Source organism: Equus caballus, chromosome 16, assembly GCF_041296265.1.
Source record: "Equus caballus isolate H_3958 breed thoroughbred chromosome 16, TB-T2T, whole genome shotgun sequence".
Classification (NCBI taxonomy): Eukaryota; Metazoa; Chordata; class Mammalia; order Perissodactyla; family Equidae; genus Equus; species Equus caballus.
Genome location: NC_091699.1, coordinates 15,918,706 through 16,040,601, shown reverse-complemented (window position 1 = coordinate 16,040,601; position 121,896 = coordinate 15,918,706). Strand labels below are relative to the sequence as shown.

Below are 121,896 nucleotides of genomic sequence, written 5' to 3'. Positions count from 1 at the left end.
TTATTCACTCTTTTTCCTTTTATATTCCTCCAACTAGATAATACCAATAGGCCTATATCCAAGGTCACTGATTCCTTTTCTGCCTGCTCAAATCTACTGTTGAGCTCCTCCAGTAAAATTTACATTTCAGGGACTGGCCTGGTGGCATAGTGGTTAAGTTCCGTGCATCCCGCTTTGCTGGCCTGGGGTTCACAGATTCAGATCCCTGACACTGACCTAGCACCACTCATCAAGCCACACTGTGGCAGCATCCCACGTAAATTAGAGGAAGGTTGGCACGGATGTTAGCTCAGCGACAATCCTCCTCAGGTAAAAAGAGGAAAATCGGCCACAGATGTTAGCACAGGACCAATCTTCCCCACCAAAAAAAAATTTACATTTCAGTTATTGTACTTTTCAACTCCATAATTTCTGTTTGGTTCTTTTTAATACTTTCTGTCTCTTTATTGATATTCTCCATTTAATGAGAAATCATTCTCATACTTTCCTTTAGTTCTTTATACATGGTTCTTTTTTAGTTCTTTGAACATATTTAAAATAGCTGATTTAAAAATCTTTGTCAAGTAAGTCCAACATCTGGGCTTCTTCAGGGATGGTTTCTACTGACTGCTCCCCGCCACCCATGTATGGGCCATACTTTCTTGTGTCTTGGAATGCTATATAATTTTTATTGACAACTGAACATTTAAAATAATGTAGTGTGACAACTCTGGAAATCAAATTCTCCCCATTCCCAGGGTTTGTTGTTGTTGCTATATGCTGTTCTAGAGTGTCTTAAAACTTCTGAAAAGCAGCCAGAGAAAAGGAGCACTTTACCTTCATGGATGTAAAAATAAGATTGATGGATGGCTTTGTAACAGAAAAAAATTAGGCCAGAAGACAAAAAAAAATGACATTTTTAAGTGTTTGGGGGAAACTATCAACCTAGAGCTATATACACAGAGAAAACATCTTTCCAAAATGAAAGGTATACACGAGTTAGTATACACACACATATTTTCTTGCTTTGTTAGCTAAGACGGCCAAGAAGCAATGACACCTCAGTGGTAATAAATATACCTAGCACCTAGATCTTGGTTTCTAATGATATTCTCCAATAGAGGCAACCAGGCCTCCTTGAGGCAGTGGCTCTTTCTAGGATTGGAACAGAAAATAGACAAGATGAGCCTGAAGCATCTTGTAGTCCTGAATAGTAAGAAAGTCCTCAAGAAAAAAGAAAACACAATGATGGGGGTGTTTTAGTGGCCAGAGATGGAACAATTTAAAGAAGAAAATAAATAAATTAGTATTGGGTTATAAGCCAAAGTATAAAATAAATATCCATGAGTCCATATTGATATACATAAATTACCAAATAAATAAATAAATAGAGGGAAATAGACAAAACTCCCATGCAGAAGAATTCTAAGTAATTTATGAAGATACTCTACTCTCAAGGAGATGGAGCATAACTCCCCACTCTTCAAGTGTGGGTTGTGTATAGTGACTTCCTTCTAAAAAGGACAGTATGGAAATGAGGGAACTTTACAGTGGAAAAAACCTGACAAACACAACCTCAGCCAGGTGACCAAGGTTAACATCAATAGTGATAAGTCATATTGGTGGTGTGCACCCCTTATATGATGTGATGACAATGGCACTTTAGCTCTAGGTTCTTCCTCCCAAAGCCCATAATCTCAGTCTAATGATGAGAAAATGTCAGATAAATCCTAGTTGAGGGACATTCTGCAAAACGTCTTACCGGAACTCCTCAAAACTGTAATGGTCATCAAAAACTAGGAAAATCTCAGAAACTGTCACAGCCAAGACGAGCCGAAGGAGACATAATGACTAGATGCAACGTGGTATCCTGGATGTGATCCTGGAATAGAAAAAGGTATAAACTAAGGAAATCTGGATAAAGTATGGACACTTTAATTGTTCATAATTTAAAAAAAATTTTCATTAATGATGACTTATATGCTACACTGATATAAGATGTTAATAATAGGAGAAACTGAGTACAGAGTATATAGGACGTCTATACTATCTTCACAACTTTTCTGTAAATCTAAAATTATTTTAAAATAAAAAGCATATTTTAAAATGGGGGAAAATTATTATTTCTCAACTAATAAAAGCTGAGAAAATTAATTCTTGGAAGATCTTCAGTATAAGAAATACTAAAAGAGTTCTTCTGGTTGAATAAAAATGATCCTAGATGGAAACATGGAATGGCTGAAATGAAGAATACCAAATTTTAAAACAGCATTTACTACAATATGTTGTTGGGTTTAAACATATGCAGAAGTGAAATATATGATAACAATAGCACACAATAGGGGAGGAGAGTAAATGGAGTTAAGCTGTCGTGGTTTTTTGCATTGTTGAGAAAGGGGTAATAATAGTAATAAACCCTAATAAGTCACAGATGCATATTGTAATCTCTAGGGTAATCACTAAATAATTATTTAAATATATAATTAAAAGTGTGTAAACAATAAAGAAAAATATGGAATAATGGAAAATGTTTAATCCAAAGGAATGTAAGAAAGGAGAAATAAAGAACAAATAACAGATGATATGATTGGAATATTAATAGCAAGATGGTAAATTTAAGTTCAACAATATTATATTTAAATGGAGTAAATAATCCAATTCAAAAACAAAGATTATCAGACTGGATTTTAAAATTAATCAACTATATGCCATTTACAACAGGTGCAATTCAGATATAAAAATACCACATGGGGCCAGCCTGGTGGCACAGCAAAACTCACACATTCCACTTTGGTGGCCTGGGGTTCGTCAGTTCGGATCCCGGGTGCGGACATGGCACCGCCTGGCAAGCCATGCTGTGGTAGGCGTCCCACATATAAAGTAGAAGAAGTTGGGTATGGATGTTAGCCCAGGGCCAGTCTTCCTCAGCAAAAAGAGGAGGATTGGCGGCAGATGTTAGCTTAGGGCTAATCTTCCTCAAAAAAAAAAAAAAAAACCACGTAAATTGAAAATAAAAGGATAGAAAGAGATATTTCATACAAACACTATCTGAAAGAAAACTAATATGATTATATTAATATCAGATGAAGTACACTTTAATACTAGAAGAATTTCTAGAAATAAAGAGGGACATTTCCCTTTTTTAACTAGCACTCTCAGAAACATCTTTTATACATGTGTTTTTACATAGTATATTACATGCACCACAGCACGATCTTCACATTCTTCCACTGAAAATACTACCCTGATGCAATGAACAATTGAATTCTTAGAAACAGCTTTTATACCTGTCTTTACATAGTGTATTATGCACACAATAGTGTGGTGAATACATTCTCTTACTGATATAACACTGTCCAGATTCACATGTGCAACTAGTACAAAGACGGACATTTCTTAGTGATAATGTGTTGACACAAGAGAAGATAAAGCAATCTTAAATGTGTTTGAACCTAAAAACATAGCTTCAAAATATGTAAATCAAATGTTGACCAAACTAAAAGGAGAAGAGACAATTCCATGATGGGATTACACTAGAAATCAATAAGAAAAAGATAACTAGAAAATCCTCAGTTGTTTGGAAATTAAGCAGCAAGCTTCTGAACAACTTTTGAATCAAAGAATAAGCAACAATGAAAATAAGAAAATATTTTGAACCAAATGCTAAGGAAAATATGACATAAAAACTTGTGGAATGCAACTAAAAGGTGCTTAGAAGGAAAATAACAGCTTTACTTAAAAAAGAAAAACGTTTGAAAATTGGTGATTTAAACTTCCATCTCAAAAAGCAAAAAAATGAGCAATTTGAACTCAAAGAACATAGTAAAAGGAAATAGCAAAGATACAAGCATAAATCTGTGAAATAGAAAACACATGTACAATTGAGAAAATGAACAAAGCCAAAAGCTTGTCCATTGAAACATTAACAAAATTGGTAAATTTCTAGTAAGACTGATAAAAAAGAGATAAAACACCAATTATTAATATCAATATACCAATTATTGATACCAACAATGAACGGAGACATCTTTGTAGATCCTACAGACATTTTAAAAAGAAGATATTATGAACAACTCCATGACAATAAATTTAATAATTTAGATGAAATGGACTAATTTATTTGGAAAAACAAAAAAGAGCTTCCCAAACCTGACACAAGAAAATGAAATCTAATTAGTCCTTTATGTAATACAACAATTAAGTCTTTAAGAATCTTCCTATAATTTTAGCTCAGGGCCAGTCTTCCTCAGCAAAAAGAGGAGGATTGGCAGCAGATGTTAGCTCAGGGCTGATCTTCCTCAAAAAAAAAAAAATCTTCCTATAAAGTAAACTGCAGGCTGAGATGTCTTCAATGATAAATTCTTCTAAACATTTAAATGTGGGGGGGGGGGCGGGGGGGGAATCCCTATATTACCCAGATTTTTCCAGAAAATAAAAAATAGGGAAGACTTCCAAACTCATTTTTTGAGGCCAGCATATCTCAGATAGCAAAACCTGACATGGACATTACAAAAAAGGAAGACTACAAACCAATATCTCTCAGGATCAAGGACACAAAACTCCTAAACACAATATTAACAAATAGAATTTGATGATTTATAGAAAGAATAATATATCATGGCCATGGGATACCTGAGGAATTCAAGATTGGTTTAACATTCAAAAATCAATTGATATAATTCAACACATGAACAGAATAAAGGATAAAACAATATGGCTTTCTCAGTAGATGGGGGAAAAGGATTTGATTAAAAATCACATGTTCATGATAAAAATGCTAAGAAAACTAGAAAGAGAAAGAAACTTCTTTAATTTGATAATGGATAGGTTCAAAAACTCAGGGCTAACATTTTGATTAATGGTGAAATATTAAATACTTTCCCTGAATTCAGGAACAAGACAAGCATGTCCACTATTATCACTTCTATTTAAGGTTACACTGAAGGTTTGCAGCAGTGTAATAAGGCAAGAAAAAGAAACAACAGATAGGAAGATTGAAAATGAAGTAAAATTGTCATTATTTGCTGATGGCATGATTGTGTGTATAGAAAATCCAAAACAATCAACAAACCAACCATTAAAAGTAATCCATGAATTTAGCTTGGAGCAAGCAACAAACAATTAGCACATTTTAAAAAATTTCATTTAAAACAGCATCAAAAAATCCTCTAGGTACCTAGGAATAAATCTAATAAAAGTTATTGAAGACCTGTCTACTGAAAACTACAAATTTTCTAATATACTTCCTAAATGTCTGAGAGATTTCAAAAGTTCTAAGTAATTGGAAGTATATATTATGCTTATTCATTGGAAGACAATGTTTTTACAGCAAAGTTAAAGAAAGAACAATACACAGCTACATACAACAACATGGATACTTCACAGATACAATGTTGGTCAAAAGAAGACAGACAAAAGAGTACATACTGAATGATTTCATTTATATGAAGGTCAAGAACAATCAAAGCTAATTTATGGTGATAGAGGTGAGAATAAGCAGTCACCTTTGGGAAGTGATGACCAGGAGTCAGCATAAAGGAGCCCTCTGGGGTGTCAATAATGTTTATCTTGATCTGGGAGGTGGTTTCATGAGTATATACATATGCAAAATTTCATAGAGGCATATATGTGTTTTGTGCACTCTACTATAGTCTGTTATATCTCAATTTTTAAAAATTTTAAAAAGAAATAAGAAAAAGCAATGGGAAACCATTAGAAGTGTTAAAGAAGGTGAACGACATGATCCAATTTATGGTTTAAAAATAGGTTTTGTGCGAGAACAGACTAGAAGAGGGCAGGAGCAGAAGCCAGAAGAACAGTTAAGAGGCTATTGCATGGGCCAGGCAAGGAGTTGTTGACCTTAAAAATAAAAGCCAGCCATTTTATTAGCAAAAAGTGGGTTTACTCAGGAATAGCAAAGAATTACAATTCAGGACATGCTATCTATGGTTAACGGCAGGTAAGTCTGGAGAACAAAGAAGAGGAGCGTTCTTTCATAGAGGCGAAGGAAGAGTTGGGAGGGGCTGTTGTAACAAAGAGTTCCTTGGAGGAAGCTGGGAGTTCTAAGTGTAATGGCTTTTCACGGGCTGAGCTGTGACAGTCCCTCATTGGCTGAGCTGTTGCCAGGCCAGGAGAAGATCTTCTTTCCTCCTGCTGGGGTGGCAAAGCGGGCTTCTTCCTATTGCGTCTGCAATTGACGTCTGGTGGTAGGGCTTGCGAGCTCTCCCTTCTGGCCTGACTCCCCTTGAAATAAGTTTCTGTTTACTAATTTTCACAGAGTGATGGTTACCTAGAGTGGAACCACGACGGTGGCAATGGAGAGAAGACGCATTGCAGAGAGGTGTGGGAGCAGGTTCTGCAGGACATGGGGAGCGAGAGGAAAGTGTCAGGAATATCTTTTTGGGGTTCCACCATAGGAGATGAAAGCGGAACAGCAGAGGAAGGCCAGGGGAAAAAATGAGGACTAACACTTGGGGTGGGAGTAGAGACTGTGAAAAAGAGCGATGGGAGAAGGCTGAAGATTTCCTGAAGCGGGAGGCGAGGTCTGGCGGGAACAGTTGAGGCAGGGCCTGCGAAAGCGCCTGGAGAGCGCACGTCGGGATGGGTAGGAGCGTTGGGATTAAGGTGCTCAGAGGAAAGGCGGCAGCTTGGCCTCGCGAGTGGGAAGGTGACTCCAGGGACGCGAGAGGTCGCTAAGGAATGCTCTTGGAGATGGGGGCAGACCCGTAGGAGCAGTGGCGCCGGGATCAGACCGGCAGGACTAGGATGCCAGTAGGCCCCGCCCAGGGGGCCTGGAAATACTGGACAAAGGAGTGCGGGGAGTGGGGGTCCGCTCCTGGCGCGGAACCAATTGTGACGACTGCGAGGTTTCTGGCCGGCGCTACAAAGGTGACACACGGGGGAGGCGGCGTGCGTCGGCGTGACGCGGCCGCGCGAGACCGGCAGGGCCCAGGCGGCGACGGCGACGGCGGCGGCGGCAGCGAGAGGCGCGGTGGCGACCAGGGGCCGGCCAGCCTGACCACCATGAGCACCAAGCAGATCACTTGCAGGTCAGCGCGCCGGGCCCGAGGGCCCCAGGGCTGCCGCCCGGGAGGGCGGGGCGGGGCGGGTTCGCGGGCGGCGTCCGAAGGCGGCGCTGGCGCTGCGGCCCGAGCCCGGACCGGCCGGCGCGAGCGCAGAGCGTGTGGCCGCTGGGCTGGAGGGACGGGCGCTCCGGGGCCGGGCCGGGGGGGGCCCCGCGGGGCGGGCTCCGCGGACTCAGTGTGGCAGGAACAGGAGGCCTGGAGTCGAGTCGGGGGGTGCTGAGAGAGCGGTGACCGGGGGTCGGGCTCCGCGGCAGCGGCCGTGAGCCGGCGCCGAGGGCCTCTGGGAATCTGGGCCCCCAGGCCGCCTTCGCCTCCGGGATCTGAAGAAGTCCGGTGCGACCTCAGCTTGCAGAGGGGTCGCAAGTGAGAACTGTCGTGCGGAAAATGGAAACGGCAGGTAGCGGTCACCGCAAGTTTGTTGATTGCCCCACGTTTCCAAGACTGTTACAGTCATTGTCACTAGATTCCCCAGGAACACTGCTAGGCAGGTATTATTTCCCTTTTACAGTGCAGGAAACTCAGACTGAAAGAAACCGAGTGCTGCTCTTCAGTCTCAATGAGAGGCCCGTTTACGTGGAGAAATCCAACGGTAATGGATGGATCTAGGCGGGTGCTGGTGGAAAATTCAAAACCGCATGGCTGCACTGTGACTGCTCATGTCAAGTAGAAAAAGCTTGCTTATGTAACACCCCAGTTCCTTGGTACCTTGAGGCCTGCCGGCAGTGGGATCCTGCTCTTCCTGAACTGATAACTTGGATATTACGAATTTTATTTTAATCATTGGTTTCAGTTAAATCTGTGAGGGAAACATGGCTAAAAAAAAGCCCAATTGTATGGTTTGGTTATGTAATAAACGGTTTATTTAAGTATCATCTATGTTTTTACTTCTCTTCATCAGTATGAACAGTTGAGAAGTGACTGTGTAAAAAGTTTTCTGTTGGTGTTGGTCTGTATTAACTGTTCAGCGAGTTTATCCAAGGCCCCTGTGGCTAATATTAAGCACTTGTCAGAAATTTGCACTTAGGTCTGTAGAAAAGAATTTTCCCAGGTTGTTTGTACTAGAACATCTTTTGTGAAGACCTGTGTATGTGTGTGTTTTTATTTGGATAAAGTTTCTCCTGTTGCAGCAATACTCTCAGTCCTTGTGGACGGCATAGCAAATTCCGGCTATTGCTTCTAAGATGTGTCCACAAAGCAGTGCACGTTTCCATAGTGCTTGATAATTGAATCTCAACTGTGTGTGGTGTCTAATTTCACAGATAAGGAAAGCTTATGCTCAGAAAGACTTGAGAGTTGCCCCTAACTTCACATCTCACTACAGAAACGAAAACTTAAATCAGGATCGTCTTGCTTTTTCCTTCTGTGCTGAGAGTTGGCCTGACCTGAACGCTTTAATTCTGTGTCCCGAACAGATGTGTCCTGCAGGATGTGCAGTTGCGTGTAAACTCTGAGTGGGCTGGAATGCTGGGAAGGGATAAGTTCTAAGTACTAACCGGTGTTTGTTGGGGGGCTTACAATGTGCCAGGCGCTCTTTGAGGTGCTCTATCAGCCATTTCAGCCATATCGCGTGTCATCCAGCAACTGGATTCCACAGATGGTGAAACTAAGGCTAGGCATTGAAGTGGCTTGGCCAGGGCTGTTCAGCTTCCAAGCGGCAGAGGTGTGGCATCAGAATCCATGCTCTTGGAGACTGTATAGCTCCCAAATAAGTTTGGGAAATGCTAAAGTTTCTTTACTGCAGGAGTTTTCAAAGCTTTTGATATGCTCATATGAAAGGTAAATTCATCCAAAAACATGCAGAAAGTAAAAGAGGTTTACTTGCAAAAGGATATGAAAGAGTCGGACCTCACGGGACTGTGTCGCCAAATAAAAAACACATTTAAATGAAAAAACCTGCAATACTACCAGGAGTACCAAGTGTGTTCACGGTGGAAAAGCTTTTTTCACTGTATTATCTTATTCACTGAAGTCTTATCTCCAGACATTGGTAACTTACAGGAAGTGTTCAAGGTATGATTTGTTTTGGGGACCAGACCTAAACAGGGTGCTCAGCTGTTTTTGGTTTATTTCAGGGAGCAAAGTGTTTTTTGGTTTGTTTTCCTGACTGTGGAATGTGATATATGTGCTTATTCTGAGCGGCAGCAGGACAAAGTGTTAGTTTTGCTTCCATTCTAATCTTCGATACTTCCCTCTAAGAGATGAATGTAAAATGCTAGGATTCTCAGACTTAACGACGAAAACACTCTGTATGTTATTGCCTGGAATGGCAAGAATAGCTGCTCACACAGTTGTGCTACCACTCAGCTCTGCTGGTTGCTTGACAAGCCTCTCTGTCCAGCATCTCAATCCGGGCATCATTTTTTGCTGATTCTTTTTCCAAACCGTCTTCCAATCTGTTTTCAAAGTCCTGGTGCAGGCCTTATTATAGCTCGGTAGCCAGTTTCTTTGTTCGCCTCCTGAGGTGATAGAGGTCCCTTTGTTTCATAATCACTAGTAGAAAACCCAGAATTCCGATTTCCTGAGAGTCAAGCCTAGAGCTTTTGATTCTTTGAAAGTCACAAAATATGGGGGATCTTGTCAGCCAGTAAGTGGTAGGAAGAACTTGAGCTCCAAAGTTGGGCGGTTTGGATTCTGACACTGGTACCACCTGTGCCACAGTGTCCTCACCTGTAAAATGGAGCTGGTGTGCCTAACACAGCAGGGTTGGTTAAGAGATTAGATAATAATAACAACAAACTACCTTAGAGCATTTATGATGTATTAAGCCAAGCACTTACAGTTAAACCTCTCAGTACTGTGTCACAGCAGTCTATGAAGTAGAATTATTATAATCATATTACAGTTAGGCAAACTGAGGTTTGGCGTTTAAATAATTTGCTCAAGGCCACATAGCAAGCTGCCTGACTTCAGATTCTTCATTTAACCACTACACTGTACTGTATTTCATTCCCACCTTTAATAAGTTTAATTCAACCCTACCTGCATTCCCAGCGTTAGCTCCCTTCCCACCCCCCCCCCCTTTTTTTTTTTTTGGAGGAAGATTAGCCCTGAGCTAACTGCTGCCAATTCTCCTCTTTCTGCTGAGGAAGCCTGGCCCTGAGCTAACATCCATGCCCATCTTCCTCTACTTTATATATGGGATGCCTACCACAGCATGGCATGCCAAGTGGTGCCATGTCCACACCCAGGATCCAAACCGGTGAACCCCGGGCCACCGAAACAGAATGTGCGCACTCAACCGCTGTGCCACCGGGCTGGCCCCTCCCTTCCCTCTTGATGGATCTGTTGTCACAAGCAGTACAGCCATAAAATTTAAGCCTGTGAAAATATGCAGGAATATGTGAAGGAAGGTGACACTGAGAATGCAGATTACCCATATACTGGGAAATGATTGGCAAAAGCATTTTGCTAGAGGCAGGCACCATTGACAGGCCTACAGCAAACCAGATTGATTCCCTTTCACTCAGCCCTTGGCCTTGCCTAGAGCTGCTGGTGATTCTGTGGCTGGTAGTAAACCTGATATCCTTTGCAACAAACAATAGCCATACTGTCTGAAACAGTCTTTTGGGGTCACCCAGGATAACAGACCCTTTTGGAGTGTCCCCCAGAAAGAATTACCCTATTCTGAGTCTCTAGCTAGGAACTTGCTACCTGCACCCCACCCCCCACCCCAATTTATACCTCAGTCTTCTCTCTAGGAAGATGGAAGGGATGGTTTGGCCATGAGGAAGGGTGCGCAGTTGGTGATCCATTATAAGATACAACATGAAAGAGCCCTGGATTAAGTTTAGTATAACATAAATGGGGAGGGATGGCTATAAGCGGATGACAAGGATGCCCCAAAGGACAAGCAGGAGGCGCTCAAGCTAGTTTTGTGTTTGTCACTGGAGATTGGAAATGGTGACATATGCTACAAAAATAGGACTGGGTTGGCTTCCGCTCTTATATAAATTTGTTTCATTTGCCTTTCTTAAAGGCAGTGATGGTGGTCTAGAAGTTATTTTGAACCTGGTTAAATCTCAGCTCAGTCACTGACAGGAGTGAAATGGCTTGCATGAAGTCAGCAGCTTATAAGTGGCAAAACTAACTAGAAGACCCAGTTGGTGGTTAAATATGTATATATTTAAATATATATAAATATATATATATTTTATGGGAAAGATAATTAGCGAGTGCAGTTTCCAAGGCAAGTTTTCTGAATAGGACTTAATGGGAATTGTGGTAGGATTATGAAAGGCGTCCTTGTAGGACCACTGTTAAAAATCTCTGCTTTTGCTTGCCTGGTTAACAAGCGGTATCTGGTAGAGGACCTCTGGGAGTCTTCTACTCTGATTCTTTCAGGAAATCTTCTTGTCTACTTTTTCCAAAAGAAACTGTTAATGAAGTTTTTGTTGGATTTCATTTTTGTGGAACTCTTTATACAGCCATTTGAATCTGTTCTCTTCCAGAATTTATGAGTTTATTAATCCTGATGCCTCTTTGTCGTTCAGACTTGGCTCTTGGCACTGATTTTTTTTTTCACTTTATACCTTCAAACGTCGAAGATTACCATATGTGAGGATGAATGAAATAACATTGCAGTCTTGAGTAGCTTTTCTCAAAAAGAGTTAAACTACAGTCATGCATCACTCAGCCACAGGGATACATTTTGAGAAATGCGTCATTAGGCGATTTCGTCATTGCATGAACATCGTAGAATGTACTTAGACAAACCTAGATGGTATAGCCTACTACACACCTAGGCTATATGGTACAAATCTTATGGGACTACTGTCATATATGTGGTCCATCATTGACCAAAATGTCGTTATGTGGCACATGGCTGTATTTAGAAGTGTAATATAGTTTTGTGTCCAGTAACCCCAAGACCACCCCTGTATTCAGAGATTGGCTAGAAGAACCCACCGGACTCAGCATATAGTTGTATTCAAGATTTATTACAGGGATGTGGGAAGGAGTCACAGCTAGATTATAAGGGAAAAGACACAGGTGGCATCTGGAGGAACCCACGTGTAGGCTTCCCACCTTCACTCCCTCCTGTAAAGGGTCACACAGCACATTCTTCCCCCAGCAACAAAAATGCAGCAACAAGTGCCCAGGGAAACCCATTAGAGATTAAGTGCCTAGGCTGGTGACCCTCTGCCTAGCATGTACCGAAATTCCAGACTCCCAGAAGAAAAGCAGATGTTCAGCATAAACCACATTGTTTGTACAGACAATTTAGACACAATAAGCCACTCTTATCACTTAGGGAAATTTTATATCAGTGTAGGGAACTGTTTACCAGCCAAGTCCCAGTTGCTTGCAGGGGCCAGCCTTATAAGCAGGCTTTTCTAAGGATAGCAGGCTCAAACCTGGTATATTAACTCTTTTCTGCACACTTTCAACATCGGTATTGTGACTAACAAGATCCCTGTAGTATAGCCCTTTTTTTTTAAGTTTCTAACAAGAATACCCTTAGTCTGTCAGGTTCTGTACCTTTTTTCTTCCTTTCTTTCTAAGTAAACCTATAACAGCCTTATAGCAAGTTACCGTACAGTCTCTGATCTAGTGGAAGACCCCCACGGGGTGTTGCCTGGGAAAAGCCTACCTGACCACCTAGAAAAGACCTTAGAGGACAGCACCTCAGTATAGTCCCTTAAGTCGCAGGGTCCAGTTCTCATGTTTGTGGGCTCAGAAGTTTGATTGTGTTGGTGTACTTAGAGGTGGCTCATGCTAGCCAAACTCAGGAGATGCTGACATATAAACGAGAATACTGTCACGCGCCACATAATAGCATTTTGATCAACAACAGACCATGTATACGATGGTGGTCCCATAAGATTAGTTCTGTATAGCAGTAGGTGTGCAGGAGGCTGTACCATCTAGGTTTGTGTAAGTGCACTCCATGATGTTCACAATGACAAAATCGCCTGACAACACGTTTCTCAGAACGTATCCCTGTTGTTAAGCGACGCATGACTATACTCTTATCATTTTCCTGGGAGAAAAGAAACTGTCAGGTGGGCCTGGTCAGCACTTCCTCTGCTTTGGGGAAGATGAACAGGCCAAGAAAGTTAGAATTATACTTGGTGAGCAGGGAGGGAGGTAAGGTCTTCAGATCTTGTGGCTTCCAGCTGGGGCAGCCTCCCAGGCCCATCATAAGGGTCAGCGTGTAGCATGAATGTCACGTGAGTTCTCTGGTACCCTTTCTCTGAGAAGAATATTCTGGGCCTCCTGACATTCCTGACCTTCCTTAGAGACCATTCCCCTCCCTCTGTTGTCAAGCCTTTTTCCATTTCCAGGCAGAGCCATATAATTGGTTAGGGTTAGGCTTTCTGTGTTCAATCACATCTAGTGATGTTCCAGTTGTGCCTTCTAAAGTCCTTCCCAGGCATTCTTCATTAGAGACCAGATGTTCCCAATGACATGTTCAAGAGCACTAGCTCTCTTGGGTCAGGGGCCCCAGATTGGGAAGTACCATACTATGTGCCTGCTACCAGTGGGTCTGTGGGGTTGCAGGAAGAGCCCACTCTGGGCTGGAGGGGTGAGAAGGTTTCTTGGGCCAAGCCAAGACTCATGCTGGTCCATGAAGGAAAGTGGGTTATAACAATTCAGTGAGTGAAAAATGGGGCACAGTATTTTAGACAAGGGCCACAGTATGGACAAAGGCAGAGTGACAGGGACTAGCTTATTTCACTTAGCATAATGTCCTCAAATTTCATCCATGTTGTCACATGTGTCAGAATTTGTCTTCTTTTTTAAAGCTGAATAATATTCTATTGTGTGTATATACCATATTTTGTCTATCCATTCATCCACTGATGGACACTTGGGTTCTTTCCACCTTTTGGCTATTGTGCTGCTGTGAACATGGGTGTACAAATACTTGAGTCTTTGCTTTCAGTTTTTTTGTGTGTATATACCCAAAAGTGAAATTGCTGGATCATCTGGTAATTCCATTTTTAATTTTTTTTTTTTTTTAGAGATTGGCACCTGGGCTAACATCTGTTGCCAATTTTTTTTTTTTAATTTATTTTTCTTCTTCTCTCCAAAGCCCCCCAGTACACAGTTGTATATTCTAGTTGTAGGTCCTTCTGGCTGTGCTGTGTGGGACGCCGCCTCAGCATGGCCTGATGAGTGGTGCTAGATCCACGTCCAGGATCCCAACTGGCAAAACCCTGGGCCGCTGAAGTGGAGTATGCAAACTTAATCACTTGGCCACGGGGCCGGCCCCTCCATTTTAAATTTTTTGAGGAAGCGCTTTACTGTTTTACATAGTAGCTGCACCATTTTACTGTATGTGCTGTTTTATGATTTTTTTTTTAAATATTTTTTTATTTTTCCTTTTTCTCCCAAAGCCCCCCGGTACATAGTTGTGTATTTTTAGTTGTGGGTCCTTCTAGTTGTGGCATGTGGGATGCCGCCTCAGCATGGCTTGATGAGCGGTGCCATGTCCGCGTCCAGGATTCAAACCATCAAAACCCTGGGCCGCCGAAGCAGAGCGTGCGCACTTAACCACTCAGCCATGGGGCTGGCCCCATTTAATCTGCTTTTTTCAGTTAATAATCTTCAACTTTCTATGTCAATAAATTTTCATTTATCTAATACCTAGTCTGTACTCAGATTTCCGCATTTGTCCCCAAAATGTCTTTTACATCTCATATGTCCAACCCAGAGTATAATCCAGGACTGAATCTTGCCTCTGGTTATTATGTACCTTATGTTCTGTCAGCTAACCTAGTGTAGCGCCCTCCTTCTCTTGTTCTTTTTTTTAACAGCTTTATTGAAGTATAATTTACCTAACATAAAATTCACCTGTTTCAATTGTACAATTCAAAGATTTTTAGTAAATTTACAGAGGTGTACAACCATCACCACAATTAAATTTTATAACATGTTCATCATCCCAGAAAAATCCCTTGTGCCCATTTGTAGACACTCCCTGTTACCCCCTCTCCCATCCCTAGGCAACCACGTATCTACTTTCTGTCCCTTTGGATTTGCCTTTTTTTTTGACATTACATATAAGTGGAATCATGCAATATGTGGTCCTTTGTGTCTGGCTCATTTCACTTACCATAATGTGTTTGAAGTTCATCCATGTTGTAGCGTGTATCATTACTTCATTCCTTTTTATTGCCAAATAATATCCCATTTTATGGATATATTACATTTTATTTATCCATTCACCAGTTGATGGAATTGTAAAAGTTTCATTTTTTGGCCGTTGTGAATAATGATGCTATGAACATTCATGTATAAGTGTTTGTGTGAATGTATGTTTTCATTTCTCTTGGGTAGACACCTAGGAGTGGAATTGTTGAGTCATATGGTAAATTTATATTTACATTTTTAAGAAACCACCAAACTTAGCCCTCCCCCTCCCCCCGCTTTTTTTCATGACGCTTACTTGTTGAAGAAACCTGGCCGACACACTGCTGCTGCTCTTGTGTTTCTCTGATTACTTCCTCATGATGTCTTTAGCTTGTTCTCAGTCTCCTGTGTTTCCTATGAACTGGGAGTTAGATTTGGAGTTTTATTGGATTCAAGTTAAATGTTTTTGGCTAGAACACATTACAAGTTATGTTGTATACTTCATTCATATTGGATCACAGCAGCAGACACATAATGTTTGAGTTTCATTTTTTTCCACGTAGATACTGGGTCCGGCATCATTTGTTGAAAAGACTCTTCTTTCCCCCATTGAATTACCTTGACACCTTTATCAAAAGTCTCTTGATGATGTATGTGTGATCCTATTCACAGGCTCTGTAAAGAGCCTCCCTCAGCCTCCTTGAACTCCAGTCTCTGACTCTTCAACTCAGCGGGACTGCTGTGCTCTGCTTGGGGTTCCCCTCCCTGCACCGGGTCTAGAACATACCTCCAGGCAGAAAGCCAGGCTGAACATGGGGCTCACCTCCCTGTTTCCCTTCTCTCAAGGACCACTCTTGTTTTGTCCATGTCTGAGAGCAGTTGTTTTATGTATTTTGTTCTGTCTTCTAGTGTTTTTACAGTGGGAAGGCAAGTTCCATACTCCTTCATGTGGAAAAAGCAAAAAATCTGTTCTCTTTCTTTCTTTCTTTGTCTCTGTACTTCAGTTTGGATAGTTTCTATTGCTATGTCTTCAAGTTTTCTGGGATTTTCTTTTGTAGTGTCTAATGTGCTGTTAAGCTTGTTCAGTGTAATTTTCATTTCAGATGTTATAGTTTTCATTTCTAGAATTCCATTTGGTTCTTTTTTGTATCTTCCATTTCTCTCCATATTATATTCATGCTTTCCTTTAATTCCTTCAGCATATCAAGCATAGTTATAATAGCTATTTTTTAAGTCCTGTCTGCTGAATCCATTATGTGTCATTCCTGTTATTGACTAATTTTTCTCCTGGTTATGGGTCACATTTTTCTGCTTTTTGGTATATCTAGTAATTTTTGATTGGATGGCAAACATTGTGTATTTCTGAGCATTTGGATTTTATTGTCTTCCTTCAAAGAGTGTTAAAGTTTGTTTTGGCTGACAATAAGTTATTTGCTATCAGCTTGATCCTTTCGAAGCTTGTTTTTCAAAAAGCTTTATTAGGACGGGTCTAAAATACTCTTCACTCTAGGACTCATTTACTCTTAGTACCAAGGCATGTCCCTCTGGGATCTCTGTGGTTTGCTCTGAGTATTCAACCAGGTCTCTCCACTCTGGCTGGGCAGAATTAGAATGCCTCCTAATTGTTCCTTCAGGGCCAGAACTGGACCTCTCAGTGGAACATTCTTACACATATCTTTTGGTGTTATCCTATCTTATTTGATCCTCACCACAGCTCAGTAAAGTAGGTAGGCAGTGTAATTTTCATTTTATAGATAAAGGTAGTGAGGCCAGGCAGGTTGGTTTTGCAACTTGCCTGTAGGTGGCAGGGCTGGATCTTGAGCCCAGGTCTCTCCAACTCCATTAAAATCATGTCCTTTAAGCTCCATGAGAACAGAGAGAACAGTTTTTCAGAGTATTTTCTCAGTTATGAGGCTCACATTTTACATATGGAACATACCTCACATTAAAAGGATGTATCTTAAAATAGAAATGTATAGGATAATTTTCTAGAAAACTGTTGTTGAATTAGATGTGGTGCCTCTAAAATCACTATGTATTAAAATCAAAGAAATATGTATATCTCCAGTGCCTAATAGAGCCTTGATACATAGTATATGCATAATAAATATTCGTATGCTAGGTTCAAGAATATGGCGACTTTATTTTAAAAACTGTGCTTCTAAAAGTTTTATGCCTCTGCTTGTCTCTTCAGGTATTTTATGCATGGCGTGTGTCGGGAAGGAAACCAATGCCTGTTCTCACATGACTTGGCCAACAGCAAGCCATCCACCATCTGCAAATACTATCAGAAGGGCTATTGCGCCTATGGAACTCGATGCAGGCAAGAGCCCCGCGTTCCCAACAGTTACACTTAGTTACACTGTCAGGGATTCGCATCCGTCATTTGGAGCATGGGTCTTGAGGGGAGAATTGTAATTTAACAGTAACATGACAACATTACAAAAAGTATGGCAGATAACTCTGAAACCTCAATTTCAGTACCTAAAAATAATTTTAATTTTTCAAAAACACTTTTCAGGCCTATTCTATGAGTCTGTAGTTATAAAACTGCACTCACAGTGTATGTAAGATTTTATATCTTGCTTTTTCCCCCTTAACGTGTCATAAGCTTTTTCCTATGCTGCTGCTTTATCTCCTAAGTGTAATTTTACCAAGTTTCATAGCGTTAATGTACCATCATTTTTTAACTGTCCCTCTGTTAGATATTTAAGTGGCTTCCAGTTTTTTGCTATGAGTACCCTTGCAGTGAACATTTATGAGCATATAGAGTCTTCCTTTTTTCCACTGACATCCATAGGCAAGTTTTGTAACTTCTAGCCAGGGAAACATTCCAAAAACCTATTCCCATGTTTTTGTAGTGAAGAGCTGATCTGTCTTCCTGGGCCACAAATCTCCTCAGTCCTTCCTCAGTGCCATCTGGGGATGATGGAAGTTGGCCCACCCTCCCTCCCTCCTTCCATCGGGTGCCCCAGAAATACAGTCCAGAGAGGCCAGTCTCCAGCTGTTACATTGGCCATTATTAACATTTTGGGGACTCTTCCCCAAGAGAACACTGGATGGTTGTCAGGAGATGTCATTTCAACATCTGTCTGGAACTTTCACGCTGTCTTTGTGTGGTCTGGAGCAGTATGTCTGTCCCACTCAAGTCCCACAAGGACACTTAAGTGTAGGTGATAGACAGCAATGTACCACTCACTCTGAATTGCCAGGCAGCTCTTACTAATTGATAAGCCTTTTTTTAATTAAAATATGGGAAAATATCGTCTCATTTTCTACTTCCACAAATGGAGCAGGAGAGATGTTCCACGTCTGGGGCGTGCGGGAGGCATGTGTGTAGAGTGTCTGTAATGCGTCTGCTGTGTGTTTTGTTTAGATATGATCACACGAGGCCCTCTGCCGCAGCTGGGGGTGCTGCGGGCACCATGCCCCACAGTGTGCCATCCCTGGCTTTCCACAGTCCTCACCCTCCTTCCGACCTCACTGCATCTATTGTGAAAACTAACTTGCACGAGCCTGGGAAACGTGAAAAGAGAACACTGGTACTTAGAGACCAAAGTGAGTAAGCATAATCCTTTCGTTGCTTTTTTGAAAAGCAGTCTTGCTTTTCCTGATGCTCCTTTCTGACCCTCTCTTGTCAGGAGGGCTCCTAACCTGATACTCTTCCAAGCTGTCCAAATGTAAAGACACCAGAACTGTCCTGAGCACAGGCTTTGTTTAGCTGCAGAGCGTTCAGATGCTGCATCCGGCCTTGTGCCCAGGGTGGGCAGAGCCCCACGTTTGGTCCGGCAAAACATAAAGAGTGACCTTTCTGTCAACGTGTAACTGCTGTCGGCAGAGAGTAGTCGCCCAATTCTGAGAAGCACCAGGCTACTCATTTCAAAGCTACATATTTTGATAAAGAGCATGTTTCACTGCTTGACTTCTAGGTCAGTTCATAGTGTTAGTTCTCAGGCCGAGCCAGTGTTTGGTATTTTAGGGTGTGCCTTTGGAAATGCAATAGCAACTTGGGGTTTGGGGAGTGGTCTGTCCCCTGGTACAGGCTTTGGGGAAGAAGAAGGCTACAAATCATAAAACTTGTTTTCGTTGGCTAGTCCTTACCAGGTGAAGGGATTTCTAGTTATTGGAATTGTCAGCATGAGACAGGCAGATTCCATTCTAAGCGAACAAGTAGTCAGTGCAGTCAAATAGTCCCCTCTGAGAGGTTCAGAAGTGCGCGTGCCGGGCAGGGTCAGCTGCCATGGCGAGAGGGTGGCTGTAGGGCAGTTGAGCACTGGCCCCAGGGCCCAAAGGCTGGCTCTGCATTTTCCTTCTAGCTCACTTAAGGTGATTGCTGACTTTACTGGCCTAAAGGCAACCACCAGATTCGATTGACCTCATTCTAAATTCCTTTTGACTTACATTTTGTTTTCTTTTTCATTTTTATTTTTTTTTAGTGTTAACTGGTCTGTATGTTGACATTTCCATACTTGCCATTTTTAAACAGCAACTTTAGTGTTCTTTTGTATAAATATATCATGGTCTGTTTTGCTATTTCCCTATGTTGCCATTTATGTTTTTTGGGTTTTTATTATGATAGTCAGTAATGTCCCTCTGAACATTTTATGCTATTCTGTCTTTTTTTCCCCTCGGCCTGTTTTTTTCTATGTTCCCAAGAGTGAAGTTCTTGAGGTCAGTGTTGCTTACTTTATTAGGTTTTGACTAACTGCTTATGAGAAAGGTTGGGCCAGTTTCCATTTGTGTGTGTGCTGTGTGTTTTGTCTTAAGATCTCTCTGGCATGGCTGAAGAAAAGACTTGCCCCAGTGTGGTGAGTAATCCAGGAGGCTGCAGTGACCCCCAGAATGGCCCAGAGATGAAGCCGCATTCCTACCTAGATGCAATTCGGAGTGGCCTTGATGACTTAGAAGCCAGCAGCTCCTACAGCACTGAGCAGCAGCTGTGCCCCTATGCGGCTGCCGGGGAGTGCCGATTTGGGGATGCTTGTGTCTACCTGCATGGGGAAGTGTGTGAAATTTGTAGGTTACAAGTCCTGCACCCCTTCGACCCAGAGCAAAGGAAAGCTCATGAGAAGGTAAAGTCGCAAGCCTTAACGTGAACTCGTGTTAAGATATTTGCAATGCACTAAGTGCAAAATTGTTGGTATTTCTGCAAGCACCTTTCTGCCAATAACACCTGCATTATGTACCTGGCATATTTATGCCCTATTTTCAAGTCCTTCGTCCTGTTGTCATTTTGCCAATTTTTAACTATTTAGAATAAAGAAAAAGGAGGCACTGGAAACATAAAGCAATGCAAAGTTCAGAGAACAAATCTAGCTCGGGAGCATGGTGCTTGTGTGTGTGTGTGTTATCTGTCTCTTTCTCACACGTTCACACACGCGTCCTCCCTCCCTAGGTTTGCGTATCATTGTGGTTGGGATCCAGCCAGACTGAGTTCTGGAGAATTTGAGGAGCCCAGATCATAGTCTCTGAGCAGCCAAGTTGGCCGGGACCGTTCAAGTTCGTAGGTCCCAGTGTTTGTGGAGGCACTGCCTCACGCTAGGCTCTGTGCTTGGTGCAGGGTTCTGAAGACAGGTAAGAGAGAGAGGGCGGAGCGCACACTGCAGTGTTAGAGCTGTGAGGAGGAGGCAGTTGTGCTGTGGAGGCTGAGTCTGCCACTCTCCATTGTCCTCCCAGGGGCTGTTCAGGGGAGCACAAAATTGGAGCTTTCCTCTTTACCCTGGTATGGAGAGGTCTTTGTGCTGTGCGTTTTGGTTTATCTCATGTCTGTCACCATGAGCTCTCAGGGGCAGAGCCAAGGTCTTCATATCCTTTACACTAACTTGAACGCCTGATATACGGTGCTGCACGTGGGAGGTGTTCAGCACCTGCTTCCTGGGTGAATGCATTCATTACATAACTTGTTCTCTTGGGGAGAAGGGCTGCTGCTTCCCTCTGACTCTGGACTGCCAGCCTGATGTTTCAGGTTCAGGGTTATTCAGTATTTCTGATACTGGTGTGGTTTAGAGGGGGGAAAGGCGGTGGCCAGTGGAGCCAGGAGACCAGGGTCCCAGTCCTTGTGAACTCCCTGACTCCACAGTGGTCTCTAACCTTTTTGGACTTCTGTGGTCTTGGCTCTAAATTGGAGGTGACTATATTGTACTAGGAAAGCAAGGGGCTGGGCTGGTGATGGTTTGAAGTCCTTTCTGTGATCTGAGAGAGCTTGTGTCCTGAGTCCAGGGGCTGCTGGGCCCTGCCTGAAACAGCCGTGGTCCATATTCCTTCTTGATCTTGGTTGTGGCAGTGTGGCTGGCAGCTGCTCCTGTGCTCTCGCCCCTCCCCAGTGGCTCAGAACCTAAGAAGGTTTCCCTCCTCCCTCTCTGTGCTTCAGATCTGCATGTCAACATTTGAACACGAGATGGAAAAGGCCTTTGCCTTCCAGGCGAGTCAGGACAAAGTGTGCAGTATCTGTATGGAAGTGATCCTCGAGAAGGCATCTGCTTCTGAGAGGAGATTTGGGATTCTCTCCAACTGCAATCACACGTACTGCTTGTCCTGCATCCGACAGTGGAGGTGTGCCAAGCAGTTTGAGAACCCAATCATTAAGTAAGTACGGCGAGGAGTCTTGGCTGTGGGAGCTGGGGAGAAAGTTTGATTTGGGGCCTTCTCCCATCCACTCTGAAGTCTTCCCCTGTCCTCCAGAGGCGTTTCGGTGCAAAGATAAGTGGTGCGTTCTGGCTCCTGGCTGCAGGAACTTGGGCACATCACGCAGCTGTCCTGGGCTCAAGTGCCTTTTCATTTAAAGGTTTGGGTAACAGTTCTGGCCAAGCTTTCAGGGTGTTGGGAGACACTCAGCAGGGAGCATCTGTGTGAGATGGTGTTAATGAAACTGGCCTATTTGACTCCAGCACGAGTAGTTAGTTACTAGTGGTCTGCCCTTAGGCCTAGTGCCTGTTGACCTTTTTAAGCTTCATTTTTTTTTCCATCTGTAAAGTAGAATTATTTGAAGATTAAATGGAATAATGCATGTAACTCATTTCATATAATGTCTGATACGTGGAGTGTGTTCCATGAGCCAACACAGGATTCTTTTTTTCCCCAGCTTTATTGAGATATAATTGACATGTAACAATACAGGATTCTTAAATTCTACAGTTGGACAGGGGAAGAGCTAACTCATATTGAGAAGTTACTGCATGCTATGTACTTTAAGAAACTCTACACACACTTTAACTCAAAATTCTCTCAGAGACCCTATGGTCATCATTCTCGTTTTACAGATAAAGAAACTGAGGTACGGTGAGGTCAGTAACTTGCCTAAAGTCACACATTTGTGTGGTAAAATAACTTTATTGAGATAAAAATGTATAATTCGGTGTTTTTCAGTTGTGCAACCATAACTACAAGCTAATTTTAGAACATTTTTATCATCCCAAAAAGAAAGTTCCATTTGCAGTCACTGCCTGTTCTTCCCTCCTTCCAGCTCCTGGCAACCACTAGTGTACTCTGTGTCTCCACAGACTTGCCTCTTCTGGACATTTCCTCTAAATGGAATCATACAATATATGACCTTTTGTGTCTGGCTTCTTTCACTCAGCGTAATGTTTTCAGAGTTCGCTCAGGTTGTGATATGTCCCAGTACTTCATTCCTTCTTATGACTGAATAATATTGCTCTGTATAGATATAACACATCTTATTTACCCATTCATCAGTTGATGGGCATTTGGGTTGTTCCCTCTTTGGGGTTATTATGAATAATGCTGCTATGAACATTTGTGCACAAGTTTTTGTATGGACATATGTTTTCATTTCCCTTGGGTGGATATCTAGGGGTGGAATTGCTTGGTCATTTGGAACCTCTATGTTTAACATTTTAAGAAACTGCCAGACTGTTTTCTGAAGTGGCTGAACCACTTTACATTCCCACCAGTAACATATGAGAATTCCAATTTCTCCACATCCTTGTCAATACTTGTTACTGTCTTTATTTCTCTTTTCTTTCTTTCTTTTTTTTTTTTTTTGAGGAAGATTAGCCCTGAGCTAACATCTACGGCCAATCTCCCTCTTTTTGCTGAGGAAGACTGGCCCTGAGCTAACATCTGTGCCCATCTTCCTCTACTTTATATGTGGGACGCCTGCCACAGCATGGCTTGACAAACAGTGCCATGTCCGCACCCCAGATTCAAACCAGCAAACCCCGGGCCACTGGAGTGGAATGTGCGAACTTAACCACTGTGCCACTGGGCTGGCCCCTATTGTCTTTATTTCTCATGTTAGCCATCCTAGTAGTTGTGAAATGATACCTTTATTGTTGTTTTGATTTCCATTTCCCCGATAACTAATGATATTGAGCACCTTTTCCTGTGCTTATTGGCCATTTTGGAGAAATGCCTACTCAATTCTTTGCTCATTTTAAAATTGGGTTTTCTTTTTATTGTTGAGAAGAACACTTTTTTTTTTTTTTAAGATTTTATTTTTTTCCTTTTTCTCCCCAAAGCCCCCCAGTACATAGTTGTATATTCTTCGTTGTGGGTCCTTCTAGTTGTGGCATGTGGGACGCCGCCTCAGCGTGGCTTTTGATGAGCAGTGCCCTGTCCACGCCCAGGATTCGAACCAATGAAACACTGGGCCGCCTTCAGCGGAGCGCGTGAACTTAACCACTCGGCCATGGGGCCAGCCCTGAGAAGAACGCATTTTTAATAGTAAACAAGGTTCTTAGATGATTGTGATTGCACCTTTTGCAATTTTTGGATAGGAAATACCTGGAGTGGTCATACATTGGAGCAAAGGGTTAGTTATGGAATGTAGACAGGATTTGTAACTTACTCTCTCCCTTATTAACCTGATTCTTATTTCAGATCTTGTCCAGAGTGCCGTGTGATATCAGAGTTTGTAATTCCAAGTGTGTATTGGGTGGAAGATCAGAATAAAAAGAACGAGTTGATTGAAGCTTTCAAACAGGGAATGGGGTAAGTGCTTTGAGTTCAGGTGTGATCCTGGTGCCTGCCAGGATCTCGTTTCAGCCTTTACCATTGCCGCTTCCCCCTTGCCTCTCAAGAATGTGGTCGTAGGGGCCTGAGGCCATTCAGGGTCTCCTCCTTCTCTCAGGCACCATGCACTCTTTGGATATACAGAGGTGAACAAGGCCGTGGTGGGTGGACTTCTTTAGTTTTTAAACTGAGCAGTATCCCCTAGAAATCTGTTTCAGGTGCTACGGTCAACTTGTCATCTGGGATTATTCATTCATTCAACAAGTATTGATTGAAGATCTATATGATAGGTCTTTTCTAGTTGCTGGGGATACAGCGCTAAACAAATCAAACAAAAATCTCAGCCCTCACACAGCTCACCTTCTAGTGAAGGAAAATAAAGTAGAATAATAAGAAACAAGATAAATAGGAAAATATGTATTAGATGGTGATCAGGGCTAAGGAGTGAAGCAAGCCTGGGAATGGGAGATAGGAAGTGAGGGGGTTGCAATTTTAGTGTGGGAGACCAAAGAATGGCTCTGTAAGGTGACATCTGAGCCAAGACCTAGAGGAGGTGAGGCAGCGAGCCATCTTGATGTGAATGAGAAGAACATTCGAGATGGAAGAAATAGTCACTGCAGACTCTGAGGCTGGAGCATGTCTGCCTTGTTTGAAGAACAGCAAGGAGTAGCTGGATGAGAGGAACAAGTTGGGGAGGATACTGGAGACGAGGGCGGTGGCGGGGCCGCAAATTGGATAGGGCTTTGCAGGTCGTTGGTTGGATTAGGCTTTTTATTCTGGATGAGATGGGCAGCCGTCATAGGGTTTTGATCGGAGGAGTGACATGATCTGATTGATATTCTGAAAGGATCACTGTGGCTGAGCCATTGAGAATATATTGAAAGAGGAGGCCAGTTAGGCTATTGCAATAATGCAGGCAAGATACGACAGTGGCATGGACCAAAGTAGAGGAGGCGGTAAGAAGTGGTCAGATTCTAGATCTGCTTAGAAGAATTGCTGATTGATCTGCTGATGCGTTGAATATGGGACAGGTGTGAGGGAGGAGGCGCTAAGGATTCAAATTTCACTTCTAAAAGTCTTACCACTTTTGATTTCTTTGCTGCACTTCCATCTTTGTTGGCCACTTTCCTCTTTCAACTATCTGTTTTTGTAAAATGTCTTGAGGGTTTATCACTGGGAAACAAGGAGGCAACACAGCTACACATTTTGCTTCTGTCTGTAAACTGAGTAACAGAGGTACGGTGACCGGTCTCCGACGGAATTTGGCAGCAAGTTACGTGACTGGGTGCTGACCATGGTGCGTGCTTGTTATTTATGTAGCGATTGGACTGAAGAGCTGACAGCCAAGTTTGTACTTTATGCGGTTACTCACAGTTAACGTTCTGTGGTCACTGAAATTTGAACCGTGCTGTTGGAGGACAAGCGTTATTTAACTAAACCATGGGTGGTTAGTTTCCTAATGCTCCTGTAACAGATTACCACGAACTGGGTGATTTGAAACAGCAGAATTTTATTCTCTCTCAGTTCTGGAGGCTGGAAATCTAAAATCAAGGTATGGGCAGGGTTGGTTCCTCCTGGAGGCTCTGAGGAAGAATCTGTCCCGTGTCTCTCCTGGCTTCTGGAGGCTACCGGGGATTCTTGGGGTGCCTTGGCTGGTGGCAGCAGAATTCTAATTTCTGCCTTTGTCTTCTCCCCTGGGTCTTTCTCCCCCTTTTGCATTTTGTAAGACAGGTGACATTAGTTTTAGGACTCCCCCATTAATCCAGGATGATCCCATCTGGATTAGTCTCATCTCGAGATCCTTAACTACATCAGCAAAGACCTTTTTTCCAAATAAAGGTACATTCGCAGGTCCCAGGGCTTAGGATTTGGACCTGTCTTTTGGGGGCCACTGTTCAACTCCCTGTACCTGGTGTCTCAGTCCATTCTGGCTGCTGTAACAGTGCCACAGACTGGGTGGCTTATAAACAACAGAAATGGATTTTTCACATTTCTGAAGCTTGGGAAGTCCAAGATCAAGGTGTCAGCATGGTCAGGTTCTGGCGAGGGCCCACTTCCTGGTTCGTAGCCTGGTTCATAGCCTTCTCACTGCGTCCTCACACGGAAGGTGGAAGGTGCAAGGGAGCTCTCGGGTCTTTGTTCATAAGAACACTAGTCCCATTCATGAGGGTTCCACTCTCATGACTTAATCACCCCAAAGGCCCCACCTCCTACTTCCATCACATTGGGCACTAGGATTTCACCATATGAATTTTAGGGGGATACAAACATTCAGACCGGTAACTGAAATTTATGCAGATTAGAATCGTGCAAAGCAAGGGCTGCCTGTTTACCACAGTTGATCTGTTCTTCTGTTGATGGATACCTGTGCTGTTTCCAGCTATTGGCTATTTTGAATACTTTTTAGAATTCCATTTTAACTTAAAGCTTTTTAGCTTACCTGTTTTTTGTTTTTTTGTGAGGAAGATCGTTGCTGAGCTAACGTCTGTGCCAATCTTCCTGTTTTATGTGGGGTGCCACCACAGAGCAGCTTGACAAACGGTGCTAGGTCCATGCCGGGGATCTGAACCTGTGAACCCCAGGCTGCCAAAGCAGAGAGCATGAACTCAACCACTATGCCACCGGGTCGGCCTCTTCTCTGTTTTTTTTAAAATAGTTTTTCTTGGGATTACAATGTACTCTTATTTTTTACTGTCAGAATTGATATGCCTGCAGCCTTATGTAATATGCATTACTTCGTCATTACCGTCTTTTGCATTACAGATATAAAGCATATGCATTACATTTATATACATTAGAACCCCACAAGGTAATAATAGAAATTTTCTTAAATTTCAGCTTTACTGAGGTATAGTCGACAAATTAAATTTTAAGATATGTAAAGTATACATCATGGTGATTTGATACACATGTACATTGTGAAAGGATTCCCCCAGCTAGTTCATTAACACATGCATCACCTCACATATTTATCTTTTTTTATGATAACATTTCAGTTCTGCTCTCTTAGCAGATTTCGGTAATACAATACAAGTGTATCACATGTAGTCACCGTGTCTTATGGTAGATCCTTATTCATCTTTTACCACCTCTCCCTATTTCCCCCACTCTAGCCCCTGGCAGCCACCTTTCTACTGTCTATTTTTATGAGTTTGACTTTTTTTTGGATTCCACATAGAAGTGGTACCGTGCAGTGTTTGTCTTCTCTGTCTGGCTTATCTCGCTTAGCATAATGTCCTCAAGGTTTATCCATGTTGTCACAAATAGCTGGATTTTATTCTTTCTCATGGCTGAATAATAGTCCATTGTGTATATAGGCCACATCTTCTTTATCCATTCAGCTGCTGACAGTTACGTAGGTTGTTTCCATATCTTGGCTATTGTGAATAATGCTGCTTTGAACATGGGGGTGCAGATGTCTCTTCCAACAGGTGTGAGGTGATATCTCACTGTGATTTTGACTTGCATTTCCATGATGATTAGTCATGTTGAGCACCTTTTCATGTACCTGTTGGCCATTTGTATGTCTTCTTTGGAAAAATGTCTGTTGAGATCCTGTGCCCATTTTTAAATCGTATTATATGTTTTTTACTATTGAGTTTTTTGAGTTCTTTATATATTTTGGATATTGACCCACCCCTTATGAGGGATTTGAAGATATTTTCTCCCATTCGAAAGGTTGCCTTTTCATTTTGTTGATGGTTTCTTTTGCTGTGCAGAAACTTTTTAGTTTGATGTAGTCCCACTTTTTTTTTTTTACTTTTGGTGTCAAATCCAAAAAAATCATTGCCAAGACCCATATGAAGGAGCTTATCGCCTGTGTTTTCTTCTAGGAGTTTTATGGTTTAGGTCTTACATTCAAGTCTTTAATCCATTTTGAGTTGATTTTTGTGTATGGTGTAAGATAGGGGTCCAGTTTTCCCAACACCATTTGTTAAAGAGACTATCCTTTCCCCATTGTATATTCTTGGCTTTTTTGTCGTAAATTAATTGACCATATATGCATGGGTTTGTTTGTTTCTGGGCTCTCTGTTCCATTGATCCACGCATTTGTTATTATGCCAGCACCATGCTGTTTTGATTACTATAGCCTTGTAATATAGTTTGAAATCAGAGAGTGTGATGCCTCCAGCATTGTTCTTCTTTTTCATAATTGCTTTGGCTATTCAGGGTCTTTTGTGGTTTCATACAAATTTTAGGGTTGTTTTCTCTATTTCTGTGAAAAATGCCATTGGAATTTTGATAGAGATTGCATTGAGTCTGTAGATTGCTTTGGGTGGTATTGACATTTTAACAATATTAATTCTTCCAATCATGAGCATAAAAATATCTTTTCACTTATTTGTGTCTTCTGCAGCCTCTCTCAACAATGTCTTATAGTTTCCAGTGTATAGGTCTTTCACCTCCTCGGTTAAATTTATTCCTAGGGATTTTGTTCTTTTTCATGTATTTGTAAATGAGATTGTTTTCTTAATTTCTCTTTCTGTTAATTTGTTGCTAGTACATAGAAAGGTGACTGATTTTTCTATATTGATTTTGTATCCTGCAGCTTTTCTTTTGGAATTTTGCAAATGTTGTTCCAGTATAATCTGGCCTCTGTAGTTTCTAATAAGAAGTCAGTAATAATTTAAATTGAAATACATCATTTTTCTAATGTTGCTTTCAAGATTTTCTCTATATACCTGTTTTCAGCAGTTTGATATTTTGCTTAGGAGTGGTTTTCTTCATATTTTACTGCTTGGTTTTCTCTGAATCTGTAAGTTTATGTCATTCACCAAATTTAGGAAAATTTTGGCCATTGTTTCATCAAATATTTTTTATACCCAGTTTCTTCTTCTCCTGGGACTCTAATTACAGGGGATAGATTTTTTTATATTGTCCCACAGGTCTTGGGCTGTTCATTTTCTTCAATCTTTTTCCCTCTTTGTTCATCGTGAACACATTTATAGCAGCTGCTTTGAAATCTTTGTCATCTTGAAGTTGGTCTTTGTTGATTGTCTTTTCTCTCAAGAATGGTCACGTTTTCCTGATTTCTTCGTATGTTGAGTCATTTTGGATTGTAACCTAGACATCGTAAATGTTACCTTATAGAGGATTCTGGATTCTGTTAGATTCATCTATAAAGCATTGATGTTTTTGTTGGAATAGGCAGGTAAATTGTTTAGATTCACACTCTTGGGCAGCAGTTCAAATCTTAGTTCGATTCTTTTATACCTAGCTGAGTTGCCTTGAGCCCTTTGTGGGTCAGAGGTTGGTCAGAGGTGTAGGTGGAGTTAATACCTGGTATTTAGAGTGCTCCCTCTCAGCTTTGTGGGATCGCTTCCTCACTTTCTAATGGCTGATTTCCTCCAAGTCTGTCTCTTCATTCTTTAGGCCAGAAAGACTGGATTTTCCGCTGGAGTTTTAGCCACCCTACATAGACACCTGCCTTGGGTCTGCTCAAGGCTAAAACCTATTTTTTCTAAAAAAGATAACTCACCTCTTGCCATTCCACTCTTCCCAAGTGTCTAATCTCAAAGAATCCTGCTTTTGTTCATTCTTCAGTGCCTTCCAGTCTTTTAAAAATATTCCTATTTCTAGTTATCTGCAGGGAGGTTGGGTCCTGTAAAATTACTTGACCATACTAAAAGTAGAACTATATGTTACCTTTTTAAATGGTTCCTTTAAGTTGCATATCAATTACTGAAGGCTTGATGTTTTCCTGCTTTACCATTTTTTTCCTCATGTGGTGTTATTGTGTGTCCACCAGAGGGCAGGAGTGACAAGGGAGAGGGGTGCAGCCTGTAGACGGCAGGTCTGCTGGAGTTGTCCGAAAATTCTCAGGTCATTGCTTTTGGGTCTTTCTGGCCTTGGTTTCCACTGGTGGTGTTTTTATACATTCCACAGACATTTACTCAGCACCCACTACGGGCCAGGCACCTTCAAGCTAAGCACCAATAGGCAATATAGAAGAGAGATTAGTAAGATAATTTCATGGGAAATTGCAAAAAGACAATTATGGTACAGGTTTTCCGGTGATAAATTCTTCATGAGAAAACCAAGCCAGATCTCACAACAAAGAGAGCACTCAGCTCCGCTGGGAAGTGTCAGGAAAAGCAGTATGGGGACCCTGAGTCATGAAGCACGAATAGCCCATGGAATGACATGGGTGCAGTATGGGGACCCTGAGTCATGAAGCATGGATAGCCCATGGAATGATGGGTGCAGAATGGTTCCAATTTTGTGTTTGGGGAGCAGTGGGAGTGGTCCTTCGGGTTGAAAGAGGTATATAGAAGGATATGGTGGGACCTACAGGGACAAAGACAGACTGGAGTCAAGTCTAAGGGAGTCTTGAGTCCCCAGCCTGACGGTGGTCTTTAAGAACAGGGTAACAAGTGACACACTGTTTAGGGAAGCTCCTCTGTGGTCGTGGGAAGAGGTTAGAACCTGGTGGAAGGGAGGCCACTTAAGAAACAACTGTGGCAGGCAGGCAGCAGAGGATGGTGCCCCTAACGGCTTCGACAATGTGGGAACTAAGAGGTCGATTTGGGAGGTGCTGTGTAAGCAGAAGTGACAATTGGATGTGAGAGCTGAGAACAAATAAGGGGTTGAGGGAGACTTTGTTCTTGGTGACCAGATAAGCCTGGGGGGAGAAAAAGAACATTATTTTGAGAGTAGGGACTAGAGGATAAGTTTTTGAACCTGATGAGTTTATTAAAGCCAGTGTCCAGCAGACTGGTAAGAACTCACCGCTTGAGTGATCATTTGACAATCTGTTCACCACCTCAGGGGCACGGGGGCCTTGGAAGGTATCTGGTCCACACACCTCTGCTCGGGTCCACTTTCAGTTGCCTGTGCTTGAGTCAGACCTGGGGAGAGTAGGCACCCAGGCAAGCAGGGAGGCTCCTTCCCTCTGTGGACAGCTGTCAGGGAGCTTTTCTTTGCGCCGCTCCAGGGTCTGTCTCAGCCAGCCCCGGTGGTCTAGTGGTTAAGATTTGATGCTCTTACTGCTGAGGCCTGGGTTCGTTTCCTGGTCAGGGAACCATACCACCCATCTGTCGGTTGTCATACTGAGGTGGCTGCGTGTTGCTGTGATGCTGAAAGCTGTGCCACTGGTATTTCAAATAGCAGGGTCACCCATGGTGGACAGGTTTCACTGGAGCTTCCAGACTAAGACAGACTAGGAGGAAGGACCTGGCCACCCACTTCAGAAAAAGCTGGCCATGAAAACCCTGTGAATAGCAGCGGAGCATTGTCTGATAGAGCGCGGGAAGGTGAGAGGATGGCACAAAAAAGACCAGGCAGGGTTCCACTGCTATCCACAGGGTCACTCGGAGTCGGAATCGACTGGATGGCACTAACGACAAGCTCTCTCAGAGACCTTCACCATAGGGTCTCTGCCATCCCCCTTGTCTTCTGCAACTTCCCCTTCCTCAGTACTCGCAGACGGCCCTCTGGGTTCTTGGGCGTCTCTTCCTCTTCAACTTGGGATCATTTATGAATGCATAAGCCAAATTCTATGTGAGCAAGAAAGGAATGGGAATTTTCTATTTGATTATGAGTTTCCTTAGGAGCAGGCCTTCTTAAGGATCTGTGGGTAGAATTCGAAGGGGAAAAAATTTAACTTTTTGCTAACTAGTTTTAGATCTATGTGTTTTATTTTATGCATTTGACAATACTGTTCTGAGAAGGAGTCCATAGCATGTAGAGTTAAGAAGCTCTGCTCTGGAGGGTGGGGACCAAGGAAAATTGGAATGAGACTTGTAACTTTAGGCAGCTGCTAAAATTCACTGCTTTCCCTGTGACTCCTAAGTCAAGGCTTCCCGTGGTCACCTTGACATCATTGCTGGCGTGGAGGAAGGGAAATTTTCCTGGGTGGAGCTCCTGTTGGGACTTTGAGCTGAGGCAAGGAACCCAGACAGCTGGCCCAGAGGAGCAGTCAGGCCCACATTCCCCCGAAGGCCTTGGGAGCACTGCAGGCTCGAAACACAGCAGAATCCCCACACGTTCAATGCTGTGTGAGGCCGTTTGTCAGAGTGGGAGTATCATCCAGCTTGGAAATCAGCATCCTAACCTCTCTGAGCCTCAGTGCCCCACCTGTAACGTGACGCTGTCCCAGCTCTGGCAGCGATGGAGGAAGGCAGTGATTCATCTGGACCCCAGATTCTCCCACCATCCTTGATTTTTTTCTGCTTTTCAGAAAAAAGGCTTGTAAATACTTTGAGCAGGGCAAGGGGACCTGCCCATTTGGAAGCAGATGCCTCTACCGCCACGCCTACCCTGATGGGCGGCTAGCAGAGCCAGAGAAACCTCGCAAACAGCTCAGCTCCGAAGGCACTGTGAGGGTAAGGACTTGGCCATCTCTAATCAGACGCTTACCTGCGGGCACTGCTCATAGCTTTGGCAGCAGCGAATGGGTAAGCAAAATAAAAATAAGCTACCCAGCCGTCATGTTGCCTTTAGCACTAACCAGGCATGTCTGCTCTTTTTGCAGTTCTTTAATTCAGTGCGGCTCTGGGATTTCATTGAGAACCGAGAAAGCCAGCATGTCCCCAACACTGAAGATGTCGACGTGACAGAGCTTGGGGACCTCTTCATGCACCTGTCTGGAGTGGAGTCATCAGAACCCTGAGGAGCAGATGGTGGCCCTTGTGTCTTCGGCTCTGCCGGCCAAGCCCTCCCTAAGTTTAGGGTGTGAAGAGCTTCCTTTACTGTAGCCCAAGGTGCTGTGTCACTGGGATTTGAGTGGGGTTGTACTTAACCTGCGTCTCATCCACTCTCCATTCTTACAGCTGTGGGAAGAGTGAAGGATATAAAATAACCTAACGAGTATATGGAATCACTACCTTTATAGTTAATAACTTAGTTGCACCTCAAGCTCCTCGGGGGGACCAGCTAACCAGCCAGCCTGAGTTTTGATTGATTGCTTGTAAGACACACCTGGCTCCTGTCCTCCTGAGCTTTAGCTCCCTAGAAACAATCAACTTGCAGCTGCCCTTAAAGCAGCAGATGCATTTTTCTTACCAAAGGATTCTTCAGCCCCATAAACGACTCCTCTGTAGTGCATTTCCCTAGTGTACTTAAATAGGGTGTGGGCAAAAACTTGATTTATACAAAGCTTTTCAAGAAACTGCACACCTTAGCATAAAACTTTATTTAGGGCTCTTCAGTGTCCCAAATCAGAGCAGGAGTCTTGTTGCCATGTGTTCAGGAAACAAAGTTAAAGTATAAACCTTTTTCCCTGTAAGGAAGGGGGGGGCGGGGGGGGGGGGGGGCTCTTGAAGTAGCAGAAGGTAGGGGTGGCAGAACAGAGGTACTGCCTGCATTTCTGCTGTGTTGGGGCCTTGACTGGAGGAAGCCTAGACCACATGCCTCCAGGGAATTATGTCCCCAGCGCTCAGGTCTGGGCTCGCGCCCCAGGGGTAGTCATACTGCCAGCTCAGTGCACACGTGCTGTTACACGTGGCCTCCCACCAAGCCATCTAGTCTCATCAGTAAAGCCTAGCTTTCAGTGGAAATTTTGTAAAAAATTAACAGCACCCAAGGTTTCTGGTTCTGACCCAGCAGCGGTCTTGAAGAGAAGTCAGCACAAGTATTCTGTCACCAGTTGTGATTGTAAATGAAGGAGCATAACTTTGTGAATCAGAACAAACTCACTCCAAGCCTGAATTACCTATTTTTATAAACAGCTATAGATACCAAATATTTTATAAAATGCATTAAAAATGTGGGTAAAAAAAGGTCTACTCTTACTGAGTTTAGAGTGCTTTTTGTGTAATTTTTATAGTTAACTCTTTGGTGAAGGGTGACAACGAGCATAGACAAAAGCTGAATTAAATTCATTCCCAGGGGAGGCTCTGGGCCCATTTCCTGCTGCTTGAGTTCTGCTCCAAAAGGGATGAACAAATGCAGAGTGCAAGTGTGAGCTCAGTATTACTTTAAAAGGAGGAAACAGCCATTAAACCTACATTTAATTTATTTTATTAAAATAACATAATTGAGGAACCATTGGATAACTGTATTGTTGTCAGGCGCAATAAAAACAAAATTAAACCCCAAATCATCAAGAAAACCTGTATTCCTGGCTTTCTTGTATACACATGATGCGACTGTAGAAAGACAAGGCTGGCCTGGCGGCCCCACCCCATAGGGGCAGCTCCTGGAAGACTAATAAATTCAGCATGATGGAAGACTGCTCCCTGAGAGGGCGGAGACTGGGAGGGGCAGGCCGAGTGCCTCTTCTGGAAAACCATCTCAATGCACTGGAGACCTCCAAGAAAAGGAAGTGTCCCCAAAGTCAAGTTCCATAGTACCAAAGCAGGCTCCTTCAGGCGGCCACGGTCTCGACAGTCCTGGGCTGTTTGGTGCATTATGTGCAAAACTACCTGTTTGGCGCCACGCCACTATCTCTGAAGAAAAGTCCTTCCTGTGATAAGCATTCCTCGTAGGAGCTGATTTCCTAAATCCACATGTCCCCACATCAGGGCTGGTTTGCCTACCTTCATTTCCCCTCCGAGTGCTTTTTCTTGCCCTAAAAATACTCATTTAACCAATAGCTGGGGCCCCAGATCATGTATTGCCTTCAGCAGCCACTGGTGCATCTGGAGAAGGCTCAGCTCTTGAGCGTGGGGGATGCAGGGAGGGAGCAGGACAGACCAGCATTGCGAATGGCTTCCTTCTCCCAGGGCCAGAAAGGGTAGAAAAGAAGGCAACATGAAGTTAAGGCCCTGTGAGTAGTCTAGAAGGTCCTTAGCAGCAGCTTCTCTGAAACAAGCTCTGTCCCCATAGAAAGGGAGCAGAAATGTGGTGCCTGCTGACTTCCCTTCCTCCCCTGGTGGCCTGAGTGCAGGTGCGAAGTCAACTAGAAGACAGGCAGTCTAGGGGACGTGGTCAACGTGCAGGCATTGATGTCCTCGGTGTGGGCCGCCCGATGCAGGGATGGCTCAGAAGCACTCCGGTTGATTTTCGGTAGAGAGTGTTGGAGCAACTCGATGGAAGACAAGATCTGAAACATGGCCAGAAAATGGTCTTGTAAGCTGAGGTCTGGTGTTTCCATCGCAGCAGCTTTCAATCAGGGACCTAAAGACAGGCTGTTCTCCCCATCCTACCTGCAACATCTTAGGGAGAACACGAGTCCCTCCCTTTTAGGGGAAAAAAGCCACTTCCTTCCTTATTTCTATCATTGAGAACTTTCATCAGTTCTAGCACCCTTGAGCTAAGTCTTACCTGGGGAAAAAGAGGCCTCTCCTCCTTAACTTTCTTCACGCAGTCAGCCACAAGCCTCTTCATTGCTTTGGGGCAGTTCTTGTATAGCTTACTAAGGTCTGGGGAGGCATACCCTCGGCCCACCATGAAGATGATCTAAGGCAAAGAAAACAGTTGAGGGAATGGACGGGTGAACAACAGTGAAAGGAGCAACTCGTAACTCTCCTGCTGCATGGACTGGCAGGAGGCCCAGGGCTTCCGCAGTGCGTGCGGTCCCTACACACCAGCGCACATACCTGATCTCGGTTGTTGATGTGGGAGTAAGGCAGTTCCCCTGTCATGAGCTCATAGAGTACAATGCCATAGGAGTAGACATCAGACTGGAAGCTGAACGGGTTATTATCCTGCATTCGGATCACCTCTGGGGCCTACAGGGACAAAGTACATTTGTCACAATCTGGGCCCCACAGACATCCAGGGGCCAGGCTGTCCCTTCCACTGGGTCTGAAAGAGTCCTTTCCTCAGTCCTCTATAGCTCTTCCCCAAAGGGCTCTGACTCTCAGGCTCAGGCTAGAGCTCAGAAATCCTCATCTCTGGGACCCAGCACTTCCTATCGTTTAACTCCTCGTAGCTGTGCGTCAGCACGGTTCTGATCACCAGCTTCCCCAAGGAAACCCAGATTTGCCCCAGGTGGTCTGACATCACTCAAGGCATCACTGGGGTAGCCTGGACTTCTGGGAAATGGAGAGAAATGCTTTAAGTTTACACGGAGACCTCCAGCACCCCTTCTGCCCTGTACCCTGCTAGTAGGAGCCAAGCCTCACCATCCACAGGACAGAGCCAGTGGGTTGTTCAACCTGCTGAGAACCACTCCAGCGCGACTTGACTGTTGCCAAACCAAAGTCTCCAATTTTCACCGTCAGGCCTTCATGGAGAAATATATCTCAATGCTTGTTAAGGACTCTGGTTTTCAAAAGAATGGTCAAGTGAATTTGGAAAAACTTCCCAAAGTTCTTACTAGCACAGCACTCTCCGCCTCCCATCTGCCCCAGCTTTCTCTGCACTGGATCTGCTAGTGTTTCTGAAGCTTTACTAAGGGCTTTTGAAATGCCCCTTCTTCAGGAGGCATGCAGGCATTGCTCAGGGTGCCAGATCATTTGGCTCAACCAAAAACAAGCCAGTTCCCCCCCTGCTTTTCCCCCCTTTACACATCTAAGTACCAGGTCCCTGGCCTCGTGACCTTCCTTCCTACATAATGTAGGTGCCTTAAACCCCAAGACTCTAAGAGCACGGGCTGCCTGCCGGTGCTCCTCAGAGCGGAGTGTGGCCTGCTGATTGCTTATATTCATTTCTGCCTGCTGTCTACCCTCAAATGGCTGACTGAAACACACGTGAAGAACAAAATGACAAATCCCTCACTGAGCACTGAATGCTGTCCTGACATTTTCCACTAGAATAGGTACTACTTGGTGACTTCAAAATCAGACCCAAACTCCCCTCATTTCTGGGTAAAGAAGTCGAGCAGTTTAAGGCCAACTTGTCATCTGCTTATGCCCACTAATTCACAGCTCCTTAAAATCGCTGGTGTCTGCTTTCATGGCATAATGTGTTGGTCCCTAAAAACCCACCACTAAAAGGTATTCCATGCCTCAGGTATGTGCCCAAAATAGGCTATGTCCCATAATCCAACTCAACACAACTGTCGTGCCTTTCACGAGCCAGGAAGCAAAGTCCAGCTATAATGCGACGCTCTTTCAAAAAGACGGGGGGAGGGAGGCAGATGTAAAATTGTTACATTTCATACCCTAGAGCATGAAAAATACCTTGATTCATTCCCCTTCTCTAAAAACACATTCAGTCTTGGGAAGGGTTGATTCCAACAGTGACCTCGAAGGAAACCACTTGTGTACATTCAAGAAAAACAATTGTCAGTAGTAATTTTGAAAATCTTGCACCATTTGGCTTGCAGTTACTTTCTGACCAGATACGTATGCACTGTCCGCAAACTAGAAATAAACATAAATTACAAAAGCCTCACCCCCCCAAGTTAAATTTACTAATAAACAGCATAATAAAACCAGACCTGTTTCAAGCATAAACCAACACGTATCTCAACGCTTAGGGAACTCTTTCCAAAGTCACTTTTGCTGAGATAAAGTCTCCCTTCTGTTTTCCTAAATTCAGAACTGAGCAAATGAAACCACCACCAAAGGATACTGTTGGATTTCATATCTCTGTGGATGATGTTTTTTGCATGCAAATAGCTGTGAAGGGAAAATAAATCTATTAAAAACAGTTTGAGGGACACAGGTAGAAAGCAGCTTCAAACTACAGCTAAGAAGAAAACACCGTGAAGGCCTGTCTCCCAGTGAGGAGTTACATTTGGCGACCGGCCCTGCACTGGTTCGGCCTGGTCCACGTCATGCCTTACCTGAAGGTGAGGTCACAGCACAAATGGGGCGACTATTCTTTAAGTATCAATTTTACTCAAAGTAATTATGACACTCAGCCATAAAAAAGGACAAAGTCGTCCCATTCACAACAACATGGATGAACCTTGAGGGTATTATGTTGAATGAAATAAGCCAGACAAAGACAACTCTGTATGACTCCACTCATAGGTGGTAGTTAACATATGGACAAAGAGAACTGATCGGTGGTTGCCAGGGGGAAGGGGGGGTGGGGGAGGGCACTAAGGGTGAAGTGGTGTACCTACAACATGACTAATAATAATGTACAACTGTAATTTCACAAGGTTGTTAACTATCAGGATCTTAATAAAAAAAAATATGCTTATGGAAGCTAGGATTGAGAACTGGGAAAAAAAAGTAATTATGACAACCCAGTGTCTGTCAAATGATGAACGAATAAATAAAATGTGGCATATCCGTACAATGGAATAATATTCAGCCACGAAAAGGAACGAAGTACTGACACATGCCACCAACCTCTCAAAAACATTGTGTTAAGTGAAAGAAGCCAGTCACAAAAGACCTCATCTTATATCCTGGAACCGTTCTAACATTAGATAGTGGTTAATGGTTGTACAACTCTGTGACTATACTAAAAAAAACCCACTGAATTGTACGCTTTAAAGGGGTGAATTTTATGACGTGTGAGTTATCTCTCAAATTTTTTAAAAAGTAATTTTGACTAGTTATTTCTTAAAATGTACAGAATGCAAATTGCACGTGAATTTTAAAAGCAGAACATGAGATCTTATATAGCACTCAGGCACGGCTTTAGCTTAAGCCTCTCAGCCATCTGGGGATATGAGGAATTCCTGCTCCTCCACATAACGGGTATTTCAGGGGAAGAGTCTGAAGTACTGCCCTGGGCTAGCCAAGAATGGAACATGTGTGCACACGTACCCCTTTCACACAGAAATATGTCAAGCACAAAGACCCAACAGGGTAGTATTTAGTGGAAGTGCTAAAGATGACCCTCTAAGCATTCTACAAAAGGAAGATAAATTATCTCAGAAGTGACCTCTGCTTCAACCCTCATGTGGAAGCAGCACACTTGTTGATGGGCCATGCCTAGGGATCTGATGCCTGCAGAGGGCACTGCCACAACTGTCCAAGCAGAAGGTACCGACCTGCGCTATGTTGTTCTTGGGTGTCTGGCTGAATTCTGAGGGCAGCGGCTGGAACCTGAATCTGAGCCCCAAAGGGGCAGCCTCACCTTGGGCGAGCACCGTGAATTTCTCATTCCCTTCAGCCCACCCCAGAGGCTCATTTTCAACTGTGCAAAAATAGCACAAAAGTCACTTAATAGACTTGGCCTTTCCTAATCCTGGTTCTGATTTAGGGACAAGTTGATTCTTGGACCCCAGACTTTCTAAGTCATCAGGTCATCTACTCACTCCATTCCCTGAGCCGTCTGCCGGGCGATGTCAATCAACTGGAACATCTGGAACTTGGTCTCCTGGACATGCAGGTGTTTGTAGAGGCTGCTGCCCTCACACCACTGAGTCACAATTGCCAGGTTGTCCTTCGTCATGTACCCCATGAAGAGCAGGATGTTCACGTGCCGTGTTTTACTGGAGGGGGGGAGGAGAGAAAAAGCTCTGAACAAACCTTCCGTTGCTGCAAAATAGGGAGATCTACTCTTCTTTCCCACTGACAGTGGATCCTGTGTGTTCTTGATGCCACCTGTGCTTACAATCTGGGTGGCTGGCAAAGCAAACACATGAGACTGTTGATAATCCAGCTGGTGTTCTAAGCTGACAAAGGAGCCCACCGTTATTCACCTCAGAGCTGGCCTTGATTATAGAGAGGACATTCTCTAATCAGTGTACACTCACAATTCTCCCCATAGGGGTCACAAGGACCCCTCCCCTCTGGGGAATCCATCATTACTCAACTTATTCCTAGAAGTCTAAATAGTGACTCAAAGATTTGAAAGCTGATGGTTTTGAAGACTAGAATAAGGCAAGTTGACTATAAAAAAAAAGTTCTTGGAAATAAATGTGAAAATAGAACTTATTTCTCCCTACCTCACACCAAAACCTAGAGACAGAACCTGGGCTACTAAGTGTAGTGTACCTGGAGACCTAAAGCAGTGGGAGGGGTACGCTCATCACAGGGGGCCCCTCTAAAGGTTTAACACCCCCATAAGCTGGAAGGAAACCTTCCACTCCCTGGCACTCGTAAGGAAGGATTTTCAACCACAGGACTCCACAGTGAACACTCACTAACCACCCATCCCAGGCCCTCAGGGAAAGGTCTGTACCGTGCAGCCTTCTTACTCTGTAGCTCATGTACCACCACCCATGCCCCACCCCTGCCACTCCAGGGGGTCTAGACGGGCCAGCTTTCCACTCACCGCAGGACAGCCACCTCGTTCCTGAACGCCTGGAACTGCTCTGGTGTGGGGTCAACAACCTTTAAGATTTTCACTGCAACGTCTCCTGCAAATTAGTTTGTAGTCAGTGCATCATGTGAATGCTCTTACTTTGTTGTTTTCATATACCCTAGTTTTGAGGAAGGTATAGTGAATCACTTAGTCAAACATCATATCCCTACACAAAGGGAACAAGGCTTGAACAGGCTTGGTTTAAACTATTCTTATTAAGCCTGACGTCCCCACTAGGGAGGTCATATGTGACGGGTCACAACCTGGGCCTGTGAAGATGACACTGGTGGTGGATATGAACGGCCCAAGAGATACTGAATATTGGGAGCCAGAAGGCCGTTTCAGGAAGAAGGCCACTTATCAAGCAGTTGATGCTAAACTCAGCAGCCACATTTCAATGAGAGGAGATGATCCCTTGTATAAATTCAAAGATATTTATTGAAATTAAGCTTCTTTGCCTTCAATACCATTAAAAAGTAATCCTAATGATTAATACTGACTGCTTACTATACCCTGGCACTGTGTGTGCCTTCATAAGCATTATCTCCCCTCCGACCCTCATAGCCCTCATTAGTTGCCCTATCACGTAAATACTGTTACCCTAATTTTATAGGCAGCCAACAGAGAAGTTTAGTCACATTCCCAAGGTGATACAGCCAAAAAACAAAAGTGCTGGAGCCAGGATTAGAACCCCAGTCTGACTCCAATGCCTGCACTTCTAACTACAATACTGACAACTGAGTGTCAATCACTTTGAGTAAAACCAGCCTCTTTATATAACTTGAGAAATATCCAGGGATCAATCTACTTTGTATGCGCTACCAATTTAGAAGGCACTTTCAGAAGTGTTTTCATGTCATATTTATAATAGCAATTATAATAAATTACTTGAGGCCCTATTAGGACTTCAGGTTTGCATGGCAAATGAATTTGCTAAAACGCAGCCTTCTGATGATCAAACAAAGTAGGAGTTCGCTGAATTAGTTCAACTTGGAAACAAATTAGTTCCTCCAAATATCAAGCATGTCCGCTTGGCAGCACCCCACCTGGCAGCTTCTGTTGGGGCACTCCTCATTTCATTTTCGGGGAGCACCTCCTGGTAGAGAGATGGTTCTTATAACGGGTCCCAAACTGTTGCCCTGTGATCTCTGGTTTTATCGTCTAAAGCTAAAGTCCCCACTTAACAGCAGCCTCCAAACTAGTTCTCAGCCAATTCCCTGGCACACGTATTTACCAAGGGCCCAGGGCTGCCGTGAAGGTGCTACCAACTTTGGATGGGAGAGATAGATGCAAGCTATATTCAGAGCTGCCTTCTATCTAGGAAGATGGAGCTGGTAAACCATGCAGCTCCAACATCAAGTTCCTTATGAATGAGCAGGAAGACAAGAGTCTTTTGCTTAATTCCTCATTCTGGAGCAATCTGACCCAAGATAAGAGTGCTGAGGGTGGGGGGGTTGCAGAGTGGGGAGTAAATCTCTTGGCAGAGAGGATATAGAAAGATTTTCTGAAGGAAATGGGATATCGGCCAAGGCAAGGATTTTACTCAACAGGAAAAGAGGCTCTTCCAGACTAGGTACCCCAGTAACAAAGGTGAGGGAAGGGGGAGGAGAGAAACAGGAGTTGTGTTTGGGAAACTCCAGCATGCGATTTGGGCACCTGCAGGACAGGAGAGAGCCCAGGCAAGATGCAGGTACAGTGGTGACAGTGGGAGTAGAAAGGAGGGGATGGAGGCACGAAACCCTATGAAGCAGAACTGACTCAACACGACAGTCAACAGAGTGGGAGGGCCAGGAGACGGCAATGCTGGGGCCCAGGCACTGGGCAGGGCTTTAAAGGGACAGGCTGAGGGTAGGGGTGCAGGAGGAAGGCTTGAGGAGATGCCTCAGGGGGGGCTGCCTCTTGAGACCTTCCTAGGTCATGAGCCTAGTTTTGCAATCCTTTCTCTGTCTCACGGCTGTCCTTTGGGCATGGTCTAGTAGTCACTGAACTCACCCTCAGCGTCACCCATCTTCGACCTGATCGGTAATGCAACCTCAGAGCACAAAGGATTCACTGGCAGCCAAAGCTGCCCACATGACGCACTCCGACCTTGCAGTCAGCTGAACACCCTCTCCCTGTAGCCTCTACTTTTCCTAACAGTGCGCAGGCCTCAGCCCTGTTAAAAGTTCATCTTGTCTTTGTCCCCTCATCACAGTCTGTTCAGATCCTCTCATCTTCCTAAGTCCTATCATCCAAATCTGCATTCACCTCCATTTAAGTCATCCACAGTACATGAATCTCCATGCAAGTCACCGATGGCAAGACTGAACAGGGCCAAATCAATGACAGAGCCCTGTGGCACCTGCAAGGACCATCTACCAGCCAGCTCATAGTAACAGTTACGATAAAAGATAACATGCCATTTCTTACTAAAACCCAGAGGACTATACTCTATCCTACAGCATTCCCCTCATTTATATGTATATACTCTGAGGAGTGCCATGATAGGGATTCAATTTGCTAGGAACAATGGGCAAACGTTATAGGAAAACAAATCTTAACTCATATAAGGAACGGTTTTCTACTGGTAGGAACTGCCCAGAGCTAGAAAGAGTTCTCAGCCATGTAACGAGCACCCATCACTCTGATTTTTCAGGCCAAGGCTGGCCAAACCTCTGAAGGTCTTGACGCACCATCTGAGATTCCATTTCACCCAAAGTCTTTACGGGACTCTACAATCCCCCACCCTGGATCTCACTGTTAGCCTCCCCCTCACTCACTCTACTGAAGCCATTCAGACCTCCTTGAGTTCCTGGAAAAGGCCAGGTGAGAGGCCCACTTTGCACCTGCTGTTGCTGCTTCCCTAGGTATCCGTACCACCTTCAGGCCTCAGGCAAATGCCACTTCCTCAGCAAATGACTCCCCTACCAATCTACGAAAAACTGTGGGCGGGGCCTGCGACTCTATACCTGCTCTCTGCCATTTTTCTCCCTACCACTTACATCACACTATATATACCGTACTGTTCTTGGTTACTGTCGCCACCAGAATATGAACTTCATATGAGAAAGAAAAGAATTGTTTATCTATTTTGTTCACTGCTTCATTCCTAGCCCCTAGAAGAATGCTCGGCATTAGAAGAATGCTCAAGAGATGAAGAAATGAATGAATTCTAAAATGTAACTGTCAGCAAGGCAAGTTATGAGTTGAGAAGCTGTCTGTCTGAGGCTCTGGAGTGGGAGTGGCCATGGCCTCTGTGGGGAATACTGCGTACTTAGTTATTGGCAGCACAGGTCAAGAATCAGTTTCTGGCAGGGAATGTCAGGACTCAGTGCCCAGCCTGAGGCCCCTAGGCCTTGCCTGGCCACAATTTCATAGAATTAGGTCTGGGCCCCAAACAAAGACTGCTCTCCAACCTGCCCCCAGCAGTTCTGGGGGCCAAGCGCATCACTGCCAAGCCCACCTCTCCAGCACTCTATGCAACAGGTGTTCAGTAACACTGCTTATTGCTAATCCCTCTCGCCTTTCAAACCTGTTTCTCAGATGAGTATAAAACTGTATAGTAATATTTTTTATTCTCCTTCTGGAATTATCCAAATACCCTTATAGCTGGCAATCTTACAACATGTAAAGGATGGCACTTATTTACTTCAGCAAGTAATATAAATGATACAGGTAAACGGCTAGGGAACTTTTTATGGAGGGCAGCTTATAACAACTACATGAAGTAGTTATTATTCATCAAACCAGAACTACTTACTTTCCCTTAACAGTAAAGTCTGAGGCAATGTAATACAAACAAGTTAAGACACATTCCTATTGGCTGTCATGTTTTTTAATAAGATATTGAGTTGATATCATGTTTATCCATGACTGAAGAAGGAAGAGCGATTTTCACTTGGTGAACGTGGAATGTTTTACTTTTTTAAACACCAATTCATTTCCTTGCTTTAACAATTTGGGGATTGTCTAAAACTTATTATACACACCTCTGCTTTCCATACAGAAGAGAACGAACACCATTCCTCCTACTCTTATTGACTCAGTCAAACTTATAAACCTCAGCCTCAGGCTGTGAAGGGGATCCCAGGCCATGGGTTACACCAGGCTGTTGGCCTCTCAGGATCCCAGTTTTCTTGCATGCAAAATCTCTAAAGTCCTTTCCTGGTTCAAGTTTCTAGAATCCATGCTCCTCATAGGAACAGACTGTACTCACTTAAGGAGCTTCAAAGCATGTCTCACGTGCAGACTGCACTTAATTTATAAGAGATCCTGACGTTTGACTATAGGGCTCAACTCTTATTCACCAATTCCTAATTATCCTGGAAACTTTAATCATACCAATCAATCACAGCACAATCGAATCTAAAAAGTATGCTATGAAACTTCACTGAGATACTGAGCTCAATCTTCAGGTGTAATCAAGTGGCCCTGGAGAGTGCTGTTGGGAGCCTCGGGGCATAAGAAATCTCATCCCTGCCTGGCCCTCTCTGGACTGAAACTTGACTTCACCCCACGCCTTGCAATAGAGGGAGGGCCCGGAACTTACCGTGCCATTTGCCCTTATACACAGTTCCAAAGGAGCCTGACCCAATCCGGGTGGAGAGCATCACTTCACTCGCTTCTATTTCCCAGTAATAGCTTGAATCTCTCTGACCTCGAGGTCTCTGAAACAAGCAGAGATCATTAATGCACTCCATGTAATGGTAAAGGTCTGTTGTTTAAGGAGGGTGTCAAAGAAAAGATCAACTCAATTCCATCCATTCCCATATCTTTCAAAGACAGACTTATTAACTGTCATTCCAATTTTTGTCCTTTGAGAAAACACTATTTTAATTGTACCCTGCCTTACAACAAACCAGGAAGTTTTCCAATGCAAGCATGCCAAAAATGGCACTGACATAATAATATATTCATTAAATGTTTTTTATTAGAGCCCTTCCCCCCAAAATTAAAAGTATTCTCATTTCTGACTAGGTTTTTCTTACTGAACCCCAAACTGGAGGAAGTACTGTTGGCCATACTCACAATTTTGTTTTTCTCCTGGGTCCCGGATCCTGGTGCCCGCTCTCTCTGTGCCGGCACAGGGGTTTTAGGCTGTGACCAGCCCGTTGGGCTCAGATTGTTGGGGCTGCTGGACAAGGCTGAAGGTGAAGCTTAATAGACAAGACAAAAAGGATCCACACATGGATAAGCCAATAGAAGATACACAGCATAAAGAGAAAAAGCCTATTACTATGGGCTAAGTGACTCTGGACAAGTACCTGATTCACTGTGGCTTCGAATTGCATCCTGAAAGAGAAAAGGAAAGCTGGTCAATGTACTCACTAGAACAGATCTTCTCTTGGAGAGGGAAAGGGGAGGAGGAGGATTTGCAGGAACAAAGTAGATTATAAAACCTCTAAAATACAAAAAGTCTAATTACATACTCTAACTTTCTTTTGATTAAATTCACCAAATATCAGTGGTCAATATCTCCAAGATTGTTATCATCAAATATTAGGAGCACTGATGTTAATTTTTCATATACAGTGAATCTCCATATACAATGGAAACCACATTCTTTTTCTCAGAAGAAAGCAATGCACACAGCAAACTCATACTCTTTAAGGAAGGCTAGCAAAGTTACTATCAGCTGAGATCTTTCCAATGATTGGGAATCTTGCTCCATTGAGCCTCAAAAAAAACCTGAGGATTCAGTGGCTAGCTCACTCTTACTCCTCTAGGAGTTTAGGGCATAGTGACCAGAAGTTGAATTTGATGAGGGTAAGCACCGTTACTACATACTTTATCTGAGCCTAAAATCATGGAAAGCTGGAAGCTCTGCAAATCCCCTAGTCCAAAACCTACAATTTACAGAAAAGAAAACACACGTTTGAACAGGTAAAGAGACTTGGCCAGGGTCACACAGCCAGTAGATGGCAGAAATAGAACCAGAAACCATCACCCGTGGATCTCAACCCTGAGCTCATTCACCACAAAATGTTCCTCAGACTATACAGGTAAGCTCTGAAATTAGTTATACTCTTCTTAGGTGAAAAGTCAAAGGCTACCTTTAGAATTTATTAGAAACTGGGTAGAATAGTTTAAATCACACCCTGCATGAGACCTAAATCCTCCTTCTATAAATCCCCACTTGGAGTATATAAAATAATAATACAAAACCACTTGACCCCCATATCCTCAAAAGGGCTATTTTTCTGGAAAGGTCTACTGTCTTTATGTAACCACAGTGAAAACAAGATGCTTTTTTCACAGAACTATTACTGGAATGCTCCCATTCCATGACATTTTTACAAGATAAAAAGAATCATAAACCAAGCCGCCCCTCCCCCTCCTTTGGCAACCTCACCCAAGCATCTTCAGAGTTTACCAATAAAGCTTGGTTCTCGAGTTCCCAAACCTGGCCAGTCTTCAGAATCACCTGGGGAGGTGTTTAAGAATACAGATTCCCAACCCCCTGCCCTCCACTAGGATTAAGCAAGTCTGGGAGGGAAGGCAGGAAGCCCTGGAATTTGTATGTTTTTAAGTACGGCAGGATGATTGCCAGGTGGGCAAAACTTTGGCCGAAAATAACGTGAATTTCAACAGAATATTCAGCAGCTATAGCTTTATTATCCAACTAATCTATTCTTTGCTTCTAGTCAAAGCATGGCACAATGTATTTTTATTGACCAGAATTACATTCCTATGCACTAGGATTTTTTTCTTAACATCACAGTAATTTTCTTCCCTGTATCCATTATATACCTCATATTTTCTCTGCTAATTTCTAGTTGGATTGATTTATCCTTAAAAGGAACTTTTTAATCATCTTGGAATCTAAATATTATTTAAAGAGAATTACAAACGGTTTAAACAAAGCAAGAATGTGTAATTTAAAAATGGTGAATCACATGTAATAAAAAAAACCAGGATCAAAATTTGCTCTGCCTCTAAAGTAGAGAGAGGATTAAGCACAACATAGTGCTAGTTGTTCTATAACAAAAATTAAAGAATTTTCAATTTTAATGTTCCCTCTAAGTATTGGAGTGCTTACACAGGAACAAATCATATAATAGGAGAAAAGCAACTAGTATGTTATTGTATTATTATCAGTGCCAATTATGATAAAACAGAAATAATAAAATTCATAGCTTGCATACATGACCTCTTCATGATAATCTTGTGATATTCAAAGCGCCTCCCCAAAATCACCAGTTTAGGCCCCACATTCAGAAGCGAACTTTTTTGTTGAGTTCCTGCAACCTCTGATAGGTAGGACAAGTACGTCGAAAGCGATTTGAGGTTTGAGTGCGGTAAGCTGTGACTGAGTTGGCAGGTGTTCGTGAGGTTTTTCAAAGAACAATTCATGATGTACAGAGGGCCCAGTTGTCTCCAACAAGCTTTTAAAAAGGATTCTCAGGGCATATCAACCAAACTGATACATTTGGTTTCTAAATGGAGTATAAATAGAACAGTGATGCTGTAAGCACCAACTAAATAAATCTAGCACTAGTCTTGGTTGGAAATGATTTTAAAAAATTTTTAATGCCCTTGGCCTCCAAATCTCACTTGAGAAACTTATTCCACCTATCAGCAATACTGCATACCAGTATTTTTCTTACTCCCATTACTCTATTGCCAAAAAAGAAAACATAAAAAGTGTGACAAGAAATACAAAATTTAACTTGGTAATTGTTTTGATAGTCTACTGTCTGACAGTCTTAGCAATCCTGTTAATTTACAAGAAAGCAAAGGCATGAAGAAGAATACCTACTCTTCCCCTCAAACAAAATCGTCTGGACCACGCCCTGGGAGAAGCATTCAGGCTGTTATTCTAGTCCAAAGCAATGAGAAATAAAGAAGAATAAAGAACAAAGGAAGTATTTTAAGTGTATTCAGTTGTTATTAAAGATGAACCAGAAAGCAAACGAAACAAACAGAACATACCAAAAAGCCAAGAAAAGAAAAAGCAGTTTGAAAACACTAGCTTCGGGCACTTTTTCATCTCCCTAAATCTCTGCTTGTTAGGATCTTAAGACTCCACCCTTTTATTTCTAAATAAAATCACTTAAAGTCTTTCAGAGAGTTTGTAGTTCTCCATCACTACTATTTTCTTTCCCACACTGAAATAAAACTACTCTTTATGTATATTATTCACTAGCCCACTGAAATCCTATTCAAATCTGACATGGAAAGAATGAATTCAAATGTTAACATTTCTTCAGGAAATTTTAGTTCTTCATTAGAATGATGTACCAACCAGATTATTCAACAAGTCTAAAGATGCAGTGGAAAAAAAAGAAATTCAAAAAGTACAGGGACCCAAGAAAGTGCTGCAACATCCTTATCAGGTTTGAAACCCAAATCTCTCTGACACAACAGTCAACTCCACCCAAATAACTGAGTAATATTCATCACCCTCCCGGAGGGGCCCTATTACCTCAATCATCCTGCTGTCCACAGGCAGGGTGGTGCTGACCATGTGGACATTAGGTGTGGACGTCGATCTCTGCCTCTGGGAGAGGGAACCTTCAGAGGAGGGACTGGAGGTGTTGAATGTGAAGGCGTGGGGCGTGGAGTATCTGTGCTGGGAACTAGGCAAGGAGGAGAAAGAAAATTCCATGACTGACACTCAGGCCCCCTCCACTGCTAAAGTAACCACCTAATGCATTAAGATACTCAGGGACAAACTCTATGTACTACAACCTTTGACAAAATGTTCCTTTCTTTCAATCTGTACCATTTAAAAACCTTCTTCAGTCTAGGTCCTTTTGCATGCAAATTTTTGAAAAGAAAATAATATATGTGCTTGGAATTCAAATGAAAAGAACAATACATAAGTTTTCTTCTTTTGAATAAATCCTATCTACAGAATACTCCAAATTCTTCGACCATCCTCGGAAAGAACAGATTAGCCTTTACTATCCACACTGCCACCCACTAAACTAGTTGGAACTTGCCCCTTTTAATTTAGAAACTAAATTAGAGAACATTAAGGAAGATATTGTAACAGATGGTTGGACCTGCTGACCATGTCTACAAAAATGCCAAAATTTTAGCCACTGTGCATCCTCTCTCCCAGTAACCAGCTAACAAAGTCAATTAATGTGAATTCAGTTTTTAGGCTGCAACAACAACTGAAATTAATTACTGGCCTCTTTCAGGCAATGCCACTCCCCCACCAGCCAAAGCTAAGTATAACGTTTAAGTATAATGCATTAAGTATAACATTTTCATTATATGTTCTAAAGATTACTTTGAGTTTTGTTCAGATTCAAGTAACACCATGCATGAATTCAAGGGATAAAGGGCTAGTTTTTGAGGGAAGCCCGGTGGTGCAGCAGTTAAGTTAGCGTGCTCCGCTTTGGCGGCCTGGGGTTTGCCAGTTCGGATCCTGGGCACGGACCTACACACGGCTTATCAAGCCATGCTGTAGCAGGCGTCCCACATATAAAATAGAGGAAGATGAGCACGGATGTTATCTCAGGGCTAGTCTTCCTCAGCCAAAAGAGGAGGATTGGCAGCAGATGTTAGTTCAGGGCTAATCTTCCAAAAAGAAAAAAAAGGCTACTTTTTCTAAGAGAAATTGCTCTACTGCCTTGAAAAATTGCCTTCCCAGGTAATTCAACACTTATGCCTTCAGAGGCCTAGTTTCTTCTAAGAAATCTTCAGAAGCTAGTACAGTTTTTTGGTCAGACTTGCTTTTCAAATTATCAAGAAAAATAAAATCATACACAAGTAGATGTCATTTCAACAGAAATTCTTTGTTCTAAGATATGCTGCCTTTAACAATTTGCATGGTAATTTTACAAAGGTCATTAAATATTATACAATTATATATACATTAAACTCAGATATTTTGGACAAAGACGTAGATGTTATTTTAGGTTCCAAATTCATGCGTAACACGAGCAAGACGTGAACTCAACAAAACTCTGATTCTAAAGCTGAAAACAGAGTAAAGACAAGTTACACACAAATTCACAGGCACATTAGAAAGGATATTTATATTAAAAATCTAATTAGACTCTTTTTTTAAGACAGCAGTCTATTAAATACCATGGTTTTAGCAATGCAAGACCATAATAAGCATTTCAAAGTTGAGGACTTTATTTTTATTGAATCACTGTATATAGTTTTGCAGACTCTTTCCCTGAGGCTCAATTCACTACATACTGAGGAAGGCAAAATCTCAAGATCTTTAAAATGTCATGAGATATTAAGGGACATGCTACGATAATAGAAGAAGCTGTAGTCAGAATCACTTTCCAGAATATAAGAACTACAGGACCACAAAGAGAAAGTTCTACATTGTGCTCTAACACCAATGTTAAGTTCCACAGAAGCAGCAAGAGGTTTACACAGAGAGAGAAGGAAATGCAAAGGAACTCACATCTTTTGTATTCACCCTTTCAATTCCACCTGCCCCATTGTAATTTTCTTGAGGAAAAGCTATAGGTAAAAAAATTACCTAACAGGCATCCGGGAAACAGACTCTCGCATCCGACGCATTGTCAAGGAAGGCAGTGCTGGGACTCCACTATCACCAATAGTGGAATTCGGAAACAATCTAAACGAAATCAGAGAAAGACTGCTTTATAGACTTCTGGTAATTTTACAGTCAGCCTGCCTTGCCTTGCAAACACACAGCTACTCAAACTGAACTTTTCCTAGTCACGTGTTCCCCGATTATTTCAGGCTCACAGTAAAGAGACCACTGACCCAAACGGCTGAGGTGAATGACTACAGAATGTAAATAATATTGACCTGCCAGTAAACATACAGGTTCTAGTGTGCATTGCTAGGAAATACTGGTCCAATGTCCAGCTACAGTAAAACAATGTTTTTTAAAGCTACAGGAGGGCACTTTATAACACAAATCACATGAGCTTTTCTGGAAATATTCTGTCTAGTAAACGCATAGATGAAAAGACTGAAATATGAAGAATAAGTCACATTCAGCACCAGAAGTCATAAATAAGAGGAAAAGAGACATTAACATTAATTGGGGATCTTCTTTCCAGGAGATGAGTACTTGCGCTTAGCAATCTCATGTTATATCAGTTAATCCTCATAATAACACTGCAAAGAAGGTACTATCCCTTTTTTCAGATGAGTGAACGGAGGCTCAGTGGTGGTTACAGTTAGTTAATGACAACACTGAGACTGTGGCCTATGTCTGCTGGATTCCAAAGCTTGTGCCACTTATGCTACACAAGGTCTCTCTGCAAAAGTAACATGTGATGACCATGAAAGAAAAAAGATGTTTCCATCATGGTTTCATGACAACACTCTCTTGGTTTTTTCTAGTACCCTCAAAAGATGATAAAACTTCAACTTTAACTTTTCATATCCCTGTTAACAGTTTTTAAAAGGAACTTTGGAATACTTACTTTTCATTTAAATCTTACTAAAAAATATTTTGTCTGTATGAAATATATTTTAGTAACTGGTTTGTCTCCTGAGGGACACAAGCGTCTTTTAAGGTTTTAAATTCAAATTGTTTTAAGATTCATGTTTTCTCCAGTTTGAGGTGAAGAAAACAGCACCAACTACGTATGCTTTTTGCTCCTTCTCAACATCAAAGGTCTGTTCAGCGTATTTAACAAAATACAGAGTAGCATCTACTAGCAACCTAGTAGACAGCACTGGTAAGAGAGAAAAGCCAAAAGTCTTTTTGGTTTTCACTTCCCTTTGTTCTTTGCCTTATTGAATCAGTGTGTCAATCTCCGTTTGACAGATCATAGTCATACCTGCTCATTTTAGAGAGTTATGCCACACTAAAACTCACTAGTTTCAGAACTGTCATGTTTCTGAAGTCGATGGTTTTGGATCACAACAATTCATTTAATAAGTCTAAAACCCAGACTTCTCAGTCAAATATACAATAAGTATCCTCAAAGGAGTTTATAGCTCCAAGCCCCCTTATTCTTTGAAGAAAGAATGATGCCTTACAAGAGTTGTCTGATATTACTCCAGTCCACGCACATAGTAGGTACTTTGGTGCTACAGTGCTCATGAAATTTGTAGCCACAAGTCTGACATCGAAATCCATTTAGCAAGAACTTCTGACAGATGTCACAAAAGGCAAGCTTCAGAAAGGTCTTCCGAGCCTGGAACAGTAAGAATACAGGTATAAATTATGCTGAATAAATGAGAATAACAAAAGACAAAATAATGTCCTTCTTAGCCCCCAGAGGTTTTAGAGAATGAAGAATCATACTTCCAACATTTGTAAAATTCATAGCTAGAAATTAAAGTACATCTGTGATGAATGAAACCTAAATTGCCTTATGGTAAATAGCATAACTAAAGCTTTAAACAATCCGGTGATATATATGCTTATTAGCTCTGAGAAATTCCTATTACGCCAGCCAAAGCACCCAGTGTGCAATAAAGAGAGAAGAGATCTGCAACTTACAAAGTTGTGTGTTGTGAGAGGAACATGATCCAGGAAATCTACTTGAAGCTCTTCTCCAATCAATGAGGCAGCATCAGTATTCCAATCTAAACGTGCTTTTTTACTAAAGGAGATTTTGAAAAACATAATATGAAAGGGAAATGTTTAAACAAGGTAAGAGTTCAATAGCAATAACAGCTACCATTTATCTCATACTATATAAACATAAAACTTAACTTAATCCCAGACAATACTAACTTATTTAATTTATACAACAAATCTATGAAGTAGCCATTATTATCCCCATCTTAAAAATGAGAGAATTGGGGCCCTAAGAAGGTAACTTGTTCAAGGCTACATAGTGAGTGTAAGGGCCTATGTTGGAATCTAGGTCAGCGGGAGGCCAAAGCTTGTGCGCTTAGAATAAAGTTTTCTTTAAACAATGAAATATAACAATCTCATGATAAAGAAAATATGCAATAAATTGTACCTTGTGAAATTAAAATCCTAAAATATTATAACATGGGTTATAAATATTGCTACAGTAGCAAAATTTAATCTTTACTAGCTTACTTCAATCTAGAGGATACGTAAATACAAAGGAATCACAAATGAAATGCACTTTTCTATTAATAATAAGCTCAGATCTGTAGAGTTGTTTGCAGAGTCTATAAATAGAAGTTGATGGGAATCTTAACTGTCTTAAAATTTACTGAGTCCGTTCTTTCTAGGCCTAGACAGAAAAATGGATATATTCAAGTAAAAATAAATGCCCAGCTCCTTTCTCATGTCTTGGATAGTTAATCTGGCTCATCTCTTGAAAGAAGAATATTCTCACGGAGGGAGATAACAACCACAGATATGTCACCACTCAAACACCTTCCTTCACCTACCAGAAGCCGATTCCAGCCATTTTTCTGGTTTTCCAATGGTAAATAATCCATCCCTTAATATAAGTGCCTATAAAAGGTCTGGGAAGCTCCATATCACTCCAAAGTCCTGTTTTGCTCTAATGAAGAGAAAGAGGACCAACCCTGTTTTCTGATCAGTTTTCAGGTGCTGTCTGTCTGAGAGAGAACTGAGAGTAGCTCCAAACCAATGCAGGATTGGATGAGAGTGGACGAAGGCCATCACTGTCTCAGAATCTCTCTCATCTTGAAAGAGCAGTATAGATTGGCTTGGGGACCAACCTGGGGCTATATCGAGATAGAGGTGACATCTGCTTCAAAAATTTGCACTTCAACAAACTGCCTCCTAAGCTGAGAGGAATAACATAAGTAGAGTAATTTCTTCTCACCCTTTTGAGGAGACTCATTCTCTAAGCTCAAACTGGGGAACTCCTTGAAACATAAAAGATGTAAGCTGAAGATCAATAACAGAACTAGCACTTTCCAAGAAGAAGATAAAGTCAAGGTTATTTCCCCAGATTTGGGGAGGGTGATAACAGATAACGGATAACTTTGGACGGCTCTGATGCTATGGGCTATTACTCGTCACCTCTGAGGGGATGCCTCTGTACTGCCACCACAGTTAGAAACAGGATGAACCTTCTAACTGTGAAAGTTCTTGAAGCAGAAATTGCATCTTTTAGCCCTGTGTCCATCAAACCGCAGGGATTCAGTAAACATTAACTGAATAAAAACGAATGAGTAAATCAGGAGAGAGTCAATCTCTAAAGGATAGCATTCATTAACTATAAACAATAATGCAAACACTTCCTGGGTATCCACTCTGCGTACTGCATTACTGCAAACGCAAAAATCTTTGCTTTCAAGAAACATACCATCTGGCGTTACTGTTTCCATCTACGCTAACACTATCAACACCTAACATTTATTTTATTTTTCAACGCTATGTTCAAGCAATAATTTAAAGTCATTATTTTATTTTTCTGAATTGTCTCTTTATAAACAAGGGTATACAAAATACACAATATTCTATAGGAAGCTAGCACAATTTTTTTAAATGGAAAAAGTTATTATTTGAAGCTAGGAGATCCTTACTAGTATGAAGGAAGAGCTGACTGACTTTGGAGTGCTTACCCTTTGTGTTCGTGGAGAAGTCTGAACACTGCACAGCACTCCGGTTGCAGGCCCCTCACCTTGAGTGCTTTCATAAGGCAGTCATGCAAGCTCATTCCATTTCGCACATTGACCTACAAACAAAGGACCACCTTTAGGAACAACACAGGCTGCACACAATTTAGAAAGGTGAGCAGAGAAATAAATGAACCTGTAAGGGTGTATGTAGAAGATGATTTATGAGAGCATTGCTTGTAATGGTAAACACACACACACACAGGAAACCACCAGAATGTCCAGCAATAGGTAAGCGTTTGAATAAAATATGGAATATTCATATATATCATATTATGCCATTACTACATTACTCATAATGACGTGAAGGGAAGGGTGTTCATGATATGTTAATTGGGGGGAATATTTTTCATAATAATACAAAGAGTAAGATTAACGGGTGGGAAAACTATATATGTTTACATGTCGTGTGAGTGTGAAAAGATACACCTAGCTGTTAAGATCAGGAGAGAGCTTGGCAGAGATAAAATGATCAACTTTCCCTTTATACATCTCTAACTTGTTTGTCTCACTGAAATGTGCATGCAAGCATGAACATCCACCAGAAGGGAAAACAAGCCAATCTGATCCATGAACAAACATTAGTTTTCCTGATCAAAAATTTGCATTTCGGGGCTGGCCCCGTGGCCAAGTGGTTAAGTTCTCGCACTCCGCTTCGGCGGCCCAGAGTTTCACCAGTTCGGATCCTGGGCGCGGACATGGCACCACTCATCAGGCCATGCTGAGGCTGCATCCCACATGCCACAACTAGAAGGACCCACAACTAAAAGTATACAACTATCTACTGGGAGGACTTGGGGAGAAAAAGCAAAAAAAAAAAGATTGGCAAGTTGTTACCTCAGGTGCCAATCTTAAAAAAAACAAAATTTTGCCTTTCAACCTACTTTCAACAAAATGGTTGACTCCCTAACAAAAATTGCATCTCACATGCACTTCACACTAGCGAAGGCAAGCAGGAAGGGGAGCAAATAGAGCTTCTGCCCTACTGTAACAACACATACCACAGTTAGTTTAAATAAATAGACACACCATTCCAAGTAGCCTTAGCTGTATACGCCCCTCCACATTCCCCTGCACCCAACCCTCAAAAGCTAGGCAGGCACTCAGACACGTAGTAGGAAGTATGAGCGCCAAGGGTGCTAATTATGGCAGCTATATAAAAATTTCAACTAAGATCTTAAGAGTTTTAATAAAACCCTACACATTGTTTTTAAAGCCGACACAGTTAATCAAAAGCAGGCAACTAGAGTCAGTATGGCCAGTAAGGAGAGAGAATATAGATCTGCAGTGCTTGCAAACTGCCTCCAGTAGGGTTTCTCTGCTGGGTGAAAGTGTGATAGCTGACAGTGGCCAACCCAGCCCCTTCCCAGAGGGAGGTGAGCGTATGTTTCTATCTATTTTAAAGGCTTAAAATATTTTTAAATATTCATTGAAAATGTTCCATAAAAAGTTACTATTAAAGGTTTCTTGAAGCAGTGATACCCTTAGAAAGATCCCACTAACTTCCAGCTTTTCAAACACAAAACTAAGTAAAATGAGATATACCAATGAGACCTATGAAGATAGAATACAAGAATGATGACAACGAAGAGTAATAAACACTCATACCCTAACGGAATCATGACCTGCATCAAATACTGTGCAGTGGTACTTTGAAAAGTGTAAAGTGATATCTGTTATTTCATTAAGAATCACAGTCTCCAAGAGCTAGACAGTTCTTTAAATATCCTTTGATCCAGTGGGGTTTGCAAATGCGGCTGGCACTAGAATCCTCTGAGGAGCTTGTGATAATACAGATTTCCAGCCTCCAACACATCTAAGGATTCTGATTAGGTTAACCTTTTTTTTTTTTTTTTTTAAAGATTGGCACCTGGGCTAACAACTGTTGCCAATCTTTTTTTTTTTTTTTCTGCTTTATCTCCCCAACCCCCCCCCCCCCCCCCCCCCGTACACAGTTGTATATCTTAGTTGCAGGGCCTTCTAGTTGTGGGATGTGGGATGCCGCCTCAACGTGGCCTGACGAGTGGTGCCATGTCCACGCCCAGGATCCGAACCCTGGGCTGCTGCAGCGGAGCACTCGAATTTAACCACTCGGCCAAGGAGCCGGCCCCTGATTAGGTTAATCTTGAATGAAGCCCAGCAATCTGTAGTTTAACTTGCTTGTCAGGTGATTCTAATGGTAATCAATGGTCCTCAGTTGTGGTCCAATCACTCATCCAATAACAAGAAGAAAAAGCAGCAGCAGCAACAGAGATACATGTTTACAAAACAAATGACAAGAAAAATTTAAAAAACAAGCAACTACTAATTATTACTTCTAAAATTATTTAAATCAGATGTACATCCTGTCACTCTTCTCTAACTACCCATGGATACATGTTGAAATCCATTAAATCTAATTTCTAGAGCCCATTAAGTGATTATGCGAATTCTTCTGGGTTCCAAAAGTGAAACAACCCGAGAATGATTAGAAACAGCGGGCTGATGGTGCTGGCCAGCAAGTGGCTCCTTCTTCCTTCAGTGCTCCCCTGAAGCTGGGTGCCTAGTGAAAGAAGCTGATTCCTCCAGAGACAGATGGTCCATCTCTGGTCAAAGAAATAAGAGAAATGAACTTTTTCTGCTAGAACCTTCTCATAAGCTGTAGAAGTCAACATTCCAAATCACTGGTTCCCGACTGCCAGTTGTGCTCAAATGAAGGCTGTCAAAGACTACGGAGATGTAGAAAAAGACTCAGAAATAATCATAGCTACCATTTTACCTATGAATTAGCCACTGTATTCAGCATGAGCCTCATTTCATAAAAGTCAGGAACGAGAGAGGCTCAAAATATTATGTAACTTATCTATACGATACAGTTAATAAAAGGCAATACAAAGCAACAAAAGCAAAAATAAACATGTGGAACTACCACAAACTAAAAAGCTTCTGCACAGAAAAGGAAAACACCAAGAAAATGAAAAGGCAGTCTATAGAATGGGAGAAAATATTCATAAGCCATATATCTGATAAGTGGCTAATAACCAAAATATATAAAGAATTCCTACAACTCAATAGGAAAAAAAACCAATCTGATTAAAAAATGGGCAGAAGATCTGAATAGACATTTTTCCAAAGACATACAGATGGGTCAACAAGTACACGAAACCATCAGGAAATGCAAATCAAAACTACAATGAGATACCACCTCACACCTGTGAGAATAGCCATTAGCAAAATGACAAGAAATAACAAGTGTTAGCAAGGACGCGGGGAAAAGGAAACCCTTGTGCACTGTTGGTGGGAATGTGAGCTGGTGCAGCCAGTATGGAAAATAGTACGAAGGTTCCACTTCTGAGTATTTAGCCAAAGAAAATGAAAACGCTAACTCAAAAAGATATACACACCTCCATGTTCATTGCAGCATTACTTACAATAGCCAAGATACTGAAACAACCTAAGTGTCCATTGATGGATGAATGGATAAAAAAATTGTGGTGTGTATATAGACAACGGAATATTATTCAGCCATAAAAAAGAACAAAATCTTTTCATTAGTGATAACATGATGGACTGCAAGGACATTATGCTAGGTGAAATAAGTCGGACAGAGAAAGACAAATACTGTATGATCTCTTTTATATGTCCAATCTAAAAACAAAACAAAAAAAATCAAGCTCACAGATACAGAGAACAGACTGGTGGTTGCTGGGGCAGGAGGATGATGGGATGGGAGAAATGAGTAAACTGCTTTATTCTGGCTTAGGGTTTTTTTCCAGTTTAAATAAACTTTTTTTAAAAAGACAATCCAATATGAACTCTCAGGATGACACTGTGAGGGCTCTAAGATGAATAATAAATCCTCCCTTGAGAGCCTTCTAGGAAATGGGGAAGTAAGATACATTTATAACTACCAGAATATAAGTGGAAATAATAAGTGCTATAAGAAAAATAGATATAAAGGGTTATGGGCATTCAAGAGAGAGATTATTGTCAGCTAGGGGAATCAGGGACAGGTGATATGGAAGCAGGGGAAGAGGTAAAATGAAGATCATCAGTAGCAGTACACCAGCAATTTCTTCAGCAAGGAAAAAATGAGGGAATCAGGTTGGCTGAAGTGGATAATGAGTAAAGCAGAAGAATGTGAAATAAGGCTGGAAAGATAAATGGGTGCTGGATTTTGAACTTTTTAACATCAAGTAAACCGGAGAACCACTGGAGCTCCAACACAGGCAAGTAACATGCTCAGAGCGGTTTTTCAGGAAAAATGATGTGGCAGCTGCTGTTATGGAAATTGGAAGAAGGAAGAGAGATTAGTTAGGAGACTAGTTCAAGTGGGACAGCAGAGCTCCATTAGGTTTCTCTTCTGGTTCCTCTTCAGGGGGCCCATCAGCACCACAAACACAACCATGAAAGGTCCACACGTTGACTGCCAAAGCCTCAATTCAATTTGGAATTATCCTTCCACAAATATGTCAGTCAATGTTGGTCAAGTAAACAGTACCATGAACAAGAATCAAAATAGGGTGTATGTTAGCAGATAAAACTTCAGCCAGCCAATCCTGAAAAGTAACAAAAGGGCAATACAGGGATTTAAATTTGGGTCTGATTGTCTTAAAGGTCCATACACTTAATCATTATACTGAACTAAGTCTCCCAGACAAACTGGTAGTAGATGGGGATGGAGAAGATAGCCCCAGTAACACCCAGAAGCAGCACCAGATGGTCTTCAGCTTCCCGTCAAATTCACACTTCCCACTTGGGCTCTCCATTTAAGGTTAGAAAGTAATGAGAAAAAGTAGGTTAAAATCACTTTGCAAATGAAAGACCACTGTTGAAATACAAGGGGATTATTACTATTTTGCCAGCCATTAAGCTTTCATTTTTAGGAAGGGGAACAAAAATAAATTCACTCAAACTTTACTCAAGCCTTTTGAGTTTTGCCTTCAGTTCAAAATCTACCTAAATGTACACCACCATTACTGGGAGGCTCTTCAGGTTCACAAAAGAAGTACAAAGGAATTTATTCCTAAATTAGGAAGAGTGGAACTCTTACAAAGAAATGAGAAAACTCTGGACTGGACTTCCCAACCTGAGACCCTTGCCTCACCTAGGTACACAGAATAAACCCAATGCACTGATTTTACATAAAGAATGGAGGGTGGGAAAGGAGGGATCATGGAGTTTTGAACTAAGGTTTTCTCAAATGGCCCGCCAAGCAAAATTAGTACAACTTGACTTTTCTGTTCCAACCAGGTGGGTTTTTTCCCAGGATAGTAGGAAACTTTTTTGAGCAGTAATTTCTTGGAAAAGTTGGGGTTCTGTGTCAGAAAACCAAAGAGCAGTGTCCTGCCATGATGCCAACGTGAATCTGTTGCTGGTACTACAAAAATAAACTATGCAGAAATAACCGGCTAGTTCCAGTGCTCTGGAAAAGAGGAAGACGCTGTGATTTCTAAGTTATTTCCACCTTTACCTGGGGCCTATGAACTTTATCAAAATAATTTTTTCTAGCAAATTTTCTTTTCTTCCATATACTTGATTATATTCAAAAAAACTTAAGAGAACATTTTGCTTTAATATGCAGAAGAAAACTTAAAAAAAAAACGTTTTAATTAGCTGGAAAGGTCTAAGGGAGCTTTTCAAAGAAAAGTCTTTGAAATACACCCCCATAAGAATGTACTATTTGTTTGGATGAAGCGACAGAAAAGAAGATATTCCAGGCAAGAGTAATAACAGAAGGAAGGCCAAGGGGTGGGAAAAGCACAGGGTGTGGAAGGAACACAGCAATATAAAGCAATAAAACCTGCAACTGAAAAGCCAATTAATAAAGATGCTAAGTGACAATGAAGATTTTGCCTGTCTATAAGGTGGGCAACACGATCCACAATGTTTTCTATAGGCGATGGGCAGCTTAACGTTCTAAAAGGAATGTTCACGTACCACGGTTCTTTGCTTATTTGGCAAGAAAACACGGATAGTGTTGCTTGTCTTAGAAGAGTCCGTAAGTTTGCCATCATCTGACGCCCGACGCTGATAGCCAAACTGCTGAACTATTGTAGGGGAGATACAGCTGGGGCCATCAAACACCGCGTCTTTGAATCCAAAACCATTGCTGATCGTCTTCCAGGCCCCCTGTATGTGCTCCATTGATGCAGCTTACAAATACTTAAACCTGGTAAAAAAAAAACAAATAATTATAAGTCTAGAACAAAAGCAATTAACTCAGCAATACAATATACAGAGTAATAGTGAAAACAGTAGTATATGGGCTTTCTTGTAAGTAATACCTTCAGCTTACATAATTTAATCAGAAAACTTCTATATTAGTTTATTTCCATAAAATATTTCATACACAAGTCAAAAATGAGCAAAAGGAGGACTACTGATCAAAAGACTCACCAAAGGTTACACCGACATTTAAAAGCCAAACTGGAACATGAGCCCAGGCCTCCTGACTTCTAGTCTAATACTTTTCAATTATATTTCTCTTCTTCTTTGGTTATTGTATATTAAGTACGAGTGACTACCACTGAGTATGAGTAACATGTTAGCACTATGAGAAATTTTTTTTAAACGTGTAAGCCATAATTTTATGCCCTCAATGAAGGAAAAGTAGTATTTCTAGGATGTGTATTAGACATTTTTATATATAAATTATCTCATTTAATTTGTGAGGACTCCAAAGATTTTAAATCCCTTCTTCCATCCACTCTTTATTTTTAAACAAATAAGGCACAGAAAAATCATGCTACTTGCCTAACACCACCCAAGTGATAAGTAAAACAACCAGATTCTGTATTTGTTTAAATTTAAAATCCATGAACTTTCCACCACAGCATTCAGAGTTCAGTCTTGGTGCAGAAACAAAGCTTGTAAATGGAAGCAAACAGAGATAGTCACCTAACTAAAAGTAACCAAATGCTTTAATCAGGCAACAAAAACACTGCGATAGAAGTCCACAGAAAGTCACACCATGACAGTAAGTCAGATACTTTGCAGTGAGGACATGCAATGCTCTGGCACTGACTGGAAGTCAGCAATCATGCAGAAGTGAAAGGTTTGTTTCCTCTTTTACAAAACAGTGATGTTGACAGAGAATCCCATCCTTCTCAAGCCTTCCTCCTTCAGAAAATTGTTTTGTCTCATTATTAACAGTAGCTACCAGTACTATGTGCCTACTATTATGAGGAAGTATATACTGCATACATCCCGCTCATATTATCCAACCTAACCCTTAGAGTGATATCCTTAGATATCACTTAGAGTAATCCTTAGGCAGAAATTACATCCCCATTTTACAGTCAAGAAAATGCTCACACAGCTTTAAGTGACAGAGATGGGATTCAGAACTGGGCAGCTCTGACTCCAGAGCCCTTATCTTCTTTTTTTTTTTTTTTTTTTAAGGTTTTCTTTTTTTCCTTTTTCTCCCCAAAGCCCCCTGGTACACAGTTGTATATTCTTCGTTGTGGGTCCTTCTAGTTGTGGCATGTGGGACGCCACCTCAGCGTGCTTTGATGAGCAGTGCCATGTCCGCGCCCAGGATTCGAACCAACGAAACACTGGGCCGCCTGCAGCGGAGCGTGCGAACTTAACCACTCGGCCACTCGGCCAACGGGGCCAGCTCCCAACCCTTATCTTCTCATGTATAACACTGACACTGGAAATCATTTAGTCAGAACTGAAATGGCCTAGAATTAAAGACCATTTAATCCAAACCTCTTGTTTTCAACCAGAAGTTTCTGTCTGAATACCCACTTTGTGCTAAGTTCTTTCCCATATCACATGCCTGAATCAAGAGGAGATGATAGATATTAACTATTCTTGGTTAACAGTTGAAGAAACCAGGGAGATTTAGAGACTTTCTCACATCACAACATGGTCCTACTCTCACACAGTCTACATACAACCTTTTTGGAGGAGACTATGGTAGTAACTATTAAAATTTTGAAATGTTCCTATAAATTGATTTAGCAATTCAATTCCCCTCTAGGAATTTATCCTACAGAAATATAAGGCAAGTGCATAAAGATATATGTACAAGCATCTTCATTACAGCATTGTTTGTATCCTTGAAAACTTAGGAAAAAGATCAAACACCTCAAAAATAGAGAATTAAACAAATCATGTTAATACTCGTGTGATAAATGAAGTAGATCTTTATGTGCAGAGATGGAAAATGCTATCCATGACAAAACAAAAAATGAAAAATATAGTTTGACCCTTTTTTATATTAAGCTAGAAAAAGGGAAGAAAATAATAAAGTACTATTTCAGCAGGATTGTGAGGACTTTTTACTTTTTATATATTATGTATCTAATTTTTGCTTTTTATAATTTACCATTGTACTATAAACTTCTAATAGCCTGTTTTATTTCTGTAAGAAGGAAGGTCAGGACAAGATCCCACAGCCTTCAAGTGGCAGGGCCACGACTTACTGCCTCCTTCCTCTGGCACCTAAACCTGAGCCCCAACACACTCCTAACTCTATCCTTTAGTTACCAGGAGGTCACTTTTTAAGGGCATCTACAGCTCCTTTTCCCCCTAGATCTTTCTTCCCAACTAAAGAGGATGAGATGAAGGAGTTTAGGACCAGATGAGAGAGGAAAAGATGAAAAGAGAGAGAGAGAAGACTCATCTGAGCATCTCACTACCCTGAAATGATGTGGCTCCTAGGATCTATAGATACAGAACAGCCAGATCAATCCTAAAAACGCAACTCATTGTGTCCCTCCTCTGTTTAAGACTCAGAATAAAAGCTAAACTCTTTCTTTCGGAACATGCCAAGCTTCACGCCTCAGGCTTTTGAACTTCTTGTTCCCTTCACCAGGAAGACTGAAACCTCTAGAAACAAGCAAGCTGGCCTTTTCATATCAATAAGGTCTTCACCTAAAAGTTCTCTTTACAAACACTTTCCCTAGCTAGCCTATCAAAAAGACCCCACTCCCCTACCACCATCAAATAACTCTGTCTTATTTTCATCACGGCACTTAGTACTATGTTAGACTGTTTAGGGATTTGGATCAGTACCCCCCCACCACCCTCTGTCCACTCCATGAGGACAGGGCCCTGCCAATCTTGTTCACTGCTGTATTCTTAGTACTTAATACAGTACCTAGAACATGAAGGCATTCAAATATTAATTAAATGAAGTTAGGAACCAGAATAATGCTGCAAAAAATATGAATTTTTAATAGAAAAGACCCATCAAGAACTAGTAAATGTGAATTAAATCTCCATTTGGTAGCAAACATTTTAAAAATGCCTACCATTCAGCAAAAGACAAACTGCAATAAATTGCATTCTGTATTTAATTGTGGGAGAAGACTGTATTACAATCTATTGGTTAAAGAACCCACTTACGAGACTTAAATGTAGCCTAAGTCCAGGAACACAGTTATTTCATGATGAATTCTAAGTCTTGTAGGCATTAGAAAATAACAGTGCTGGTACTTAGTAGAGAACATACTACAATCAAGTGACAAAGTAAAGGCAAACCCACTTAATTCTCAATTTTAGACTACTGATCATTCATAGTTTTTCTTTTTCCTTGTCTTAAGACCACTCAGAGGCTAAGAAGCATACTAAGTCAGTGCTTGCCAACCTTCTTCACGTCACCCATACAAAATGATGGATCATATCTGCAAGGTATGCTGAGGTAGGCAGACAAGTCCAGGAAGACCAAGGGCCCTACCAATTGCCCCATGGCTGATGGGTACACCTCTAACTTGTTCATCACAGGAAGCTCTATGCTAATGTATTCCTTAATCAATTCTGAAACAAGAAAGAAGTATCTTCTAAAAACCATACAGCAGCAATATACTTCAATCTTAAATGGAGACGTTCAGAAACCCCATTGGTTCTACTCTCAAATGTAAACGTAGATGTAACGTAAACCTAGCTTCTAATGTTGTGATCTCTCCCTCTGATCTGTTAACCAAATGCTCCAAGTTAAAAAATATATACACGTTCACATATACACACCTAGAGACATACTAAAACTAGACAGTCCAAAGCAGAAATCAATTTCTGAATGTGAAAGGTCTTTCAAAGTTCCAAAGAAAAGTTTCAAAACAAATGCATTCTCTCATGAATGGGGAAATTCACTATGCTGGAAGAAATCAATCATTTAAAAAAAGACAAAGATATCTCCCTATAAAAGATTACTATTCCTAATACACAAAGAACTCCTAAAAATTAATAAGAAAAAGATGAACAATGCCACAGAAAAACCAGGGAATTAAATTCACGGAAGAGGAACAGGAAGGCTATAAACAGTATTTTTGATATCAGATTTATAAAATTTAAAACACTAATAAAAACATCCATCACAAGCATTTGAGGAAATCTACTTCTCATTATACTTGCTAAAAGTGTAAATCGCAACAGTCTAACAATCTAATAGAGTCTATTAGCTACTTAAAGATTTAAATTCACACACCATTTGACACTATCCTACAGGGAGAAAAAAAACGACCCAGCACTACAAAAACACACAGGAATATTTACTGCAGCATTGTCTATAACATCCATAAACTGTTAACTTCCTCAGAGCCAATGCCATGGAACTAAACTAGAACAATTTAAAGCAAGACTGGTTTACAAAAACGAGATCTCCCAGGAAATGATACTGCCAACACACTGGCTAACGGTCTAATTTAAAGACTATTTACCCAACTTTTTGTCTAGAAAAAATACTATCTAAAGTTATGAAAAATTCTACTTTGTTTTGCCGGAGCAAACTTTAAAGAGAAAACTTTTAAGCTTTAAATAGAGAGTATTTTATACTTTCATCTTTAAGTAGAAAACTATTGGGTTTCACTGCTAGAATTATAAATTATTCTCCATAATGTAAGAATGGGGCCAACGCCATCTATCTGTCACTAACACATTTTTTAAATACTGCAAAGCACTATATGTGTTGTGCAATATCAAAAATAAACCAAATGTCAAAAAAAAGATGAATTAAAAATGTAAAATAATAAATAAATAAATAAATGTAAAAAAATAAATTTCTTCATATTTATCCAACCTTTTCAGTCCTTACATAAAAGTGTATTTAAGAGAGAATTGTTACACATGGCATTTGAAGATAACTTTGATAGCAAAAAGTTTATATGAAATCTAATTTTAAAAGCTAATTTCTGTCCAATGATAAAAAAATAATCTTTTTTTAGGTAACTCTCTTCATATACAAAATAGTTACCTTTTACCAGAAAAGACACAGCCCATTCATAATTTCATTTATTATGACAGCGAAATTCTATAAATTATTTAGGAAGCCTATAATTTACTTAATATGACTTCTGGCCTATTCCAGAATTCAGATTCAACTGCTGCTTCCTTCTGCATTCCAGACCCCCTCAACCCCATCCCCTGCCCCGAGCAGCACAGAACACCTCAGAAACAAAAAGGGCCTGCTAGATCCTCTCCCACACTGCTTCCTCCACGTTGGCTACTATTCCATTAAAGAACTGCCACAATGGGACTAAGTGCAAAGTCAGTCTCTGAAAGACATCAAGGGATGAATATTTTATGACAGAAAAAGGGGACAATTCATTAATTGCTAGATTATCTTAGCTTTCTATAGACACACCTCCATATTTGTCATTCACGAGTTTATCTAAATTTCTCCAAATTCTTGTATTTCTAGTCTACATTATTTCTGAGGGTGGAAGGTTTCATAGGTTCAGCAAAAAGTTTGCCTTTTATTGGCTTCATACTTCATTCTACCATACTGGAGTTTAAAGATATATTCGCTTTAGTCATGTAATTCATGATTTTTATACTCTAAACTGTTTTCAAAGCTCTATCTTTCTATACCAAAAAGTCCATTTTTATCATAGCTCACTTGTCATAATCTCTCTTCAATTATTCTTTACATGAATATTCCTTTTTAGAAAGTTAGAGAAAGATACTTTTCTATATCCAAGTAAAAGATGGTTTATAAATTCTAAATAGTACTGAGTTTAGGGGCAAACAAAATAACTATAGTAGAAAGACACACAGCCCTGAATTATGCAGCATGAGGACTCAAGGAAGAGTCAAAGGCGGAGCCCCTGAACAATCTGACAGGAGTCCTACCTTCACATCCATTTCCGCTGCCTTCTTCGGGCCCTTTTTGTGGTATAACTAAAAGAGCACCCAATATGGTTTCAAACAAGGACAGAATACGTACTCTCTTAATAGCCAGCTTCTTCAGGGAAGAGACTTCAAAAACTCAAGTCTCTTTCTTCCCTAGAGTATAACTCATCACTTTCTCAAACTGTGGAGTATGACCCATTAGTGGTCAGGAAATCATTTTGGTGGGTCATGACCAGCTTTCTTAAAAAATAAGAGGGGCTGGCCCCATGGCCAAGTGATTAAGTTTGCGCACTCCGCTACAGTGGCCCAGGGTTTCGCTGGTTCGGATCCTTGGTGCAGACATGGCGCCACTCATCAGGCCACACTGAGGTGGTGTCCCACGTGCCACAACTAGAAGGACTCACAACTAAAATATACAACTATGTACTGGGCGGGTTATGGGGAGAAAAAAGCAAAAGAAGACTGGCAACAGTTGTTAGCTCAGGTGCCAATCTTTAAGAAAAAAAAGATTGGTACGTTGTTAGCTCAGGTGCCAACCTTTAAAAAAAAAAAAAAGAAGATAGAGTAGAATGTATCACACAGTACAAATATGTACTATTTTGAGAAATCTTTTATTCAGGTATACACATATTATAAAATGTACTTCTTGGGGCCGGCCCCAGGGCCAAGTGGTTGGGTTCAGGCGCTCTGCTTCGGGGGCCCAGGGTTTCACCAATTCAGATCCTGGGTGCGGACATGGTACCACTCATCAGGCCATGCTGAGGTGGCGTCCCACTTGGTACAACCAGGGGCACTCACAACTAGAATATACAACTATGTACTGGGGGGCTTTGGGGAGAAGAATAAAAAAAAAAAATTGGCAACAGTTGTTAGCTCAGGTACCAAACTTTTAAAAAAAGAAAAATGTATTTCTTAGTGTGGATCACTACTAATCTGAAAGCTACTGGTGTAATATTTAGAATCCCCAGGAGAGCTTGCATCAATTTATCCAAATGCATTTATCCATACAAAATACATCTTCCCTTTTTTTAAGGATCCATCTAGTCTTAAAAGTGTCTTTCTTAGTCCTACCAATGAACTCTCTCCACATGTGTGCTAATGCCACCTTATGTTACATTTTAAAATCGTCGTTTCTGGGGCCAGCCCCGTGGTCGAGTGGTTAAGTTCGAGTGCTCCGCTTCGGTGGCTGGGATTGCACCAGTTCGGATCCTAGGCGCGGACATGGCACCACTCATCAGGCCATGCTGAGGCGGCGTCCCACATAGCAGAACCAGAGGCACTCACAACTAGAATAAACAACTATGTACTGGGGGACTTTGGGAAAAAGGAGAAGAAAAAAAGAAAGAAGACTGGCAACAGATGTTGGCTCAGGTGCCAATCTTTAAAAAAAAAAGTCATTTCTCTTACTGCATGTAATTCTAGTTTTCATGTATTTCATTGCTATGTGTACAGAAAAAAACTCAGTATATTAAGTTTTCATTCTTTTTTCAGGTACCATTAGTTATTTTGTGACCTTACTGATCATTCAAATTTACTGTGAGGCTAGCTACTTTAATGGATACACTGACAGTAGCCTGAGACCATTCTCCAAGGCTGATTAAGTTACATGGTTCACTAACTTTTAAATAATATGACATTTTGAAGGTATGGAACTTACATACCCCTGGTTCTTATACTATACTGTCTCATTTACTAAATTATTTTGCCCTATGTTGAGGTTCTAATATTTATCTCTCTCTCAAAGTAGCCCTTCCTCATTTATCACTTTCTCATTTATCACTTCTCATAATGATCTTTGTTGCTGTGAGGGCTTCTGTTTCCTGCCTGCTGAGATGACCTTCTTTTCTGCTTTCAAAGAAAATACCAAATGAGAGTATGGTCCCAACTCTATTTCACTGAACTTAATGTAGATTCCCTGCCTAATTTAAATCCTTCTCCAAAGCGTACACAACAAAGATTGTACTCATTCAGTCTTGCAACTTTTTTTTTTAACACTCTCTTCTGTATGGTTTAAGAGACCCAGTCTTTGTACAGTATTAAAACCTAAAAATGTACAAAGTAGGTTTCTGAAAGTCGTTCTGTGAGGGCAGCTCCTCAGTAGAATTCTGTGACATTCTTCAGGTAAACCCGAAATTCTGCCTCATAAAGCCTCCCTTCTTTGCTCCCTATTCATAAAGAATTTACTACTCCCTCCTCTTTTTCATATTTATATTATTCATATATATATACACACACATATAATTAACAGCACTTTCCACCCTGTATTGTAATTATTTATTTACATGTCTGCCTCCCTATCTGACTGTAAGCTCCCTGAGGATAGAATACATGACCTCTTTGTCCTAGCATGACGCCCAACCCATAGGCATTATTCAACCAAGACTTCAAAACCAAGGGGATGGTAGTTACAGAATCCAAAATATATTAAATATTTTAATTATTTAATATTAAAATTTACGTAAATTATTAAGGGGGGAGCTATTTTTAAGATGTAATATAAAGTTATAACCACAAGCAAGCATCCATGAAAAACACAAATATTTAACAAAGACTGGTCATCTGAACAATAACAATATTGGTTTGTTCTCTATTTTGACACCTGCCAAAAGTCACCAGGCAACAAGATGTACTTACCAAAAAGTAAATTTCTTAAACTTCTGTACCAAGTAAGCAGCAACAATAACAATAATGATATTAGCTAACAGCTATTGAGTTTTTACATTTCAGTATGTACATATTAAGCATCAGCCCTTTACATACAGCATCTCGTTTAATCTTCCTAACAATTCTATGAGAGAGACTATTATCCTGATTTTGGAGATGAGGACACTGAGGGCCAAAAAGTTTAAATAAAATTGTCCATGATTACACAGTAAAATAGAGAGTCAAGATTACTGACAGAATATCTAACATCAAAAGCACTCACAAGTTTTACCAGGGCTTTATCACATCATTGTTCTTTATTCTTAAGGCAGATAAGATCAGTGCATTTGTGGGACAAGCTATTGCTCAGATGAGGTGCCAGATTTCAAGCTTGTGGCTGCCTGCTCTAGCTTCCTGATAGCCGGCTCCTTCCTTCCACACTGGTAACTTGTTTTTAAATATACTTTTAAGTAAAATATGATATAATAAGAATTAAATTTGGGGAGGGGGTAAAGGAAAAAAGTTACCCATAACTTTACTCATCCTAACACAGTATTTTTTGGATATCATCTTCTAATATTAGAAGTATAATACATGGATATCAGTTTAAAATCTACCTCTATCTTTTATTGCTGTGTGGCCTTTTGTCAAACTGCTTAACTTCCCCCACACCAATTTTCTCACTCAATCATTCATGCAATAAACGTTACTGAGTACCTACTATGTACCAGGCACTGGTCTAGATGCTTGGATTATCTCAGTGAATTAGAGACAAAGACCCCTGATCTCAGGAGAAGCATATCTTCCAGTGGAAGGACATACAATCAAGTAAATTATATAATAAGATAGTAGGTGATAAGTGCTGGCGGAAGGGAGGCAGGCTGCAATTTATACAGTGAGGTCAGAGTAGGCCTCAATGAGGAGGTAACAGCTGAGCCAAGACTTGGAAGCCAGGGAGTGTGACTTGCAGAGAGCTGAGAGAACATTCAAGGGAGCAGAACAGCCAGCGAAAACTCTAAAGCAGGAGTGTTTCTGTGTACAAGGAATAGCAAAGACATTATGGAGTTCAGTGAAGTGAGAGCATAGCTGGCGGAAGAGGAGACAATGCAGATAACATACTGCCATATACGTCACTGTAAGGACTGTGCCGTTTACTGAGTGAAATGGGAAGCCATTTAAAGATTGTGAGCAGAGGAGAGACACAATCTGCCTTAGGTCTCAAAAGGACTGCTCCAGCTGCTATATTGCAAATAAACTACATACGCAGTACATACACAATTATAGAGTTCAGAAGAAGTCTGGACTGACGAAATAACTGTAAAAAGGGATAACAGTACTTACCCTCATTGTGTTGTTACAAAAACTGTTCAATAATGTTTGTAAGGCACCTAGTACTGTGCCTGACGTACAGTAAATGATACTACTATAGCTTCTGCCTTACACAAGGAGAGCCAGCACAGTTTGAAATTAAGGGAGGGTAGAAATTCAGCCCATGCTCACTTGCTAAGCCATGTGCCTGGTACACAGACAGCATCAGCCTGGAATAAGGGGATTCTCCTAATTCACATGAAAGAGGCAGTCCTGCTGACTGAGCTATGGAGCTTTTGCTATTTAGCAATGATGCCTTGGGGGTTAGTTGTGGCCTTAATCCTTGTCCATATGTATACACAACTGCATTCTCAATCCGAATCCTATGCTACATTATTCTCCTTCCAAATATAATTTAAAATATTTGATAATTATTTGTATAATCATACTCTATTGTGTTGAATGGAATTTATTCTTACTACTTTTAAGTCATACTTTTAAAATTTTTAAAATCTCTGAAATCAGAACGCATCTTATAAACAATGGGGTCCCTTATCTGTCCTAACAAAGAACCTGAAATAAATACCTTCAGATATATAGGTATTTTGATTAACACCCTAAGTGTGGGATTACTGGGTCAAAGGTAAGAATTATGTATGAATGCTTCTACTGTCATGTTTTTAATATTTTAAAACTGGACTTGGGTGAATTTTCGTATTTAAAATAAGGTTATTTTCTGAAGCAACTGGTTGCTGCCTATTTTTTCTGATTTTTTTGAGGGGGGAGCGGTAGGTTTAACCCGGAAAAGGAGGGTTATGCTGCTACTTCATCTTCTTAGAAGTGACAAAGGCTTCTAAAAGTTTAGAGAGGTAAAGATACAGATTGATAAATGCAACAGCAGTGGGTGTAACTTTTTTTAAGAATTTCACATTAGGTCCATTTCCCTCAGCACAGTTAAGTGTTGGTGAGATTGTTTTGTGTTTTTTATATTCCTCCGAAGAAAAGTAAAACTCAACAGCCTAGTTCCCAAAGAGCTCTCTGAAACCCTTCTAATAAGAAGGTCCACCCCTTCTTTATTCTTGGAAAAGGTAAAATAGAGGGTCTCTAGACTGGGGGATCCCAGGTACAATTGAGAGTATGGATGCCATTCTGGAAACTATACTAACTGAATGTTTGAATGCAGAGACCAACGCCTCTTCCATAGCTGGGCTCAGGCTCAGAGAAACTAGCATGAGTTCCCCTACCTTGCAGAGAAGCTCAAAGACAACACGCCTAACCTATACACTCAAAGATTCCAATCAGTTGTTTATCCTTATCCTTTTAAAAATAAACAGACTGCCAAGGATTACCAGTCATTTTAGGAAAGTCTCTAACATGGATGATAAAGACCAAAACACACAGGAATAAAAAAACACAACTGGATGACTTGAGCTATTAGATTAACTGGAGTTATCAGAACAGAGCCCAAGAATGCCCAGCACATTAAATTTTACAATAATGGGGAACCAGAAGATTCTATAAACTTCTAGAGAAAAAAGACAAAGCACTAGGAAGAAGAATGACTTCAAATTTCTCAACACTAGAAGCTAGAAGACACAATGGAGCAAAGCCTTTTAAATTCTGAAGGAAAATTATCTCCAACTTGGAATAATCAACAAAACTACCAATGAGGATAGAAAAGAGGTATTTTCTGACATTCCTAATTACAAAAATTTTACCTTCATGATCCCTTTCACAAGGGATTTGTTACACGTATAGGAGTAAATCAAGAAAGAGAAAGACTTGGGATATAGGAAACCGGGCATCCAACACAGGAAAGCAGCACACAAAATCTGCAGGAAGCCAGTGGAGGGAAATCCCTGGATGACAAGTGTGCATCAGGAACAAGAATCCATAATTATGTGACCCTTTCTAGCAACCTCAAACTGCCACCACCACTTACCTACATGATGGCTTTTTCTTTCCTTCAGAGAGAGAAAGAGAAGGGAGAGAAGGAAACAGCTGACATTTTTAAAGTTTTACATGATCTTATACCCCTTTAAGTACAATCTTCCTTATAGAGGGGGTAGTGGGACCTGTGCTAGGTCTTGAGACGTTCTAGGTGACTGAAAAGCGTGAATAGTTTAGCAGCATAGGATTTCCCAAAGCATGGGCCATATATTATTCATGGTTTACAAAATGATTTTAAGGGACTTGTAGATATGACAACATAGAATTGAATCAACCAGATAAAGCTTATGAGAAGGAAGAAGTCTGAGTTTGGTATCTTTAATACCTCTTTAACACTTCCTAATCTCCCTTTTTATTTATTTATTTTTGTGTGTGAGGAAAATTGGCCCTGAGCTAACGTCTGTGGCCATCTTCCTCTATTTTGTATGTGGGATGCTCCCATAGCATGGCTTGATGAGTGGTGTGCAGATCCACACCCAGGATCCAAACCCGTGAACCCCAGGCCACCAAAGTGGAGCGAGCAAACTTAACCCCTACGCCACCGGGCCAGTCCCCCTAATCTCTCTTCTTAATAAAAACAGATTTTACACTCAACACCACTGGCAAACCATCATATCTAACTAAAACTGTTGTTTTTGTTTTAGGAATCTAGTACTATAATGTGATTCTATTCTCCTGGTAGCTTCTTCTGGGTTCATTTTGACTGTGTGTTTTGCAAGTGTTTATAACACAGTTACCTCCAATTTTGTGCAAAAGAAATCAACACAAGATAATGAGTCACAGCCATGCACCCTCAATACATCACTACATTTCCAGCAAGGAAGCCTGCACCTGCTTTGCCCCTGTAGTTTAGGATGATGCTATCACTCAGCTCTTATCTCTGTAACTCAACAGCCTCAAACTACTTTCACCTTTAAGTTAAAGTTCTATTTAATATGATACATATATTAAGAATTTAACATGCCTTTTTTGAGGGGTTACTACTGGTTAACTGCCCATGCCAAGGCCAGGGGGGAGCTGCCCTCCTGGCCCCAGCCTACCTTGCAGCAGCCTGTCTGAGGAGCAGCCTTCCTCTCCTGGGTGGGTCATGTAGTAGGGCGTGGGGGGAGGGGAGGGTGTGCTGGTCACATCCCCGTGTCTGTGATACCCATGGCAAAGAGAAAATCTGCTGGAACAGACTTCTGAGGAGTGAGGAGAGCTTAATAAAATGGTTTCAAAAAAAAAAAGAACTTAAGTGTCTTTTAAACTATGCTAATATTTATATTATATTTATATTAGGAGTCTTAGGTTGCACAGATATTAAGTGGTCTGTCCTCATTTTGCCCATGAGCGCTGTTACTTTTTTGTGTATAATTTGGCAAAATGTATGGATTTTCAGGAACATTTATCACATCACGGCAGAAATGTCTATATTGGTTTTCTATATACAGTAGTGTCTTAAAGCTTCCTTTTAAAAATAAACGTATTTAAGGGCCAGTCCCGTGGCTGAGTGGTTAAGTGCGCACGCTCCGCTTCGGTGGCCCAGGGTTTCGCCGGTTCAGATCCTGAGCGGGGACATGGCACCGCTCATTAAGCCATGCTGAGGCGGCATCCCACATACCACAACTAGAAGGACCCACAACTAAAAATAAAACAGCTATGTGCCGGGGGCTGTGAGGAGAAAAAGAAAAATAAATAAATAAATGTATTTAATTTTTAAAAGTGAGCTATTTAAGAGAAAATATTAAGTAAGCAGTACTGTAGGTGGTTCTCTGTTCTAGTAAAAGTGAGGAAGGTAACAGATGAGTGACTGAAATTGGGGAACCACTAGTCTAGCAGAGGCAATACATTCTTTACATAAAAGACCCTGTACTTTGCCATTACTTATCTGTCAGGCTTTCAGGCAAGTCTGATCAACAATAAAGTCTTAGCAATCAAATCTAGAATTTTTCTCAGCCTGCTCCTTCTCTCTTCCCCTTAAAGAGCTTTCATTATACTGCACCTCCAGGGGCTTCTTCTGTCTCCAACTGCATCTCCACTATTGCTTGGCTGGCTTCTATTCTTTCTCCTGCCCCAACGATGGATGTACCTCAAGGCTCTATTTCACTATACTTTCCAAGTGTTTCACAGCCTTTCTACTCTGAACTACTGCCTCCATCAATGAAAACTGTGGTGGACAACTCTATGTTGTCTCTCAAACTCACACTCCTCTTTTGAGAACTTCTCTCCTTCACCCATAGGAGTAAGCCCCAAGCAGCAATGTTTATATGTTTATATTCATGATCCTGACCCTCTAGGCCCCACTACAAGTGAATGGAACAAGAATCCAAGCTGGGAACTTGATCTGAAATTGAGCCTAGACAGAATGGTCCTTCGAACTGAGAACACGTAAAGTCAGGAGCTGTAAGATAAAAACCTTGGTTCATTTTTTCCAAAGCAGTAAAACCAAGTTTGCTGTTAAAATGGCAATATTCTCAAAACTAACTGGTAGATTCAACACAATCCCTACCAGAATAGCTTCTTTGCTGGCTTCTTTGTAGAAACTGACAAGCTGACCCTAAAATTCATATGGAAACTCAAGGGACTCAGAATAGCCAAAAGAATCTTGAAAAAGAACAAAGTTGGAAGACTCATACCTTCCAATTTCAAAACTTATTAGAAAGCTACCATCATCAAGGCAGTGTGGTACTGGCATAAGGACAGACACATGGATCAATGGAACAGAATTAAGAAGGGTGTCAAACAATTAAACCATCCTAGCACAAATGGTGCTGCGCCAATTGGATACCACATGCAAAAGAATGAAGTTCGACCCCTACTTCACAGCATATATAAAAATTAACCCAACGGATAAAGACCTAAATGTAGGCGCTAAAACTATAAAACACTTAAAACAGAGGAGTAAATCTTCATGATCTTAGATTTGGCAGTGGCTTCTTAAGATGTAATACCAAAAGCATAAGCAACAAAAGAAAAAACAGATAATCTGGACTTCATCAAAACTAAAAACTTCTGTGCTTCAAAGGATACCATCAAGAAAGCAAAAAGACAACTCAAAGAATGGGACGAAAGATTTGCAAATCATATATCTGATAAAGGACTTGCATCTAGAATACAAATATTCTATAGAATACAGAATAAAGAACTCTTACAACTCAATAATAAAAAAAGACAACCCAATTTAAAAATAGGCAAAGGATCTGAATAGAAATTTTTCCAAAGAAGATATAGAAAGAACCCATAAGAACATGACAAGGTGCCCAACATCACTAATCATTGGGGAAACGAACATCAAAACCACAATGAGATACCACGTTACACCCATTTAGGATGCTGTTACCAAAAAAAAGAAGTGTTGGCAAGGATGTGGAGAAACTGAGACTCTTCATGCATTGCTGGTAGGAATGTAAAATGGTTTAGCTACTATGGAAAACAGTATGGCAGTTCCTCAAAAAATTAAAAATAGTTACTATATGATCCAGCAAGTCCACTTCTGGATATAGATCCCAAAGAACTGAAAGCAGTTACTCAAAGAAATATTTGCACACCCATGTTTGTAGCAGCACTATTCACAATAGCCAAAAGGAAACAACCCAAGTGCCAAGAGACAGATGAACTGATAACAAAATGTGCTCTATGCATAGAAAAAAATATTATTCAGCCTTAAAAAGCAAGGAGAGTCTGATACATGCTACAAGATGGATGACCCTTGAGGACATTATGCTAAGTGAAATAAGTCAGTCATAAGAGGGCAAATATTGCATGATTCCACTTATGTAACATTCCTACAGCAGTTAAATTCACACAGACAGAAAGTAGAAAGGTAGTTTGCTAGGGACAGGAGAGGGAGGAGGGGGTGGGGAATTTACTGGGTACAGAGTTTCAGTATAGGATGATGAAAAAGTGCTGAAGATGGATGGTAGTGATAGTTGCAACGGTGTGACTATACTTAATGCCACTGAACTGTACACCTAAAAATGGTTAAGATGGTAAATTTATGTTACATACACTCATGAGTCACTTGACAACAGGGATATCTTCTGAGAAATGCATCCTTAGGTGATTGCACTGTTGTGTGAACATCATAGAGTATACTCACACAAACCTAGATGTTACAGCTGACGACACACCTAGCTATGTAGTACTAATCTTATGAGACTACCATGGTATATGCAGTCTATCTTTGACCAAAACATCATGATTTGGTGCATGACTGTGTATTTCACCACAATAAATTTTTTAAAAATTGTTTAGGGGCCAGCCCAGTGGTACAGCAGTTAAGTGCGCACATTCTGCTTCTCGGCAGCCCAGGGTTCGCTAGTTTGGATCCCGGTGCAGACATGGCACCACTTGGCAAAAAGTCATGCTGTGGTAGGCGTCCCACATATAAAGCAGAGGAAGATGGGCATGGATGTTAGCTCAGGGCCAGTCTTCCTCAGCAAAAAGAGGAGGATTGGCAGTAGTTAGGCTCAGGGCTAACCCTCTTCAAGAAAAAAAAATTGTTTACACTTTCGTAAACCAACCATGTTATTAAAAAAAAAAGAGAGAGATGGCATGTTGATCATTACAGGTCAAAACACTGAAACACTATTAAAGTCACTGATACTAAATTTGGAGGCACTGGGCAGGCCCATGTACCTCCCTGGACCTTGTGGATTCATCACAAAAACAAGGTGGCTAGGACTAGATCAGTCCTACTCCCAGCCTGGAGTCTCAGGACCCCTGTGGACTCAAAAATCTAACTAAAAACAAAAAAAGATTCTCTGGTTACTTTCAATATTTCCAAATAAAACCTAGTAAAATTATTCTTTTACTTTACAAAAGCCTGCCCAGAGCAGTAAGAACATAAGACTTCTCTCCTTCCTGCAGACTAGAATTAGAGGACTTCAGGGTGGATTTACAGGTTATTAGGACCCTAGAACATGAGAATGTTCATAGCATTCCTAACAGTCAAAAGGTGGAAACAGCCCAAATGCCATATTCATCAACTGATGAATGTGAATGAATAAATAAAATGTGGTCTATCCAAACAATGGAGTATCACAGCCATAAAAAGGAATCAAATACTAATACATGCTACAAAACGGATGAACCTTGAAAACATTAAGTGAAAGAAGCCAGTCACAAAACTCCACATATTACATGATTCCATTCACATAAAAGTCCAGAACAGGCAAGTCCACAGAGATAGAAAGTAGATTAGTGTTTGTCTAGGGCTGGGGAAGTGAGGAATTTTGGAGAGTTATAGCTAAGGGATTTCTTTTCGGTGGCAATGAAAATGTTCTAAAATTGATTGTGGTGATGGTTGCACAACTCTGCCAATATACTAAAAAGCCACTGAATTATATACTTTAAATAGATGAATTGCATGGTATGTGAATTATATCTCAAAAAGCTGTTACCAAAAAAAAGCAGGTCTGCAGTAATTTGGTAGGGGCTATCTGGGTTTCTGAATTTTCTAATTCCTGGTTCCACTCCTTCATAAATCCTGGAACTTTTCCTGCCCCAGTATCCACCTACAAGATTCACTATTATATTTACTCTAGCTTGAAATGGATTCTGCTCCTTGCATCTAAGAGTCCTAAGAAAAAACATTTCTATCCTTAAGAACTGAAGGTACAAGGAGCAAGTGGCTCAAAAAATATTTGCTAAATAAATGAACAGCAACAGCAGCAAGAGTTTTTATCAGTTACCATATCCTAGGAACTAGACGGAGCACTTTCTATCAATTACAGTACTTAAGAAGCAGAATAGTTTTGTGGGTAAGACAGGTACTGGGTTTGAAATCCAATTTCACTACTTACAGGCTGTCTAAACTTGGGCAACTTTTAAACTCCCTGGGTCTCAAGTTTCTCAGCCGTAAAGTTAAGATAATATAGTACAAATGTTACCAAATCACAGAATGAATAAGTTAATGTATGAAAAGTATCTAGCTTACAGTCTAATACATAAAAAGCATTCTGAAAGTTAGCAAAAATTGTGTACCTCTCCTATTACAAATTCTTCAGATAGGAAGTTTTTTTTTTTTTTAAGTGCATCATACTCATTAGTAAGCTTAAGAACTAGAGCATCATTTAGTGGCAGGTATGGGGTTAACTTGAGACCTTCAACTTTTGAGAGCTTCAGTGAATTCAAGATCTCCCAGCAAATGAATACAGAATCTTGGGTATGTGTAGATTTACATCTTTCTGGGGAGAGACCTTAGCTTCTATCAACATTTGAAAGGAATGCATGATCCAAAAAGAATCAAGTATCACCGGGAAAAGGGTCAGCACAATTGGAAACCCTTTCACTAGCTCTTCCTTTGCTCATTTCTGATTTGCTGTTTTATATGGCAGTAACATATTTTAACATTTAAAAAGTCCAAGTATATTTATCCATTATACCTTTATGGAGACTGTAACAAACGAGGTAGGGAATATATACATACGTATTACATAACTAGTAAAACTATACACTATACTGTAAGGTAGAAATATTACGATAAAGAAATACAAATGAGATATAGCAGCCTATTCTAAAACAAAGAAAATTAAAACAATGGTTGGGGGGAAGCTTACGTTAAGAAAAAAGACATTTAACTATTACTTGAATGCAGCTATATGACTTGCCACCTCTAAACTGTAAGTTCCTTGAGGACAGGAACCAATCTTCAGCTCCCTCACCTTGCATGGAGTTTGGCATAGAGTAGGTGCCCAAAATGTACTGAGTAAATGAGTGGATGAGCAGCTCAACCAATGATTGCTGACAAATTTAACTCACCAGGCAGCATGCTCCTTGAACTAACTTTCCTAGATACAGGATTCTGAATATTTGAAGTGAAGTACAGGTGATTTAGGGATAAGCTAGGTGCTATTATTTAAAAGTTTTGGGGCCGGCCCGGTGGCAGGCACAGCAGCTAACTTCGCATGCTCCGCTTCGGCAGCCTGGGGTTTGCCAGTTCAGATCCCAGACCTACACACCGCTTATCAAGCCATGCTATGGCAGGTGTCCCACATATAAAGCAGAGGAAGATGGGCAGAGATGTTAGCTCAGGGACAATCTTCCTCAGTAAAAAAGGAGGACTGGCAGCAGATGTTAGCTCAGGGCTAATCTTCCTCAAAAAAACCCCCAACAGATTAAAAAAAAAAGTTTTGAGGTTGCAAGTAACAGAGAATCCAACTCAAACCGCATAAATAAAAAGTAATTTACTGGTTCATTTAACTGACAAGAGCAAAGGGAGAATGGCTTCAGGAAGGCTTGGTCCAATGGCTCAAGGTCACTAAAAATCTGGTTTCTTTTGTTTTCTCCTCTCTGCCTTCCTTGGTGTTTGCTTCATTCTAACACTGACCCCACCACCCCAAGTCACAATGTGTGTGACTATAAGCAGATTCTGAGAGCTACATGTATCCTCATTTAAGTCTGGGAGGTAAAAAGCATTTCTCAGGGAAGCTCTTTGGAATAAGGAAGACCCAAACATGATTTCATATCTCACTAGCCTTCCGTGAATCACGGTGAACAAATCATTATATCCTAATGGCTGGGCTTTATTGATTGGTTTAAGCTAATCACCCTCTCCCCTAGTGCTAAGGATGGGGTCAATCTCATTAAAATTGGATGGCTATCTAACAGGGAATAAGGGTTGACAGCTCCTCAGATAAAAATATGGGACACAGTTACCATGAAATGGGGGGAACAGAAACGAGTGTTCACTTCACTGGTTTACCAGTAACAATCACCAAGATCAAGGGATTAAAAGAGGGAGCTCAGAGAGTAAATTGGCCTACCGTGCATACTCTTAAAATGGTACAATCAAAATTCTGGTGACACACTTCAAGCCCCTCGCACGTTGCCACTGTTTATACAACACCCACCCATGACAAATCAAGCAAGCAACACAGGTCTTCTTAAGCCTTGTAGCTCTGTTCTTTAGCAAATCTCAGAAGATCCTTAGAAGACTGTAGACTCGTGAGCAGGCAGGGGACCTAATACCAGAAGTTTTCCTTTTCAGTTGCTTCTCTGGAATACATCTGTCACTAGGACTAGGGAAATAAAATTTCCAGAAAGTGAAATATGACACATAGTAGAAAAGGGACAGACTTGACAGATGAAGAAAAACAAAAAAACAGCATCTTTTAGGCATCTACCCCGAAGTAGGCAGAGTGTATAGGTGTTTTATATGCTATTTCACTTAATCCACATAACTGAGGTCAATGTTCTTAATTTCAATTAAGGATAAGACTCAAAAAAGTTACATAATTTGCCTTACGTGAGTTTAAATCCAGGCTCTGCAACCAACTACAAACGTGACCATAAAGAAGTCACCACCTTTTTGGACCTCAAGTTACCTCCTCTGCAAAATATGGAGTTGGATGAGATGACTTATAATGATCCTTCTGGCTCTAACAGCTAGATGAGTCTAGAGCCATGAAAATCTAACATATATTACAATTTCCTAATACAGACTGTGGTTCCCTGGCTTTCCAAATAGACTACACCAAGCAACCTTTTCTTAAGGATTTATAAATCACTATGATGAGTAATCTCTGGTTACTGACAGAACATAAATATAGAAGATTCTCCTAAAACAACAATTTTACTCAGACTTGAGTGAGAAAGGTTAATAAGGTAACTAAAATTTTTAAATATTTTTATAATACACCTATTATGAAGTAAAATTCAAGAACCAAAGATTTAAGATAAAATGTGACTTCAAAGAACTTTCAGACTTAAACAGTAGGCATTTAATCTTCTCTAATATTGGCGGTATAGTGGAAGTTTCAGAAACAAGGATAACGAATGTAACAGACAACTGAATTCTGTGTCTCCTTTGTATTCTTCAGACATTTCTTGCACTCCGGTGGCCAATGCCACTTCTGACTATCACTGTACTTACCACTATTAACACCCCTACTCCTCAGCATTTGCTGTTGACAACCTGATTTGAGGAAAAGAGATTATAGGGATTGTGAATTAAGGAGCACAACAGGAAGATAAAGAGCCTAAGGACTTAGCCTACTGAGTAATGAAAAGGCTTTAAGTATAGGTTTATTTGCAAGGTCAAACTGTATTCCAGAAAATTAAGGCTACCAAAAATCCAACATTCAGGTAAGCAAGATCCTCTTACGCAGCTGGACCATAAAACTGCATAAACTGTTATGGTAAGACTTTTTTTTAACACACAAATCATAAATTTTCTAAACTCCGTGAGCAGTGACTCAGCTTTGTTAACCTCCGTGCACTTAACTCCTAGAAGAGTACTTAGCAAGTAGTTGTTGAATGACTACATATGGTGAGCACATGCTTTGAAGTCAAAGAGACTTGTAGTTGATTAACCTTCTTGGCCGTGTGGACCTGGGCAAATCACATCTAAGCCTTAATTTCTTAATACGTAAAATGAGCACTATATTTTAAACACGTGTTGTGAGAAGTAAATGAAACACAACAAAGAATGCAAAACTCCATGTCTGGTACATAGTGGGCACTTAATCCAAGATAGCTATTACTACATGATAGCTATATTACTGTTATTAATAATAGTATGAGTGCTTATCAGCACAACAAAGTAACCCGGATGTTATCCTTGATTCCTTTTTTTCCTCACCCACATTTATTCATCCATCATGCCCTGTGAGTTCCTACTTCAAAAATCCAACAACCTTAACCTAACCCCAACCAATCTAACCTAAAGCACCATCATCTCTTGCCTAGATTACTCCAAGTGTCAGTATGTCCACTCCCAATCCCTCTAAATCTATTCTCTACAGACTGATCTTAAAACACAAATCCAGTCACATTATTCCTCTGCCAAAATCCTTCATCAGTTCCCCATCACACTCAAAACCCAAATTCTTTAACTATGACCTACAAGGCCTACATGATGACCCAGGTCCTATCTCCCTTCTCTACCTTATCGTCTCTCTTTCTCACTTTATTTCTGTCATACTGACCTTCTTGCTGCTAGCTCACTTCTTGCCAATCATGTTTCCACTCAAATGTCACTCCTCAAAGGGGACCTCCTTGACCATCCTGTTCAAGTGTATCCTTGCCCCTCCTCATCATTCTTCTCTGTTTACTCAGCTTTACTCTTTTCATAATACTTTACACCATCTAATATAATACTTTGAAATCATACTAGCATCTGCCTACTTAGTGATTACCGTCTGCCTATCTCACTAGACAGCACACTCCAAGAAGCTAAGTTCATTTCACCCTTATAACCCCATCACCTTTAACAGTAAGTCCCTAAGACACTTCCTGAATGAATAACGAACACTGGCATCTGGGTCCAACGAGTGCTGAGTTCTAATAGAAATCATCGGTGCGGTCATTTATGAGCCACACTATGCTGAGGGACTACGCTCCAGAACTAGAACACTGACAAGTGTGAAATTCTACAACTGCAGAATCAGCACAATAGAATTACTGACTGGTAGTCAGCTAACGTCCTATAACAAATCATCAGACAGATCCCAAACAGACAAAAACCAGCTGATAATACCCAACTGAAGCCATTATGGAATTCTACTAGGCTGGAGTTATTTCCAAAGTTGGATTCACTAGTATTGTTTAGCATTTCCCTTCATAGTTCTTCTCATTTAAAAATAAAGCCAAGCATCATTCTTGTTCACCTGCTCGGTCACACTAAACTGTAAACATTTTCCACCTACACACGTATCCAATTTGTCCTAAATATACACTGCTGAAAATACAAAGTGGTTTTAAACCACAGTGCCCCTACTAAAGAAAGGTATTTTTAAACATGCATAAGATCATGTAGAATGCAAAAGAATGTGTAGAAAGAGAATGATTTTAGATTTAGGGGGGAAATAGTTCAGTTTAAAGGAAATACAATGATTCTCAAATCTTTTGGGTACCTGTTGCAAAACAAGAATGCTTTCCTAAGCATAACCAAATAATGCTAGTTATAGTTTAGATTCTTCTATGTTAATTTAAAATATTCTTCATAGGGGCTGGCCTGGTGGTGCAGCACTTAAGTGTGCACATTTCCCTTTGGCGGCCCGGGGTTCACCGGTTCAGATCCCGGGTGTAGACACAGCACTGCTTGGCAAGCCATGCTGTGGCAGGCGTCCCACATATAAAGTAGAGGAAGATGGGCACCGATGTTCACTCAGGGCCAGTCTTCCTCAGCAAAAAGAGGAGGATTGGCAGCAGATGTTAGCTCAGGGCTAATCTTCCTCAAAAAAAAAAAAAATTATTCTTCATGTACATAAGTTGTCAAATATAAAACCAGACATTCAGTAAAATTAAGGAGAAAAACAAACAAAATTTTGTTACTGTTTCCAGCAATTTCCAGAACATGCGAAAACTAAAATCTGCTAACATTTTCACATCATGTTTACAAATGATTCTATAATCACACAGCAGTCACTATTTTCTCTGTATTTGCTATGGGCCAAATACCATAGGGCACAATGTTGTAGCCCTAAGAATAATTCTTCATTTTAGTAAAAAGATGAAGCCAAGTTCTCAATGAATAAAAACAAGGGACTGTTGAAGATCAACAAGTTTTATAGGCCACAGCTAATTAGCTGACTTCTATGGTTCAACATAACTTTCTCAAACTCCTTCTTGAATAATTCAAAAATACAGCAGTGTTAAGAAGAACAACTTTTACAGTAAATTCATATTTTTAAAATCAGGAATACATTCCTGAGGGTTTCCATGAACAACATGCACCAGTACAGCCAATGTATTTTCTGCTATACACCAAGTGGAAAGCTCTGAAAAAAGAGAGGAATAGAAGCAGGAGGCCAGTGATTTTCATCTCCTTACACTTTCAAGAAAGAAGATTAATTATATTTTTAAATCTAAACACTGGTAAGGCAAGGTAGAAGTCCTTTCCATAATACTGCACTTCCATTCTCAGGCAACAAATCAAATGGCCCATAAGAGCACTGGTACCTACCACTCAACCCCCAGGCATCAGCAGAGAAGTTACAAACATTCTGTTGGCTAAGGCAAAAGGCTGTACCGTATTGCCAGAGAGTCTGCAGAGTTCTGAGAACTGTGTCCAGTCCTCATGCCCCAATCCACACAAAGCACTGTGTGGCTGAGAAACCGGCTATAGCAGGTAGGAACACTCTTGGATACGCAAACATGTTAAGGATCAAACAAAGTAAGAGGGTAGTAAATACAGGGGCCATGCTATGTGAAAACTGACTTGTTTAAAATTTTTAAAGAAATCAAGTTATTTCCTAGCATAATTCCTAATAAGCTGTTGACAAGTGATCTTACAAAGGACACTTGTATAATTTATTCTGACTCTCATAATCCAGGAGAAAACTGGGTTGCAACACAGGCTTTTTAAACGTAACACATTCATTTCAGCCTTCTTACCCTGTGGCCTAGCTCTAGCAATAATTTCAGTGAAAGGCTGCATTTGGAGGCATTTCTAAAAATAAATAAATAGTGCCAGATTAACAAAATGTAAGTTAGGAAACAAAAACTTTCCAAAAACCCTGGGAGGGTCTCGTTGTTTTTGCTTTTTGAGTTTACAAGATGCTATAAAAAATGTTTTGAAAGCAAGACTATGTTTAAGGTGCAAGAATATTAGGGAGGAGCACACACACACAAAGTACTATTAAGTAGCCTCAGGACAAGTCAAATCTGATAAGGCTACAATTATGAAAATGTAACTACCAGTACTTAGGGTATAATTTTAAGCTATTTGAGTCCTATGCTTTAAGGTGCAAATCCCATCTTAAAGCCTAATCTGAGGCATAAATGTTTGACTAGAAATGCTCCTTTACCAACTTCTGGAGACACAGACCACACTGGAGCACTCACACAACATTTCTCATCAATTCTCTTGTCATAGCTCCTCTCCTGAAAGATGGGGTTAGATTCCTTTGCACCATGGTAAGAAAAACCAATTATAGCAATCCTGATTAAACCAAGAAGCTTTTCAGGAGTTCAGTGTACAAGAACCAAAAAGTTCTAAAACTTCTGCCTAAAAAGGTCAAGAAGCAGTTGGCAAACTTGGGGTTAAGGTTGACTTTGTTTCACTCTCTTCCTACCTCAAATCAGCCAAGCAGTCAAATCTTACTATTGTCCTTTCTGAGCAGAGAAACCCCGCACAAACACCAAACAAGGTAAATACTTCACACACAGACATTTTAAATTTTCTTCCAAGATGCCTGAGCAAATCACTATTTATAATCAGACACTCTGAAAAACTCATTTTTGAGTTTTTCTTCAGATACTATCTTATATTTCACTTAAAAATATTAAAGTGGTAAAGCAAAAATACCCAAGGTAGCCAGTACTTTGGTGTAGAATGAGGTTTTAAGAGATTCTTAGACAATCTACCTAAAACCTAGTTTCTGAGAATGCAGCAATGCATTCTATGTGGTTAAGATTGATTGCAGAAAGTTTACTTCAGTCAAGAGAACTTAGAAATTTACAGAACTTTATAGTTTATTCAGCTCTCCTCTCCATTATCTCACAGGACTGTTAGAATTAATCAGGCTAAAGCAGAGTACTATTCCTACCTCTTTTTTAGAGGAAGAAAATGTGAAGTTCAAAAGGTTTAGTGACAATTTAAGAGAAGCAAAACAAAAAATTCAGATCCTAAGACTCTAAATTACAGTTCCATTATAACATACTGATTTAAAAAACAAAAAATAAGTATTTAATGTTGTTACTATTATACTACTTTGAAATAAATACTGTTTATAAGTATTGCATCAGACCTGTATGGGAAGGAAAGGAAAAGATATACCATATCTTATATGTCATAATTTAAATCTCTTCATATTTAAGGGATTTTTAGGAGCTGGCCCGGGGCGTAGTGCTTAAGTTCACACACTCCGCGATTTGGCAGCCCGGAGGTTTGCAGGTTCGGATCCCAGGCGCAGACCTACGCACAGCTCATCAAGCCATGTTGTGGCAGCGTCCCATATACAAATCAGAGGAAGACTGGCATGGATGTTAGCTCAGGCCCAATCTTCCTCACACAAAAAACGCATTTTTACTTCATTTCTAAATAATACATGATTTAGTTTAAATTCATAATCTTTGAGCAGTTGTATTCCTAATGTTTTTTTCTCACTTGGCCTTTCTTCTTATCTATTGAATAATATAGAATAGAGGGTGTATCAAAAATATAATCTTTTATCCAGAAAGATAACTCAATCTGCAGCAGGGTAAGGATTTAAGACAAATACAATGAAGATTCTACAAATTTCTTTTCAGTCATTCTTTTTTATCTTCATTCCTAAATTTTCTCCTCAGCGTTGGTAATACCAATTAGATAGAATAAAATCTCCAGGTAATTAAAAGACTGCTGAACTACAAAGCATGACTCATGAATTCTCAATATTAGTCAGTACCAAAGAATTCCTATACATCAAAATAACCTCAGTACTGCCCTACAGTTAAAATCCTGCTGTGCTATCTAGCTGCTCTAGCTGCTCTGCTCTGGGTTTCTCTTTGGTTTAAAAGCAGAGAGGAGGAACTGGCAGCAACAGCTTTAAATGTCTACATCTGGTATAAACGACGTGAGTACCTCAAGGTGCCTGTATATTTAAACAGCCTTTCACTTACTGACATTTAAATTTAAGATTTACTTGTATTCCTTCTCCTCTACTTGGCATGTTTTATAACATGTGAAGATTAAATAATATATGGGAAGCATACAGTGTTAGCCTGACATAGCAAATGTTATCTATTACCATTCGTTAAACAAGCAACGATGGTTCTACTGGTCACAAAAATCACTCTTCTGTACAGCCCTTAAATCTCCAGCCTGGGTTTTTCTGAGTTCAAGGCCTACCTTAAGCTCATGTTACTGTGCTCCAAAATGTTTCAAAGTACAGATCAACTGTGGAAGACCTTGTTTAGCTCTCACACTACTTGGGAGAATAACACTGGCTATATACTATCTTATTCATTTGCTCTTTACATATTCCCAGAGATCCTCTGCAGAGCCTGTATGGGGCAATTCTAGATGCTTTACTCATTAGTCTACAACTTGGAACCTATGAATTTCATCAACACACTCCTAAATTACCTAAAATTAACTAGTGCAACTTTTTGGAAAATACGTCTCTCTCTCCCTGGATTAATCACTTCCTCAAAAAGTTTCTTATTTTTATTTTTCCAGAATAGGAGAAATAAAACAAGACTTAATATCAAAGAGAAGAGAAAATAAACCAAATGCCATATACAACTTACAGCGACTTATAGCTTAATGCTTAAAACGTAACATGTCCTATTTCACTGTTCTTTAAGTAAAATACAGGTAAAAGTAGCTCTATTAACTATACATTGTGTGCAATTTTATTTGAAGTATACGTCAGTTTATATTTTAATCAGTTAACCTATTAAAATACTCTAACACTAAGTTATCTTTCTCATAAATCAGAAAATCAGAAAATAGATTGAGCATATAGAGGAGAAACGGCAGCAATGAGAAACTAAGTACACAATTTGTAATGACTCCAATAGTCATTCTGATCAGAACAATATTCCAAAGACTTATGTCTACTCAGTTTTGATTACTTAATTGTATAATGAAGCTTTAAAATTACAAAAGCCAATACAGCCATTTTAGAAATCTTTCCACTTAAGCTCACTTTTCAGAGTATTACCAATCATATAAAATTCCAAGCATCTTAAAGTCTCTCATAAGAATTGGCAAAATTAGCAGAGAAAACTTTCCAAGAAGGGAAAGTCCCTCCATTAAATAGTAAATGTTTAAGACAAAACATTAGGTGGGTACCCCTAATCACCCCAAGGTTTATGTTAAAGGCTTCAGAGTGAGCCCACAATCTCACCCAAAGCGCCTTCATAAACTGGGTACATTTCATACATACGTAAGTGATAGAAGTTTCCTAGAAGTTTATGAAACATAGATTAGTGGTGAAGGAAAACATATTTTGGAAAGAAGAATATTTCTCAAAGTGTTCTTTTAAACTAAATCCCTAAATATTTAAGATTTGAAGAAATGTTTTCACATAAAGTAATAGCAAAATGCTTCATTATGATCTTGCAGAAAAAAAAAGTAACAGGAACAAGTATTTCTACTCAGGTCAACAAAAGCTTAGGAAAGACAACTCTTCAAAACGGGTATCTCTGAGGGCCCTACGAAAAATGAGTACTCAAAGAGGTAAATTAGTTTAGGACTTGATCCCTGCCCTCAATCATTTTATAACTGACTTGAAGAAGTAATACAGAGATTAGGTGGGGTTAATCATATAAGGCCTATAAGAAGAAAATGGAACTATTATGGGTCATAAAGAAAATTATAAAGCAGAGGGTGTTCCCAGAAACCTAAAAAAAATTGTTTGTATCACACCTAGGAGTTAAATTCTAAGACGAAGATAGGATAGAGTCAAAATTATTCTAGAAAATCCCTTTAATCTCTCAGTAAGTAGATGGCCTGTTATTTATGGTATTTACTTCATCTCTCTTCCTGTTTCTTCTTCAAAATAAGGATCATAATGTACCTATATATCACAAGGTTGTTGAGAAGATTAAATGAATTAAGTAAACTCATAAAAGAACCTGGCAGGTAAGTAGTCACTCAATAAAGGTAAAAAGTATTATCTTTAGGGATCATCTTTTTAAAAAAATTTTTCTTTAGACAAAAGAATCACAGTCAACTGTGAGATGGCCAAACCATAAGGCTTATGAGAATTGAGAATGATGAAAGAGTAGATTCACTTTCTTCAAGCGCAATTAAAATCTCACAAGAACATATACTCAGTAAAACGGATGGTGGTTAAAATAGCCTGCACTATTAAAAAATACATTTTTTTTGGCAGAGCAAAAACATAGTTGAATGCTCATATTTTTTTAAAACGTTTTTTATTTTTTGAGGAAGATTAGCCCTGAGCTAACATCTGCCACCAATCCTCCTCTTTTTGCTGAGGAAGACTAGCCCTGAGCTAACATCCGTGCCCATCTTCCTCTACTTTATATGTGGGACGCCTGCCATGGCATGGCTTGACAAACGGTGCACAGGTCCACATCCAGGATCTGAACCAGCGAACCCCAGGCCACAGAAGCAGAACCTGTGAACTTAACTAGTGCGCCACCGGGCAGGCCCTGAATGCTCATATTTTACTGTGACTTCACTATTCATTCCTCCTTTAAGTTCATTCCTTTCTTCAGTCCAGCCTTGCTCCATCTGAGACCCATTGATCACCCACTTATCTGGCTGATCAATTTTTCAAGATTTCCCCAAGCTTCCTTTAGAGAATAAGTGTTTTGTTCACTTTTTAATTTGATTGGTTACAACACTGGAAAAAACCACCCTCACACATGAAAGTTTCTGCTGAACAGATGCTCAAACACTTAAAAATCAAATGTCATCTCATCCAAGCTAGGAAACAAGACTATGTCTAGTTTGGAAAGGCTACAGTTTCCCAACCAGTTCAAAAGGGCACCCTGATGCACTGCAAGATGGTGTGTGTGTCGATTTTTTTTTAATTTCCTCACTCCTCTTTCTCAATTTCTGACCACAAACTGGTAACTTCATCAGATGACTAGCCAGCACAAAAGCACATGAAGAAATGTGACACTCTAACCTTCTCAAAGTTAGCAAGCAGGAGCTGACCCAGTAGAAAAGATCCTAACTTTTCAAAGGCTAATTAATTTTAAAATAAAGCGAAAATCAGCTAGTTCAAAACAATTATGTTAAAACAATTAGTTCCACAGGGAAAGATGTCTGGAGCCAGTTTCATTTTTAACTCTTGCCACAAATTAGTTTTTCATCATTTTCATTTTAAGTCTCTTTGTCCGAACTTTTTAACCCAAGTTTCACTTTTCATCTCTAAATCAGTCATTGTTTCTTCACTTAGGCAGCAACTGCTAATTTTAAAATGAACAACCCATTTACAAAGTATACCATTAACACAAGTACCAAAATATACAATGCACAAATAAAATATGGTTTAGGGATGATCATTCTGATGGCCAGGTAATAATAGGTAAAAAATGGCTACACAGTGAAAGAGGAAGAAGGGGAAACAAAAATCACCCAGATATTTCAATCCTGCTAAGTTAATAGCTGGAAGCAATGACTTAAACTTGTACCACTAACTTCTGTTCCACATAAAAGGCATGAATTTTAGTAGTAAATCTTGCATAAGCAACAAGTGATTTAAAAAATAGCACTTGGGGCCGGCTGGGTGGCACAGCGGTTAAGTGCACACGTTCCACTTCGGCAGCCCAGGGTTCGCCGGTTCGGATCCCAGGTGGGGACATGGCACCACTCATCAAGCCATGCTGTGGTGGGCGGGACATAAAGTAGAGGAAGATGGGCATGGATGTTAACTCAGGACAAGTCTTCCTCAGCAAAAAGAGGAGGATTGGCAGCAGTTAGCTCAGGGGCTAATCTTCCTCAAAAAAAAAAACTTAATAAAATTAAAAAATAGCATTAGCCTTCCTCAAAAATAAAGACATGAAATATAAAATAAGTGAATCCACTATTCTGCACACTGGTGTCTCCCATTTGGGCAGACACTGGGAATTATCCTTAAGATAGGAAGTATTCCTCCATGTTTACAACTTGCCAAAGTAATTTCAAGAAGTAATCGTCTGATTCAGCCATCTCTCCTATAATTCCTTCTGGAGTCAAAGGCTTTCACACAGAAAGATTCCCTAGTCTTTAGTGGTGCCCCCAAAGGTAAGACCTTTCATGCTTTAAGACCTTATAAGAATTACAATAAGGCACCTGTAAAACTGATAGTACCATTTGTTTTTCAGAAAATATTTTAAATCAACTTTTCAAGAATAATTTTCTTAAAACAAAGACGTGCAGAAGTTTTCCCTGTAAACTAGATCATTAATTTATTAAAGCTCTAAATTATCCCGATACTTCACCATAGGATTAAAAAAACAAAACAAGACATGAAACTGTAATCTATGTAATTAGACAACAAAATATGAATGCTTTAAGGAAAAGAAGTATATATATTTCCTACATCTTGCTATATTCCATCATCCAGTATAGCACATTGCACAAAATTAGGTGCTCAAATATTTGCTGAAAAAATATTAATGGAGAAAAGATATAACTACAACATTTATCTTAGCCTTTTTTCAGAGATATTTAATCATTATCTACCACATAAAAATACTGATATATAATCTAAAGAACGAGAATGCTTCTCATTATACTACAAACTGGCATAGAACTCAGAGGAAAAGAAGAATAAAGAGCACTATTAATTCAACAATTTCTAAGAATCTACTTTCCACTGGTAGCTGCTTTGAAGAATATCAAGTTCAGAAAGACATAGATGGCCCTTGCCTTCCAGAAGCTTTTAAAGTAGAAGAAAAAATCATCATCACTTACCAAAGACTGACCACGTGCTAGGTATTGTGCTAAGAGCTTTCAGGATAACAAGCAGCCCTACAAAATGTGGCAGCCTTTTTTTGGCAGGGTGGGGGGGTGACGACAAGAAAACTGCTATAAAAATTCAGAGGGTGGAAAGGTCACTTCTAGCTTGAGTTGAGGAAGAGGTGGACAATAAAGGATGATTTCACTGTAGTATCTGAACTTGAAGAGGTAGCATTTCAATACATAAATGCAGAGGTAAAACAAAAGCCAAAGTGTATCCAGAGAATGATAGCAGAGGAAAGGTCTGGAAAGAAACAAAATGAGCCTGACGATGAAGAGTACAGCCTTTTTTACTTTTTATACAACTTTGATTTCCTTTTATTTTATGTTTTCATATTTAACAACTCTACAAACACACGCATTATAAACAACACCACCTCCCCATCCTCACTACCCTCTAAAATTTTTACCCTATTACATATTTTTTTTCCTATAGCACCTAAACGATATACAAGTTAGTGGACTTTTTTTTCTTTCACCCCTTCTTTGCTTTACCCTTTCCTTTCTTGCCCTGTCTAACCCCACCAAGTAACCTATGTTAACAACAATATTTGATGTTTTTCTCCATGCTTATAATCCCATACAGATGTCATACACACATACATAGAGAGGGTTTTTGCAATAATTTATATTTCCCGATCTATTAATGTTTTTTAAAAGATAGGCTGATTGATTACAGAATACATATTCACAGGAGGGGTACTAAAAAATATGGAAAAACATAAAAAATAAAAGCCTACAGATGGCCCTTGTCAACATTCATGGACAGACACATCTATCTAGTCTTTTCTATGCATAAATACATACTTGTAAATATTTTTCTTTATAAAAACAGGATCTTCTTGTACATATTATAGTACCCTACTTTTTCATTTAATATATCTCATCACCCAGGATTAACTGAAATCATCTTTCACTGGTTGACTGAAGACATTTTAGATTAAAAGGGTATGAGGTTAGTATAAAGAAGGTAACTACAACTACATGTACTAGCTTATCAAAAACCTTTTTTCAAAAAAGATGAGTCACCAATTGTGTAATTAATTATCTCCTTGAAGAAGATTACAAATACACTTATAAGGGAGAAAAAAGTCCATCAGATGCAAATACAGTCAACTTCTAAGCTTCTGGTGTGCCCATTAGATCTAATTAGCAGTAAGAAAAAAGCCTAGGGCCATTTCACATCCATTAGGACAGTTATTATCAAAAAGCGGAAAATAACAAATGTTGGCAAGGACACAGAGAAACTGGAACCCTCATGCACTGCTGGTGGGAATGTAAAACAGTGCAGGTGCTGTGGAAAACAGTTTGGCGATTCCTCAAAAAGGTAAACAGAACTACCATATAATCCAGCAATTCCACTCCTACACATATATTCAAAAGAAAGGAAAGCAGAGACTCAACGAGATACTTGTAAACCAATGTTCAAAGCAACATTATTCACAACAGCCAAAAGGTGGAAACAACCCAAGAATCTATCAACAGATGAATGAATTAAAAAAATATTTTATAGATATACACATACACACAATTATACACATATGCAATGAAACATTATTCAGCCATAAAAAAGAATGAAATTCTGATACATGATACAATATGGACGAACCCTGAAAACACACTAAGTGAAATAAACCTGACACAAAATTACAAATACTGTATGATTCCCCTTATATGAGATACTTGGATTAGGCAAATTCACAGAAAGAAAGTAGAAGAGAGTTTATCAGAGGCTGAGGATAGGAAGGAACGGGAAGTTATTGTTTAACGGATGCAGGGTTCTGTTTGAGATGACGAAAAAATCATAGAAATAGATTAGTGGTGATGGTTGCACAATGTGGTGAATATACTTAATGCCACTGAACAGTATACTTAAATATGGTTAAAATGGTAAATTTTATGTTATATATAGTTTACCCTCCCCCCTCCAAAAAAAGCCTAAGGGGCCCATTTTGCATTGTTAGACAGCTAGATAAATTCTAGTCATGAAGGCCATGAATTCTACTCTCACAATTCACAATTATCTAATTCCAGTCCAGACTAAGGTCAAGGAAGGTAGAAGAGAATCATTTATCCTCTCATGCTCTCTGGTTAAAACTTTCTTCCATGTATATAAAACCTATGAATGCGCAAAGAAATAGCCAGCACGGCAAGAGCAACTTGAGCCAATCAGTGAGCTGCTGAAGCAGGCAAATGTCCTCAAGGAGCTGGCAGTGAGAACCCAGAGCACTCTCCAGATAATGCCCAATAGACAGGGAAGCTAAGCAGGGTAACTCCTTCAACACATGTCCTAAACTACAAAGTTCTGAGTTTAGTGAGTATATCCTCTTAACTGTAAGCATTTGTGTGTGTGGTGTGAAGGGCGGTAGGAAGGAACTAAATCTACAGGTGATTAACCTCTGAATCTCCACTCATTCAACTAATGTTTGTTACATAATGAAGACAAAGTTTTAAGAATTGGAGATTTATAAACAAGAGTAAGACACACCCCACCTTTAAGGAGTTTAAGTCTAGCCAGAGATGTAAGACATCTAAGAAAAATAAATGCAAACGATTTTAAGGCGGGACTCAAGAAAGAAAACTTAAAAATGAGAAGAGAAAAAGATCAGAAAATATTTAGAAGATGGTATTCAAAAGGGCTCTTAAAAGAGGAACAGATAAAAGTGAGGACATCATGTCAATCTCTCTCATTAGATAAGGTCACTGAAGGCAGGAACTGGCCTTATTTACCCTGCAGTAGCCTGCACCTATTTAAGTGCTAAAAACAACGGCTTCTGAATTCCACTAAAAATAGTATGAGGAGTTCATATTAGCAAGACATAGAAGCCAGAACTATATGCTTGGTCTGGACAGCCAATGGAGATTCTTAGATTTGTGCAAGGAAGTAAGCCCACCACAATACACTTGAATATTCTTGTATCATCACAAAATAGGATACCTAAAATCCCAGAACATATTTCCCTCCATGAAAGAAAGGTGGGCAGCTGGTGAACAAAGTGGAATGTAGACTTACTCTGCACAGCATAACTTTCTGTATCCTTTGAATTTGGAGGCATGTGACTGTATTCAAAAAATTAATAAAATTTAATTTTTAAGAATCTATACATTAAGAAAATGAATCTGGCGGGAATGTGAAGAATGCACTAGTATAAGAAATTTCAGAAAGGAATTCAATTCAGAGGGTCTAACAACAATCAAGGCAAAAATAATAAAAGCCTGAACTAACCTGGAAGAAATAGAAAACAGCTGAAAGAAGCTCAAAAATATAGTTGTCAATGTAATCTGACAGTGACGGAATGTTTGCAGTGACGTAAGGGGCCCATACCATGAAAAGAATTAAACTTTATTAAATGTATTTTTCTATTATAAAAGCAATATATTCGGAGAATACAGAAAGTATAAAGACGAACATTATCCTAATTTCTACTGTTTAACAATCACTGTTAACATCTACATGTGTTTTCTTCCTATGTGTAGGTTTTGAGGGGTTTTTTTTAACAGCTTGAGATATAGTTCACACACCATACAATTCAATGGCTTTTATTATATTCACAGAGTTGTGTATCCATCTCCACAACCAATTTTAGATTATTTTCATCACCCCAAAAAAGGAAGCCCTATCCCAGTCACTGCCCACTCCCTACTCTCTCCAGCTCCTCGCAACCACTGATCTACTTTCTGTCTCAGTGGATCTGCCTATTCTGGACATTTCATATAAATGGAATCATACAACAAAAAAGTGGTCTTTCCTGACAGGCTTCTTTCATTTAACAACGTTTGCAAGGTTTATATATGTTGGAGAATGTATCAGTAATCATCTCTTTTTATTACTGAATAATATTCCACTGTATTAAGTACTTTTTAATACAACTGTAATCATTCCAGATACATAATTTTGTGTTTGGCATTTTCCATGTCATAAATGGTTCATATATGCCATATCTAATGAAAAGCAGAGTACCTCAACAAGGGGCTGTACCACAGTTTACTTGATCATTTTATCATCATCAGACATTTGAATTCTTTCCAGCTTTTTCTATTCTAAACAAACTTTCTTAAATCCAAATGGGAGAACCTTTCAGAATGATCTACCTGGATCCAGGGAAACGCCTCTCCCAGAAACTCTGAGCTTCCTATAAGATGTGCCACAGAGAACAAGTCATGTTCTTCCAGAGAAAACTCAGAATTTCATCTATTCTGAACTTACGTAAACAACAGATGTTAATAGCTATCTGAGGTTGAAAAGGATGCCTCCAAAATACCCAAATTAAGAATGAAAACTAAGGGGCCGGCCCTGTGGCACAGTGGTTAAGTTCACATGTTCCAGTTTGGTGGCCTGGGGTTCGCTGGTTTGGATCCCAGATGCGGACCTATGCACCGCTTGTCAAGCCATGCTGTGGCAGACATCCCACATATAAAGCAGAGGAAGATGGGCATGGATGTTAGCCCACGGCCAGCCTTCCTCAGCAAAAAAGAGGATTGGTGGCAGATGTTAGCTCAGGGTTAATCTTCCTCAAAAAAACAAAAAAAAAAAAGCCAGAGAATGAAAATTCATAATTCTAAAGATACACTAATGAAAATATTTACTAGTCTGACTCTTCCATCAGAAATGTACATGGATAGAGAAAGGTACTTTGTCTAAATATGATGCCTAGTATTACATAGCTTCAAAGAAACCAGACCACTTTTCATCTCCATAGCAGGTTGGAAGAAAATAAATAGGAGAATATCTTGACTGAAACAGTAAAGATGTATTTACTCTAGCTCTGGATGACAGTAAATGAAACCCAACAGGTAGAAAGAAGAGGAAGATGACACCAGTATAGTCAACAAGGGTTCTCAGATGCAATCAGACATACCGGGTTCCTCTAAAATACTGATTTGTCATTGCCTGCTGCTTCCCATTCATTAACCAAAAATGTAAACAATCTCTAAATCACAAAAGTTTTAAAATTCTAAACTAGTTTTAGGATTGCTAATCCCCACCCAGTAAAATCCCTTAGAATCTGGTCTAAAAATAAAACTATGTGTCAAGTGTTCCTCAAGAAAAACTATGTACACTGACTGGAATGTGAAGCAATTAACACACTTTGTGAGTGATTTGCCAAAGAGACTTCAGCTACCCTGCGCCAAAACCAATAACAAAGACACAACACCCACTTGAGATTTTCCTTGGTTAAACTGAGATTTTAGGAGTAATTTTAGAATAAAGGTTAATAGATCTGAAGTTAACTACTAAAATCATTGAGAGCTACAAACGTATTCTGGGAGAAATGGAGGAACAGAATGACTCAACAACTATAAAATTAAAGAAAACTTTAATATCTAACAAGGAATTTCTACTCACAATTTTAAGGTAAGAACAAAATACCCAGCCATTACTATCATGAGGATTATAGGCAAGGTAGTTTAGCCCTATACTAGAAATACTAACTGAATTGTAACACAAATATCTATTATATTTTGAACCTAGTCAGTTTAGCAAAGATAAGTTTTTTTTAAAGATTTTATTTTTCCTTTGTCTCCCCAAAGCCGCCCCGATACATAGCTGCATATTTTAGTTGTGGGTCCTTCTAGCTGTGCTACGTGGGATGCCTCCTCAGCATGGCCTGATGAGTGGGGCCATGTCGGCGCCCAGGATCCGAACCAGCCAAACCCTGGGATGCCGAAGCAGAGCTTACGAACTTAACCACTCGGCCCGGGGGCCAGTCCTCACAAATAGGAATTCTTATCCATCCACACACAAACATAAACACACACACACAAAGATAACTTAAATCCTAAACAACCTCATCCTAAATGAGCGCAGTGTTCCTTAATTTTCCAATTAATTTAGCCAAGGTGAGCAATTTTGCAACTATAGTCATTTGTTTGGAAGAAACGACTTCCATGATCTCTGCAATTCAAAAAACAAAAAATCTCTTCACGTCAAAGCTCAATTTTGTGGTTTCATAAACCCCCGACTGTCACATTAGTCCACTGCCTTTCAAAGGCAATATTTAAAATTCTCTTCTGCAAGTCAACATTAAGGCATGCTGTTTGGCTAACAAGCTCCTCCCAAGACCAGGAGTATTATGTATGGCCTATTATGTTCCTAAAATGCAAACAAAAGTACTCCCTCATGTAACACTTTTCTATTTTTAGGAAGTAGGTTACTAACAAAGTTTCATCTGAAATTAAAACGCAGTAGAATCATACATCTACTAGTAACAGACTACTTGAAATAGTAATCTGAAGTTATTCATTATATTTCCCATTTAGTAATCTAGTGCTTCTAGAAAAGTCAAATTTAACTTCCAAGAAGTTGTTTAATCTTCAGAGCAAACCACCTACTCTGAATTTCACAAATAGCATATTTTAAACTAAAAGCAACTAGTTTAGAGTAGTTGTGATATAATACTCAACATTTAACCATCCTCCATTTCATCTTTTCATCATAAATAACCAGCTTAATCTGCTTCTCGCTGTTTTCCTCTGCTAAACCAAACCCCATAACATATGTTCTAATGTATTTCACTCAAGCCTTCTACTTTGAAGGCATATAGTTCCAAGTATTGACAACAGTTTCAAGAGACTAAGCAATTCCACTACAACTTATAATCACAAACACCACACACCTAAAAAATTAGCTTTTACAACAGAAACAGTAACAGGTTTATTTTCCCGGGTATCTAGCGTTCAATCATTTCTGTTGCATTTTAAACCGCTTAGCCCTTGAAGTGATAAGGCGAAAACAAGCCAAAGGAATCTTAAGGTCCTTCCGTAGTATATAATCACCACAATCCCAAAAAGATTTAGGAACTGCTAGCTGAAGTCTGTTAATAGCATAACAATCACTTTAGTATAAGCATTAATCACAATACAGCTATTTTGGGAATATTATGTTCACAGAGTTAAAGACTTCATAACAGAATTGGAATCCACAAAATCGATCCAAAGAAACAGTTTATTACATGAAATACATTTACTAAACTAAAAACACCTACTTGCATTCTACACTTTTTCAAATGTTTTAATCTGCCAATTTCTATATGACTGAGGAGCCTAGTTTTATTGTCAACAGCCACTTAAAAAGCACTATTAGTAGAATGAACTACATTTATAAAGTCAACATTTTGTGAGCAGCTTTAGAAGAATCTTTTTGCAAGAATCCCTAGAACATGAATTCAGTTATTTCACCACTGTGTAAGCGCAAAACATGACATAAAGCACTTATCAAGAATGTTCTTAACTGGGTTTAACAAAGAAAATCTTTTCAATTACTATCAGCTTCAATATCATCAGGAGAAGGGGAAAATTAGTTATCAGCAAGAAAAAAGAATTAGCAACACTCATTTAAAATAATCCAAATGAAATCAACTAGTTCACTATCTTCAACAAACATCCTTCACAATCTAGCCAACTTTTCTTTCAGACCCTCGTCTCTCACCACTTCCTTCCTGCACCCCAGACTATCTGCTGCTCCCCAAATTCATCCCAATTCCTGCATATCTCTATGGCTTTGAACCAGCCGTTCCCTCGGTTTAGCACGCTCTCCCCTCCTCCTCACTTGGAGAGCAGTTACTCGTCAGTCCAAAGCTCACCGCGAAAGTCCGCTCCAGGGGACGAGCTTCCTCAACGCCCCCAGGCAAAGCTAGCTGTTCCAAATTCCCACAACCCTTGGTAAGTCCATCCTTATCGCAGCGCATTGTTTTCACGCCTTGGGAAAGCGGCGGGCAGACTCCCTCGGCTCAGCCCAGAGGACAAGGCAGGCAGCAGTACTCAACGAACGTGCGCTGAATTCACTCCCGACTTAGATTAAGTAACCCTAGAACCCAGTCACATCTCAAGGAGACACAGGAGATCCTATCATTCTTCCCACCAAAGAATGAATACCAGAGGGCACACCCAGAGCCCTGGAAAGAGAACAATGAATGGACACAGCCGCCTCGCCTCTCCTGATGTCCAAACTCCTCTCTCTGGGCATCGTCTAGCTCTGCAGAGCCTCTGCAGCTGCAGGACTGAAGCGTGCTGGCGGCTCTCACTTCACACAAAAGACAGCCCGGGATCTTCATTCCAAAGCATCCCGGGGCCAATCGTCAGTACAAACATCCCAAACCTTTCATTAGTAACCCGCAGAGTCCTGAAACCCAAGGCGAGGCCCCTATGCCTTTGCGGCGGGGCACTGACCCATTTCCTCTTCTCGTCTTCCCTAAAAGGGTGTCACTTGAGTGACGGACCCTGAGAGAAGACGCAAGCCTGGGTCCCCCATTCTGCGACCAGAAAAAAAAAGGAATCAACCCATCCGAGTGACAACACAGAAACGGGGCAGCTCTGGGCGGATCTTCCCTTTGCCAAAAGACGAGGAAGGTGCACCGGGTACAGGGGTGGCGCAGGCACGTTTCCCCGAAGCACAAGGAAATCTAAGTGGGGATGTGGGAACTCGGCTCGCCGGCCATGACACCGGGCCCCGGGGCCCCCGCCCGCCCAGCGCCGCCCGGGTGACAGCGGCCTGGCCCGGGCCCTCCGCCGGCAGCCGCGGGGCTGCCCCGTCAGCGCCGTCCAGTCTGGGCCGCCCGGGAACCCGGCCCCTTCGGCCCCGCCGCCCGGCTCCCCCGGCATCCAGGACCCAGCCCTGCCGCCTACCTGAGGGAGCCGGGCCGCCTCCGTGTCCCGTAGTCCGGCTGCGGCGTCTGGTCCGCTCCTCCTCCCCGCGGCGGGTGAGGGAGCGGGAGGCGGTCACATTCGGCGCGTCCCCAGCCCAGGGGACGGGGCCCCGGGCAGCCCCCGCATCGCTGCACTCGCGCTCCGCGCCTCAGGGCACACGCCCTAAAGCCCGGCCAGCTGGCCCTCTTCGGGGCCCAAAGAGAGCGGCAGGGCGGCCTTCCCGTCTCACGCTCGCTCTCGTCTTACTGCCGCCATCTAAGATGGCGGCCCAGCGCCCGCGATGAAGAGACTCTCAGGCGGCCAAAGCAGGCGAGCCCTCCACTCGGTGCTCCTCCTCCCGACCTGCGGCGCCACCGGCTCTCTGCTTCTGCGCGAGCCCGCCTGGCAACCGACTTCAAACTTGGCTCGGGCATCCATCGCTCTGGCCTGAGCTCAGACCGCACCTCCTGTGGAAGGGGCGTGGCCTCGCGCTCTCGCCCGTCGCCATTTCGGAGCCGTGGAGGGTGTGGGGCGGGGGCCGGGGGGCGGGGGCCGGGCGGCGGGGACTCGTGAGAAGGTTGGCCTTTAGCCGCCCGGAGCGGGTCTGAGGCTTAGTGGGGAGGAAGGCCAGCCTGCCAGCTTCAAGGCCTGAGGATGACCAGGCGCGGAGGGCGCGCAGCATACAGGACAGCGTCCAGCTTTGGCACGTCCTTTCCGGAGTCGGACACACTCCGCCACTTAGCGGTCATGTGGGAAAGTGTCTAAACTTTTCTGAGCCTCAGTTTCCTCATCTGTAAATTGGTGGTTCCTTTTCCCCGATCAGGTTGGCAAAAAGTTAAAAAGACTAATAACATCAGGTTTGGTCCAAGGTATATGAAAACGTGCTGTGTACCGCCCTTCCGCACCGGCAGGAATGGATATCAGGGGAGCAATTTGGCATTATTGGTTGACATTTTTATGTGTATACCCTTCCTTTCAGCAGTTCCACTTCTAGGCACTATCTAGAGAAATGTGTACACGTACCCACAAAAAGCCATGTGCTAAGATATTTATTGCGGTATTTGCGTTAGAGATACACTGGGGAAAATGTGGATTAATTAAATAGGGAACTGGTTAAATAAGGGGTGCTACCTCCGCAGTATTGGATATCATCCATCTTTTAAAAAGAATGAGCTAGATCTATGTATTGATTTAAGAAAAAGATTCAAGACATTAAGATTTTTTTAAAAAGTAGAACATGTATGGTATGATCTTATTTACTCAAACACAGGCATACAAAGCTACCTAATACTGTGTGCAACATTCATTCATTTAAATTTTTGAGAGTCTATTAAGTACCACACGTTCTGTGTATGGGGAAATCAATAATCAAACACGTTGTGTATTGGGAAATCAATAATCAAAAGCCCTGCCTTCTAGTGATGAGAGACTGAAAGTATAAATAATAAATTCAGGTGGTAATATGTGCAGTATAAAGAAAAACGAAGATGAAGCAAGATGAGACATGACAGGAACATGTGGACCAACATGAAAATAAATGCAGGGGAAAGACTGGAAGACATTGAATATGGAGGGACCATGAGGGGGTTTTTAAACAAATAGGAATAATAGCAATAACACCTACCTCACAGGAGTAAATGGCATAAAACACAGAAATCACTTAGTGCAGAGCCTGGGGATTGAGGCTTCAGTGCCTGGAGCCTCACTGCCTAGGTTCAAATGTGGACTCTGCCTTTTCCTCATCTGTGACTTAGACAAGTCCTTTCACACTCAGTTCCCCAGTTTCCTCATCTGTGATGAAAATGTGACAGTTACCCACCTCTTAGAGTTGTAAGGACTTAGTGAGTTGAAGATGTAACGCACTCGGGACAGCGCCTACTCATGTTAAACCTTACAGAGGTGTTAGCTGTAATTGTTATAGCTGTCTCTTGTCATCATATCATTACTACTTAGGGCAGAGCCTCAAAGCCACACTTGCTGACCCCCAGGCCGTTGCTTCGTTCTGTCGCCCCCAGCTGGTATTTGCCCAGCTCTTCACAGCTGAGAAAACTTAAGGAGTCTGTGCCTTATTCAAACCTCAGATCATCAGTAAGAGTGGCCACTTCATTTTTTGAAAAATAATTTTTTGAGGTGAAATTCACATAACATGAAATAGATCATTTTAAAGTGAACAATTCAGTGGCATTTAGTACTTTCACAATGTTGTGCAACCACTTCCTCTAGTTCCAAATCATTTCCATCACTCCAAAGTAAAGCCCCTTACCCATTAAGCAGTTTCTCCCCATCCCAGCCCCTGGTACCCACCGATATATGTTCTATCATCATGGATTTATCTCTTCTGGATAGTTCATATAAATGGAATCACACAATGTGTGACCTTTTGTGTCTGGCTTCTTTCACTTAGCATAATGTTTTCAAGGTTCATCCATGTGGTTCCACGTGTCAGAACTTCGTTCCTTTTTATGGCTGAATATGTAAGTATATACCACAATTTGTTTATTCATTCGTGGATGGATATTTGGCTGTTTCCATCTTTTGGCTGTTATGCATAGTGCTTCTGTGAGCATGCGTGTACACGCACTTGTCTGAGTCCCTGTTCTCAGTGCTTTCAGGCATGTACCTAGGAGTGGAATTGCAGGGCTCGTCTTGCGTTCCACTGGGTTGCATGTCCCCTACTTTGGAGACCTCTGGTTTGGTGATAGGTTGTCCTACTCAGGAGAGTTAGAGTTATTAAGAAAGGTCTCAGAAGAGGAACGGAGGAAGGGAATGATCAGAAATGGCTTGAAGGGAGAATGGACAGGTCATCATCTCAGATCTGCCTGAGGAGGGAAAGAATGGGAGGTGTCACTGGGGTGGGGGGCGGGGGGGGACTAACATGGAAACTCTCCTGGGTGTTGGAATGTTCTACTTCTTAATTTGGGAAGTGGTTACGTGGGTGTGTGTGTATATATAAATATATAAACAATGGGTGTGTGTGTATATATATATATGTATTGTGTATATATGTGTATATATGTATATGTGTGTATATGTATATGTGTATATATGTATATATATTATACACACATACATATGTAGAAATTGGTGTGTGCACTTTTCTATACATTTGTTATACCTCAAAAAATTCTTCTGAAACATGGACAATAGGTCATTAAGCCAGACAAAAAAAGGTGCATTTTTCAGATGAAGGAAAGAAGAACTTCACAAATAACAGCTATGATTTATGTAATCAGGGATTTTATACAATCTCCAATACATATCACAACTCAAAAAGCCTGATCTTCAAATGAGGAACTCTTCAGAGAGGGTAATTAATGTGAGGAGAAAGCTGGGAAGCCGTGGAGCCGGGATACGGACCTGTTTCTTTGTTCATCCCTCATTCAGCTGATGAAGATTTCTGTTGTGCTGAATACGTGCCAGGCCCTATGTTAGCCCTGGGCCCATAGCCGTGAAGAAGCCCTGGTCCCTGCCTAGCGGGGGAGACAAGGTCTAGCGGAGGAGAAAAGCAGCAGACAAGTAAACCAATACATCAACACAAGAATTAGGATTGTGGTAAATCAGTGAAGAAAATGACTAGGGAATGACAGAATGGGAAGGGAGTGTGCCTTTAGACTCGGTAGCCAAGGAGGCCTTTCTTAGGAGGTGATAGTTAAGCTGGGCACTGAAGGATGATAAAGAGCCAGGAGAAGAGCATTCTAAGCAGTCGGAACGGCAAGTGAAGGGCCATGAAGTAGGAGAGGAGTGCAGGTCAGTGTGGTTAGAGCACAGAGAAAGGGGGAGGAGATGAGGCTAGTGAGGTGGGAAGAGGACAGAGGATGGAGTCATATCCAGCCTGACTCCCACACCCATGGCCTTTCCATGCCATCCTGCCTCTCCGGTTTAATTTTAGTCACAGCTGAGTTTGAAGTGTGGGCCTGGCCTGGCCTGGCTGGGTGCTGGAGAGACAGAGCCGTGTAAACAAACAGTTGCCCCACCAGGTGATCCAAATGTGCTCTAATAGCGAGCAGTCTGGGTTCTGTGGGAGGGCACCCCAGGATGGAGGGAGTGACCGGTTCTGACCGGGAGGGTCAAGGAGGCCTCCACAGAGGCAACATTTAAGCTGAGTCTTAAAGGTGGAGTCAGAATTTTCCAGACTGAGAAGGGAGGGAGGGCTGGGCAGGAGGTGGAAACAATATGGGCAAAGGCATAGAGGTGTGACTTAGTGTGATACGTTTGGGAAACAGCAAGCAGTTCTCCAGGGTTGTTGATTGCCTCCCTGGGGCAGAGAGCATGGAGAGAAGGTGGAAGGGAGGTCTGGAGGGGCAGAAGATGTCTGGCCCAGGATCGGTCTGCCTCAAGTCATAATGGGGCAGCCCATAATGGGGAGGTGAGGGGCTAGCTACTGGGGTGTCAACCACAATACATGCTGTCACGTCATCTGCAGAAGAGCGTAGTGCGGTCATCTTGGAAACCAGCTAAAAACTCTCCTAAATCCTTGTGGTGTATAAACTGGAACAATCTCTATGGAAGTCCTTTTGGCAATGTGAAAATTATAAATGCCTTTTGCCCCAGAAATTCTCCTTCTGGGAATTTATCCTACAGATACACTTGTAAAGATGTGAAATGATGTATGTCCAGCAGTTCCTTGCTGCATTGCTTGTAATCTAAACAAAGAAATATCATGCAGCTATAAGAAAGAACGATAAACTCTCCATGTACTGACATGGAAAGATGTCCAAGAAATACGGTTGAACGAAAGAAAAAAAGAACCAAGGGACAAAACAGTGTGAACAGTGTGCTACTTTTGGTGAAAAGGAAGGAAAACATTTGCTTGTAAAGGCTTAAATTGTCTGAAGGACACACACAATGCTACTAACAGTGATCATAGGCTAAGGGGAAGGTGGGAACCGGGTAGATGGAGCACAGGAGTGGAAAAAATAGTTTTCACTGCGTAACTGTTTATAATATTTACTTTTCTTTTTTGTTGTTTTTTCTTTTTAATTAATTTTTATTTTTATATCATTTTCATTCAGTTTTTTCTTTCTTAAACTTTTTATAATTTTTAATTATTGAGCCATGTGAATGTTTTACCCACTCAAAAAATTAATTAAGGGGCCGGCCTGGTGGCGCAGCAATTAGGTTTACATGTTCCACTTCAGCTGCCCGGGGTTGGCCAGTTCGGATCCCAGGTGTGGACATGGCACCACTTGGCGAGCCATGCTGTGGTAGGCGTCCCACATATAAAGTAGAGGAAGATGGGTACGGATGTTAGCCCAGGGCCAGTCTTCCTCAGCAAAAAGAGGAGGATTGGCGGCAGATGTTAGCTCAGGGCTAATCTTCCTCAAAAAAAAAAAAAAAAAAAACTGAAGAAGAAGAAAAAATTAATTAAAAAAAAAACAGGCCTAGAGGTCAAATGAAATGGTCTACACTGGAAATGGAGATTGGGGATGGGGATATAAGAGATGGAGCGGGATCGACAGTCTGTTCTGAAGCCCCACCACCTTCCCTATTGTTCACACTCTCCCTCACCCCCCCACAAACTCAATGTGACCCTCAGCAGGACACCAACTGCCCAGGACTCCAAGAGCTAGGCCTCAAGCAATGCCCCCTGGCCTTCTTGGACCCTGGATGCCTGGGCAGCCTCTCCACACTTCCCAGTACCACATCCCTTTCCACTGTAGGTCCTCAGCTACAAAGCCAGGAGATAAAAGCTCCCTGACTAGGCAGCCCCTCTTATAGCTGCTGATGGAGTCCACCTGCCTCTTGGGCGTGGCCAACACACAGCCCGGAGGACCTCTCCCATCACCTCCATGGTTCACCTCCCCCTGCTTCCTCCCAACCCCAGACCATACCTCAGGGCTGAAGACCCACCTCCAACAGGAGCCCAAGCCTCTGTGCACTGCCCCCTTTCCACCATATCCTTACTTCAGCGGCTGCTGAGAACACATTTGCTCCTAGATAAACCAACCCCTCCTCTCTCTGCACGGAGGAGTAGGCACGGGCTCTGAAGTCAGACAAATAGGAGATCAAGCCCCAGCCCTGCCCTCACCACCACTGTGATTCTTGGCCTCTCCTCCAGGTGATGTAGGAGCAGGAACATTTGTCTTCAGGGGTTGTGGGGAGGAAACGAGATGGGAAAGGACAGGCCCTGGCTTGCAGTGGGTGCTCAGGTAGCTGCTTCTCGCCCCTCCCTCTCCAACACCTGGCCCTCTCTGCTTTCTGCCCTAAAAGGACAAGTCAGCCAGGTCTTGAAGAAAAACACCAGCACTTTCAGGTGTCCTTTTCCCCACTCCGTTACCACCCTAATTCTTTTTTCCCTTTTAGGGCTAAATTTGTCCAAAAGTGATCTAGACTCAGGCTCAGTTTTCTCACCCATCCCTCCACTAAGTCCAAACAGTCTGCCTTCCACAGCCACCCCAAGAATGCTTCTCCTTCTCGTGAAACGTCCCTCCAAGAGGGTTTCCCGAGCGCAGCCTCAGTGCCCTTGATGATATTTGGTAAAGGGCATCCCCTTCCAGTGGAAATTCTGCCTCTGTGCTTCTCTCCTGTTTCACTGGCCTGACTCTTCCTGTCCTGGGAACTGTGCCTGTTCTCCTCTCAGGCCTGCTGAACCCAGCACACCTGGCAAAAACAGCTCATGCTCTTCCATCTGCTGGAAATGCTCTTCCCTACTTTCAGTCCCAGCTCAAGGGCCACGTCTCCATGGAGCCTCCTCCGGCAGGTGTGACCTCCAGTGTTCTGCCCTTTCTCTGAATTGTCATGCATCTCCTGCTTCAGTGCACATATCATTGCGCTGCCTTTTTTGGCCTCATGGCTTCAACTGGCAGAAAAGTTACAAGCTTTGGAATCAGACATTGAATTTCCATCTCCTTATCCTATTAGCTGTGTGACTCTGGGCCAGGCAAACAAGCTAATCGACCTGTCCGAGAGGTTTTCTTATCTGTGAAATGGGGATAATAATGCCCACCTTGCATGGCTTCACTGAGGTTGAGATCCTTATTAAAGCCTCCTTTCTGGGTGGTGAACACAATGTAATGTACACAGAATTTGAATTATATTATGATTTACATCTGAAAGTTATATAATGTTATAATCCAATGTTACTGCTATAAAAATTAAAATTAAAAAAATTAAAAAAAAATAAAGCCTCCTTTCTTGTGTTGGTGAGAGGCAGGGTGGGCTTCAAGGGCATGAGATCAGGGCAGCCACACAGGAGCCCTGCACTCAGAAGGCCCAGCACTTGGGTTTTAATGCTCTGTGGTCTCTGTCTTGAAATTCTTGATAATTTTATCTTGGAATCTGTGTTTTGGTAAGTGAAGTCTGACGGGACAATGGAGCCTGCACCCAGGGGCTCAGAACCTCTGCTCTCCGGTGGTCCTGCCTCCTGCCTCCAGGTGTTCTCAGCTGCCTGCTCCCCTTCCTTTCGGGAACTTCCCTCCACCCCCACCTGCACCAGATCCTGCCCAGCCTCCCCATCTCCACCCACCACCCGTCCCCCTCAGCAACCTTTGCTCTCCTTGGCCCTGGGAGGGACCCCAGCATTCAGTGGGCACACATGAGCCCTTATTGGGGTCTGCGCTCGCCTTGTGATTGTCCTTGCCCCTCAGGGAGCCCAATATTAAATAGCAAATGCCAAACACCATGACAGGTCGAGAGAAAGGAAAAAGTTCTACATTTTAGTACCTTTAATGGCATTTTTCCTTCTTTGTGAACAAGGGACCCCACATTTTCACTTTGTACTAGGCCCCATAAATTATGTAGATGACCCTGGAGAGAGGCCAGGAGGGTTATATGGCCCTGGAAGGGTCTTAAAATTTGCCAGCTCTTCCCAAACAAGGTTATACAGGTACATTGATTAAAATAAAAGGTTAGGATATGCTTTTAACCTGGAGCCTTGTCACCAGACCGCACTGTGTGTGGTAGACTATTATTCCAGTCGCCCATTATTGCATAACAAGTCACCATAAACTTAGGGATGTAAAACATCAACTATTTTATTATGTTCACAGATTCTGTGGGTTAGGAATGCAGACAGGGCCTGGCAGGGATGGCCTGCCCCACAACGTCTGGGGCCGCAGGGGGAAGGATTCCAAAGGCTGGAGGTGACCTGAATGTCGGAGGGCTGGACCAGCTGAGGCTGGAAGATCCACCTCCAAGATGGTTTCTTCACTCCTTTGTCTGGCACCTCCGTGGGGATGGCTGGAAGGTGTATGTGTGTGGTGGTGGGGGGGTGCTTAGCTGGGACCGTCTGCCAGAGCGCTTCCACCTGGCATTTCCAGCATGGTGGCTTCACGATAGTCAGAATTCCTGCCTGGTGGCTCAGAGCGCTAGCAAACAGTGCAGCAGCTGCATGTCTTTTATGACCTAGACACCTAGAGTCACTTACAGTGTACTCTACTGATTGAAGCAGTTGCAAGCTTGCTCAGGTTCAAGGGCAGGGAACACAGACTCCATCTCTTGATGTGGGATTGGCAAGGTTGCAGAAACTAAGGTGGGATGGGAGATATTGTGGCAGCCATCTTTGAACAGTATAATCAGCCACAGCTATGGATTAAGTTTTAAAATAAATCCTGTAAAGAGCATGGTTAATGTGCATTGTGTTTGTAATGGAGGATTATGGTTTTAAAGCATTAATTTGTTGAATATAAGCATTTACAATATATCATCACCATTTTTTAATATCTGCTTTGGCATTTCTACATTTTAAAAAATACGCCAGGAGCTTCAAAAACTGGAAGTGGCTCAGGCCTCTCTCAGTCTCTGGAATGAGGACCTTATTATTTATTTTTCTGGTATTCTACCACCCCAATCCCCAGCATACAGCTGGTGTTTAATATGTACTTATTTCACTATTAGCTAAACAGGAGAGAAACTGTGGCTCCAACTTTGAGGGAAATGCTAAAGAAACAAGACTTATTGGAGGATTAAAACTTTAAATTCAGGTTATTTCATTGTTACTACTGTGCAGACTCTAAAATGGGTATAGTTTCCTCCTGGGCTTGAGCCGGCTGATTCCAAAGAGAGAATGGAAGCCAGATAATCAGGGCCAAAGGTGTGCTTGTGTTGTTTTGTTTTGCATAAATCATGTGGACAATCATCTCAGTTCTTCAGGTCACTCTCCGTTATCTTCAGTTCAGTTTATTTCAATGAATATTTACTAAGCATGTACTGCGTGCTGGGGCCATGCACTGAGCTAGCCACTGGTGGGGTCCCTGCCCTCAGGGGGCTCACTGTGCAGTGATGGGGAGAGGGGTGACAAATGAAGCACAGCACAGGCAAGGAACTCAAGCATGTTAGTCTACACAGGGCTCATTGTCACACAGAGCATGTGACTCAGGCCTGGCCAATCAAAGTGGCACATGCCCCCTGGTTACTGTGCTTTGTGCAGGGATGGACGCGTGACCCAGCTGGATCCAATCAAGGTGAATCTCAGGACTTTTGAGGAAGCTCCCAAATAAGGCTTCTGAGTTTTCTCCCAGACTTGAACCTTGCAGGGAGGGAGGGCTGGGTCTCCCTCATCTACCTTTATACAATGAGAGCTGAATCTGGAGTCCTGCAGGGTCCTGCTGACATCTGTTGAACAGTGAAACCAGCGGACCTGCAACCAACCAAATCTGGGCTTTTCAGTTCCATGCAGTATTACATTCCCTCTTTTTGAACTTAAAACCATTCAGTTTGTTTTTCTATCACTTGTAACAGAGTCCTAATAGATGTTTCTGCAATTACCTGTTGATTTCCTCTCTGCCACTATTGACATTCGGTTAAAGGTCATTTCTTTTTCTTCTGAAGAGAAATCTCCTAGAACATGGAATCACGGAGGGGCGAAACACACCCTTCCAGAGAGAGAGGACCGCCGAGGCAGAGGGCTACCCAGTGCCTTTCAGCCTGCCCTCTGCAGCTCTGTGCCCTCAGATGGCCTGCTTCTCCCCATCTGCCTCGAAGCCTCTTGTGGATTCAGGGTTTGATACTGGGGAGGCCAATTGGCCACCTTCACCAGACCAAGTTGAGCATGTTGTGAGAGGTTGGGTATTATTAGCAATATTGGCATTCTTCACAACTAGACATTGGGCCCATAACTGAGCAGTATGAACTGCGGGGCTTTGTTGGGTAGTGGGGGTGAGATCTGGTATTCAGCTTAAATTTGACCCCTTCACCTACCTTTCTGGAAGAGAAGGACTTAGACGTGATACAAGAGGTCAACCCTCACTAGATGCTTCTGACACTGGATTAATTGAAATCAGGTCTGTCTCTGCAGCCATTTTTCTCAGCCTCAGATATGATTTGCACATTTAAAATTCTAGAGATTGTTTTCTCTTAGTTCATTTTCTCATTATGGTTCTGGGCAGCTGTGGTTTTATCTTCCTCCTCAGATTCCTTCTAAGAATGCTGGTGTCCTGTCCACATTTGCTCTATCAGGAAAAGTCAGTGTTTTCTTTTAGAAACAATTTCAAAAGCCAAATGACTCCAAAGCAAGTTGGTTAACATAGAAAGAAAATTAATATTGACAACAATAGCTAACGGTGATTGAGAGCTAACTATTTATCAGGCATAATGCTATAAGGCATCTGGTAGTAAATCGTATGATTGAATTTCGGAACAACTCTGTGAGATAGGTCCCATTATCATTCCATTTTACAGGTGAGGGACCGAGGCAAGGAGACACAGCTAGCAGCTAGTGAGCTCTGGAACAAATTCAAGCAGTCCAACTCCATGCTCCCCTATTTAAAAAAATTAGCTATTCATTTTGAGATAATTTCAAATGAAGAGAAAATCTACAATAATACTATAAGCAACTTCCATATATAGAACATGCACTGTTTTTTTTAAAGATTGGCACCTGAGCTAACATTTGTTGCCAATCTTTTTTTTCTTCTTCTTCTTCTCCCCAAATCCCCCCAGTATACAGTTGTATATTCTAGCTGTAGGTCCTTCCAGTTGTGCTATGTAAAACATGCACTTTTAATCATTACAATATATTTGTTCACTGACTAAATAGGTACTCAAACATAGTAGCTAATCTTGATTAAGAAAACACCAAGATACCCAAAATGAAAATCCAAAACAAAGATTAATCTTAGCTGAAAGTCCCAAAGCTGAAGGGAGAAATGAAGCGTGTCTAGTATTTTCTACACAATTCTTACTTGTTTCTGTATTTATTCTTCTTGAGGTTTACTTACGGCAATAAATAGATTGACAAAAGCTCCAAGCTTAGAGACATCTTAGAGATCCTTTAGTGCAAACCTCTCTCCTTTGGGGGATGGGTGAGCTGGCCTGAAGGAAGTGTGCAGGTGCTCGGCCTCCCAAGCAGCCACGGGGAGTTGAGTGGCTTTAGAAGCGATCACCTCAGATGGAAGCCCAGCTCTGGCCCTTACAAGCCTTGTGACCTCGGACAGGGCCTAACCTCGCAGAGCCTTGGTTTCTTTATCTGTAAATGGAGCAAAGAATGCAGACCTCCTGAGGTTATTGAGAGAATTAAATGAGATAAGATATGTAAAGAGCTTGGCATCTAGTAGGGATCGATAAATGTTCCTTTCCTCTACCTTTTCAAATAGATTTTTCCATACTTCACATTATTTCTCTAGAATGAGTCTCAGAAGTGGAATTACTACATCAGCTGGGATAAACATTTTTGTGGCCCTTGATCTATATTGCCAACTTGTTTTCCAAAAGGGTGCTGCCACTAGGGGCACATGAGATTGTCAGTTTCACCATCCCTTTGCCAGCGTAAAATATTACACTTTTTTCTATTGGTTATTAGAAAAATAAAAGTACTTTATCACTGTTTCAAGTTGTATCTCTTTGATTAATCATGCAGGTGATTATATTCCCATATATATGTTCCCTGTTTTCTGATTTATCTGTTCATGACCTTTGACTATTGATGTACTGGTGTTTTTCTTATCAAATATGTTTTATGATAAATTAACTTTAAAAAAAATTTTATTGAGGTTGTATTGGTTTATAACACTGTGTAATTTCAGGTGTACATTATTATATATCAGTTTCTGTATAGACTGCATCGTGCTCACCACCAATAGTCTAGTATTTATCAGTCACCATACATATATGCCACTTTCACACACACACCCCCACATACCCCGGCCCCCTTCCCCTCTGATAACTACTAATCTGTTTTCTTTATCTATGTGTTAGATTTATTTTCCACATATGAATGAAATCATATAGTGTTTATCTTTCTGTCTGGCTTATTTCACTCAACATAACACCCTCAAGGTCTATCCACGTTGCTGCAAATGGGATGATTTTGTCTTTTTTATGGCTGAGTAGTATTCCATTGTGTATATATGCCACATCTTCTTTATCCAGTCAGTAATTGATGGGCCCTTAAGTTGCTGCCATGTCTTGACTATTGTGAATAATGTTGCAATGAACATAGGGGTGCATAGATCTCTTTGTATTGTTGATTTCATAAAAAATTAACTTCTTATATGTTGACTGCAAATGTTTGTTCCTAGTCTTTTGTTTGCCTTTTTATTTTGAAGCTGTTTTGTTTTTATAGTTGTTATTGTTGGAGTAGTTTTGGAAGTTTTTAAGCCACAGAAATTGTTCATCTGCATTTTGATGGTTTTATTATTTATTCTATAACTTTTAAGCTATCCCCTCTGGATATTTTTGAGGAACCAAATGGTATGGGTTGAATAGTGTCTCCCCAAGAGACATGTGAAAGTCCTAACCCCTAGAACCTGCTAATATGGCCTCGTTTGGAAATAGAGTCTTTGTAGCTGTAATTAAGCTGAGATGAGGTCACACTGGAGTAGGGTGGGCACTAGCCCTATGTGACTGGTGTCCTCATAAGAAGAGGAGAAGACAGACACATGGAGAACGCCCTGTGATGACAGAAGCAGAAACTGGAGTGATGCAGCCGCAGATCAGGGAACACCAAGGATTGCTGGCCACCACCGGAAGCTAGGGAGAGGCAAGGAAGGATTCTCCCCGGGGTCTCAGAGGGAGCACGGCCCTGCCGACAACTTGGCGTCACACTGCTGGCCTCAGAACTGTGAGAGAATCAATTTCTGTTGTTGTTGTTGTTTTTGAGGAAGATTAGCCCTGAGCTAACTGCTGCCAGTCCTCCTCTGTTTGCTGAGGAAGACTGGCCCTGAGCTAACATCCGTGCCCATCATCCTCTACTTTATATGTGGGACGCCTGCCACAGCATGGCTTGCCAAGCGGTGCCATGTCTGCGCACCCGGGATCTGAACTGGCGAACCCCGGGCCACCGAAGCAGAAAGTGCAAACTTAACCACTGCACCACTGGGCCGGCCCAATTTCTGTTGTTTTAAGCAACCTGGTTTGTGGTACTTTGTTATGGCAGCCCTGGAAACTACTACACCAAATGAAGGCCAAATTTTCCTATTAAAATTGGAAGAGGGAGAGCAGGACAGAAATTATCCCGTGCCAAAGGTAAAAGTGCCAGGCATGTAGAAGGATGGGACCCAAAGTGCTGTTTCCCTAGCATCTAGAAAAAAGAGGGAATGTTTGAGCTCTACCTTGCAAATTACACTGAAATCAAACCCAAATGACTAAAAGATTTAAATGTAAATAATGAAACCACAGACATATGAAAGGAAAACATTTGGAAGTTAAAAAAATTTTTTTCACTGCAGAGGAGGCGTTTCTGAACATGATACAAACGCCAGAAGCTGTCAAAGCAAAGGGTGAAAAATTCAACCACATAAAAGTTAACTTTCTGCGTGGCAATAAATACCTTAAGCAAAATCAAAGGTCAAATGACACAATGGGAATGGGAAACAATATTTGCAATTCAATTCACAAAGGATTGGTTTCTCTAATATAAAAAGAGCTCCAAAAATCCATAAGAAAAGACCAAGTACCCAATAGAAAGATAGTCAAAGGATATGAACAGACAATTCGCAGAAAGAAACATACAAATAAATCAAACATAAAAAGACAGGCGCCATCCTAATAAGAGAAATTCTCACCTGTCAGGTTGGGCAAAGTCCAGAAACGTTTGTTAACTACCTCCCAAGGTAGTTTTTGCTGTGTCCTTGACTGAGAAAGGCAGAAGGTTAGGACCATGGCCACAGGGGGACCTTAACTTTAGATTCTCTCCAGTGAGACTGGGACTCTGACCATCATAAGTGTCCTTGTCGTTACTGTCACCTATTAGCATTATCCGAGTGTCAAGACATGAGTTGTATGAGAAAAGGCAAGTACGGCATAATGGCTAACTAGAGTGTAATGATTAACTGCCTGGGTTTGATTCTTGGTTCTGCCATTTGCTAGCTGCGTGACCTTGGGTGAGTCGTTTAACTTTGAGCCTCAGTTTCCTCATCTGTAAAATGAGGGATGACGTACTGCCTACTTCACAGGGTTGTTGTGAAGAATTAATGTGTTAACATATGTAAAGAATTCAGAACAGCGCCTGGCAGTGGTAAGTACCGTATAAGTCTAGGAATGATTATTACCACAGGAGACCCCAAAGTCTGCAATACAGAGAATTTTATTGTATATTATCAATAAGCCACTTATTCTGAAAATTCCTCTGTGTTTCCAGATTTGGTGGCCATTCTATATGGGCTAGATGCTTTTAAATACATTACCTTTTTTTTTTCTTTTGAGGAAGATTAGCCCTGAGCTAACTACTGCCAATCCTCCTCTTTTTGCTGAGGAAGACTGGCCCTGAGCTAACATCCGTGCCCATCTTCCTCTACTTTATATGTGGGACCCCTGCCACAGCATGACTTGCCAAGTGGTGCCATTTCCGCAACCCGGGATCGGAACCGACGAACCCCAGGCCACCAACGCGGAATGTGCGAACTTTGCTGCACCACTGGGCTGGCCCCTACATTACCTTCTTTAATCCTCCCCATAGTCCAGTAAAGTTTGCTTTATCTCCATTTCACTAGTAAGAAAACAAGGGATCAGGGTGGGGAAGTTACCTCCCCAAGGTCACACAGATAGTGAGGGCCAGGGCCAAGAGTCAAATTTAAGTCAGCTCAGGTTCTTTCCACTCCATCTCAGGCCATCCCCTCCAGAATGTCTTTCTCAGTCCCCAGAGGCACCCTTTGGTCCACTGAGGATGGAAAAATTCGGCCCAGTTCCACATGGCACGCCCCAACCGGAGCTCCTGCCGGTTCCGACACTGCCACATGCCCCGCTGATTTATAGAGAAGGTGGGGAGCATTCCCCATATCCCAGACCCACCCTGACCCAGGATTCCTTAAGTGGAGCCAGAAGCCGACTGGCGGCTCCGCCTCCCGGGGGGGTGGGGGTGGGGGGGCCGTGGGAGGGCTGTGAGGCAGGCCCGGGAGAGAGCCAGCGCTCGAGCTCGCAGCGGCCAAAGACAGTGGCCGGCAGCTCCCTCCAGCTCTGCCCTCGGGTACAGGCCCAAGTCCCTTAGACGCCTCCGTCCAGGCCTGTTCTACCGGCCAATCGACGCGTGCAAAGTGTGCAGTGACCTGTTTCTAAATAGATCTCATTTGGGCCGTGACTTTGAAAGCGAGCCAAAAGCCCCAACCTAAAATAGACAGCCTACTGCCCTGTTATTTTCACGGCTTAAAAAAAATCCTTCCAAAGCAAAGCAGGTATTTTTATCCCAGGCCTTGCTTAGAATAGCAACACCTATTTACTCGCAGGGAGGAGACGGCAGGGCGAGTTTCGGCGCCGGGCGATTATTCCGGACGGGGGAGAGGCGCGCGCCGCGGAGGGAGGGCTCCCCAGCAGAGGGCCGCTTCTGTTGGGCCTTGACTCCAGCAGCGTCTCCAGCCCTTACCCCCTCCCCAAGCAGCACAGAACCCTTATCCTGGCCCTGCGTAAACTGCTCCTGGACCTCCGGCTCCTGCCCGTGGGCTGTGCTTTCCCCCGGGGGCCTTGCCTCAGCCCCCAGCCCCCTGCGCCTTCCCCCTCTGCTTCTCTCCGTGACCAGAATTCGGATCTTCCTTGGGCCGGCGGCTTACCCACTTCAGGACGTACATCAGCCATGAATAATCATAATCGTGGCTAAATTTTTATTGACTGCTCACTGGATGCCAGGAACCATGCTGCGCACTCCTCGTATATGTAGTCTCTCACTGAATTTTTTGGCCTTTTCTATGAGGTTGGCCTGTCATCGGTCCCATTTTACAGAAGGGAAAACTGAAACGTAGGTGAGCTGTCCAGGGTCACACAGGCAGAGGAGGAGCTGGGAAATCTGAAGCCGGGCTGAATGCCTCCCAAGTGTGAGCTCTGGATCATTCTCTCGTTGTAGGTTTTTATTATGTACAAATATTATTCCATTTTGTATAGCAGTTGTTTGTGTAAATCTGCAGCCATGACCCCAAAATGCTACTTCTGGAGACGGATGGGAAGTGAAAGTTTGGGACCTTTTCTACTTGCTTCTTTCAACTTTCCTGTATTTGTTTATGTGCGTGTATCTTTCTTTTTTTATTGTTTTATTGAGGTCATAATTGGCTTATAACATGGTGTAAATTGCATGTATCTTTTTTTTTATTATCAGAAAAACAAATGCTAGTTTGAGAAAAATAAATAGGAGCAAGCGCTCAACGTCTCTGGCAGGGGCAGTGTGGTGTAGTGGTTAACCCCACGCACTCAGGAACCATGCCGCCTGAGTTTAAATCCTAGCGCTGCCACTTCCTAGCTGGGTGACCTTGGGTAGTTCGTTTAGTGTCTCTGTGCCTGTTTCCTCCCTCATGGGATGGAGACTAATAATAGCATCTACCTCATAGGAAGGGCATGAGGATTAACATGTCAAAAGTTCTTGAGGCCGTGCCTGGCCCCGGGAAGGACTACAGAAGAGCCTGCCATCATCCGATCCGCAGACTGCGGAGGACAGGAGAGGCCACGGCAGAGGCCCACAGGGGCCCAGCAGGCATGCGGAGTCAGTAGACTCAGCCGCAGCTGTCAGTCCTCGAGGAGTAAGGGCTGTGGCAAACTGGAGAGTGCAAAATTGTGGCTGGAAGGGGAGCCGGGGGTTTGGGATCCAGTCCTTCTTCCAAAGGAGCCATGACTCCAGGATTTTATTAGAAGTCCCTTAGGGTTTAATGTTGGCTCACACTGAACAAACAACAAGACTGGGAGGGGTCCGCAGAGTGCTTTCGACCCAGGTTGCCCGTCTGGAGCCTCTGTCTCCCAGGGGGTCCCTGACACCCAGCAGCCGACACATGAGCAGTGGGCATGAGTCACAGATGCCTGCAGTGGAAGGGAGGTGGCACTAGCTAACCAAGTAGGGATCATCTCCATTTTACAGATGAGGTAACTGAGGCTCAGAGAGGGATAGTGATCTATCCAAGGTCATACAGCATAGTGACGGATGGAGCCAGGAGTCAAACCCAGGAATTGCTCGTTCCAAAGCCTGTGCTTCTCCCAGGGCTATTTATGAGTCTAGTTCTTTCCCTAACAGTTCCTCCAACCTCAGCACTCTGAGACCAGTAATTAAGAAAAGAATTTCTCCCCATTGCATTTCTTTCTCATAGGTTTTTTTTTTTTTTTTTTTTTGCCCTGAAATAAAAACTGTTGACTGTCAATATCATCTCCGAATGAAATGAGATTTTTCTCTGCAGGGCGCACAAATGGTTAAAGTGAAGGTGCAGCTGGCCCCATGCCCTGGCACTGGCTTGCAGTCATCTGCCTCCACTCAGCATCTCTCTGAACAAGTCAGCAACCGTTCTTCAGTGCCCACTCCACATGCAGGACTGTCTAACCGTTCAGACACCGATCAGAGCTCTGCAAGCAGGAGAGGCTACAGCTGGGTGGAGAGAGGGATGGAAAGAAAACTAACATTCAGTCAGTCCCACTATAAGCGAGGTGCATGGAACCTTCACAACAACCCGCCTTCTAAACTACTGTGAAGCTTCCTCGGTGTTACTTGACATTGGTATTATTATCCCTATTTTATAGCTGATAAATTGGAAAGAAGCAGGAATTTCCCCAAAGCCATGTGGATTGTAAGAAAGAAATGACATCTCACACCCAAAACTTGTGCTCCAAAAATTGTTCCTGGACCCCAGCTACTCAAAGCCTGGTCCCTGGACCAGCAGCATTGGAGTCACCTGGGAGCTTGTTAGAAATACACAATCCCAGGTGCACCCCAGACCTGCTGGATCAGAAGCTGCATTTTACAGGACACTTCGATGATTCTCATGCACACTAAAGTTGAGAAGTACTGCCCTAACTGCTTGCCTCCAGACCTCTGTCCCCTTTCTGCTCCTTGTGGTGGGGCTGCAGAGCTGGTAGCTTCCCTGTGTGTTTCAAACCTGGTGCTGAGGTGCCCCAAATGAGTGGAAGTGTAGCAAGCAGTCCTCATCTTTTGATCGGGTTGTTTTGTTGTTGTTGAGTTCTATGAGTTCTTTATATATTTTGGACATTAACCCCTTGTCAAATATATGATTTGCAAATATTTTCTCCCAGTTGGTGGGTTGTCTTTTCATTTTGTTCCTGGTTTCCTTTGCTTTGCAGAAGCTTTTTAGTCTGATGTAGTCCCATCTGTTTATTTTTTCTTTTATTTCCCTGTCTGAGTAGACATGGTCTTTGAAAAGATGCTGCTAAGACTGATATCAAGGAGTGTACTACCTCTATTTTCTTCTAGGAGTTTTATGGTTTATGGTCTTACATTCAAGGCTTTAATCCATTTTTAGTTAATTTCTGTGTATGGTGTAAAATAATGGTCTACTTTCATTCTTTTGCATGTGGCTGTCCAGTTTTCCCAACACCATTTATTGAAGAGACTTTCCTTTCTCCATTGTATGCTCTTGGCTCCTTTGTCGAAGATTAGCTGTCCGTAGATGTATGGGTTTATTTCTGGGCTTTCAATTGTACTGGCAGAATTCTATCCCGTTGATCGATGTGTCTGTTTTTGTGCCGGTACCATGCTGTTTTGATTACTACAGCTTTTTAGTATATTTTGAAATCAGGGACTGTGATGCCTCCAGTTTTGTTCTTTTTTTCTCAGGATTGCTTTGGCTATTCAGGGTCTTTTGTTGCCCCATATGAATTTTAGGATTCTTTGATCCATTTCTGTGAAGCATGTCATTGGGATTCTGATTGGGATTGCATTGAATCTGCAGATTGCTTTAAGGTAAAATGGACATTTTAACTATGTTTATTTTTCCAATCCATGAGCATAGAATATCTTTCCATTTCTTTATGTCTCCCTCAATTTCTTTCAATTATGTCTTATAGGTTTCAGTGTACATGTCTTTTACCTCCTTGGTTAAATTTCCTCCTAGACATTTTATTCTTTTCGTTGTGATTGTAAATGGGACTGTATTCTTGACTTCTCTTTCTGCTAGGTCATTATTAGTATACAGAAATGCAACTGATTTTTATAAGTTGATTTTGTGCCCTGCAACTTTACTGGAGTTTCTTATTATTTCTAATAGCTTTCTGGTGGATTCTTTAGGGTTTTCTATATACATAGAATCATGTCATCCTCAAACAGTGAGAGTTTCACTTCCTCCTTTCCAATTTGGATTCCTTTTATTTCTTTTTCTTGCCTAATTGCTCTGGCCCAAACCTCCAGTACTATGTTGAATGAGAGTGGTGAAAGTGGGCACCCTTGTCTTGTTCCTGTTCTCAGAGGGATGGCGTTCAGTTTTTCACTGTTGAGTATGATGTTGGCTGTGGGTTTGTCATATATGGCCTTTATTATGTTGAGGTACTTTCCTTATATACCCATTTTACTGAGAGTTTTTATAATAAATGGATGTTGGATCTTGTCAGATGCTTTCTCTGCTTCTGTTGAGATGATCATGTGATTTTTATTCTTCATTTTGTTGATGTGGTGTATCACATTGATTGATTTGCAAATGTTGAAACATCCCTGCATCCCTGATATAAATCCCACTTGATCATGGTGTATTATCCTTTTAATGTATTGCTGTATTTGATTTACCAATATTTTGTTGAGGATTTTTGCATCTATGGTCATCAGTGATATTGGCCTATAATTTTTCTTCTTTGTGTTGTCCTTGTCTGGTTTTAGTATCAGGGTTGTGTTGGAAGAAAAAAATTAGGAAGCATTCCATCTTCTTCAATTTTTTGGAATAGTTTGAGAAGGATAGGTATTAAATCTTCTTTGAATGTTTGGTAAAATTCCCCAGAGAAGCCATCTGGTCGTGGCCTTTTATTTTTTATTACTGTTTCAATCTCTTTACTTGTGTTTGGTCTATTCAGATTCTCTATTTCTTCTTGATTCAGTTTTGAGAGGTTGTATGAATCTAAGAATTTATCCATTTCTTCTAGGGTGTCTAATTTGTTGGCATAGTTTTTCACAGTATTCTCTTATACTCCTTTGTATTTCTGTGGTATCATTGTAATTTCTCCTCTTTCATTTTTAATTTTATTTATTTGAGCCTTCTCTCTTTGTCTCTTAGTGAGTCTGGCTAAGAGTTTTTCAATTCTGTTTGTCTTCTCAAAGAACCAGTTTCATTGATCCTTTCTACTGGTTTTTTAGTTTCTAGTTCATTTATTTCTGTTATGATTTTTATTATTTCCCTCATTCTGCTGACTTTGGGCTTTGATCTCCTTCTGCTAGTTCTATTAAGTGCAGTTTAGGATTACTTATTTGAGATTTTTCTTCTTTGTTGAGGTAGGCCTGTGTTGCTATAAATTTCCTTATTAGCACCACTTTTGCTGCATCCCATAACAGTTTGTATGTTGTATTTTCACCTTCACTTGTCTCCAGGTATTTTTTGATTTCTCCTTTGATTTCTTCATTGATCCAATGATTGTTCAGTAGCGTGTTGTTTGTCTCCACATATTTGTCACTTTCCCAGCCTTTTTCTTATTGATTTCAGTTGATTTCTAGTTTCATAGCATTGTGGTCAGAAAAGGTACTTGATTTGATTTCAATCTTCTTAAATTTATTGAGGCTTGCCTTTATTCCCAACATATGGTCTATCTTTGAGAATGTTCCATGTGAACTTGAGAAGAATGTTTATTCTGCTGTTTTGGGATTGATTGTTCTATGTGTATCTATTATGTCCATCTGGTATAGTATTTCATTTAAGGCCACTGTTTCCTTGTTGACTTTCTGTGTAGATGATGTATCCATTGATCTCAGTGGGCTGTTGAAGTCCTCTACTATTATTGTGTTGCTATCCATTTCTCCCTTTAGGTCTGTTAATACTTGTTGTATATACTTTGGTGCTCCTGTGTTAGGTGCATATATATTCATAAGTGTTGTGTCCTCTTGGTGGAATGTCCCTTTTATCATTATATACTGCCCCCTTTGTCTTTTATTTTTTAAGGAAGATTAGCCCTGAGCTAACACTGCTGCCAATCCTCCTCTTTTTGCTGAGGAAGACTGGCCCTGAGTGAACATCCTTGCCCATTTTCCTCTGCTTTATATGTGGGATGCCTGCCACAGCATGCCTTAACAAGTGTGCATAGGTCTGCACCTGGGATCTGAAC

The 121,896-nt window shown here is 41.3% G+C and overlaps 2 protein-coding genes and 1 long non-coding RNA gene across 6 annotated transcripts; 2 read left to right on the top strand and 1 right to left on the bottom strand.

The window, feature by feature from the left end:
* Positions 1 to 6,230: 6,230 nt before the first annotated feature.
* Positions 6,231 to 34,161, top strand: MKRN2 (makorin ring finger protein 2). Its single transcript, XM_023619945.2, has 8 exons — positions 6,231 to 7,028; positions 17,335 to 17,463; positions 18,517 to 18,698; positions 19,908 to 20,212; positions 21,511 to 21,725; positions 23,979 to 24,089; positions 32,290 to 32,434; positions 32,584 to 34,161. The coding sequence occupies exons 1-8, from the start codon at positions 6,745 to 6,747 to the stop codon at positions 32,719 to 32,721; spliced, it is 1,509 nt and encodes a 502-aa protein (XP_023475713.1). The 5' UTR covers positions 6,231 to 6,744; the 3' UTR covers positions 32,722 to 34,161.
* LOC138918021 (uncharacterized) lies at positions 7,206 to 7,936 on the top strand. The gene is made up of 2 exons (XR_011426824.1): positions 7,206 to 7,461; positions 7,573 to 7,936. It is a non-coding gene; the product is annotated as an uncharacterized lncRNA (long non-coding RNA).
* Positions 34,055 to 101,257, bottom strand: RAF1 (Raf-1 proto-oncogene, serine/threonine kinase). 4 transcript variants are annotated; one of them, XM_070237246.1, is made up of 18 exons: positions 100,528 to 100,950; positions 60,531 to 60,762; positions 54,558 to 54,670; positions 52,537 to 52,639; positions 52,071 to 52,228; positions 50,587 to 50,685; positions 48,556 to 48,709; positions 47,890 to 47,949; positions 45,395 to 45,422; positions 45,159 to 45,286; positions 44,680 to 44,797; positions 40,122 to 40,206; positions 39,160 to 39,336; positions 37,512 to 37,558; positions 36,119 to 36,237; positions 35,591 to 35,722; positions 35,316 to 35,450; positions 34,055 to 35,094 (listed from the first exon to the last, which is right to left on the bottom strand). In XM_070237246.1, exons 2-18 carry the CDS (start codon positions 60,735 to 60,737, stop codon positions 34,951 to 34,953), a joined length of 2,007 nt encoding a protein of 668 aa, XP_070093347.1. In that variant the 5' UTR covers positions 60,738 to 60,762; positions 100,528 to 100,950; the 3' UTR covers positions 34,055 to 34,950. The 4 variants fall into 4 exon arrangements, with proteins under 4 accessions (XP_070093347.1, XP_023475710.1, XP_014586900.1 ...); XM_023619942.2 differs by lacking the exon at positions 47,890 to 47,949 and having other exon boundaries at positions 100,528 to 101,257; XM_014731414.3 differs by lacking the exons at positions 47,890 to 47,949; positions 100,528 to 100,950 and adding an exon at positions 99,486 to 100,179.
* Between the last annotated feature and the right edge of the window lie 20,639 nt (positions 101,258 to 121,896).

What these genes read in the sequence shown, in the direction of transcription:
- RAF1 (XM_070237246.1), bottom strand. Translation starts at nt 60,737, where the DNA reads ATGGAGCACATACAGGGGGCCTGGAAGACGATCAGCAATGGTTTTGGA. An exon ending in GTTTCCCGGATGCCTGTTAG is followed by an intron (nt 48,710 to 50,586) that starts GTAATTTTTTTA and finishes CTCCTTGCCTAG; the next exon opens with TTCCCAGCACAGATACTCCA. An exon ending in TGGACAGCAGGATGATTGAG is followed by an intron (nt 47,950 to 48,555) that starts GTAATAGGGCCC and finishes GCTTTGGACTAG; the next exon opens with AATAACAGCCTGAATGCTTC.
- MKRN2 (XM_023619945.2), top strand. Translation starts at nt 6,745, where the DNA reads ATGCCAGTAGGCCCCGCCCAGGGGGCCTGGAAATACTGGACAAAGGAG. An exon ending in ACTGGTACTTAGAGACCAAA is followed by an intron (nt 18,699 to 19,907) that starts GTGAGTAAGCAT and finishes TTTTGTCTTAAG; the next exon opens with ATCTCTCTGGCATGGCTGAA. An exon ending in AAAGGAAAGCTCATGAGAAG is followed by an intron (nt 20,213 to 21,510) that starts GTAAAGTCGCAA and finishes TCTGTGCTTCAG; the next exon opens with ATCTGCATGTCAACATTTGA.